The following is a 144,179-nucleotide window of genomic DNA, read 5'->3' as shown; positions in this document are numbered from 1 at the left end:
AGGTAGGGGGGGAGGAGGGAGGGAGGCAGGGAGGCAGGTAGGGAGGAGGGAGGCAGGTAGGGGGGGGAAGGAGGGAGGCAGGTAGGGGGGTGAAGGAGGGAGGGAGGCAGGGAGGCAGGTAGGGAGGAGGGAGGCAGGTAGGGGGGAAGGAGGCAGGGAGGCAGGTAGGGAGGAGGGAGGCAGGTAGGGGGGGGAAGGAGGGAGGCAGGTAGGGGGGGGGGGAAGGAGGGAGGGAGGCAGGGAGGCAGGTAGGGAGGAGGGAGGCAGGTAGGGGGGAAGGAGGCAGGTAGGGAGGAGGGAGGCAGGTAGGGGGGGGAAGGAGGGAGGGAGGCAGGGAGGCAGATAGGGAGGAGGGAGGCAGGTAGGGTGGGGGGCAGGAGGGAGGGAGGCAGGGAGGCAGGTAGGGAGGAGGGAGACAGGCAGGCAGGCAGGGAGGCAGGCAGGCAGGGAAGCAGGCAGCGAGGCAGGCAGCGAGGCAGGCAGGCAGGCAGGGGGGAGGGGGTGAAGGAGGGAGGGAGGCTGGGAAGTTATTAAACAAATCCATTTTTACTTATAAATTACAGACAGTTGAAGTACGTGACCTTGAAGCAGAGAGAGTGTGTATGGGATGTAGGGGGGGGGGGGTGTCGGTGGTGGGGGAGGGCCGGCTCTCTCCGATAAGCCTATCACACTCGACCTCGTTACTCTGATTTGTTTCTTAAATTCTACATGTACATCATCATATATATTTTCCGTTACAGATCATGTTTAGTAATATTATTAGAATGATATAAAGTTATATAAATACTTATTTCATGAAGCCGGTACGGCCGAGCGGACAGCACGCTGTACACGTGATCCTGTGGTCCCGGGTTCGATCCCGGGCGCCGGCGAGAAACAATGGGCAAAGTTTCTTTCATCCTATGCCCCTGTTATATAGCAGTAAAATAGGTACCTGGGAGTTAGTCAGCTGTCACGGGCTGCTTCTTGGGGGTGGAGGCCTGGTCGAGGACCGGACCGCGGGGACACTAAAGCCCCGAAATCATCTCAAGATAACCTCTCAAGATGAATGTTTTTTTGTATTAGATGGAAATTCTCCAGGCTATCTCTGGCTGGCAGTCTACTGAGCCTCCTACCAGAACGGTCTCCTGGGGGGGGGGGGCAGAAGTGAGGGTGGGGGGGGGGGAGGTGCAACCGTGAGGGAGTGGGGGGGCAACAGTGAGGGGTGTGGGGGGAGAGCAACAGTGAGGGTGTGGGGGGGGAGAGCAACAGTGAGGGTGTGTGGGGGAGAGCAACAGTGAGGGTGGGGGGGAGAGCAACAGTGAGGGTTTGGGGGGGGAGAGCAACAGTGAGGGTTTGGGGGGGAGAGCAACAGTAAGGGTATGGGGGAGAGCAACAGTGAGGGTGTGGGGGGAGAGCAACAGTGAGGGTGTGGGGGGGGAGAGCAACAGTGAGGGTGTGGGGGAGAGCAACAGCGAGGGTGTGGGGGGAGAGCAACAGTGAGGGTGTGGGGGGGAGAGCAACAGTGAGGGTGTGGGGGAGAGCAACAGTGAGGGTGTGGGGGAGAGCAACAGTGAGGGTGTGTGGGGGGGAGGGCAACAGTGAGGGTGTGGGGGAGAGCAACAGTGAGGGTGTGTGGGGGAGAGCAACAGTGAGGGTGTGGGGGAGAGCAACAGTGAGGGTGTGTGGGGAGAGAGCAACAGTGAGGGTGTGGGGGAGAGCAACAGTGAGGGTGTGTGGGGGAAAGCAACAGTGAGGGTGTGTGGGGGAGAGCAACAGTGAGGGTGTGCGGGGGGAGAGCAACAGTGAGGGTGTGTGGGGGAGAGCAACAGTGAGGGTGTGGGAGGGCGAGCAACAGTGAGGGTGTGGGGGAGAGCAACAGTGAGGGTGTGGGGGAGAGTAACAGTGAGGGTGTGTGGAAGAAGAGCAACAGTGAGGGTGGGGGGGAGAGCAACAGTGAGGGTGTGGGGGGGAGAGCAACAGTGAGGGTGTGGGGGAGAGCAACAGTGAGGGTGTGTGGGGGGAGAATACAGTGAGGGTATGGGGGAGAGCAACAGTGAGGGTGTGTGGGGGAGAGCAACAGTGAGGGTGTGTGGGGGAGAGCAACAGTGAGGGTGTGTGGGGGGAGAGCAACAGTGAGGGTGTGTGGGGGGAGAGCAACAGTGAGGGTGGGGGGGAGAGCAACAGTGAGGGTGTGTGGGGGAGAGCAACAGTGAGGGTGTGGGGGGAGAGCAACAGTGAGGGTGTGGGGAAGAGCAACAATGAGGGTGTGTGGGCGGAGAGCAACAGTGAGGGTGTGGGGAAGAGCAACAGTGAGGGTGTGGGGGGGAGAGCAACAGTGAGGGTGTGTAGGGGAGAGCAACAGTGAGGGTGTGGGGGGAGAGCAACAGTGAGGGTGTGTGGGGGAGAGCAACAGAGAGGGTGTGGGGGAGAGCAACAGTGAAGGTGTGGGGGGAGAGCAACAGTGAGGGTGTGTGGGGGAGAGCAACAGTGAGGGTGTGGGGGAGAGCAACAGTGAGGGTGTGGGGGGGGTGAGCAACAGTGAGGGTGTGTGGGGGAGAGCAACAGAGAGGGTGTGGGGGAGAGCAACAGTGAGGGTGTGGGGGGAGAGCAACAGTGAGGGTGTGGGGGGAGAGGAACAGTGAGGGTGTGGGGGGGAGAGCAACAGTGAGGGTGTGTGGGGGGGAGAGCAACAGTGAGGGTGTGGGGGGAGAGCAACAGTGAGGGTGTGTGGGGGGAGAGCAACAGTCAGGGTGTGGGGGGAGAGCAACAGTGAGGGTGTGGGGGAGAGCAACAGTGAGGGTGTGTGGGGGAGAGCAAGAGTGAGGGTGTGTGGGGGGAGAGCAAGAGTGAGGGTGTGGGTGAGAGCAACAGTGAGGGTGTGTGGGGGAGAGCAACAGTGAGGGTGTGTGGGAGGGAGAGCTACAGTAAGGGTGTGGGGGGGAGAGCAACAGTAAGGGTGTGTAGGGGAGAGCAACAGTGAGGGTGTGTGGGGGAGACCAACAGTGAGGGTGTGTGGGGGAGAGCAACAGTGAGGGTGTGGGGGAGAGCAACAGTGAGGGTGTGGGGGGGGGAGAGCAACAGTGAGGGTGTGTGGGAGAGCAACAGTGAGGGTGTGGGGGGGGAGAGCAACAGTGAGGGTGTGTGGGGGGAGAGCAACAGTGAGGGTGTGGGGGGGGGGAGCAACAGTGAGGGTGTGTGGGGGTGAGAGCAACAGTGAGGGTGTGGGGGAGAGCAAAAGTGAGGGTGTGTGGGGGGAGAGCAACAGTGAGGGTGTGTGTGGGGAGAGCAACAGTGAGGGTGTGTTTGGGAGAGCATCAGTGAGGGTGTGTGGGGGGAGAGCAACAGTGAGGGTGTGGGGGGGAGAGCAACAGTGAGGGTGTGTGGGAGAGAGAGCAACAGTGAGGGTGTGGGGGAAGAGCAACAGTGAGGGTGTGTGGGGGGAGAGCAACAGTGAGGGTGTGGGGGAGAGCAACAGTGAGGGTGTGGAAGGAGAGCAACAGTGAGTGTGTGGGGGAGAGGAACAGTGAGGGTGTGCGGGAGAGGAAGAGTGAGGGTGTGGGGGGAGAGCATCAGTGAGGGTGTGTGGGGGGAGAGGAACAGTGAGGGTGTGGGGGGGAGAGCAACAGTGAGGGTGTGGGGGAGAGCAACAGTGAGGGTGTGGGGGAGAGCAACAGTGAGGGTGTGGGGGGGAGAGCAACAGTGAGGGTGTGGGGGGGAGAGCAACAGTGAGGGTGTGGGGGGGGGGGGAGAGCAACAGTGAGGGTGTGGGGGGGGAGAGCAACAGTGAGGGTGTGGGGGGAGAGCAACAGTGAGGGTGTGGGGGAGAGCAACCGTGAGGGTGTGTAGGGAGGAGCAACAGTGAGGGTGTGTGAGGGGGAGAGCAACAGTGAGGGTGTGTGGGGGGGGGGGGAGAGCAACAGTGAGGGTGTGGGAGGAGAGCAACAGTGAGGGTGTGGAGGGGAGAGCAACAGTGAGGGTGTGCGGGGGAAGAGCAACAGTGAGTAGTAGGGAGTACAGTCCACAGACGATATTTTTTTTTGGCCAGAGGACCCCTGTGGACTGTACAGTCCCCATACGATATTTTTTTTCAGGCGAGAGGACCCCTGTGGACTGTACAGTCCACAGACGATATTTTTTTTCAGGTCAAATATCGTGTGTAGCATGTCGGGGTTTTCAGGTGAATTTGGGGAGTCACAGACTTGGGATTAAGGATTTCTTATGAGTGAGTAATTTCCGAGATTTTAGAAGTATAGAATTCTTATGAGAAAAATAATTTCCGAGACTTAGAAGTTTGTTAAGGTCTTATGGGAGAAATTCAATACGCCTGTCAGCCAGACGCTGCCTTCAGGTCACCTCTTATCTTATCTTATCTTCTCCATAATATCTGGACCGTCCCTCTCTCTCTCTCTCTCTCTCTCTCTCCTCCTATTTCCTTACAGCTATTTTCAGAGTTTCAAATAATCATAGAAGTTTATTTATATGTTCATGACCGAATTTGTAAAAGGACCATTTTCAGAGAATATTGTCTTAGATGTTTTGTTAAGGAAAACAAACAACTTATCCATAACATTTAGTTTTATATCCATTTACGGCTATTTCACCTGTAAAGACCAAAATTGAACAGAGCCCAGTTTTAAGCTCATATTTCATCAGAGTCCTATTATCAACAGAAATTCGCCAGAGTCTACTTTGAGAGCAAAATTAGTCAGAGACAGTTTTTAGCTCATATTTCATCAGAGTCCAATTATCAACAGAAATTCGCCAGAGTCTACTTTGAGAGCAAAATTAGTCAGAGACAGTTTTAAGCTCATATTTCATCAGAGTCCAATTATCAACAGAAATTCGCCAGAGTCTACTTTGAGAGCAAAATTAGTCAGAGACAGTTTTAAGCTCATATTTCATCAGAGTCCAATTATCAACAGAAATTCGCCAGAGTCTACTTTGAGAGCAAAATTAGTCAGAGACAGTTTTAAGCTCAAATTTCATCAGAGTCCAGTTCATGATCGAAATTAATCAGAGTCCAATTAAAGACCCAAATTTGATAGAGACCACATTTTCGCTACTAGCAGTCCAATCCCCCTGAAATTTTAAACAGTCATATTTCAGACGTAGTAAAAAGATCAAGTCAGTTACCGAGCTCCAGCTCTTGTCCCCCTGTATTTGCATATTTTCTCTATATTCAGCTGTATTCTTCACATTTTTTCCATGTTTTCTGTGTTCATTCCATGTTCTATAAATGTTCACAGCATGCTCAGTTCAAATTTTTTCTGCCGTTTTCCCCGTATGTTCACTATGTTCTTTGTCATATTTTCATGTGCATCATATGTTCTCTGTATAACTTTTATACTCAATATTCATGTTCTCAATGTTCTTAGCTTGTTCTTCACATGTTCAGTGTTCATTCTTTGTATTCCCTATGTTCCTTATCATGTCTTCATATTCTCTATAAGTTCATATTCCCTGCATGTTCACTCTATTCATCAACTTTTTCTTACATGTTTTCTGTGTTCACCGTATGTTCACTGTGTTCATTCCCCTACTTAACCTCAATTTTTTATGTTCTTTGTTTCTTCCATTCACTAACTAGTTCTTTGTCAAATAATATTATACTGCATTACAGTTCCCTCAACAATTTTAGTCACCAAGTTTTTATTTTCAAAACTATGTCAAAGTAATTCTCGTAGTCAACTTAATAGTTCTACCAACCCCGTTCTTAAACAAATCTACACTTTATTCAGTTCCAAATTTACAAAGACAAACCTTTCTCGTAACTTCTTAACTAAAAATCTTTCGCCAATCAACTAAAACATAGTCACTTTCGTCATTTTTCAACTAAACTTATCCATAGTCAACAGAAAATAACCGTGTTCATCATGTTTCATTGTCATTTCTTATCTAAAAATTATCCGCCAATCATCAGAAAAGTCATGTTCATCATGTTTTGTCTTTTGCTCAACTAAAAGTATTCATTGGTCAACTAAAAATAGTTACTTCATCATGCTTCCTTGTCATTTCTTAACTGAAATATCACTTCTCTCATCTGAAAATGGTCAGGATTAATCTCATTCAACACCGTTCTTAACTAAAAAACCTTTCGCTTAGCTAAAAATTGTCAAAGGAATCTTTTCAGCACTGTTCATAACTAACTTTATCCATCGTCAAGTAAGAAAATATAGTCAAAGATATCTATCATCGTCGTTCTTAACTGACATTTATACTTTGTGGAGCACTAAAATAGTCACTGTCGTCATATTTTTTTCTTGTCTTTCCTCAACTAAAAGAGTCAAATGTAACTTTTTCAACACTTTCGTAACTAAATTATATGTCGCTAAGTAAGAAAAAATAGTCAAATGTAACTTTTTCAGCACTTTCGTAAAATTATATGTCGTTAAGTAAGAAAAATAGTCAAAGGTGCTCTCCGTAACACGAAAGTTACTCTTCGAGAAATCAAAGACACTCTTCAATACATCAAGGACTTACTCAAAGACACCAAAGTTACACTCTAAGACATCCTTTGAGACATCAAAAACATCCTTTAAGACATAAAAGCTATTCTCAGAGACATAAAAGTTAATCTCAGAGACATGAAAGTTATTCTCAGAGTCATCAAAAAGTTATTCTCAGTCATCAAAATGCTATTCTCTAAGTAACCTTTCGTTCATCAGAGAAACTTTCTAAGACAGCTTCGTTCATTAAAGTTAATCTCAGAGGCATGAAAGTTATTCTCAGAGTCATCAAAAAGTTAATCTCAGTCATCAAAATGCTATTCTCTAAGTAACCTTTTGTTCATCAGAGAATCTTTCTAAGACATCTTCGTTCATTATAGTTAATCTCAGAGGCGTAAAAGTTATTCTCATAGCTATCAAACTTATTCTCGATGCCATCAAAAAGTATTTTCTCGTTCATCAAAGTTAATCTCAGAGTTAACAAAGGTAATCTCTAACTCACTTTCGTTCAACATATTATTTCTCTAAGTCCTCAAAGTTATTCTCTAAGACAACAAAGTCTTTCTCAGAGCTATCAAACTTGTTCTCAAAGTCATCAAAGTTATTCCAAGAGACGTCAAAGTTAATCTAAGACATCATCTTTCATCAAAGATATTCTCTCTAAGCCATCAATGTTCTTCTCTAAGTAACTTTCCGTTCATCAAAGACATTCTCAAAGTCATCAAAGTTTTTCTAAGAGCTATCAAACTTGTTCTCCAAGTCATCAAAGTTATTCTCTAAGTCCTCAAAGTTATTATGTAACTCACTTTTGTTCATTAAAGTTAATTTGTATGTTATAAAAGTTATTCTCAGAGACATCTAAAGTTAATCTTGCTCATCAAAGTTGTTCTCTAAGACATAAAAGTTATTCTCAGAGACATCTAAAGTTAATCTTGCTCTTCAAAGTTGTTCTCTAAGACATAAAAGTTATTCTCTAAGACATCAATGTTGTTCTCTAAGACATCAATGTTGTTCTCTAAGACATCAAAGATGTTCTCTAAATCATAAAAGTTAATATTTAAGTCACCTTCGTTCATTAGAGAAACTTTCCAATCCATATTCGTTGACCAAAGTTATTCTCAGAGTCATCAAAGTGATCTCTAATTCACCTTCGTTCTCCAAAAGTTATTCTCTAAGACACCTTCGTTCATCAAAGAAACTCTCCTTCTTCCATCATGTTATTCTTTAAGACATCTTCAGTCATAAAATTTCTCTCCAAAATGTAACTAGTTCAGCTTTTCATACCAAACCTGCACTTGTTAAAATATATTTCCTTAGTCACTTTACCCTAAAACTGTTCTCTGAACTACACTGTTCAAACCTACGTAACCTATCCTCTCCACCCAATGTTACTTACCTAACTTAACCTGCATAACCTAACTTTACCTATCTTACCTTACCTTACCTATCTTACCTAACCTAACCTAACTTTACCTATCTTACCTTACCTATCTTACCTAACCTAACCTAACTTATCCTGCTTAACCTAACTTACCTATCTTACCTAACTTTACCTATCTTACCTAACTTAACCTGCATAACCTAACTTTACCTATCCTAACATAACTTACCTTACCTTACCTATCTTACCTAACTTTACCTATCTTACCTAACTTACCTACATTACCTAACTTAACTTAACCAGCTTAACCTAACTTACCTACATTACATAACTTAACCTGCATAACTTAACCTGCTTAACTTAACTTACCTTACCTTACCTATCTTACCTAACTTACCTACATTACCTAACTTAACCTGCTTAACCTAACTTCCTTACATTACCTATCTTAACTTAACCTGCACAACCTAACTTATTTAACTTATCTTACCTATCCTAACGTAACATAACTTGCTTTACCTAACTTAATCTTACATTCCCAAACTGATGTCTGGTTTCACTAGATAAGTTAGGATACATGATCTAACTTACATAAGTATTCCTGCTTGTCTTTTGTGTTTCGTCAATCATTGTCTCATATTCATTTACTCATTTCAAGGGATAATTTCTCAAATGGACGTTTTTGCATTTCAAGTGTTATTTGTTTAAGATTGGGTGTTTAACCATTTCAAAGGATTTTTGTTATATATGGGAAATTACTCGTTTCAAGAGATAATTTCTCAAATGGACGTTTTTGCATTTCAAGTGTTATTTGTTTAAGATTGGGTGTTTAACCATTTCAAAGGATTTTTGTTATATATGGGAAACTTACTCGTTTCAAGGGCTAATTTCTCAAATGGACGTTTTTGCATTTCAAGTGTTATTTGTTTAAGATTGGGTGTTTAACCATTTCAAAGGATTTTTGTTATATATGGGAACTTACTCGTTTCAAGGGCTAATTTCTCAAATGGTCATTTTTGCAGATCAAGGGTTATTTGTTAAAGTTCATCCAGTTGCTCATAAGTTGTATTTATTATGTTTGTTATCATTTATTCTTATTCCCCAACCCCTTAACCTATCCTCTTGTAATCTTAGTGTATTTAGTAGGTTCTATCATATGTTCTTATTCCCCAACCCCTTAACCTAACCTCTTGTAATCTTAGTGTATTTAGTAGGTTCTATCATATGTTCTTATTCCCCAACCCCTTAACCTAACCTCTTGTAATCTTAGTGTATTTAGTAGGTTCTATCATATGTTCTTATTCCCCAACCCTTTAACCTAACCTTTCAGATGTAGTTTATTGTGTTTTTTGACGTATTTGTTGAATATATTATCCTTTTCCTAACCTTTCAGATGTAGTTTTGTTTCTCCTTTTTGTATATTTTTACCCAAACCCACCATCCCACTTAACCTTCTTTCCTTCTTTTACTTTGTTTTCACATATAAGTTCATTCTTTATCTTAGTAATAATAAAAAAAATTACAATAGTAAAGAATCAGATCTACTAAGACTTGAAATTGAGAAAAACAAGAGAGCAAGTGAGTGAGAGCATGAAAAGAGGAGAAAAGAGTAAGAGAGAGGGGGGAGAAAAGCATGGGAGCATTAAACTTGAATTTGAGAAAAAAGAAATACTAAGTGAATGAGAGTGAGGGTGAGAGAATGGGAGCATTAAGACTTGAATTTGAGAAACAAGAGAGCATTTGAGCAAATGAGTGAGAGGGGGAGGAAGAGAGAGAATAAGGGAGAGAGATAGAAAAGGAGGGTTAGAAGGAGTAGGAGTAAAACAATGTGAATGAACTTATATGTGAAAACAAAGTAAAAGAAGGAAAGAAGGTTAAGTGGGATGGTGGGTTTGGGTAAAAATATACAAAAAGGAGAAACAAAACTACATCTGAAAGGTTAGGAAAAGGATAATATATTCAACAAATACATCAAAAAACACAATAAACTACATCTGAAAGGTTAGGTTAAAGGGTTGGGGAATAAGAACATATGATAGAACCTACTAAATACACTAAGATTACAAGAGGTTAGGTTAAGGGGTTGGGGAATAAGAATAAATGATAACAAACATAATAAATACAACTTATGAGCAACTTGATGAACTTTAACAAATAACCCTTGATCTGCAAAAATGACCATTTGAGAAATTAACCCTTGAAACGAGTAAGTTCCCATATATAACAAAAATCCTTTGAAATGGTTAAACACCCAATCTTAAACAAATAACACTTGAAATGCAAAAACGTCCATTTGAGAAATTAGCCCTTGAAACGAGTTAGTTTCCCATATATAACAAAAATCCTTTGAAATGGTTAAACACCCAATCTTAAACAAATAACACTTGAAATGCAAAAACGTCCATTTGAGAAATTATCTCTTGAAACGAGTAAGTTTCCCATATATAACAAAAATCCTTTGAAATGGTTAAACACCCAATCTTAAACAAATAACACTTGAAATGCAAAAACGTCCATTTGAGAAATTATCCCTTGAAATGAGTAAATGAATATGAGACAATGATTGACGAAACACAAAAGACAAGCAGGAATACTTATGTAAGTTAGATCATGTCTGGTTTGACTAGATAAGTTAGGATACATCAGTTTGGGAATGTAAGATTAAGTTAGGTAAAGCAAGTTATGTTACGTTACGATAGGTAAGATAAGTTAAATAAGTTAGGTTGTGCAGGTTAAGTTAAGATAGGTAATGTAAGGAAGTTAGGTTAAGCAGGTTAAGTTAAGTTAGGTAATGTAGGTAATGTAGGTAAGTTAGGTAAGATAGGTAAGGTAAGGTAAGTTAAGTTAAGCAGGTTAGGTTATGCAGGTTAAGTTATGTAATGTAGGTAAGTTAGGTTAAGCAGGTTAAGTTAAGTTAGGTAATGTAGGTAAGTTAGGTAAGATAGGTAAAGTTAGGTAAGATAGGTAAGGTAAGGTAAGTTATGTTGGGATAGGTAAAGTTAGGTTATGCAGGTTAAGTTAGGTAAGATAGGTAAAGTTAGGTAAGATAGGTAAGATAGGTAAGTTAGGTTAAGCAGGATAAGTTAGGTTAGGTTAGGTAAGATAGGTAAGGTAAGATAGGTAAAGTTAGGTTAGGTAAGATAGGTAAGGTAAGGTAAGATAGGTAAAGTTAGGTTATGCAGGTTAAGTTAGGTAAGTAACATTGGGTGGAGAGGATAGGTTACGTAGGTTTGAACAGTGTAGTTCAGAGAACAGTTTTAGGGTAAAGCGACTAAGGAAATATATTTTAACAAGTGCAGGTTTGGTATGAAAAGCTGAACTAGTTACATTTTGGAGAGAAATTTTATGACTGAAGATGTCTTAAAGAATAACATGATGGAAGAAGGAGAGTTTCTTTGATGAACGAAGGCGCCTTAGAGAATAACTTTTGGAGAACGAAGGTGAATTAGAGATCACTTTGATGACTCTGAGAATAACTTTGGTCAACGAATATGGATTGGAAAGTTTCTCTAATGAACGAAGGTGACTTAAATATTAACTTTTATGATTTAGAGAACATCTTTGATGTCTTAGAGAACAACATTGATGTCTTAGAGAACAACATTGATGTCTTAGAGAATAACCTTTATGTCTTAGAGAACAACTTTGAAGAGCAAGATTAACTTTAGATGTCTCTGAGAATAACTTTTATGTCTTAGAGAACAACTTTGATGAGCAAGATTAACTTTAGATGTCTCTGAGAATAACTTTTATAACATACAAATTAACTTTAATGAACAAAAGTGAGTTACAGAATAACTTTGAGGACTTAGAGAATAACTTTGATGACTTGGAGAACAAGTTTGATAGCTCTTAGAAAAACTTTGATGACTTTGAGAATGTCTTTGATGAACGGAAAGTTACTTAGAGAAGAACATTGATGGCTTAGAGAGAATATCTTTGATGAAAGATGATGTCTTAGATTAACTTTGACGTCTCTTGGAATAACTTTGATGACTTTGAGAACAAGTTTGATAGCTCTGAGAAAGACTTTGTTGTCTTAGAGAATAACTTTGAGGAATTAGAGAAATAATATGTTGAACGAAAGTGAGTTAGAGATTACCTTTGTTAACTCTGAGATTAACTTTGATGAACGAGAAAATACTTTTTGATGGCATCGAGAATAAGTTTGATAGCTATGAGAATAACTTTTACGCCTCTGAGATTAACTATAATGAACGAAGATATCTTAGAAAGATTCTCTGATGAACAAAAGGTTACTTAGAGAATAGCATTTTGATGACTGAGAATAACTTTTTGATGACTCTGAGAATAACTTTCATGTCTCTGAGATTAACTTTTATGTCTCTGAGAATAGCTTTTATGTCTTAAAGGATGTTTTTGATGTCTCAAAGGATGTCTTAGAGTGTAACTTTGGTGTCTTTGAGTAAGTCCTTGATGTATTGAAGAGTGTCTTTGATTTCTCGAAGAGTAACTTTGGTGTTACGGAGAGCACCTTTGACTATTTTTCTTACTTAACGACATATAATTTTACGAAAGTGCTGAAAAAGTTACATTTGACTATTTTTTCTTACTTAGCGACATATAATTTAGTTACGAAAGTGATGAAAAAGTTACATTTGACTCTTTTAGTTGAGGAAAGACAAGAAAAAAATATGACGACAGTGACTATTTTAGTGCTCCACAAAGTATAAATGTCAGTTAAGAACGACGATGATAGATATCTTTGACTATATTTTCTTACTTGACGATGGATAAAGTTAGTTATGAACAGTGCTGAAAAGATTCCTTTGACAATTTTTAGCTAAGCGAAAGGTTGTTTAGTTAAGAACGGTGTTGAATGAGATTAATCCTGACTATTTTCAGATGAGAGAAGTGATATTTCAGTTAAGAAATGACAAGGAAACATGATGAAGTAACTATTTTTAGTTGACCGATGAATACTTTTAGTTGAGCAAAAGACAAAACATGATGAACATGACTTTTCTGATGATTGGCGGATAATTTTTAGATAAGAAATGACAATGAAACATGATGAACACGGTTATTTTCTGTTGACTATGGATAAGTTTAGTTGAAAAATGACGAAAGTGACTATGTTTTAGTTGATTGGCGAAAGATTTTTAGTTAAGAAGTTACGAGAAAGGTTTGTCTTTGTAAATTTGGAACTGAATAAAGTGTAGATTTGTTTAAGAACGGGGTTGGTAGAACTATTAAGTTGACTACGAGAATTACATTGACATAGTTTTGAAAATAAAAACTTGGTGACTAAAATTGTTGAGGGAACTGTAATGCAGTATAATATTATTTGACAAAGAACTAGTTAGTGAATGGAAGAAACAAAGAACATAAAAAATTGAGGTTAAGTAGGGGAATGAACACAGTGAACATACGGTGAACACAGAAAACATGTAAGAAAAAGTTGATGAATAGAGTGAACATGCAGGGAATATGAACTTATAGAGAATATGAAGACATGATAAGGAACATAGGGAATACAAAGAATGAACACTGAACATGTGAAGAACAAGCTAAGAACATTGAGAACATGAATATTGAGTATAAAAGTTATACAGAGAACATATGATGCACATGAAAATATGACAAAGAACATAGTGAACACACGGGGAAAACGGCCGAAAAAATTTGAACTGAGCATGCTGTGAACATTTATAGAACATGGAATGAACACAGAAAACATGGAAAAAATGTGAAGAATACAGCTGAATATAGAGAAAATATGCAAATACAGGGGGACAAGAGCTGGAGCTCGGTAACTGACTTGATCTTATTTACTACGTCTGAAATATGACTGTTTAAAATTTCAGGGGGATTGGACTGCTAGTAGCGAAAATGTGGTCTCTGTCAAATTTGGGTCTTTAATTGGACTCTGATTAATTTCGATCATGAACTGGACTCTGATGAAATTTGAGCTTAAAACTGTGTCTGACTAATTTTGCTCTCAAAGTAGACTCTGGCGACTTTCTGTTGATAATTGGACTCTGATGAAATATGAGCTTAAAACTGTCTCCGACTAATTTTGCTCTCAAAGTAGACTCTGTTCATTTTTAGGTATAAAATGGTCTCTGATGAAATATGAGCTAAAAAACTGTCTCTGACTAATTTTGCTCTCAAAGTAGACTCTGGCGAATTTCTGTTGATAATTGGACTCTGATGAAATATGAGCTTAAAACTGAGCTCTGTTCAATTTTGGTCTTTACAGGTGAAATAGCCGTAAATGGATATAAAACTAAATGTTATGGATAAGTTGTCTGTTTTCCTTAACAAAACATCTAAGACAATATTCTCTGAAAATGGTCCTTTTACAAATTCGGTCATGAACATATAAATAAACTTCTATGATTATTTGAAACTCTGAAAATAGCTGTAAGGAAACAGGAGGAGAGAGAGAGAGAGAGAGAGAGAGAGAGGGACGGTCCAGATATTATGGAGACGATAAGATAAGATAAGAGGTGACCTGAAGGCAGCGTCTGGCTGACAGGCGTATTGAATTTCTCCCATAAGACCTTAACAAACTTCTAAGTCTCGGAAATTATTTTTCTCATAAGAATTCCATACTTCTAAAATCTCGGAAATTACTCACTCATAAGAAATCCTTAATCCCAAGTCTGTGACTCCCCAAATTCACCTGAAAACCCCGACAAGCTACACACGATATTTGACCTGAAAAAAATATCGTCTGTGGACTGTACAGTCCACAGGGGTCCTCTCGCCTGAAAAAAAATATCGTCTGTGGACTGTACAGTCCACAGGGGTCCTCTGGCCAAAAAAAAATATCGTCTGTGGACTGTACTCCCTACTACTACAGTGAGGGTGTGGGGGGAGAGCAACAGTGAGGGTGTGTGGGGGAGAGCAACGGTGAGGGTGTGTGGGGGAGAGCAACAGTGAGGGTGTGTGGGGGAGAGCAACAGTGAGGGTGTGTGGGGGGAGAGCAACAGTGAGGGTGTGGGGGAGAGCAACAGTGAGGGTGTGTGGGGGGGAGAGCAATAGTGAGGGTGTGTTGGGAGAGCAACAGTGAGGGTGTGGGGGGAGAGCAACAGTGAGGGTGTGGGGGGGAGCAACAGTGAGGGTGTGTGGAGGAGAGCAACAGTGAGGGTGTGGGGGGGAGATGCAACAGTGAGGGTGTGGGGGGGGGAGAGCAACAGTGAGGGTGTGTGGAGGGGAGAGCAACAGTGAGGGTGTGTGGGGGAGAGCAACAGTGAGGGTGTGTGGGGGGAGAGCAACAGTGAGGGTGTGGGGGGGAGAGCAACAGTGATGGTGTGGGGGGAGAGCAACAGTGAGGGTGTGTGGGGGAGAGCAACAGTGAGGGTGTGGGGGGGATAACAACAATGAGGGTGTTGGGGAGAGCAACAGTGAGGGTGTGGGGGGGGGGAGAGCAACAGTGATGGTGTGTGGGGGGAGAGCAACAGTGAGGGTGTGGGGGAGAGCAACAGTGAGGGAGTGGGGGGGAGAGCAACAGTGAGGGTGTGGGAAGGAGAGCAAAAGTGAGGGTGTGGGGGGAGAGCAACAGTGAGGGTGTGTGGGGGAGAGCAACAGTGAGGGTGTGGGGAGGGATAGCAACAGTGAGGGTGTGGGGAGGGATAGCAACAGTGAGGGTGTGGGGGAGAGCAACAGTGAGGGTGTGTGGGGAAAGAGCAACAGTGAGGGTGTGGGGGAGAGCAACAGTGAGGGTGTGGGGGGGAGAGGAACAGTGAGGGTGTGTGGGGGAGAGCAACAGTGAGGGTGTGTGGTGAAGAGCAACAGTGAGGGTGTGTGGTGAAGAGCAACAGTGAGGGTGTGGGGGTAGAGCAACAGTGAAGGTGTGGGGGGAGAGAAACAGTGAGGGTGTGTGGGAGAGTAATAGTGAGGGTGTGGGGGGAGAGCAACAGTGAGGGTGTGGGGGGAGAGCAACAGTGAGGGTGTGTGGGGGGAGAGCAACTAGTGAGGGTGTGTGGGGGAGAGCAACAGTGAGGGTGTGGGGGGGAGAGCAACAGTGAGGGTGTGTGGGGGAGAGCAACAGTGAGGGTGTGTGGGGGAGAGCAACAGTGAGGGTGTGGGGGGGAGAGCAACAGTGAGGGTGTGGGGGGGGGAGAGCAACAGTGAGGGTGTGTGGAGGGGAGAGCAACAGTGAGGGTGTGTGGGGGAGAGCAACAGTGAGGGTGTGTGGGGGGAGAGCAACAGTGAGGGTGTGGGGGGGAGAGCAACAGTGATGGTGTGGGGGGGAGAGCAACAGTGAGGGTGTGTGGGGGAGAGCAACAGTGAGGGTGTGGGGGGGATAGCAACAAGTGAGGGTGTGTGGGGGAGAGCAACAGTGAGGGTGTGGGGGGGGGAGAGCAACAGTGATGGTGTGTGGGGGAGAGCAACAGTGAGGGTGTGGGGGAGAGCAACAGTGAGGGTAGTGGGGGGGAGAGCAACAGTGAGGGTGTGGGAAGGAGAGCAACAGTGAGGGTGTGGGGGGAGAGCAACAGTGAGGGTGTGTGGGGGAGAGCAACAGTGAGGGTGTGGGGGGGAGAGCAACAGTGAGGGTGTGGGGAGGGATAGCAACAGTGAGGGTGTGGGGGGAGAGCAACAGTGAGGGTGTGTGGGGAAGAGCAACAGTGAGGGTGTGGGGGGAGAGCAACAGTGAGGGTGTGGGGGGGAGAGGCAACAGTGAGGGTGTGTGGGGGGAGAGCAACAGTGAGGGTGTGTGGGTGAAGAGCAACAGTGAGGGTGTGTGGTGAGAGCAACAGTGAGGGTGTGGGGGTAGAGCAACAGTGAGGGTGTGGGGGGAGAGCAACAGTGAGGGTGTGTGGGGAGAGTAACTAGTGAGGGTGTGGGGGGAGAGCAACAGTGAGGGTGTGGGGGAGAGCAACCGTGAGGGTGTGTGGGGGGAGAGCAACAGTGAGGGTGTGTGGGGGGGAGAGCAACAGTGAGGGTGTGTGGGGGGAGAGCAACAGTGAGGGTGTGTGGGGGGGAGAGCAACAGTGAGGGTGTGGGGGGGAGAGCAACAGTGAGGGTGTGTGGGGGGAGAGCAACAGTGAGGGTGTGGGAGGGAGAGCAATAGTGAGGGTGTGTGGGGGGAGAGCAACAGTGAGGGTTGTTGGGGGGAGCAACAGTGAGGGTGTGGGGGGGAGAGCAACAGTGAGGGTGTGTTGGGGGGGAGAGCAACAGTGAGGGTGTGTGGGGGAGAGCAACAGTGAGGGTGTGGGGGAGAGCAACAGTGAGGGTGTGGGGGAGAGCAAATGTGAGGGTGTGGGGGAGAGCAACAGTGAGGGTGTGTGGGGGGAGAGCAACAGTGAGGGTGTGTGGGGGAGAGCAACAGTGAGAGTGTGTGGGGGAGATCAACAGTGAGGGTGTGGGGGGAGAGCAACAGTGATGGTGTGGGGGGGAGAGCAACAGTGATGGTGTGGGGGGGAGAGCAACAGTGAGGGTGTGGGGGGGAGAGCAACAGTGAGGGTGTAGGGGGAGAGCAACAGTGAGGGTGTGGGGGGGAGAGCAACAGTGAGGGTGTGTGGGGGGAGAGCAACAGTGAGGGTGTGGGGGGGACAGCAACAGTGACGGTGTGTGGGGGGAGAGCAACAGTGAGGGTGTGGGGGGAGAGCAAAAGTGAGGGTGTGTGGGGGGAGAGCAACAGTGAGGGTGTGTGGGGGAGAGCAACAGTGAGGGTGTGTGGGGGAGAGCAATCAGTGAGGGTGTGTGGCGGGAGAGCAACAGTGAGGGTGTGGGGGGAGAGCAACAGTGAGGGTGTGGGGGGAGAGCAACAGTGAGGGTGTGGGGGAGAGCAACCGTGAGGGTGTGTGGGGGGGGAGCAACAGTGAGGGTGTGTGAGGGGGAGAGCAACAGTGAGGGTGTGTGGGGGGGAGAGCAACAGTGAGAGTTTGGGGGGGAGAGCAACAGTGAGGGTGTGTGGGGGGAGAGCAACAGTGAGGGTGTGGGGGGGGGAGAGCAACAGTGACGGTGTGTGGGGGGGAGAGCAACAGTGAGGGTGTGCGGGAGAGGAAGAGTGAGGGTGTGTGGGGGAGAGCAACAGTGAGGGTGTGGGGGAGAGCAACAGTGAGGGTGTGGGATGGAGAGCAACAGTGAGGGTGTGAGGGAGAGCAACAGTGAGGGTGTGGGGGGGAGAGCAACAGTGAGGGTGTGGGGGGAGAGCAACAGTGAGGGTGTGGGGGAGAGCAACCGTGAGGGTGTGTGGGGGGGAGCAACAGTGAGGGTGTGTGAGGGGGAGAGCAACAGTGAGGGTGTGTGGGGGGGGAGAGCAACAGTGAGGGTGTGGGAGGAGAGCAACAGTGAGGGTGTGTAGGGGGGAGAGCAACAGTGAGGGTGTGTGGGAAGGAGAGCAACAGTGAGGGTGTGGAGGGGAGAGCAACAGTGAGGGTGTGGGGGGGGAGAGCAACAGTGAGGGTGTGGGGGGAGAGCAACAGTGAGGGGGTGTGGGGGGAGAGCAACAGTGAGGGTGTGTGGGGGAGAGCAACAGTGAGGGTGTGTGGGGGAGAGCAACAGTGAGGGTGTTTGGGGAGGAGAGCAACAGTGAGGGAGTGTTGGGGAGAGCAACAGTGAGGGTGTGTGGGGGGGAGAGCAATAGTGAGGGTGTTTTGGGAGAGCAACAGTGAGGGTGTGGGGGGAGAGCAACAGTGAGGGTGTGGGGGGGGAGCAACAGTGAGGGTGTGTGGGGGAGAGCAACAGTATGGGTGTGGGGGGGAGAGCAACAGTGAGGGTATGGGGGGGGAGAGCAACAGTGAGGGTGTTGGGGGGAGAGCAACAGTGAGGGTGTTGGGGGGAGAGCAACAGTGAGGGTGTGGGGGGGAGAGCAACAGTGAGGGTGTGGGGAGGAGAGGTACAGTGAGGGTGTGGGGGGAGAGCAACAGTGAGGGTGTGTGGGGGAGAGCAACAGTGAGGGTGTGGGGGGATAACAACAATGAGGGTGTGGGGGAGAGCAACAGTGAGGGTGTGGGGGGAGAGCAACAGTGAGGGTGTGTGGGGGGAGAGCAACAGTGAGGGTGTGGGGGGGGAGAGCAACAGTGAGGGAGTGGGGGGGGAGAGCAACAGTGAGGGAGTGGGGGGGAGAGCAAAAGTGAGGGTGTGGGGGAGAGCAACAGTGAGGGTGTGTGGGGGAGAGCAACAGTGAGGGTGTGGGGAGGAATAGCAACAGTGAGGGTGTGGGGGAGAGCAACAGTGAGGGTGTGGGGGGGGAGAGCAACAGTGAGGGTGTGGGGGGGGGGAGAGCAACAGTAAGGGTGTGTGGGGAAAGAGCAACAGTGAGGGTGTGAGGGAGAGCAACAGTGAGGGTGTGGGGGGGAGAGCAACAGTGAGGGTGTGTGGGGGAGAGCAACAGTGAGGGTGTGTGGTGAAGAGCAACAGTGAGGGTGTGGGGGTAGAGCAACAGTGAAGGTGTGGGGGGAGAAAAACAGTGAGGGTGTGTGGGAGAGCAATAGTGAGTTTGTGGGGGGAGAGCAACAGTGAGGGTGTGGGGGAGAGCAACCGTGAGGGTGTGTGGGGGGGAGCAACAGTGAGGGTGTTTGGGGGGGGAGAGCAACAGTGAGGGTGTGTGGGGGGGAGAGCAACAGTGAGGGTGTGGGGGGGAGAGCAACAGTGAGGGTGTGTGGGGGGAGAGCAACAGTGATGGTGTGGGGGGGGAGAGCAATAGTGAGGGTGTGTGGGGGGAGAGCAACAGTGAGGGTGTGTGGGGGGAGAGCAACAGTGATGGTGTGGGGGGGGAGAGCAATAGTGAGGGTGTGTGGGGGGAGAGCAACAGTGAGGGTTTGTTGGGGGGAGCAACAGTGGGGGTGTGGGGGGGAGAGCAACAGTGAGGGTGTGGGGGTAGAGCAACAGTGAAGGTGTGGGGGGAGAGAAACAGTGAGGGTGTGTGGGAGAGTAATAGTGAGTTTGTGGGGGGAGAGCAACAGTGAGGGTGTGGGGGAGAGCAACCGTGAGGGTGTGTGGGGGGGAGCAACAGTGAGGGTGTTTGGGGGGGAGAGCAACAGTGAGGGTGTGTGGGGGGGGAGAGCAACAGTGAGGGTGTGGGGGGGAGAGCAACAGTGAGGGTGTGTGGGGGGAGAGCAACAGTGATGGTGTGGGGGGGGGGAGAGCAACAGTGAGGGTGGGGGGGAGAGCAACAGTGAGGGTGTGTGGGGAGAGCAACAGTGAGGGTGTGTGGGGGGAGAGCAACAGTGAGGGTGTGTGGGGGGAGAGCAACAGTGAGGGTGTGAGGGAGAGCAACAGTGAGGGTGTGGGGGGGAGAGCAACAGTGAGGGTGTGTGGGGGGAGAGCAACAGTGAGGGTGTGTGGGGGAGGGCAACAGTGCGGGTGTGTGGGTAAGAGCAACAGTGAGGGTGTTGGGGAGAGCAACAGTGAGGGTGTATGGGGGGAGAGCAACAGTGAGGGTGGGGGGGAGAGCAACAGTGAGGGTGTATGGGGAGAGCAACAGTGAGGGTGTGTGGGGGGTGAGCAACAGTGAGGGTGTGGGGGAGGGCAACAGTGAGGGTGTGGGTGAGAGCAACAGTGAGAGTGTGGGGGGGGGGGGAGAGCAACAGTGAGGGTGTGTTATCTTCTTGATGGTAGCTGCAGTTCTTCTTATCAGAGTTGTTATCTTGTTGGTAGTGATTGCGCGGCGACATTGTTATCAGTTGAGGAGCGGCAGTGTTATCTCACGGGTCGTTGTCTACACATCGTGTAGCAGCTTGCTTTTGTTGTGATGACGTCACTCGCTCGCTTGCCTGCCATCTTGCTCCGGACATTTTCTTTGGTTACTGATCTTTGCCGAAATTGACTTTATTTTATATACACAGGAGTTTGTTTATTTATTTATATATATACAAGAAGGTACAATAGGTTTATGAGAGTACATAGCATTGATGTTTTTACATTCTTGTACAGCCACTAACACGCATAGCGTTTCAGGCAGGTCCTTAATCTAACAGATAATTTTAAGTAGGTAAATTGTAGCTAAATTGAGAAAAGTTAATAGTTACATTGTAAGGAAATTTGAAGAAAATTAGTAGGTACATTTTAGTAAAATTTGAAGATTATTTCTAGGTACATTGTAGCATAATTTGAGGATTATTGTTAGGTACATTGTAGTAAAATTTGCGTTCAACACAACAACCATGATAAGATGATGGCAAGATACAACAGTGAAGTTATATGGCTTAGACACATATTTTGGGGCAGCACAAGATACAACGGTGAAGTTATATGGCTTAGACACATATTTTGGGGCAGCACAAGATACAACGGTGAAGTTATATGGCTTAGACACATATTTTGGGGCAGCACAAGATACAACGGTGAAATTATGGCTTAGACACATATTTTGAGTCAGCACAAGATACAATGCGAGTGTGAAGCACTAGGTAGAAAACTATGAAGATGAAATTAGGTACTTTTTGGTGGTACTTTTGAATAAGCGGTAGGATGGACAGCTTTTTACTTCATTAGGGAGTGAGTTCATAGACTATGTCTCTTTATTTGCGTAGAGTGTTTATACAGAGTTAGTTTGACTCTAGAGATATCAAAGAGATATTTATTTCTGGTATGGTGATAGTGAGTTCTATAACATCTGTCAAAGAAAAGTTTCAGATCAGAGTCTCCGTGTGATGAATGGGGGGGGGGGGGTGTATGGCATAGGATAGGGGGGAGCCTGTGTAGCATGTGTGAAGGTGTGTATATTGAGGTGCAAGTAAAGGTGTATGTTAAAGTGTATGTATTGGGAGCGTACAGTTGTACAGGTGCATCTACATCCGTCACTAAGATAACGTTAATAAAACGAGACTAAAACCAGTGCACTAAAACAGAAGTGATAAACAAACAGGGAAAAAGGAGGAATCCTCTCCTCCATTTTAAACCTAGACCCAAATGTCACAGAAACAAGGTTATCCCGAATAACCGAACTCAATTACGGGCTCACCATAGCCTGTGCTACATGGACACTTCGTTCTGAGTAGCTAAATCTGAAACAACAACAAATTTCCTTATTATTTACGGGTTATTCATGCCCGTGCCACCTCTTGGGTGGCTTAATCTTTATCAATCAATCCCTTATTATGGTCTCAGAACAATGCTGGGATCACCTATATGGACGCGTCGAGAGAACCTAAGAATGGAAACCAACTTACCAGCCTTAGAAAACAGGATCAAACAAAGGATAGCCACCATAACAGCAAAACTTGTTGGAACCACCGCCAGACTGTCAATCAAAGACAGCATACACAGATCGCTTCAGAGAAACCTTCAATATAGAACAAGTGCATGGATGGATAATCTGGTCAAGATTCTAGAGAAAGTAGACTTGAAATGGACCATTAAATACAAAGGAGAAGAGAGACCATATCAACACTTTCGCCAGCTTCCTCCATGGGAATAATCGAGTCTAAATATTATCATTGAGGGACTACCAGTTACAAAATCAGCATGTGACTCGCAGAGGCTCAAAGCAGCCATAGACCTCGGACCTCAAGACCTACAACGACTCACATCTTCACAGATGAATCAGTTGATCAAGAAAAAGGTTCTGCTGGGGCAGCAGTTTACACTACCAACCATGAAGCTTACTGGAGCATCAATAGTGGGTGCTCAGCATTGCAAACAGAATTATATGCCCTGAAGGAGGCAATAAACTATACAAGAATAATTTACATGATGTCATCATTCATACCGACTCTAAATCTTCGCTCCAGGCATTGTTATCCAGTCAGCACAGAGATAATATACAACTCCTCACAGAAATCCAACATATAGGAAAAGAAGCCCATAATATAGGGCTGTCAATCACCCTAAATTGGATACCAAATCACATTGGCATAGATGGTAATGGAAAGACAGACTCACTAGCAAAAACTGCCACTGCTCTACCTGTTGTACAGGTTCAAATACCTCCAAGTTTCTCACAGATTAAGGAGCAAATCAAGAAGAAAATACTCCCAACTATCAAAAGTCGCCACAGAGCCAAAGTAGCGGAAGGAAGATCCACTGCGATATGGTACGAACAAGCCACTGGCTCTTTCAAGCCTGGCAAAAAGGTATCCAGAGACATTGCAGTAGCCATACACAGACTCAGACTTGGTTACAAGTGCTGCTGGGAGGTAATAAACCCAATAGTTAAAGAGTGTCACATCTGTGGAACAGAAGCAGAGGCGCCACTATTGCACTACTTACTGGAATGTGAATCTACTGAAGACCTGAGCATCAAACTCAACATTAATCCAACGACAGCAGCTGCATTAGATGCACATTCCACCGCGACTACAATGATTAAAAAAGCCGTTGAGGAATGGGACTCACTAGTGAGCATTCTGCATCTACATCCACCACCAAGATAATGTTATTAAAACAAGATTAAAACCAGTGCACTAAAAACAGAAGCGAAAAAAACAGGGAAAATGAAGGAATTCCCACCTCCATTTAAAACTTTGACCCATATATCACAGTAACAAGGTCATCGCGAATAACCGAACTCAATTACGGGCTCACCATAGCCCGTGCTACATGGACATTTCGTTCTGCGTAGTTAAATCTAAAACAACAAACAAGAACAACAAGTGTCAACACAAGACAGAACACGAAACAATGGGAATATATTGGATAAGGTTATATTTAGGAGAGACATGGGGTAAATACTGGTTCGGTAACACGGTTGTTGTTTTGTGGAACCAATTACCGGATAACTTAGTGAAGGTTGGGTGCCTTAATTGTTTCAAATGTAGGTTCGACATGTATATGAGTGGGATTGGGTGGTTATAGATAGGAGCTGCCTCGTATGGGCAAATAAGCCTTCCGCAGTTATCTTTATTCTTATGTTCTTAAGTAACATGTGAGTCATAAACACTCACCCCCCACGTTACTGTAAGCAACATGTGAGTCATAAACACTCATCCACCACGTTACTGTAAGCAACATGTGAGTCATAAACACTCACCGACCGTGTTACTGTAAGCAACATGTGAGTCATTAACACTCACCCACCAACATACTGTAAACAACAAATTCCATTTGTTGAGATTGAAAGATGTAGCTGCGGACTTGATCCTCCCATTAACTCTTCGACTCAAAACTGAAAAAGTAGGAGTTGTCAAAGGAATGGAAGACAGTCAATGTACCAGAATGAAGGACACAGGAGCAAGTAGACTACACAGTAGCTTCATTATCGACCATTCTCAGTTAGGCGCTAGAGAAGCTTGCAAGGAAACGTCTCTTGGAACACTTAAAAAAATGAAGATTTCTCATAAAGCATCATCTTGGATTCAGTTAAGGCAGATAATGACTTACGAATTTAAAAGTGTCATGTTTAAATAAAAATTATAAAACTAAGGGAAGAAGGGGTTAAGTCTTTGCACTTTTGTTGATTATCAGTTGGGAGATTTTTCTTTATTTCCTTCCTTAGAAGGATTTGAACATTAATAGAAATGTCCTCAGTCAGTAAGGACTGTACAAGCCAGCATATTAAATGTAAGGGCAGCTCATACATTAACGCTGAAAATAGATAGGTGAGGACAAACGCCAGGGTTCTAACAATGGGAATCCTAATCCACTAGATCGTTGAGCTCCTCGACTGCCAGTGCAATAATAAGGGTAGCTCTCGAGTGCTCAATCCAAATTTGATTTGATGTGTGCGACTATGAATCAGCTTCGAATCCAAAAGGTCCAAATCCATTGAAGGTCTCAAGAACAGTTCAACATGTTACAGAATATGTGTGGCAGTAATATTGGAAGGTATTGACAGAAAGACAGATTCTTTGGCAACAATAACAAAATTGTTCATAAAGAACTAAATCTAATACAAAAACAATCTTGACATTACTTTAATGTCCTTAAGTGACACGTTAAAGTAAGCTAATCAACAGCCTAGTTTAGCACTCCTGTCTATGTCTTTCTCAAGTATAACAGCAGATTCCTCTCTGTTGTCACTTAGGCTGATAAATGAACTAACTGAACAATGGATCCACTCAGTGGATCCCGCAGGTTACTTGGGAGTGACCAAGACCTTAAGCCGGATTTGGGAACATTTTTATTGGCCGGGTATGGACGCGGATGTAAGGAGAGTCTGCAAGACATGCTTACCGTGCCAAAGGGCGAAAAAGAACGTCCCTGCCATCCCGAAAGCACCTTTAGTTCCAGTAACTGCGTTTGGCCAGGTGCTCGAACGCCTAATAATCGACGTTGTGGGACCCTTACCTAGAACAAAAAGAGGAAATAGTTACTTGCTGACCATCATGTGTGCTTCGACGCGATTTCCGGAAGCGATCCCAGTGCCGAAGGTGACATCGAGATGCGATATGGGACACCTTCAGCGATTCTTCTCTTGGGTACGAGTACCCAAGGAAATTCAGTCTGATTGCTGAAACGTTTTCCAAACGAAGTGGTTTAGGCAGGCTATTCCATGCTGGGGAATAACACAATTACGTTCATCACCTTACAGACCTCAGTCGCAAGGAGCGATTGAGAGGTTCCTCTCCACCCTGAAAACCGTTTTGCGACTATTGTGCGGAACAGGTAGCAGAGTGGGATGAAACTATCTGTCCAGCCCTGTTTGCGCTGAGAGATGCTGTGGTAGAGTCTCTGGGATTCTCTCTGTTCCAACTAGTGTTTGGACACGAAGTAAGAAGTCCATTGTTGATATTAAAGGAGCAGTTGACGTCGAGGGAGACATTAATGACCGTGGAAGAGTATGTGCGGAAATTCCCGGAACGGTTGAAAACGGCGAAGAAGCTGGCTGCTGAGCACCTGAATACAGCTCAAGAGAAGATGTCGATTTGGTACGACAAGAATGCTGGCCCGAGGGAGGTAGAATGTCGGAATCACGCTTTGGTGGTCCATAATCGGTCGTCAGGCGAGTAGGTCCTATAAACTACGAAATCAGCAAGTTGAATCGCCCCCCACAAGACACAAGTATGTCACATCAACTGTTTGAAGCCATACTTCCAAGAACAGGGGAGCGCGAATTGGAAGAAAACGACACAGTCAGGAGAAGAGAAGATGGGTCTATGTATGGGAATGAACCAAGAGTTGCCGGCAGAGGAAGGAAAGTGGGCCCGTGTCGATGGTACGTGTCTTTCTAATACAGAGAGTTTGGTGCACCTGGAAGAGAAGCTACATCATCGGAACGATAGGCAGAGAGGAGACCTAGTGTCCCTAATAAGGAACAACGAGTCAATCTTCACAGCTGGTCCCCTGACGGCACAAGAGTTGTGGTGCACGATGTGGACGTGAAGCGTGGAGAGCCAATCAAGCAGAGCGCATATCGGGTCAGTCCTGAGAAGAGGAAGATCACGCAACAGGAGGTGGAATATTTACTAGCAATTGATCTTGCAGAGCCTAGCAACAGTGAGTGGAGCTCACCCTGTGTGTTAGTGAAGAAGAATGACGGCTCGTTTCGCTTTTGCACCGATGATCGCAAAGTGAATTCCATCCCTGTTTCAGATTCCCACCATATGCCTCGAATAAGTGACTGCATCGACCAAGTGGGAAAAGCCAGGTTTGTTTCCAAAGTCGACCTGCTGAAAGGCTACTTCCAAATTCCTTTGTCTCCTAGTGCAAGAAGGATCTGTGCATTCACTGCTCCGAACGGTTTGTACTAGTACAAAGTACTTCCGTTTGGCATGAAGAACAGCGGAAATTGTTTTCAAAGGATGATGAATGAAGTGCTACGAGGAATGACAGGTTGCACCGTGTACATTGATGATGTAGTTCTCTATGCCGACAACTGGAAGGAACACATGAATCGACTGAGAGAATTATTCTGAAGGTTGGAAGAAGCAAGCCTGACGATTAATCTTGCCAAGAGCGAGTTCAGGAAGGCCCGATTAGAGTATTTAGGGTTTTGTCGTGGGCCAATGAGAAGTAGCTCCCGTGGAACAGAAGGTGGTGGCTATCAAGGAATATCCGATTCCCAGGACGAGGAAAGAGCTGTTACGATACCTTGGGATGATAGGGTATTATCGCGGATTTTGTAAGAACTTCTCGACAGTGGCACACACTCTGACAAAATTGTCATCTAAGAAGGTTAGATGGAAGTGGTGTGAAGCGTGTCAAGAGTCATTCGAGAAGATGAACAAATTGTTAACAGAAGCACCAGTGTTGATCTCACCTGACTTCGAGTCAGTATATTTTGTATGTCGATGCTAGCGACGTAGGGATAGGAGTAATGTGAGCTCAGAAGAACGGAGTTCACCGTCCAGTGACATTTCACTCGAAAAAGTTCGAGAAATACCAGCGAGCTTATAGTACAGTGGAGAAGGAAGCCTTTGCCCTGATCATGGCACTGAAACATTTCAATGTCTATGTGGGTAGAGGTACGAGACCGGTGCGAGTGTTCACTGATCATAACCCCTTGACGTTCGGGCACAAAATGAAGAACTCGAACCAAAGGCTGCCAAGATAATCCCTACTGTTGCAAGAGTACTGGTTGGAAATCAGATACATTAAAGGAAGGGAGAATGTGATAGCGGATGCCCTTTCACGGATTTACTAACCAATATGACTTATCTTAAAGGGAGGGGTATGTTACGGTGCCCTCTCCTATTTCTTCCGGCAGAGCCAGCGTTAAGAGTCATATCCACTTACCTTGCATTTTCCCTGAGATGCAGGGAGTCATTTCATATGAGAGGCTATTGGATAGATTACATATTTATGGAGAAATTATCATTTATAAGATTTGCAGGCAAAGTGGGTGGGGGGTTATGCCCCTTGTACATACAAAATGGCGACATTTATATGATTTTGGCTCCTAGACGTGCGGACGCCAGCAGACTGGCAATTGGCTAGCTGAGGTCACGTGACGTGACTGACCAATCAGAGCCTGCTATGACATCACCAGAAGGCCTGGCAGGAGCTGCAGGTCACTGCGCCAAGCAGAGTTTAACAGATTTTTGACGCGAGCAGAAGTGCGTCAGTGAGCTCCCGAGATTGGAGGTTCTGGGAGCCTTGCTCATTGGATTTGAGCAGCCGTAGGCAGTCTACCATTGTCGCAGAAGATACTGTACTTCTGCAGAATACGAAGAAGCCGAGTTTAGTGGGCAAAGAAGTGTCAAATACTCGTGGCTGTTAGTCGGCGTCGGAAGGTGAGCAGGGACTCTGGGAGGGCAAGTCTGGTGCCCTGCGAGTCCGCTCTGGTACGATGTGCAGTGCTGCAGTGACCAGGTCACATCTACTAAGTTCCTGAAGGAAAGGCACCGCATCCAGATCCAGGAGAAAATGTCTCGTTGAAGGAGCGAGTGTGGACAGTGACATGCTCAGTGACCACTGGTTGGACCAGTTTGGAAGACCTGAATCCAGGGATTAGGTACTACGAAAATGTGATTTCTCCACGATCCTCGAGGACCTGTGACACGCAACCGGAACACCGTGGAACGACCAGAGAACCGTGTAACTTCTACCATCGGAGGACAGGCGTCGATGGACAGGAGTGATAAAGGTAGATCATTATTTCCCCTCCCATTGTCCCTTGATGATTAGGCTAGGTAGGCCCAGTACACATATATATATCTCGTTAGTGTATTTCTTATTATGTTAGTATTAGAGTAGGCAGTAGGTCAGCCAGTATTACTACTACTTGGAGAAGACAGCGTGGGAACGAGTGTGGCAGTTGGTAGACGAGAGGACGACGTTGACGGAGCTGCCCCCCCCCCCCCCTCGAGAGGATTGATGAAGATTAAGCCACCCAAAAGATGGCACGGGCGACATGAATAGCCCGTAAGTGGTGGCCCTTTGGAGCCATTACCAGTATCATTAGCTGATGCTGGAGATCTGTGGAGGTGCGACTGCACCCTACGAGCAGGTCTACATGCACCCTGAGGTCGTGACCTCTGCCTCGAGAGGGTGATTGATGATTGATGAAGATTAAATCACCCAAAAGGTGGCACGGGCATGAATAGCCCGTATCGAGAGGGTCTGAGTCCCTCATTTAAATTTGCCCAGCTGTCCGAGTTGCCAGAGGCGGCGAGAGGAGAGCTGCCAGCATTCTCCAGATCATCCATTTCATATATTTACCCCATGTGTTATTTCTTTATATGCTTAATGTTGTTTTCGTATAGTAAACTTCATATCATTTTGCTGATGTGTTTATGTGCGCCCTTCATCTCTCTTTGAACATTATATAAGTGATACTATTGCACCACACCATTATTAGCATTATTTATAATACAGTACTAATAATGGAAAATATCCTAGTGACTGGCAGTATTTGAGTAACACTGATATTTATGGAAATGTGCCCTAGGCTGGTAATACTGAATCATCAGTGTAATCGTGGCAACATATCATTGTCTGGAGACACAGAATTTAACCACTGAACTGCATTGCTGGGATGTAATGTTCGTCTTGGACTACCTGGACTAGGTCGTCTTGGACTACCTGGACTAGGTCGTCTTGGACTACCTGGACTAGGTCGTCTTGGACTACCTGGACTAGGTCGTCTTGGACTACCTGGACTAGGTCGTCTTGGACTACCTGGACTAGGTCGTCTTGGACTACCTGGACTAGGTCGTCTTGGACTACCTGGACTAGGTCGTCTTGGACTACCTGGACTAGGTCGTCTTGGACTACCTGGACTAGGTCGTCTTGGACTACCTGGACTAGGTCGTCTTGGACTACCTGGACTAGGTCGTCTTGGACTACCTGGACTAGTTCGTCTTGGACTACCTGGACTAGTCCGTCTTGGACTACCTGGACTAGTCCGTCTTGGACTACCTGGACTAGTCCGTCTTGGACTACCTGGACTAGTCCGTCTTGGTCTACCTGGACTAGTCCGTCTTGGTCTACCTGGACTAGTCCGTCTTGGACTACCTGGACTAGTTCGTCTTGGACTACCTGGGGGTGTCTTCTCGGCACCACGTCGGACGGTCGTCTCTTCCGGCTAATACTTCAACAATGGTGTTGAGTAGATCTTCTGAACATACCTGGTAGAGGGCCTATGGGTTGAAATATATTCTTCAGCCATGGTGGCTGCAGCACCCAAGGCCTCTACTTGCTGCTCCTCCAAGTATGTCTTCAGATCACCAGATAAACATTCTTTGAAATCTTCTAATAAGACGAGTTGTTCCAGTTGTTCTTTGGTCTCCACCTTCCGTGACGCACCATTCGTAACACAGCAGCTCCTTAATACACGCGAACTCCGTAAAGGTGTGCTCTGATGTCTTCTTAAGGTGGCGAAACTTCTGCCTATATGCCTCAGGCACCAACTGGTAGGCCATCAGCACCACCACATTGACAGCGTCGTAATTACTAGAGTCACCTACCGACAGTGTGCAGTACGTTGTTTGGCCCTTCCCAGTCACCACGGATTGGATCATAATTGGCCAATTGTCTCTTAGCCAGTCTAATGATGCAGCGACCTTCTCGAAAGCCGCGAAGAACTTGGACACCTCCTTCTCATTGAATGTAGGCACCATTTTAATGTTCCGCACTGGGTTGAAACCACTGGTTTCCTTTCTACCACTTAATCTTAGCACTCCCAATTCGTGTTGTCTTTTTCTCTATCTTTCTCTCTCTTTCTTCTCTCCTTCTTCCATTTCCAAACGTTGCAATTCGCTTTCACGTTCCCTCTCCTCTTTTTCGTCTTGCTTCTCTTTTTTCTTCGCTCTCTCTCTTCGTTCTTCTCTTTCTAACTCTAGCTTTTTCTCTTTCTCTCATTCTAGCTTTTCTTTTTTCTCTCTCTCTCTAGTTCTAGCTTTTTCCATTCTATTTCACGATGGATTTCTACCTCTCGCATTTTCACAATTAATAGGCTCACATTATGTTTACCTGGGTCACTCTCGCCATCACTTCCTTGGTTTTCCTTTTCAATGGAAGCCATTACACTTTCTCCTTTACTATGGATTTCACTTCACCTTCCTGCTTGCCGTTAGGTTTAGGTGAAAAAGATGTAAATGTCTTTACATCTTTGAGAGGATCTCAACACGCGAATCTCTATCATTCACCTTAATCTCATGGTAGGCACTTATTAACACAAGCTCACGCTTACCAAGATATTTCAACTTGGGAAGGCAGTTCTCCTGGTTTAGGAATTCCTGATCATCGTCCAGAGTATCAATGGTCATTTTCTCGGCCATTGTTAACTTTCGAAACGCTGCGCACAATCACGTACCACTGCACTGTTTCCCAACATTGAAAACTACACTTAACACTTACACAAAATGGGAAATTAAATCTATACAAAAGGGATTGCACTAATTACTTAACCAATTTTATCAAACTTATCTGACAAGAAGTCGGATCCCGCTGGGGATGCCAATTATGTTAGGCCAGCTTGAGCCAGTAACCGGGTTCCTTCTGCTTAATGTGCCTTAGAGCCTCTTTTATGATCCCACCCCAAGTCAATGGTAAGTTCCTAAGAACTGGCTGAAGCAAGTAATAGTGCAAGGAATAAAGGGAATAAACCAAGACGCAATTATACCATCACCAATATATTATCCATCGAAGTATAACTACACTTACGTACGCAGTGTCGCTCTCACACAGAACACTCAATATATCTGCATTGTTCTTCAAAACCTGGTGAGTTCATTATGCTAAAATATACGTCGTCCACGTTCAGTGGTAATCACCGGCGAGTTCACCTTCCTCAACATGGGCCAGTCCACACACCGTATCGTCACAGTGTCCCAATACCCCACATCTACTCTCCAGAAACACACTGGCAGAGGGCTTCAGCAACATGCTGACTGGGGTCACAAATAATCACTTCCAGGGGTCTCTAACACCCTGGCAGAAGTCTCTAGCAACACTTCTCAGTAGACGGTCAATACTCTCGTCTTGTAACTCCTCTTGGGTAAATCCCGGCTACGTCGGTCCACACAACACTGCACAAGTACAACACCTAACACACTGCTTATTACCGACGGTGGCCTCTTGTCCTCTCACAGTACTAAGTCAGGAGTTCTGCACTGCCCAAGATGAAATGATTTCCACAACGCTATAGACCCTTCACGTCACCTCTGTGAACATAAAAGTCATTAGCCAGTCAGAAAGTGTACATGGAGAACATAGGATGACAATCTGTCACCGGGGGAACTGTGACATGTAATCGGATGCACAATCTTGATGGCGTTGACACCGTTACGTCCTCACCAGAGGTCATCATCATCGACCTCCTCTCCTCAGTGAGGTATGAAACCAACCCGTTCTCGCACTTGCTTATAGTCAATATTGGCTTATATAATAAGTGCATATGTGACATACTAATTGATTGTGAATATTTTAGTTTACCTTGAAAAGCTTCATAGAAAACACCGACTCACCTAACCTTCTTAGTATGTTAAGCATCTTACTGCTTCTTATTTACAATTATTACTTAACCTATCAATGGTATAGGTTAAGTAATAATTGTAATTAAGAAGTAATAAGATGCTTATCTTATCATACTAAGAAGGTTAGGTGAGGTCGGTGTTTTCTATGAAGCTTTTCAAGGTAAACTAAAATATTCACAATCAATTAGTATGTCACATATGCACTTATTAAATAAGCCAATATTGACTATAAGCAAGTGCGAGAACGGGTTGATGAAACAGGAGTCTTTCACAGACGCCAAACCTCCGCCAATAGATGGCGTCATCTTCATCTCACGTAATGCCTAGTAAAATAAATAAATATGTTTATTCAGGTAAGGTACATACATACAAGGGATGCTACATTAGTTGGATGTAGTTGGAGTACAGGTCCATAGATGACGCCGAAATCGCCACACCTCACTCCATAGAAAGCGTTGATAACGTCACAGTGTAGTTTATTGGTTCCTGTGTCCTTTCTTTCTTTCTGGCACATTGTGACTACATTGGCTGTCTTCCATTCCTTTGGCAACTCCCACTTTTTCACAGATGACTCGAAGAATTTATAGGAGGATCAAGTCCGTAACTACATCTTCCAGTCTCAACAAATACCGTATGTTGTTTACAGTAACATGGTGGGTGAGTGTTTATGACTCACATGTTGCTTACAGTAACGTGGTGGGTGAGTGTTTATGACTCACATGTTGCTTACAGTAACGTGGGGGGTGAGTGTTTATGACTCACATGTTGCTTACAGTAACGTGGTGGGTGAGTGTTTATGACTCACATGTTGCTTACAGTAACGTGGTGGGTGAGTGTTTATGACTCACATGTTGCTTACAGTAACGTGGTGGGTGAGTGTTTATGACTCACATGTTGCTTACAGTAACGTGGTGGGTGAGTGTTTATGACTCACATGTTGCTTACAGTAAGGCAGTGGATGAGTGCTTATGGTCCGAATGTTATAGTAAAGTTAGATACAATGTGTTTTACAACTTCATCTGAGTTGTTTAACCTCAACTTCATTTAAAATCGGATTTAATTTGTAACGTTCTAATGAAGTACACATCAAATCAGCACTTGCATGCTTACAGGAATGTCTGAGTGACTGTGTGTGTGTGTGCTAATTATGCCTGGACCATACACATAAAGACATCATTCACGTTACTTTCACTTATTGAAGCACTTTTCAAAGTTCATGAACAGTAACAGTTCAACAAATATTATTCATATTCAGTTTACTTATTATTTATTTGTAACTCATTAACCCACACAAAACAAGCAACACACTAGATTTCATTTTGCTTATTAGATTCTTGGTGTTTATGCAAGATAAGATCTGTGTTTATGAAAGAGTAATCAGAAGCCGTCGTAGCCCAGCTGTGGGAGCGTCCTCCGCGGCCTCGCAGTCCAGCTGTGTGAGCGTCCTCCGCGGCCTCGTAGCCCAGCTGTGGGAGCGTCCTCCGCGGCCTCGCAGTCCAGCTGTGTGAGCGTCCTCCGGGGCCTCGTAGCCCAGCTGTGGGAGCGTCCTCCGCGGCCTCGCAGTCCAGCTGTGTGAGCGTCCTCCGCGGCCTCGTAGCCCAGCTGTGGGAGCGTCCTCCGCGGCCTCGTAGCCCAGCTGTGGGAGCGTCCTCCGCGGCCTCGTAGCCCAGCTGTGGGAGCGTCCTCCGCGGCCTCGCAGTCCAGCTGTGTGAGCGTCCTCCGCGGCCTCTCAGTCCAGCTGTGGGAGCGTCCTCCGCGGCCTCGCAGTCCAGCTGTGTGAGCGTCCTCCGCGGCCTCGTAGCCCAGCTGTGGGAGCGTCCTCCGCGGCCTCGTAGCCCAGCTGTGGGAGCGTCCTCCGCGGCCTCGTAGCCCAGCTGTGGGAGCGTCCTCCGCGGCCTCGTAGCCCAGCTGTGGGAGCGTCCTCCGCGGCCTCGTAGCCCAGCTGTGGGAGCGTCCTCCGCGGCCTCGTAGCCCAGCTGTGGGAGCGTCCTCCGCGGCCTCGTAGCCCAGCTGTGGGAGCGTCCTCCGCGGCCTCGTAGCCCAGCTGTGGGAGCGTCCTCCGCGGCCTCTCGGTCCGGAGTTCCACCCATAGAGCTAATGTAGCTTCTTTTACTGTTCACATAATAAATGTTTTTACCTGTATTTTTTATTTTTAAGATGTGAGAATTATTTTGGAAAAATATACTAAATAATTAAACAATCTGTAGAGAAAATTAGAGTTCAGATCAATATGGATGTGACAGTGGAACATTAGTAAGTCCGGGACACTGCGTTGCCTAGATAATAGTCTTTTGGTCACCTAAACGTTTCTCACAACTTTGATGTAAATTATCTGTCCATGTGCGCGTGTACCATCCTAGCAGTCTTCACCTTGTTGTGTCAACAGAATCAAGAAATAGCTTTCTTGCCGATTCTATTTCTGGTGCCTTCTCTCCGTCTCACCTGTGTTTAGTAAAGTTATAGGGAAAGTGACCATCTGTCCGACAACCGCCTGAGCGCATCTAGCTCTCTTTGTACTCTCTCTCAAACATCGCTCACTCTCACTTGTTATTGTTGAACTCTAGCAGCCATTTCTCGGACCATCTCTGCAACCTGTTCAAGTCATTCTGGAGACACTTACAATCCTCATTTGTCTCAACCCTCCTCATTAGTTTTGCATCATCTGCAAACATTGACATAAAAACACAACTTCTGCAGTCAAGTCATTTACATAAATGAGGAATAGTATGGGACCCAGCACTGATCCTTGAGGCACCCCGCTTGTTACTCTACACCAGTCCGACTCCTCGCCCCTCACTGTGACTCTGACACCTGTCTGTCAGGTAATTCCTTACTAATGATAGTGTGTTTCCGTCTACTCCCGCCTGCCTCTCAAGTGTGTATAATAGCCTTCTGTGTGGTACTCTATCAAAGGCATTTAGGCAGTCCAGAAATATGCAATCTGCCCATCCGTCTCTGTCTTGCGTTATTTTCGTTACCTTATCCTAAAATTCCTTGAGATTCGTCAGGCATGATTTCCCTTCTCTAAAGCCGTGTTGTTGTTGTTTACTTACAAACCAAATTCTTTCTAGGTGTACAACCACTCTTAATAATCTAATAATATAAGAATAATCTTATTCTTTCAAGTACTTTGCAAGAGATGCTTGTGAGTGACACTGGTCTGTAGTTAAGTGCCTCTTCTCTATGTCCTTTCTAGCATAGTGGGACCACATTTGCCTTCTTCCAGCAGTTTGGCAATTACCCCTTGTGTAAGTGACTCACTGTAGATTAGTGCAAGAGGTATGCTGAGGGCCTGTACTGCTTCTTTTAACATCCATGATGATATTCTATCTGGCCCAGTAGCTTTAGTTACATCCAGTGATGCTACTTGTATTCTTACTTCCTCTGCTGTTACCTCAATATTTAGTAGTATCTCATCAGGGGCTATATCCTCATCTAGCTCTGGGAGCTGTTCAGGCTCAATAGTGAACACTCCGTGGAAGCTGGCATTGAGCTCCTCACAAATTTCTTTATCATTTTCTGTTTACTGGCCTCCCTTTTTTTGTAACCTGGTCACTTGGTTTCGGTTCGTTCTTTTCTTTGGAGGCAATGTCATTTTCATAGTTTATTTCTGCCAATATTCTTATGTTTATTTAGTTATTCTTAGCCCTTGAACCATAGAGTAACAAGCGGGGTGCCTCAAGGACCGGTGCTGGGACCCATACTCTTCCTCATTTATGTTAATGATTTGACTGCAGGAGTCGAGTCTTTTATGTCAATGTTTGCAGATGATGCAAAACTAATGAGGAGGGTGGTGACAGATGAGGATTATAAGATTCTCCTGGAGGACTTGAACAGGTTGCAGAGATGGTCTGAGCAATGGCTGCTAGACTTCAACAATAACAAGTGCAAGATGATGAAAATGGGGACAAGAGCTAGCAGACCGAAAGGCCAATGCACAATGAAGGAAAACTACCTTCCTATAACGTCTAGAGATAAAAATCTGGGACTGGACATAACACCAAATCTAACTCCAGAGGCTCATATAAATAGAATAATGTCATCTTCTTGAGGTTATCTTGAGATGATTTTGGGGCTTTAGTGTCCCCGCGGCCCGGTCCTCGACCAGGCCTCCACCCCCAGGAAGCAGCCCATGACAGCTGACTAACACCCAGGTACCTATTTTACTGCTAGGTAACAGGGGCATAGGGTGAAAGAAACTCTGCCCATTGTTTCTCGCCGGCGCCCGGGATCGAACCCGGGAACACAGGATCACAAGCCCAGCATGCTGTCCGCTCGGCCGACCGGCTCCCTACTCCCTATGTCAGCCACATACTCTACGCTGGCAAAAATCAGAACATTGTTCAGTAACTTGAGTAACGAAGCTTTTAGATCATTGTATACCGCCTATGTGAGGCCAGTCTTAGAGTATGCCGCACCATTATTGAGCCCCTATCTTAAAAAAACACATAAGGAAGCTCGAAAATGTGCAAAAGTTTGTAACGAGACTCGTCCCAGAGCTCCGAGAGATGAGGTACGAAGACAGACTGAAGGAACTAAACCTGACGACGTAAGAAAGGAAGAGGGGACATGATACAGACGTATAAAATACTTAGAAGGATTGACATGACGGAAAAAGAGGAAATGTTTACAATGAATAATAATAATAGAACAAGGAAGGCATGGACGAAAACGTGAAACTCAGATGTGTCATAGAGGTGTTAGAAATATTTCTTTTGCCATAAGAGAAGTGAGTAAATGGAATGACCTAAAGGAATAGGTTGTAGATGCTAACTCCATTCATAACTTTAAAAGCAGGTATGATAGAGAAATAGGTCAAGAGCCATTGCATTTGACAACCAACTGCTAGAAAAGTGGGATCCAACAGCTAGAGCTCGATCCTGCAGGCACAAATACTTAAGTACTAAAAGGTGAGTAAACAACAAATGGTATTTGTAGAGACAGAAAGATGTAGCTGCGAACTGGAGCCTCCCATTAACTCTTTGACTCCTCCCTGAAAAGAAGGAGTTGCCAAAGGAATGGAAGACAGCCAATGTAGTGCCAATGTGCCAGAATGAAAGGACACAAGAGCCACTAAACTACACAGTAGCTTCATTATCGACCATTCTCAGTTAGGCGCTAGAGAAGCTTGCAAGGAAACGTTTCTTGGAACACTTAAAAATTTTAGATTTCACTCAAAACAGAACATTCAAATGATCGTTGACCCTTTAGGTCGGCCCCACACACCATCCAATAGTCGGAACAATATGAAAAGTAATAAGCACCATGACTATTACGATAACCCCAAACTGCGTACTTTGAAACGCACTGCCAGACGAGTTGGGCTTGCATATAGGGAAACACATACGCCAGCAATGCTCAAGCTCTTACAGAAAGCCCTAGCCAAGGCGAGGGAGCGCATGACAGAGCTCAGGCAAGATAACTGGGAAACTTTTGTTAACAGTCTCAACTCTCACACTCCCCTCAGCCAGGCTTGGAAGGATATTAAAAGAATTAAAGGCGATAAGATCGGCCAAGTAGCACACCCTCACCCTCTACACAGAGCAAACGAGTTAGTCGATGCTTGGGCAACCACCTCTAGCTTCAATAATCTTCCCGCAGACACACAATTCAGATTAAATGCTGGTTATGGTGATTAACAAAGGCTCGTTGTTACGGCCTGCTTGAGCCATTAACCGGGTTCTTTCTGCTTAATGTGCCTTAGAGCCTCTCTATGATCCCACCCCAAGTCAATGGTAAGTTATCAAGAATTGGCGATAGCAAGTAACTGTGCAAGGAATAAACGGTGGAAAACAAGACTCAATAACACCTTCACCAATATATTATCTATTGAAGTATAACTACACTTATGTACACAGTGTCTCTTGCACACAAGGCACTTCACATATCTGCAGTGTTTTTCAAAACCCGGTGAGTTCACCATCTTTAAGTATACGTCGTCCACGTTCAATGTCAATCACCGGCGAGTTCACCTTCCTCAACATTGGCCAGTGCACACACCGTATCGTCATGGTGTCCCAATACCCAACATCTACTCTCCAGAAATACACTGGCAGAGGGCTTCTGCAACACGCTGACTGAGGTCATAAAATCACTTTTAGGGGACTCTAACATCCTAGCAGAAGTTTCTGGCAACACCCTAGCAGCACTTCTCAGCAGGCGACTAGTACTCTCGCCTTGTAACTTCTCTTGGGTAAATCTCGGGTACGTTAGTCCAAACAACACTGCACAAGTACAACAGTCAACACACTGTCTGCTACTGACGGCGGCCTCTTGTCCTTTCACAGGAACAAGTCAGGAATTCGGGACTGCCCGAGAAGAACCGATTTCCACAGCGCAATAGACTCTTCACGTGACCTTTGTGAACATAAAAGTCATTAGCCAGACAGAAAGTATACATGGAAAACATAGGATGACAACTTTTCACCGGGGAACTGTGAAATGTAATCGAATGCACAATCTAGATGGCGTTGATATCGTTACTTCACTCACCAGAGGTCATCATCATCGACCTCACCTCCTAACTGAGGTATGAAACAGGAGCCTTTCATAGACTCCTCACCTCCACCAACAGATGGCGTTATCTTCGTCTCACTTAATGCCTTGGAGTTGGAGTGCAGGTGCATAGAAAGCATTGATATCACCACACCTTCCCACCAAAAAACTTTGGTTGCGTTTCTACAAAGAAAATAAATTAGTATTTGTAAACAAACAAATCCGACTTATGCAGATTGACTACCAACGTGAGGAGAAAGTGCTGCTCCAAGAGCTGTACCAGAAGGATGCCTTGAACACAGCGAACACCAAGACCACAGGTGATGATCTGACTGACGGGCCTGTAAGGAGCGGAGACACCTTGCACGTCTTGGTTAATGTAAGTACTGAGGCTATGAGGAAGATCGACAAACTAAGACAAACTGCCAGTACCTCCCTGAGCAGCGGTACCGCTGGTGGCTGATTGTTGCAGAATGTCTGATGGTTGCAGGAGGTGTTTCCTGTACCGGTCTGGCTGTCCCCCAGGGAGACAGGAATCTGGAATACAGGAAGTAGACGACTTTGGCTACCAGGTACAGCCTGGAGATAAGTACCAGTATTTTGACCGATGACTAGGTTCACGCGTGTTCCCACGGTGACAGTCTGTACGCTGAAGGAAGTCAGGGTCACGGCCACGCTGTTGAAGGCCTGGTCGGTGACAGTAAAGCTGGAGTCGATGGTGATACCTTGGGTGACAGTGGAGGGTGAATAGGACGTTCACTCTTCTAACTTCAAGGCTGTCAACATTCCTTATAATGTTGGCACCTCGCCCACTAGTTACACAAGGTACATTAACCTGGCTAGACCTGTCACTCGTTATAACCGGTATTTGACTACCAACATCCTCAGTCACTTCTTGGTCATGTCCTCTTGCGATAATCCTCGTCACTGGGCGAATGTCCCATCCCTGATACCGCTTCACCATGCCTACGTGTACCAGCATCTGCTTCTGGTCCGTCCACTGCTCCTCGGTCATCGCTAATGGTCCTCTCACAGTGTGACTATATGCCATCTCCAATGGAGATGATCCCAGAGACTCACTCGGCACGGAGCCTATGGCAAATAGGAAAAAACACTGAAGATACCGAAGAAATATCTGGCTAGATGATGAATAACTTACAAAAGCTGCAGTGCCCATGACGGGCTGTTTCCATCAGCCTGGTTCGGAACATGGAGGGCACGACAACCTGTGCACACACCTCTGAGGTCTAGGGAGTTATTGGTCGGTTCCGTGAGCACCTCACCTTATCTTTCCGGAAGTACGAGTCACCTGCCGTCGAACCAGACTCTAGGGGCATCTGTGGGTGCTTGCACTTGGGGTTCCTTCTCCTGCTCAGTGATCCAGGTCGCTCTAATCCAGTGCTTCGGTTCAGGGGTAGAGTCGAGAGTGTTGGATGGAGTGTTGTCTTCAACCTGTAGGGTAGATGTAGGGTTAAACAATTCATTGTCATTTACTCTCAACAGCGCCTGCACCTGAGATCTGGTTGGTAGTGATACTTCAGGCCTTACCACCTTTTCAACCGGATCGTCCCCAACCATGGGATGGCTACTGTCCAAACCCAAAGCTAAGTCATTGGCCAGTATGACCTCTAACCCCTCTATAGGAAAATGATCTACTACTGCCAAAGTGCACTTGCCATTGAAATATGGCGAATTCAAAATGTACTTCTACCAAGGGGGCAACATACCACGTCGAGGGAACCCACCTAACATAACCCTTTTTTTCCCATCAGTAAGCACTTCCACTATCTCTGGGAATCACTACAATAAATAACTATCACTACGGTTTCTCTCTATTTGTACATAGAGACTGTGTGTCTCCTGGTGGTGTCACACAACTCACCAGCATAACCTTCCTATGTGGGTCGTTATCTGTCCTGCTCATTCACTAAGCAGATATGTGCCCTTTCTGCCCGCATGTCCAACACACTATGTCTCTCCTAGGACTAGTCCGTCTTGGACTACCTGGACCAGTCCGTCTTGGACTACCTGGGGTGTCTTCAGAACACCACGGGGAACGGTTGTTTCTTCCGGCTAATACTTCAACAATGGTGTTGAGAAGATCTTCGGAACATACCTGGTAGAGGGCCTATGGGTTAGAATATATTCTTCAGCTATGGTGGCTGCAGCACCCAAGGCCTCTACTTGCTGCTCCTCCAAGTATGTCTTCAGATCACCAGATAAACATTCTTTGAAATCTTCTAATAAGACGAGTTGTTCCAGTTGTTCTTTGGTCTCCACCTTCCGAGACGCGCACTATTCCTAAATCAGCCGCTCCTTAATACAAGCGAACTCCGTAAAGGTGTGCTCTGATGTCTTCTTAAGGTGGCGAAACTTCTGCCAATATGTTTCAGGCACCAACTGGTAGGCCATCAGCACCACCACATTGACAGCGTCGTAATCACTAGAGTCAACTACCAACAGTGTGGAGTACGCTGTTTGGGCCTTTCCAGTCACCACGAATTGGTACACATTTGGCCAATTGTCTCTTGGCCAGTCTAATGATGCAGCTACCCTCTTGAAAGCAGTAAAGAACTCGGACACCTTCTCATTGAATGTAGGCACCATTTTAATGTTCTGCACCGGGTCGACACCACTGGTATTCCTTCTACCACTTAGTCTTAGCATTTCCAATTCGTTTTGCCTTCTTCTCTTTCTCCCTCTCTTTATTTTCTTCTTTCTTCTCTCTCGATCTTCTCTTTCTCGTTCTAGACGATTCAATTTGATTTCACGTTTTATTTCCATTTAACTCTTTTCGTCTCTCTCTAGTTCTCTTTTCAACCTCTTTCCAATTCTCGTATTTTCACTGTTAAAAGGCTCACATTAACTCCACCTGGGTCACTCTCACCATCATTTTCCTGGTCTTCCTTTTCAGTAAGCCATAACACACTCTCCTTTACTATGGACTTCACTCTCCTGCTTGACTCTTAGGTTTTAAATGCCAATACACTTTTGAGAGGATCTTTACACGGGGATCGCTATCACTCACCTTAACTTTAAGATAGGTACTTATTTGGGAAAAGCTGAGTTAGTTTTAATGTTTCAATTTGGGAAGGCAGTTCTCCTGGTTTAGGAACTCCTGAACATCGTCCAGAGTATCAATGTTCTTTTTCTTGGCCATTGTTCACTTTCGTAACGCTGCGCACAATCACGTAACACTGCAATGTTTCCCAACACCGAACACTACACTTAACATGTACTTACAAAAAGGGGAAATCTATACAAGGGAATTACAACAAGTTCCCCGCCAGGCCAAAAAGTTGTTTAATTTCAATCAATATTTTTTGACTAGTTATATATGAAACGGGCTGCAATTGTCCCAGGTTTCAGTACTGCAGCGTAATTAGAAAGGGAGATATTTTTGTTTTTTGTTTTTTTCAACGAATTTTAAACATTTTCAAGTTTGAATAAAAAATCACACCTTTCAGATATAATCATTCTATGACTCTTTTCTGACACATTACCATATAATAAAAGATCGGTACTTATAAGAATTTCCAAACATCTTTAGTTTTCCTAATACAAATATTCAAAGTTCCCCGAAAAAAATTATGCAAATATGTCATGTTTATTGCTATTATAAAATCAATAAATGAACTTAGGCAAACACCATAAGTACCGATTGTAGAGACATACACTTTACATATAAGGTGTATGTTTCATGTAAATTAAAATGAAAAATGGAAAAGTTATTCAAATTTTGAAATTTAAAAAAAAACAAATTTCAACATTTTGAAAATAATAAAGTCTAAGGTGCTGCCATCCGTGGCTGAGGTTGACATCAACCAATTTTCTCCAAAATTGGCATCCTTACAGATATGCATATGTTCAGTCAGGTGTATAAGTTTCATGCAAATCGTCCGATAAAAAATAAAAAAAAAATGAAAAAAATGTATAAATATAATTTTTTTTTAACTTAAATTTTTTTCTAATAAAACTAATTTTAATATTTTTTTAATATATGCTATTGTGATAGCCGAGAGTCATAGATATGATTTCAGTTGACACTTGTGTTTGATAATCGTTTTTTACCATTTTGGAATAATTCTGATACCTACTTCAATATTTTTTTCTCCCTTCCTATTTACGCTACAATGCTGAGACTTGGGCCAGATGAAACTCTTTTCATGTACAACCCCTCAAAAAAGTTTGATTGAAATCGAACCAGTTTTCATTAATTGCATATTTTGGCCAAATTTGGAGGCCAATTCTATCAAACTTACCCTAACTCAAACTAACACGCTGCCCACTGAATGTGTGTGTGGGGGGGGGGCGGTGTGCAGGATAAACATATCAATTGTGACACTAGCTCTCCACATATGTCAGTTGCTTAATTTAGAAACTGTGCTTGTGGTCGGTCTCGAGCCCATTGTTGATGTGAAGAAGGGCACTGAATTTTGTAACTAACTCATCAAAATTGTTACTTGCTTAGCTAAATGAATTGTGGAGTTCAGTCACTGAGCCCATTATGTGCCTCTGTAACCCTGTTCACTACCACCTACAGGTTGGGTATGGGGTACATAATAAATGAACTAAACTAAGCATCAGCATGGATTCAGTTAAGGCAGATAATGCCCTACGAGTTTATAAGTGTTATGATTAAATAAAATGATAAAACTAAGGAAAAAAGGGTTAGCTTCCGTTATTTTCATTAATAATCAACAAACGTGTAACATAGTTCCATTTAGTAGGTCCTCATCCCAAAATTGGAGACCAGTACTTCATAGCTAAAGGAGAGCTGGTGTGGAGGAGAGAACATATCATTGGTTGAAAACAGAGGGTAATGCTTAGAGAAGAGAAATCAGCGGCAAACAGTTGTAAGTATTAAAAAATGCAAGTAGTGTACTCCCGCGAGATCATTTGGGGTCATTCAGATTGTGATATATGTCATCAAACTAACAGATGAAAGTCTTAAGTTTTCTTACTTGCGGATTATGCATAATTGATGAGATTTTAAAACAACGAAGCTTGAGGTAGAGTACAAGGAGATCTAGATGCACTTAAGTGGTAGTCGGACAGATGGTCACTTTCCTTTAACACTGACAAATGCAAAGCACTAAACATTGGTGAGACGAAGAGCAGGCACCAGGAACATTATAAGATAGAAAGCTATTTCTTGATTCTGTTGACACAACAAGGTGAAGACTGCTAGGATGGTACACGCGCACATGGACAGATAATTTACATCAAAGTTGTGAGAAACGTTTAGGTGACCAAAAGACTATTATCTAGGCAACACAGTGTCCCGGACTTACTAATGTTCCACAGTCACATCCATATTGATTTGATCTCCAATTTTCTCTTAAGATTCTCTAATAATTTACAATATTTTTTCCATATTAATGTTCACTTCTTATTATAAAAGAAACATGAAAAAAAAATTATTACGAGAACAGTAAAAGAAGCGTGTATCGAAGAATGGGTGGAACTCTGGACTGTGAGGCCGCGGAGGACGCTCCCACAGCTGGGCTACGAGGCCGCGGAGGACGCTCCCACAGCTGGACTGCGAGGCCGTGGAGGACGCTCCCACAGCTGGACTGCGAGGCCGCGGAGGACGCTCCCACAGCTGGGCTACGAGGCCGCGGAGGACGCTCCCACAGCTGGGCTACGAGGCCGCGGAGTACGCTCCCACAGCTGGGCTACGAGGCCGCGGAGGACGCTCCCACAGCTGGACTGCGAGGCCGCGGAGGACGCTCCCACAGCTGGGCTACGAGGCCGCGGAGGACGCTCCCACAGCTGGGACTAGCGAGGCCGCGGAGGACGCTCCCACAGCTGGGCTACTGAGGCCGCGGAGGACGCTCCCACAGCTTGGACTGTGAGGCCGTGGAGGACGCTCCCACAGCTGGCTACTGAGGCCGCGGAGGACGCTCCCACAGCTGGGCTACGAGGCCGCGGAGTACGCTCCCACAGCTGGGCTACGAGGCCGCGGAGGACGCTCCCACAGCTGGACTGTGATGCCGCGGAGGACGCTCCCACAGCTGGGCTACGAGGCCGCGGAGGACGCTCCCACAGTTGGACTGCGAGGCCGCGGAGGACGCTCCCACAGCTGGGCTACGAGGCCGTGAAGGACGCTCCCACAGCTGGACTGCGAGGCCGTGGAGGACGCTCCCACAGCTGGACTGTGAGGCCGCGGAGGACGCTCCCACAGCTGGGCTACGAGGCCGCGGAGGACGCTCCCACAGCTGGACTGCGAGGCCGCGGAGGACGCTCCCACAGTTGGACTGCGAGGCCGCGGAGGACGCTCCCACAGCTGGGCTACGAGGCCGCGGAGGACGCTCCCACAGCTGGACTGTGAGGCCGCGGAGGACGCTCCCACAGCTGGGCTACGAGGCCGCGGAGGACGGTCCCACAGCTGGGCTACGAGGCCGCGGAGGACGCTCCCACAGCTGGGCTACGACGGCTTCTGATTACTCTTTCATAAACACAGATCTTATCTTGCATAAACACCAAGAATCTAATAAGCAAAATGAAATCTAGTGTGTTGCTTGTTTTGTGTGGGTTAGTGAGTTAACAAATTGATATATAAGTAAACTGTATATGAATAATATTTGTTGAATAGTTAATGTTCATGAACTTTTAGAATGTGTTTGAATACGTGAAAGTAATGGAACTGAGGTTTATAAATGTATGCCTAAGATATAGTTAAAACACACTAACACAAACCTTCACTCAGACATTCACATACATACACAAATGCTGATTTGATGTGTACTTCAATAGAAAGTTACAAATTAAATCAGAATTTCTATGAGGTTTAACGCCACAGAGGAAGTTGTAAAACACTTTGTCTCTGGCTTTACTATAACATTTGGACCATAAGCACTCATCCACTGCCTTACTACAACCAACATAAGAATCATGAACACTCACCCACCATATTACTCTGAGCATCATTTGAGTCAAAACACTCACCCCACACGTTACTGTAAGCAACATATGAGTCATAAAAATCATCCTTCACGTTACTGTAAGCAACATATGAGTTATAAACACTCACCCACCAATATACTGTAAACAACAAATTATATTTATAGAGACTGAAAGATGTAGCTGCGTACTTGAGGCTCCCATTAACTCTTTGACTCATCACTGAAAAAGATGGAGTTGCCAAAAGAATGAAGACAGCCAATGTAGTGCCAATGTGTCAGAATGAAAGGACACAAGAGCCATTAAACTACACAGTAGCTTCATTATCGACCATTCTCAGTTAGGCGCTAGAGAAGCTTTCAAGGACACGTCTCTTGGAACACTTAAAAACATGAAAATTTGTCTCAAATCACCAGCAGGGATTCAGTTAAGGCAGATAAGGCCCTATGAATTTATAAGTGTTATGTTTAAATAAAAATTATAAAATTAATTGAAGAAGAGTTAGGTACCTGTATATTCGTTGATAATCAGTAAACGTGTAACACAGTTCCATTTAGTAAGTCTGTATCCCAAAATTGAAGACCAGGATTTCATAACTAAAGGAGTGCTGGTGTGGAGGAGAGAACATATCATTGGTTGAAAACAGAGAGTAATGCAGAAAGAAGAGAAATCAGCAACAATCAGTTGCAAATATTAAAAAACTCAAGTAGTGTACCCCGCTAGATCAGTTGGGGTCATTCTGATTGTTATGTATATCATCAAACTGACAGAAGAAAGTCTTATGTATCCTTACTTGCTGATAATGCACAATTGCTGAGATTTACAAACGAAGACGTTTGAGGAGGAGTACAAGGAGATCTAGATGCGCTCAAGCGGTGGTCGGACAGATGGCCACTTTCCTTTATATAAAGGGATAGATTTCCATAGGTAGCTTGTGCACTATTGTGTGTGTGTGCATAAGCAGGAAAGAGCAGGTGTACCGGGTCTTTCTTATTGAAATACTTAACCTACATATGTTTGTTGGGTGTCTCCGGACAGCCCAAGACAAGACCTTTCCATTGCTTCTACAGAGGCCGCGTTAGTAAGTCTGTAAGGAAAGGTGTAGCAATGAGTCTGTTTCATGTGAGTTTGTGTAGTAAGTGAAGATGGGTGTGGGAGTATTTGGGGGTTGTGGAGCCAACATTCTTGGGCCACCACAGTGTTGTGGAGCCACCTAGGCCTCCAAGTCGCTATGCTATGATTGGTCTGATCAAACACACAGGGGACGAGCCAGGCCCGGTCCTGGTTTGGGTGACAAATTTCTTTCTGTCCTGGATCGTTATGCTTGCAGAACTTGTGTTCACGTGGCTCGGCCAAACTATGTGAAACAGTGTCTGCAACGACCACTAAGTCATCCCATCTCATCATTCCTCGAAGCGACTCCGCCGAAAGAGACGCAGAATCCGGAATTCGCAGCCGAATTGCTTTGATTAAGTGAGGAGTGAAGTTACAACTACAGAAGAGTCAGCCGCGTGATCGCCACAATAGCAGAAGGCAACAGACTGTTGGTTAAATCCGCGTTTAATTCCCGCATTGCTTGTCATTAAGACTCATTGACTAAGATACCTAGCATTGGAGGTATCCAGGAGGCTCTATAACAATCAAGGAAAGTGTTCAGTAGAAGTTATGGGAATTTTGGTTCAACGCTTGGGATTCTGACATCGAATCTCACCGTGCCATACGTTCGTCCACGCCTACACCCCATGTATGTGAGCAGCCACTCACGGGATGTGTATGTGGGATGTGTGTATGGAACGTCGCAAGCTGTATTAGGCCCCAGTCTTCCACACCTTGCTAACGCGGCACCGCTTAGTAGCATGATGCCGTGTTCATCATCCAGTGGTTCGGTCTTAATCATGTGGAGGAAGTGAGGTGATATCCAGCTCTGCAGTACTTTTAGTGTATGAATGAGGTTGTGAGAGACTCACCTTCAGCATGAGGGTGCTGAAGGTGAGTCTCATGTCTAAGTATAGGCCTAGGAGCTTTCCATCATTTTTATTGCTAATGCTAATATGGTCTATCTGAAGCCGAATTACGTTTGTTGATGTTACGACCCTGGGTTCTCCAGTGGAAACCAGAGGTCAAAATTGAGCTATTAAACTTTCTGGTAGTACAGTAGAGTGCATCTCGAACGGCAATTGTTTGTATCTTCCCTGCCAGACGTAAGACTATTATTGTTTCTCAAAGAGCATTTAAAGACTGAGCTGGGGGTTGATTATTAAATAATAACATAGGCACCAACTTTGCTTACTAATACTTTCTAATCATTTGTAAAGTAACAATACGTTGCATAGGGGAAGATCTTTAATGTGCTTAGCTGCATGATCAATTAGGCTCCTTCCGGCACCACGACATGAGGGAGGCTAGCTGGTCGCTAGGAGTTTCCTTCTCTGGCTGGCGTTCGTGCGGACGAGACCTACTCTCTGGCTGCACCCCGACTCTTCTCCCTTCTCCTCTTACTTATTTCCCTTACCCTAAGTTCCTGTACCCTTAAGTTAAGTATTATATGGTGTTAAGTGTGCCTACTCTGGTAGTAAATATTGGTGAGACCTGGGGATAGTATTTGCCAGTGTTTTGGGTACCCCTAAGTGTTGTGTTTTGTATTAGGGTACCACATGGTCTCACTACCCTAAGCTGCATCCAGCTTCAGTGCTTATCCAGTAGTACTTTACCCTAGCTTGTTCTTAGTGTAAACCTTGTATCCTGCCTACGTGGACCAAGGCTTTTAACGTAAGATAGTGTGGTAAAGTTATTATTATTATTGTTATTGGTGTGAGTGTATATGGGGGGGTTGTTAAGGGGTTAATAAATAAGTACATGAATTACAGAGTATCCCTTCTTTCTATGTGGGAGCGCATTGATCAACCCTTAGACTAACATATATGGTCTAGTAGCAAGTTATTACTACTGTGGATAGTTTATTTTGGGGGCCGGGCCTTTTAGCTCTCCCATATTTGATACTCTTGTCTTCTAACTACCCTTACCCCTTAATAGTACCAGTACCCCATAGAAGCCCAACACACATATAATTTATAACAAGTGGTTGGCCAGTCCGGGAGGAACATTATAAGTGTAAAAAATTAGATTCTTGAGTGCCAAAATTAAAATTTTTTGTTTTCCGCAGAACGGTTGTGTGCTAGCCTAGGGTCCAGCTCATCTAGCAAAGGACATTCTTGCACTGACTGGACACCCAGCTGGATCCCTTCACGATTAAGGTTAGTGTGGCCTTGTGTTAGGAGCCGTGCAAATTTTTGTTTTTTTCCAATTTTTATTTTTTAATTTTTTCTTTGGCTGGGAGCTAAAATTATTAGTGATGTCTTCTGAAATGCAGAGACTGGCAAGCGAGCCTTCAGTGGTAGAGATAAAGAAACTTAAAAAGTCTAATTTAGTATTGTTAGGCAAGGAATTTGGCCAAGAATTAAATGACGCGGATAAAAAGTGGACTTTGGTGAATGAAATATTACAACATTGTATTGATGAAGAACTATTGGCAAGTGATACACCTTTATGCCAGCCTAGCCAAGCAGAAAGTGCAACTCATAGGGATAGAGAATTAGCTCTAGAGTTAGCAAAAATAAAATTAGAGGAGCAAAGACTCAAAACCAAGGAGGCTAGAATTAGAGCGAATGCCACTGGACCTCCACCTGCCGGGGATTCAAACCCCAGGCATTATGAGAAAAAGCATAATTTGCCTGAATTTTCCGAGTCGGACCCTGAAAGGTTTTTCAACCATTTTCAGAGATTGGCCATGTCCATGAACTGGCCAAAGGAAGAGTGGGTGAAAATCCTACAGGGAAGACTTAGGGGTAAAGCACAAGATATTTTTATAAACATGCCTGACGACGAGTGTTTCGAATATGATAAAGTCAGGGAATGTATTTTGTGGGCATATGAAATTACTCCTGAAGCTCACTGCCAAGTTTATCGCAACCTTAGGCCTACTCACAACCAACCGCTCACTGAATTTGTGAATGATCAAATTCGATTGTTTGATAGATGGATTCGCTCGGCGAAAGCCGAAACATACGAGGCTCTCAGGAACTTAATTTTAATGGAGCATTTTATAGATATTATGCCAGAGAATGTTTCAAATTACATTAGAGGAAGGGTAGAGGTAAATTCTAAAATTGGGGATTTGGCCAAGTTGGCAGAAAACTACCAATTGGCGGGCAAAAGGCCCAATAAAAATAATTATACCCCACAGAGTAGCAAAACTTATACCCACAGCCAGTCCAGACCAGCTCATTCTAACCCTTTACCTAATGCACCTTCTGTTTCAGACATAACTAACCCTGTTAAAGTGTCTAGCCCCACGGCACCTAAGGGTGAACCGAAGGGTAATTCTGTTAGTAATGTTTCTTCTCCCCGACATTTTTGTGGTCACTGTAATCGTCCAAACCACACTATTAGCTGTTGTTGGCAACTGTACCCGGAAAAAGACCCAATGCTCTAGTTGTGACACAGGGCTTGAGGCCTTCGGAAGGGTTAGGGAGTAAGACCTCCAACCCACAGTGGTTGGACTTGCTTACCCCATTCTTATCGAAAGGGAGACTACTTTTGTCTGAGGGTTCTTCCTGGAAGGACGTGGTGATCTTCCGAGACACCGGTGCCATCCAGACTTTAATTTTAGAGAGTGCGTTGCAAGGTGCCAACACTCTCGACACTGGAGAGGTGGTACTGGTCGAGGGTGTCACTAGTGATACTCGAGCAGTACCCCTCCATAAGGTTACCCTGGAATCTGATTTCCACAAGGGTGTTTGTATAGTCGGAGTCACTTCATACCTACCTTTCCCTAATGTTGATGTAATAGTTGGTAATGATTTAGCAGGGGATAAGGTAGGGGACTCCAGACTGCCTATTATGTTGCCTACCCCTAAGGTTTGCCTGGATCCACCCGCCGCAGAGGATAATGTTGTGTACCCTGCGTGCGCGGTGACCAGGTCTATGGGACTTAAATGTAAGGGCAGCCCTGTGCTTGCCAAGGTGGTAAATTCCGAGGTCACGAGGAGCTTTCCGAGTGGTGAAAACCAAGTGGACCTCGCGGACACATTCATGGCCCGACTCGATGACGTGGCCGAGGACATTGTGGAGAGCCTGCCACCGCCATCTACAGAGAGTAGTGGGGAGGTGGAGGAGAACACTGTTGAGCCTCGGCCAATGGCATCTGACCAAGGCCTAGATGCCTCCTTGAGTGAGTTACAGAAAGCTGACCCCACTCTTGCAGATTGTCATGAGACAGCTGTCCCTATGGAGGAAATTGTAGACGCAGCAACTGGGTACTACTACAATGATCGGATTTTGATGAGAAAATGGAGACCACAGAGTGCTCCCTTGTCAAATGAGTGGGAGGTAGTCCACCAGGTTATGTTGCCGACCTGCTATAGAGAAAGAGTTTTGGCAGCTGCTTATATAGCTTATATAGCTATGGCAGCTTACCCGAGGCAGTCCAAAAGTGGAAAAAAAATGCAACATACGAGCAACAACAGTTTTTGCTCGGATGTTCCTTACAGCAAAAGCCTCTGGGTAACGAGTAGTGATACACATCATTGTGATTAGGTAAATATTACCAGACTTAGTTGTAGGCAATGGTCCAACACAGTCCATTACCACATGAGAAAATGGTTCCTCTGGCACGACAATAGGCCTTAGAGGAGCTTTAGGTGGAGTCTGGTTTGGTTTCCCAACCAGTTGACAAACAATACACGCATTACAAAATTTTGCCACATCGCTTTTCAGCTTGGGCCAGAAAAAATACTTTAAAATTTTGTGATACGTAATATTTATACCTTGATGTCCCCCCATAGGATCATCATGAGCAGCTGCCAAAACTCTCTCTCTATAGCAGGTCGGCAACATAACCTGGTGGACTACCTCCCACTCATTTGACAAGGGAGCACTCTGTGGTCTCCATTTTCTCATCAAAATCCGATCATTGTAGTAGTACCCAGTTGCTGCGTCTACAATTTTCTCCATAGAGTCAGCTGTCTCATGACAATCTGCAAGAGTGGGGTCAGCTTTCTGTGACTCACTCAAGGAGGCATCTAGGCCTTGGTCAGATGCCATTGGCCGAGGCTCAACAGTGTTCTCCTCCACCTCCCCACTACTCTCGGTAGATGGCGGTGGCAGGCTCTCCACAATGTCCTCGGCCACGTCATCGAGTCGGGCCATGAATGTGTCCGCGAGGTCCACTTGGTTTTCACCACTCGGAAAGCTCCTCGTGACCTCGGGATTTACCACCTTGGTAAGCACAGGGCTGCCCTTATATTTAAGTCCCATAGACCTGGTCACCGCGCACGCAGGGTACACAACATTATCCTCTGCGGCGGGTGGATCCAGGCAAACCTTAGGGGTAGGCAACATAATAGGCAGTCTGGAGTCCCCTACCTTATCCCCTGCTAAATCATTACCAACTATTACATCAACATTAGGGAAAGGTAGGTATGAAGTGACTCCGACTGTACAAACACCCTTGTGGAAATCAGATTCCAGGGTAACCTTATGGAGGGGTACTGCTCGAGTATCACTAGTGACACCCTCGACCAGTACCACCTCTCCAGTGTCGAGAGTGTTGGCACCTTGCAACGCACTCTCTAAAATTAAAGTCTGGATGGTGTGGTGTTTGTGTGTTACTGAGGAAGTCTTGGCTGTAGGGTTGATGTAAAGTCATGACTTGGTTACTGACTTTAATACTTAATATGATTACATGGCTAGTAGCTACCAAGCTTGGCGGGCGTCCTGTACTTGTTTACCTTCTCTCTCTCTCTGGCGTCCCAGCCGCCGCACATAGAAAACGGATGGTACCATTTTCTGTGAACATGACATCCCTCCTTTTCTTTAAAAAGAATGAATACTGGATGTCTACCATGCTTGTAGCACAAAGCAAAGTTATTGACACAAAGTAAGTTATTACCATATCAAGAGATACTGCATACATTTAACATTAATTAAGCACACAAAGAATTTAAACAACTTAATCTTTTCCACAAAGGATTTCAATGTTAAAAATACATATGCAATGTTAAACAAACATGAAAGAAACTGTAATACAAAGTTACAAAATATTGAATGAGATATCTGCATTATTCAAACAATATTAAATTTAGTTCAGCATGACAAGTAAATATTTTGCATCACATAGGAACACAATTAATCATCAAATCGTGTAGGGCGTTTAACATGACGTTTAGGACGAGAGTCCTTAAATGCAATAACATCCCTTGATGAATTGTTTGTCGGGTTATAACTATTTTTTTCTTTTTCTTTTGCACGACTTTGCACTTCATCATTTTCTACACTAGTTGGAATCACTTTGAAATAAGCCATATTACGTGTTATACTATGATCTCTATTACTAGCTGTTACCATAGTTCCTTTTACACTAATCACTTTATATGGTTTTGTATCATACGGCATATCTAACTTTCCCTCTTTTTTCTTTTTAACGAGAACAGTGTCTCCAACCTTTATGAACTGTTCCTTTGCACGTTGATCATGAGCAATTTTCATTTTGCCCTTGGCTAGTGCATCCTTCTGAGCGAGACGTTTATCCGTTACCTCGGCTGGCATGACGGGTAGTGCGATTCTCATAGGACGTCCAAATAAAAGTTCACCAGGTGACTTGCCCAGTGTTCCATGCGGTGTTGCACGGTAGTTCCTGAGAAAAGCATACATAGCTTGTTTCCAGGATCGTCCTTCGGCATGAGCACAGCGTACCGCTTTCATGAGAGGTTGCATGAATCTCTCAACTTCTCCATTTGCTTGAGGATGTAGTGGCATCACACGGCGGTGTTTGAATCCAATATGCTCAGCAAAGTTGACAAAGTCTTGTCCATTGAATGGCGGTCCATTGTCCGTCTTGACAACTTCAGGAATGCCAAAGTTTGAAAAGATCTTGTCGAGTTTCGGGATGACAGCCTTTGCAGATGTGGAAGTGATGATTTCTACTTCTGGATAACGTGAGTGATCATCAATGACTACCATCAAGTACTCTCCAGTTGGTAGTGGTCCGCAGAAGTCCATTGATACTTCCGTCCATGGTGCAGCAGGTAGTGGTGATGGTTGTAGAGGTGTTGGTCTTGAAGTATCCACTGCAGCTTGGCAAGGGACACAGGCATCATGCATATCCTTTGCTTGACGATCAATGCCAGGAAACCACACCTTTTCTCGTAGCAGCTGTTTCGTCCTAACAAGACCTTGGTGTCCTTGATGTGCAAGCTTCAGAGCACGTTGCTGGAGAACAGCTGGAATCACGATACGAGTACCTCGCAGCACAGTGTCGCGTTGTTGCGTAACACTTAATTCTGTCTGGATGCGTTCAAGTGCTTTGAATGCATCTTGGTCAACTCCTGAGGGTGGGATGCGTGGAAACTTTTTCTTAGTCAATGCATCCACTGTTGCTTGCAGAGTTGGGTCCTCTAGGGTTGCAGTACGGATTTCATAAAGAGTAAGAGCCTTAGGGACTGCATCACAGGTTACAGAGTGTACATATTCCTCGGCAACTTGCTGATGCTTGGTGATGGTGAAACTGTTGGCAGGATGTCGACTGATGTAATCAGCGGGATTGCCTGCACCCGGCTTGTATTTCACCGTAAAGTTGTATGGTTGCAGACGAAGAGCCCATCTCTCAATGCGAGCTGGTGGTTTGGACTTTGGATTATTGAAGATGGTCTCCAACGGTTTGTGGTCAGTGACTATCGTGGTGAAGGGTGCACCAAGCAGATACACATTGAAGTGTTCACAGCCCCATACAAGAGCAAGAGCTTCCTTCTCTGTCTGACTGTATCGTTGCTCAACATCTGTGAGAGAACGGCTGGCGTAGGCAATTACTACTCGGGAATCTGGTTGACCAGGTTTGTGTTGGGCTAAAACAGCACCTAATCCAACAGGACTAGCATCCACCGTTAATTCAGTGTCCATTGATGGATCAAAGTATGCAGCAGTTGCATTCTCTACTAGTGCATCTTTCACAGCATCAAATGCATTTTGCTCGATATCGCTCCAGTACCATGATGCGTTTTTCTTCAGGAGCTCACGTAGAGGCTTCGTAATGGTAGCAAAATCTGGAATGAAGCGAGAACAGTAGTTTGCCATTCCCAGAAAACTATGTACTTCAGTGGACGTTGAAGGAGGTGCAGCATTCTTGATATCTGCAACTTTCTTAGGATCTGGAGACAGACCTTTGTCACTAAGTACATGTACAAAGAATTCAATTTTATGTTGATTGAACTCACACTTTGCTCGGCTTAACGTCAGATTCTTTTCTCGTAAGCGTTGCAATGTTGCACGAAGAGCTTTGTCGTGTTCAGCTTGGGTACGGCCATAAACAATGATGTCATCAGACATGTTGTCAGCATTAGGTATGTCTTGCAATACCTGGCTGATGATGTGCTGGAATACCTCGGCAGCACTGTTGATACCAAAACTCAGGCGCTTGTACCTATACAGACCTCGATGTGTCGTAAACGTTGTGATGAAGCAACTCTCATCATCAAGTTCAAGCTGATGATAGCCCTTGTTTAAATCTAACTTGCTGAATATAGTTGCACCATTCAAGCGGTAGATCATATCATCTACAGTGGGTGTAGGATGGCGTTCACGCATTATTGCCTTGTTGGGAACACGCATGTCCACACAAATGCGTATCTCATCTGGATTCTTCGGCTTTGGTGGAGTGACAATAGGGCTTACCCATGGTGTTGGGCCTGTTACTGGTTCAATGATATCTAGGTCGATCAGCCTATCCAGTTCGGCATCGACTTTCTTGCGAGTATGGAATGGTTGTCGGCGATGTGGTTGGGCAACTGGAATTACATCTGGGTTGATATGCAGATGTACTTTGCTATCAGTATAACAACCTATGGATTTAAATCGATCAGAAAATTCAGCAACAATACCATCAACATTGTTTGCAGATTCCACTGCTACAGCATTAGAAAGCTGAAGTAGCCCCAATTTGGTTGAAGTCTTGTAACTGAGTAAAGACTCCTTTGCATTCCTAACAACATGGAATGTAGTAATGAGCATTGCATTCTTTGACTTAATCTCTGCAGTGAAAGTTCCAATCACTGGCAAGGCTACCTTTGAAGCATAGGCAGTGGCTTTGCCATTATAGTTCTCAAGCTTTGGGAACTGTTTTTTAAATTTCTCATAGTGGCACTCAGCAATGGTATCAATGTTTGATCCAGTGTCAATGAGAACCTTGAGACAAATACCAGCAATGTATACACATGTCTCTGGGTTGTTTGGAAGATCATTCCATTCTGTGATTGCTTGTACTCCATAAGTATAATCACATTCACTGTCATCTGAGACTGGTTGTAATGAAATGTTGTCTTGTACATTGTTAACATTCTTGATTTGAGGTGCAATATTGTGTTTACCACCTCGACCCCTATGACCTGATCCTCGTACAGTGCTTTTATTCATTGACTGTGGTTTCTTTAGTGCTGAACGACACATAGCACCAAAATGACCTAGTTTTCCACACTCATAGCACTTCTTACCTTCAGCAGGACAAACATTATCTTGGTGTGGGTAGTCTCCTCCACAATTGTAACATTTATTGTTGACACCCTCTGATGTGGGTCGTTGTGACTGCTTGAGCCTTGTTCCTTGACCCCAGTTGTGACGTGGTTCTCGGCTAAATTTACTGTTAGGTTTGCCATGATATCTTCTTTGATCACGGTGTCCTCCCTGAACCTTACGTACCTCATCACTGTTAGTAACAGTGGCAGAACCGTTATTAGCACTGCACTCCATGACACGAGCATCACGTGCAGCATCTTCCATTCGACGAGCCATATCCAGTATCTTGGTAAAAGAACTTTCATCATCAACAAGTTCTAGAGCTCTTCGACGGAGACGTGTAGATGTGCATGTTTCAATTATTTGCTGTTTGATTTCTTTGTCAACATCAGCAAACTCACAATGGGCTGCTAAACCCTGCAGACGTGTGTGGTATTGATCCACAGTTTCATTGGAGAGTTGTTTTGCTCTCCTGAAATGCATAATTTCCATAGCAGTATTTTGCCTTGGTTTGAAATGCTCTGTTAGTTTGGCTTTGGCAGTGTCATAATCTTTGGCACCACCAGTGTCTTTCAGTGTGTCAAAGATGTCACAAACTCTATCACCTGCATAATGAAGTAGAAAGGCACGCTTTCTTTCAGCACTTTTGATGTCAGAAACTATCAACAAATTTTCAAACTTTTTAAGCCATTTGACCCACCTCTGTGACAGGTTTGTCTGGTCACAGTCAGGATCAAATGCAGGAAACTGGGGTATATTTGCCATTTTTTACTGAATAAATGTAACTTATCACTTAAATGTTCCTCAGAATATTAAACACTTACTGCACTGAATATGTTAGTCAAGAATTCACTGTAATTACTTTAATTTTGCAAAGCACACAAGCATTTTAATGCAAAAGTTCACAACAGTGCACAATATAGCAGCAACTGACTTCTTACCTAGCCCTTGTGTACATGTGTTGTTCCTACTCACAGCAGCAGCACAGCAGTTGGCACAGCAGCAGTTAGTACAGCAGTTGGTGCAGCAGTTGGTACAGCAGTCGGTACAGCAGTCAGTTCAGTGTGATGAATTTTGTAGCACGAAGCGTCGTTTCGTAACCAAAACATCAGGTTTTGTACACATCAAAGCGTCGTTTCGTACACAACGTCGGCAGATTCCTCAGTACAGTTTCTTCAGCACAGCTTGGGTAGCACACAGCATCGGTTAGCACACAGCATCGTTTAGCACACAGCATTGGTTAGCACACAGCATCGGTTAGCATACAGCATCGGGTATGGCGCTCACAGCTTCTCTTCCTCCTCCAGGCAGCATGCTTCTCTCTTGTGTTTGAAACTGAACAAATACCTGCGTTCACAGTTCATCCTCGTCGCCAATGTGGTGTTTGTGTGTTACTGAGGAAGTCTTGGTTGTAGGGTTGATATAAAGTCATTGCTTGGTTACTGACTTTAATACTTAATATGATTACATGACTAGTAGCTACCAAGCTTGGCGGGCGTCCTGTACGCTCTATTGTTTACCTTCTCTCTCTGGCGTCTCAGCCGCCGCACATAGAAAACGGATGGTATGTTATTATTTAATAATCAACCCCCAGCTCAGTCTTTAAATGCTCTTTGAGAAACAATAATAGTCTTACGTCTGGCAGGGAAGATACAAACAATTGCCGTTCGAGATGCACTCAACTGTACTACCAGAAAGTTTAATAGCTCAATTTTGACCTCTGGTTTCAACTGGAGAACCCAGGGTCGTAACATCAACAAACGTAATTCGGCTTCAGATAGACCATATTAGCATTAGCAATAAAAATGATGGAAAGCTCCTAGGCCTATATTTAGACATGAGACTCACCTTCAGCACCCTCATGCTGAAGGTGAGTCTCTCACAACCTCATTCATACACTAAAAGTACTGCAGAGCTGGATATCACCTCACTTCCTCCACATGATTAAGACCGAACCACTGGATGATGAACACGGCGTCATGCTACTAAGCGGTGCCGCGTTAGCAAGGTGTGGAAGACTGGGGCCTAATACAGCTTGCGACGTTCCATACACACATCCCACATACACATCCCGTGAGTGGCTGCTCACATACATGGGGTGTAGGCGTGGACGAACGTATGGCACGGTGAGATTCGATGTCAGAATCCCAAGCGTTGAACCAAAATTCCCATAACTTCTACTGTATTGAACTCGTCAACAGTGTTGACAGGGTGAGCTACAGTGAGCTCGTTAACAGAGTTAACAGGGTGAGTTATATTGAACTCGTCAACAGTGTTGACAGGGTGAGCTACAGTGAGCTCGTTAACAGAGTTAACAGGGTGAGCTACAGTGAGCTCGAATTAACGAGGTAGAGTATTGCATCGTTCGATTATCATGGCGAGCAGTGCTCGTGACATGGGACCATCAGAGTGTTCAATTGACATGGCGAGCAATATTAAGCTCGTATTCGCATGGGGAACAATAAGCACTCAATTGTTACGTTAATTCTAAGGCGAGCTATATTAAGCTCATGAAGCATGTTAATTAAAAATGCTGATGTTTAACGATAATGCATTAAACAAAGGGAAACCTAAGATTGCTGGAAATTAAATTACTGCTACGATTAATCCTATTCAAGATAGTTTGTAACATTTTCCCAACCTAAACGTTTCACGGGTTATTAGTTCTCTGTAGATTCACTTACGTATTGGTAAGTTTGCAAGTTTGTTCGTGCTGCGTTTCTACACTAATTAAGCAGAAACGAAAGAAAAACAACTCAAACAAAATTGATGCAAGTATTTATCACTAACTCTTAGTGCAGAAAACATTGTATTAAGAAGGTTTTCTTGGCAAACCTCAAGCGCAAGTATTGTAGACCAGTGGTCCTAGTGAATTTATAATTACAGAAGTTGCTTGATGACTTCATAGTATTACTAAATTCAGGAAATGCCAGTGGCATTAAGTGCTAGATTCTCTAGCCTAACATTATTAATTACCTAGGGAGTACTAGATTCTCTAGCCCAACATTATAATTTACCTAGGAAGACTGAGTGTGGTCAATTACTACTTGTCGAGAATAATTCTAGGTCTGCAGTGGATTCAATGGCTTGGTCGCTGTGACTTGTACTTGTTTGAGTACGGACCACTGGTTTCCCACTGAGAGCTATGAAACATCTCGGCGAGTACTAATTGCACTACATTCAATCTGAGTTTATTACTCAGCAGTGTTTCTCCCTTTAGCTTGCTGCTGGAGAATTGATTTACTGCTGACTAATTTGTTATTGTTGGCAGGCTTAGGCTTGTTCACATTCAGAACTTTACCTGTAAGTAAGTAGCCACCTGCAGATTGGAGCATATTCATTCCCAATCGTTTAACATGTCCAGTTATGAACTGGTAATAGTAGTCGGCTCCTACTAGTACATCTACATTGTTAAGGCGGTCAGACGTTAACTTGTTGTCAGCCAAATTAATTTCACGTTCCTGTAGGAAGTGGGCTGTGTACCCCAGACCCTTAATATTTAAGTCTAAAGGTATTTGATCTACAACAATGGCTTGGACAGCCTTGGCATGACTACCTAGTCATACAAGCGGTTGAACTACTGAGTATTCATGGGTTCCTCGATTTGTCATGAACCCTGACAAGTTTAATTTTCCCTGTCTGATTGGTTGTAAATTAAGTGCCTCTGCTGTTTTCTGAGTAATGAGTTCTCTGGGAACCTTGATCAAATAGTCCACGTGTGGTGATCTTGGCTCCTCTGTTCTTTACTTGAAGTTGGGCAGTAAGCAAAGCAGCATCCACTTGAGATGCTTGTGAAGTTACGCTGTACACATCTCGCACCTTGCAGCACTGTACTGGTGTAGATTCTCTACGTCCTATTCTAGGATTGACATAATTTGTCCTAACTAATTTGCATAGTGCAGCATGATGCTTGCCCCTTCTACACCTATTGCAGGTGTTCAGTGGGGTTTCACAGCTATTAACATTATGTGATTTGAGACACTAGTACATTTGTGTAACTGTTTGAGTCGTCTGACTCTTGTGTCTCTGTTAGGGTAATTAGTACATTTGTACAGAGAATGTTTTTGATTGCAAAACAAGCACATTCCCCATCCTACAGTTCGTTTAGGGGTTACCCGTTTAGGTAAAACAGTACTTGCAGGTTGTGATGGTTTTGCTGCTTGCATTTGCTTGTTATTTATTCTCTTGTGAGTACTTGGTGTACTCTGGGGAGCCTTTACTGGGCTCTTGGGAGTGCTCTTTGGACTATTGGGTCTCTTAGGAGCACCGGTGGAGTTATTGGGAGTGCTCTTTGAACTATTAGGTCTCTTAGGAGCACCTGTAGGGCTCTTAGGCCTTACTGATGAATCAGTGTTGGACTCATTGTTTTTGTAAACAATGTATTAACACATAATCACGATATTTCTGTAATTAACTTGAATGTAAGATCTCTAAGCAAATACTCTGATGATGTTAGTGCCTTGATTCAAACAGTTGACAACACATTCTCCTCTGTTATACTTACTGAAACGTGGCTAAAAATAGGATACTACTCAACTATTTAACATACCAAACTACTCAGCAATTCACACTGTTGACCAATTCAGAGAGTTGGTAGTACTACTCTTTACTACGACCACCAAGAACTGACTTGTTTAAAAGTAATTAGAACAAGAGACTCCTGTGGAGAGTATATCTTTGCCTGTTTCAGAGTCAAGGGTGCTGAGTCTGTACTGACTGTGGGAGCAGTCTACAAAATTCCTAACACTGATGTGTCTGAATTCAACTCTAACCTTAGAAATTTAATACTAGATAACAGACTGAACAAAAACCATCTAATTATCTCAGGGAACTTTAAACACTGTGAACCTGATAACCCTCCTGCTGCTAGTTTCTTCAACTGTATGAATTCCTGCTTCCTCATTCCCTTAATCACTAAACCTATTAGAATCACTGATAGTACTGTCTCTGCTCTTGACCACATCTGGACTAACAAAACCCCTCCACTTACTTCAGGGATAATCACTGATAGGACCACAGGCCATTACCCCACTTTTCTCTTAACCAACATTAATAAACCCCCTCTAGATACAAGGGAGATAAGCTTAAGGCTGCACAATGAAACTTTTATAAACAATTTTTTTGCTGCTGCTGCTAATATGTTTATTTATTTATTTATTTATTTATTTATTTATTTATTTATTTATTTATTTATGTACAAGAAGGTACATTGGGTTTGTGAGAATACATAGCACAGTATTTACAATATTGTAAAGCCACTAGTACGCGCAGCGTTTCGGGCAGGTCCTTAATCTAACAGATAATTTTAAGTAGGTAAATTCTAGCAGAATTATTTACTTACCTTTTAGGTTACTTACCTTTAGAACTACTTACCTTTAGGTTACACAGTGAAGCAGCAATAGGCAATCTCACAAATGCCCTCCAAATAAGATGAAATAGGTCTTTTTTATGTTTAGTGTGAGTCTGTTGGTTGACATCCACAAGTGGACTTTTTTAAATTCATTATTTACGACATTATTTAATGTGTGCGGGTTGGGGTCTGAGTAGATGAGGGTAGTATCATCAGCAAACAATATAGGTTTAAGAATGGTAGAGACATTGGGCAGATCATTAATGTATATAAGAAATAGGAGAGGTCCAAGGATGCTGCCCTGTGGCACCTCTACGGTTAATGGTAGAGTAGGAGAGGTTATATCATTAATGGCTACATATTGGTGTCTCTCACTAAGATAGGATCGGATATAGTTCAGGGCAAAGCCTCGAATTCCATAACTGTGGAGTTTAAGTAAGAGATAGTTATGGTTAATAGAATCAAAGGCCTTTCTCAGGTCAATGAAGAGACCAATCGGAAATTCATTTTTGTCAAGGCTGAGTAGATTAAGTCAAGGAGATTAACAATTGCATCATTGGTACTCTTTAGGGAGAGGAAGCCAAACTGACAGGGGACTTAGTATGTTGAATTTTACAAGATAGGAGTAGAGCTGTTTGTAAATATATATTTTGTAATATTTTTGGTAATATAGGTAGATTTGATATTGATCTGTAATTGTTCATGTCTGCCGGATTGCCTCCTTATGAACTGGCGTTACTCTTGAATTTTTAAGGATATCAGGGCAGGTATGATACTCTAGAGATTTGTTGAACAGCAGAGCTATGGGTGGCGCAAGGGCATGGGAGACACTCTTATATACCATGGACGGCATTTCACAAATGTTCACAGCTTTGGTTTTTAGAGAGTGAATAATGGACACAACATCTGTAGAGCTGACTGGTGAGAGGGGAAGAGAGTTCGAGTAGCTGCCTGAAAGATATATGATAACATGTGTCTGAGTCTGTGGGATTTTTGGGCAAGGTTAGCACCAATTGATGAAAAGAAGCTATTAAATTCAGTTGCTGTTTCTAGGTCTGTTGCAGGTGTATAAACATTTTTGGAGATTTTTATCTGGTTATATGAATGTTGTTCAGCTCCAAGGATGTTAGAGATGGCATCCATGTGCGTTTCCTGTTGCCTTTTGCTTCTTTGAATTTGTTCTCATAATAGGAAAGTTTTGCTTTTCTTATTATACTGGTAAGCACTGACGAAAACCTCTTAACTACTTCCTTTGCAACTTAGCCAATCCTAAGATTTTTTAACATTCAATTTTCTTGTCGATTGCTTTGAGTATGCCATTTGTGAGCCAGGGGTTATTTAACCTTTGCCAGTTACTCTCTTGGTGAGGAGAGGACAGTGAGTGTTGTAAAGGCTTAGAATTTTGGAAAGGAAGAGGTTAGTTATTAAATTTATATACTGAGTATTATTAAATTCAGATTCTCAGTTTATATTGTGGAGGGCATTTGTGAGATTGCCTATTGCTGCTTCACTGTGTAACCTAAAGGTAAGTAGTTCTAAAGGTAAGTAACCTAAAAGGTAAGTAAGTAATTCTGCTAGAATTTACCTACTTAAAATTATCTGTTAGATTAAGGACCTGCCCGAAACGCTGCGCGTACTAGTGGCTTTACAATATTGTAAATACTGTGCTATGTATTCTCACAAACCCAATGTACCTTCTTGTACATAAATAAATAAATAAATAAATAAATAAATTAAGAAATAAATAAATAAATAAATAAATAAATAAATAAATAAACATATTAGCAGCAGCAGCAATAAAATTGTTTATAAAAGTTTCATTGTGCAGCCTTAAGCTTATCTCCCTTGTATCTAGAGGGGGTTTATTAATGTTGGTTAAGAGAAAAGTGGGGTAATGGCCTGTGGTCCTATCAGTGATTATCCCTGAAGTAAGTGGAGGGGTTTTGTTAGTCCAGATGTGGTCAAGAGCAGAGGCAGTACTATCAGTGATTCTAATAGGTTTAGTGATTAAGGGAATGAGGAAGCAGGAATTCATACAGTTGAAGAAACTAGCAGCAGGAGGGTTATCAGGTTCACAGTGTTTAAAGTTCCCTGAGATAATTAGATGGTTTTTGTTCAGTCTGTTATCTAGTATTAAATTTCTAAGGTTAGAGTTGAATTCAGACACATCAGTGTTAGGAATTTTGTAGACTGCTCCCACAGTCAGTACAGACTCAGCACCCTTGACTCTGAAACAGGCAAAGATATACTCTCCACAGGAGTCTCTTGTTCTAATTACTTTTAAACATGTCAGTTCTTGGTGGTCGTAGTAAAGAGTAGTACTACCAACTCTCTGAATTGGTCGACAGTGTGAATTGCTGAGTAGTTTGGTATGTTAAATAGTTGAGTAGTATCCTATTTTCAACCACGTTTCAGTAAGTATAACAGAGGAGAATGTGTTGTCAACTGTTTGATTCAAGGCACTAACATCATCAGAGTATTTGCTTAGAGATCTTACATTCAAGTTAATTACGGAAACATCGTGATTATGTGTTAATACATTGTTTACATCATGTGCGTATAATACATTCAATTTTGATCATTAAAATGATGATTGTCATAGATACTACATAAGAAGTTTAGTTATGTGTCTATATTAGTTTGCATAACAGGGCTGTTTGATAAAAAAAGGCAAAAAAGGCAATTATAAAAAAGATTTAGCTGTAAAAAATATACAAAACTAAACAAAAAAGGAGGTAGATTGCTTTAAGGTACTCTCAGGTACACTAAAAAGTAATTATTTGTACTTGGAGACACAGGCAAAGGCAGGGGGTACAATGGAGCAAGGGAGTATGGAGAGGCTAGGCCAGGCAACCTGGGTAATAAACAAAACAAAGAAAAATACGTTTAATAATAATCTTAAAGAAATATAATCTTAATGATAATTAACTATAAATAGCTTAGTTATGATTCTATAATTAATATTACCTTAAGAAAATAAAAATTAACTCAATTAATTAATACCAATAAATGGCTAATATATATCATATTATCATTTAATTGAAAGATAACAGGTTAACAAAGAACCTAGGTTACCTAGCCAGCACTTGGTGACAAGGGGATTAAGATGAGGCATTGATAGTGTTAATCAGGTGAGACAAACCGCATTGGGCGAGGAATGTGGTAAGGTTATCCTCATTTGCAATTGATACATTTTACCTGCAGAAGTTTTCCTCACTTTTGTCATGCCATCTCTATAAAAACATTGATGGATCAAACCTAGGTTTTGATTCCGGATTTGACGCAGGCGGTAGAGGAGTTCCTATCTTTTTGTAGTAAAGCTTTCGTTGATGTAAATCCCCTTTTGTGAGGATACTGATGTCCGGACAAATCAGATTTAACGGACTGGGTAGCTAGCTTGATGTGGATTTTTCTCTGGTTTTGTCCTGATGGATTCTTTTTGCTTACTCTGTAGGCAGCAATTATGTCAGTTTTGTTGACCTCAACGAGCAATTGGTCTTTTATGAAAGCATAATAATAATGATAATAATAATAATAATTTACATAGGAACAGTACATACATAGTTTCAGAGTTGCAGTACAAACATTCTGTTAGATTTAAAGATAGAGCTAGTACATACAATACCTAAAGCCACTAGTACGCATAGAGTTTCGGGCAAGGTGAGGTGGGGAAAAAAACACTTCGACTAAAACTTAATAGCAATTGAACTTAAAGCATAAATTGTTTTGAAATAAAAAAAAAGATAAAAAAAAGGGGGGAACATGGTAGAAAATAGCTAATATACAAGTTGGTCAACAAACAACATTTTTTTTTTTTTTTTTTTTTTGTAAATAGCAAGACATGGGTTGACATTTAGAAGTAAGGTAGGTTACATGGAATTAATTAGGCAGTACTTAGTTTTCATCTCAAACTGGTTGAGAGAGGTACAATCTTTGACATGATTGGGAAGGTCATTCCACATTCTGGGTCCCTTGATTTGTAGAGCATTCCTAGTTTGATTAAGTCGTACTCTTGGAATATCAAATAGGTATTTGTTTCTGGTGTGGTGCACATGAGTTCTGTTACAACCTTCTAGGAAGCGTTGAAGGTCAGGATTGACGTTACAATTCAGAGTTTTAATTATATAGAGTACACAAGAGAGGATGTGCGGTGACTTAATATCTAACATATTCTGAGATTTGAGTAAGGATACCGAGTGCTGTCTGGGGCCAGAGTTAGATATTGTTCTAATAGCAGCTTTGTGTTGGGTAATTAGAGGACGTAAATGATTTTGGGTAGTAGAACCCCAAGCACAAATACCAAAGTTGAGATAAGGATAGATGAGAGAGTAATAGAGTATCACCAGGGCAGGGCGAGGTACATAATATCTGATCTTAGAAAGAATGCCAACAGTTTTAGAAACTTTTTTTGCAATATTTAGAATGTGTCCCTGGAAATTTAGCTTGTGGTCAACGAGAACGCGAAGGAATATTCGCGTTCTTTGTTACAAATTTGGATATTGTTTATCCTGAGATTTATTTGATTTGAGGATTTATTGCCAAACAGAATATAGAAAGTTTTGTCAATATTGAGGGTGAGTTTTTTGGCAGTTAGCCAGTGATGGACTTTATTTATCTCAGTATTCACTGTGATATTTAGAGCAAGGGGGTCAGGACTGGAGTAAATGAAGGTCGTGTCGTCAGCAAATTGAATTGGTTTGAAATGTTGGGAGGCATTTGGAAGGTCATTAATGTAGATGAGAAAGAGGAAAGGGCTAAGTATGCTGCGTTGGGGAACACCAATGTTGATAGGTATTTGGGAGAAATTGAATTATTCACAGAAACATATTGGAGCCTGTCAGTTAGGTAAGACTTAACATATTGCAGGGAGTGACTTCTTACTCCATAATGTTGTAATTCAAGAAGAAGGTTTTGGTGGTTGACAGTGTCAAAAGCCTTACGCAGGTCCACAAATAACCCAACAGGGAACTCATATTTATCAAGAGCTGCATAAATCAAGATAATCATACTAATAAGTGTATCGTTAGTGCTTTGTTTGGGTCTGAAGCCATATTGACAAAAGCTAAGTATATTGTGTTTGGCTAGATAAGAGTAAAGCTGCTTGTAGATTAGTTTTTCAAATGTTTTTGACAAGTTTGGCAGAATTGATATAAGTCTGTAGTTATTAACATCAGTGGGATCACCACATTTGTGGACATTTGTGCTCTCGCTTTTTTTTTTTTAGAATATCTGGAAAGGTTTGGAGTTCAAGTGACTTGTTGAAGAGCAGTGCAATGGCAGGAACTAAAGATCTGGAGGCTTTTTTGCAAATAAGAGTTGGTATCTCCTCAAGGGCACTAGACTTGGTTTTAAGGGAAAGGATTATGTCAGTAACATCAGTGGAAATAATATGCATTAGGTACAGAGACTGTGGATAGTTACCTGTAAGATAGTCCTGAATATTAGTACTGGAAGATGGAATATCATTTGCAATGGATGACCCAATGGAAGAGAAGAACCTATTGAACTCAAAAGCAGTGTCAGAGGCTGAAAGCAGACCATCGTTGTTTGACAGGAATATTGGTTTCTTATTTAAAATCTTCTTTGATCCTAATATTTGTGAAATTATGCTCCATGTTTTCTTAATATTGCCCTTTGTGTGGGTAAACTTATCTTCGTAGTATTTAATTCTGGCTCTTCTAATTATCTTAGATAGCAATGATGAGTAATTCTTTGAAAATTCTTTGGAGACGATTCCATACCTATGCTTCTTCTCTAGGTAATGTTTTTTATTAATTGATTTAAGTATTCTCTTTGTAAGCCAAGGATTGTTTAGCCTTTTAGTTGTGACTTGTTTCGTTAGCATAGGACACATCAGTGTTAGGAATTCTATAGACTGCTCCCACAGTGAGGATAGACTCAGCACCCTTGACTCTGAAACTGGCAAAGATATACTCCCCACAGGAGTCTCTACTTCTAATTACTTTAAAACATGTCAGTTCTTGGTGGTAGTAAAGAGCAGTACCACCACCTCTTTGAATTGGTCGACAGTTGTGAATTGCTGAGTAGTTTGGCATGTTAGAGAGTTGAGTAGTATCCTCTTTTAACTACGTTTCAGTAAGTGTAATAAAAGAGAATTTGTTGTCAACAGTTTCAATCAAGGCACTAACATCATCGAAGTGTTTGCTTAGAGATCTTACATTCTAGATAATTACAGAGATATTGTGATTATGTGTTAATACATTGTTTACATCATGTGCTGTAGATTATCTGCAATTTTGATAATTGAAGTGATGATTGTCATAGATACTAGATAAGAGGTATAGCTCTGGGTCTATACTTGTTTGCATAAGAAGGCTGGTTGTAGGAAAACAAGGCAAAAAAGGCAATTACAAAATAAACAAATTTTGATATAAAAGGGGGAAAAGATATAAATGTAAACTAAGACAATACAAGACAAACACGAAATGAACAAAAAAGAAAAATGAAGTAGATTGTTTACAAGTACTCTCAGGTACACTGTAAGTAATAATTTGCATTTTGAGACACAGGCAAAGCCAGGGGTACAATGGAGTAAGGGAGTATGTCGAGGCTAGACAACCTAGGTAATAATGAAAGCAAAGAAAAAAGTTGAATAATAATCAAAGGCAAATTTAATCTAATGATTATTAACTGTAAACTGATTAGTTATGATCCTGTAATTGATAAGAATTAAAGAAAATATTGAAGTACTCAATAAATTTAGTCCAGTAAATAGCTAATATAAATCAAATTAAAATTTAATTTAAAAAGTGAAACAAAGAGACTTAGGATACCTAGCCCGCACTAGGTGACAAGGGGGTTAATTATGTTGACTCAATGAGAGGGATAATAAGGTGAGACAAACCACATTGGGAGAGGAAAGTGTTGAGGTTATCCTCATTAGCAATTGTAAACATTTTACCTCCTGAAGTCTTTCTCACTTTAATCATGCCATCTCTAACGAAGCACTGATGAATCGCAGCTGGGTTTTGATGACGGATTTGATGCAGGCGGTGGAGGAGTTGCTGTCTTTTCCTAGTCAAGCACTCGTTGATGTAGATTCCCTTTCGTTGGGATGCAGCTGTCCGGACAAGATGAGATTTTATGGACTGGGAAGCCAGCTTAAGGCGAATTTTTCTCTGGTTTAGTCCTGATGGATTCTTTTTGCCTACTCTGTAGGCAGCAATAATGTCTGTTCTATTTAGATTGAAACGCAATTCGTCTTTTATGAGAGCATGAACTATATCAATACACTTTTCACCTTCACGTTCCACATGAATATCTTGGGACGACACAACAACAGAATCGAGCAGCTTTTGCTGATCTTGTTCATCCTGGGAGACGGAACGTTGGGCGGATAATGTATTGATACATGCAGTCATTTTGTTGAGAGCTTCCTCCTGTTTTTTTATGGCTTCATCAGTTTTCAGACGTATATTTTCCTCGCAGAGATCATTCAAGTCATGCTGGAGTTAATCTTGGCTAGCCTTATAGTTTCTAATATCCTCGCGGAGAAGGGTTATTTCTTGTTGTTGTTGATGAAGGTTCGCGTGGTTTGCTTGATTCTCAGTATGAAGACTCAGGATGATCGTAATTTGAGTCTCAAGGACTAGGCACAACTTTTTGAACCACTGATTCTCGGCTCAGTTAGGGAAATCCAGTGAGGGACCAGAAGCACGCTTGAATTTCGTGAAGTGGGATGTAAGCATGGAATCAGGAGAGGATTGAGAGGACACAGCACCCTGGCTCAGTGATGAGGTAGAGGGAAGATCGCAGCACCGCCGCCGCGGAACCCAGAGCTTCCAGACGGAGAAACACGATGGCTGTCAGTGATGATCGGGATGGATGCCTTGTTAGGGGCTTTGTTGCTCTTATTTCCCTGCGCAGTCTTGTTTTTGGGAGACATGATTGGTTAAAAATGGACTGGGGTATATGTTGTGAAGAAACTTGCGTCAGGCAAGTTTAAAAAAAAATGAAAATATAAAAACGGAAACCATGTACAAAACTCAAGCAAATCATAACATAGAACGAAAAGGCAATGTAAAGGATCTGGGTGTACTCATGTCGGAAGACCTTACCTTTAAAGAACACAATAAAGTATTCGTCACAACTGCAAGAAAAATGACAGGTTGGATAACAAGAACTTTTCACACTAGAGATGCTATACCGATGATGACACTTTTCAAAACGCTTGTGCTCTCTAGAGTGGAGTACTGCTGCACAATGACAGCCCCTTTCAAAGCTGGAGAAATTGCTGACCTGGAGAGCGTGCAGAGATCCTTTACTGCTAGAATCCACTCAGTAAAACACCTAAACTATTGGGACCGACAAAAGAGCCTAAATCTGTGCTCCCTTACTTACTTACTTACTTACTGTACTTAGGGGGGCCTCGTAGCCTGGTGGATAGCGCGCAGGACTCGTAATTCTGTGGCGCGGGTTCGATTCCCGCACGAGGCAGAAACAAATGGGCAAAGTTTCTTTCACTCTGAATGCCCCTGTTACCTAGCAGTAAATAGGTACCTGGGAGTTAGTCAGCTGTCACGGGCTGCTTCCTGGAGGTGGAGGCCTGGTCGAGGACCGGGCTGCGGGGACACTAAAGCCCCGAAATCATCTCAAGATAACCTTGAGCGCAGACGGGAGAGATACATAATAATTTACACATGGAAAATATTAGAGGGGCTGGTCCCAAACCTGCACACAGAAATAACATCACATGAGACCAGAAGACATGGCAGGATGTGCAGAATACCCCCGTTGACAAGCGGAGGTGCAACAGGTACTCTGAGAGAGAACTCTATTAACATCAGAGGTCCGAGACTGTTCAACACGCTTCCACTACACATAAGGGGCATAACTGGCCGACCCCTCACAGTGTTCAAGAGAGAACTGGATAAGCACCTCCGAAGGATACCTGATCAACCAGGCTGTGACTTATACGTCAGGCTGCGAGCAGCCGCGTGTAACATCCTGGTTGATCAGTCCAGCAACCAGGAAGCCTGGTCGACGACCGGGCCGCGGGGACGCTGAGCCCCGGAAGCACCTCAAGGTAACCTCAAGGTAAGACAAGGTAGTAATATCGTATTGTGAGTACTGCAACATATTAATACGTGTTGTAGGTGTTGTAATGTTGCAACACAGGAATTATGTAATGTGAGTGTTGCACCAGTCAGGAATAACTTACTGCAACATATAATTACCGTGTTATGACTGTGTTACAACATGTTTTTGTTCTGTCTTTCAACTCTTGCAACACATCAGTCCTGTGAAGTAACACTCACAACACCTCATTCCTGCGTTGCAACACTCACAAAACGCTATTACTACACGTTGCAAAACTCACAACACGTGTGTATGCATTCGCGTTATGAACAAATCCACATGGGCCGTAATGAGGGTTCGAACCTACGCAGGAGATGTTCCCAGATGCGCATTAGTCAACTGTGCCACGACATGGTATAAGAATTGCAACCTGGAGTGCTACTGTCCTCACGAGGATTCCGAAGCATCTCCGAAGTACAATCGGGGTTTCACACAATTCCTCCATGCATTCCTCGAGACTGTTCAACACGCTTCCACTACACATAAGGGGCATAACTGGCCGACCCCTCACAGTGTTCAAGAGAGAACTGGATAAGCACCTATACCTGATCCACCAGGCTGTGACTCATACGTCAGGCTGCGAGCAACCGCGTCCAACAGCCTGGTTGATCAGTCCGGCAACCAGGAGGCCTGGTCGACGACCGGGCCGCGGGGACGCTAAGCCCCGGAAGCACCTCAAGGTAACCTCAAGGTATGCACTCTGGCTCTGTCAACCACATACTCTACCTCTACGTCCTTACTTCAATACACACAGAAATCACAACAGTGGAGTTGTTCATATGATATATCACGCTATTGGGATGTCTGTGTACATTCGTGCTATGTCTGTGTAGTTTTTGTTCCTCTATATGTTGACTATTATTTTAATTAAGTTTGTCATCCAAAATTCTTTTCTCTCTAGAATCTAAAAAGAATTAAAATAAAATTATGTTGAAAGGAATTTCCCATAATTATCTTAACTAGTACTATAATATTACCATAATTACCTTAACTATTGCTATAATATTACCATAATTACCTAAACTAGTACTATAATATTACCATAATTATCTTAACTAGTACTATAATATTACCATAATTACCTTAACTATTGCTATAATATTACATAATTTAGTGAAAATACGTAATTTGTCTGCCATTGAGAATCTGTTCACTAAAGTCTTCACTGTAGATAGATAACTTCAAGAAAATCATTGACAAAGTTTAGTGCAAGAATTTAAAACTTGTAAGATTGTACAACCCGTCCTCCTGTTTAGACAGTAGTTTTGTAACAATGTGTACCATAGTACATAGGTTGATGTAATAAGCAATTAGAATGAAGAATTTTGTACTATTCCCTATACAGAGTCCGAAAAAAACAAATTCTAAGTAAAGTCTTGGAATGGTCCTCCCCCTCCCCATCCGGCCCGTTGGCGTCGTGAGGGGGCTTCGTGGTTGGCTGCCGGAGTGTGATGCTCCGTGGGACAGTCCTCTGTCCTTTTATGGCCTTGCACTCCTGCTGCTGTCTTCTCTAATTATGCCGGATCGCTTTTCCTTTTCATTATGTTTCGTTTTTCTCCCCCCTCTTCTCCTATCTGCTTGTCGTTTCCTGCCAACCTTTTTGCTTGTTTTGGATTATTTCTTTGGACTTCTTCCATTTTGACGCCCGGGTGCTTGGGGAGGCATACTCTTGCACCCGTAGAACTGTTGTACCCGACGTCTCGAGCGAGGGGAACCTTTTATTATCAATCCCCCTTTCGTCGCTGAACCCGCTCTCGACGGACTGACGGTTCTTAAGGTGGCGTTTGTGGGGCGTATACTCACGACGTACCCCTTTGGGGGCCCCGGCATGATCGGCGATAGCTTCCTGTTGGGTGTCCTGCCTCAAATTATGACTCCATGGTGGGTATGGGGCCACATTCGTGGATGAATTTCTTTCTCTTCGTCTCTATGTCGATGAATGTTTCCGTTGTACCCTCTCAGGCTCGTTGGGTGGGCGACCAAGCCCCCGAGTCGGCCTGTATTGGAAGACCAGGCTCTGTAGCTCCCGCTGCGTTGGGCCCCGACCTTGCTCCTCCTTTGACCGTCCTGACTTCTTCCCCCAGCTCCCCTCCCTCCTCTGTGGTTGGGTCGAGCCTCCAGCCCCCAGTGGTGACCACTTCGTCCCCTGGTGCGGCTAAGTCTCTCGTTGTGACTACTGCGCCTTTTGACCACTCTCTCTCTGGGGGTTCTCAACGTCGTTTGCGCCCCAGCCGCACTCACTCGATTCCTTCCCGTGCTGACACGTATCAGGCCTTGTTTGGACCTGCTTCATGGGCCAAATACTTTGATCTCCTGCCTCTTGATTCTGCGCCTCCTGACGATTTCTCCCTCCATCGGCATCTTGTAGATTCTGTGGATGCGTCTGTTACTTTCAACCCCACTCGTCTCGGTACACGTGTCGTTGCTGCTTCTTCTCAGGATGCAGCTTCCCGCTTGGCTGTCTTATCTTGCCTTGGCGAGATCCCTGTTCGGGTCTCCAAGAACGTTCGGATGAATGCCAGTGTTGGCACTATTCTCCTCCCACCCCATGTTGCAACTGGGGTTCGGAATCTGCAGGATTACCACGATGATATTCGGCATATCCTTGATGCCCAGGGCCATTCTGTCCTCCAGGTTGACTCGTTTACTCGTCCCCCTCGTGGTCGTCGCCGTCAACCCCTTCGCGTTGTGACGATCACCTTTGATGGTAGGACCCTTCCATCCTCTGTCATTCTTGCTGGTGCTAGGTGCTCTGTCCAGGAGTATATTCCTTCTCTTCGGCTTTGTAACAAGTGCTGGAGGTTTGGGCATAGTGCCCTCCGCTGCTCTGGGACTGTCTCTCTCTGTCCTTTGTGTGGGAGTGAAGGTCACTCTAAGTCGGAGTGCACTTCTCCCCAAGCTCGCTGCCTCAACTGCGGTGAGGCCCATCCTACCTTCTCCCGTGCCTGTGTCCATTACAAGCTTGAGGCAGCCGTCCTCAACCTGAAGCACCGGGAGCGTTTATCTTTTCCTGAGGCGAGGCGCCAGGTTTGCCGGCTCCCGCCTTATACTAACGTCTTTTATGCTCGCGTGTTGCGCTCTTCCTCTCCTCGTCCTTCCCTCCTTCCTCAGACTCACAACCGTTTCCGGGCCTTGGACCCTGATACGCCCACTGCCCCCTCCTCAGTTCCTTTGCGTTCTGTCCCGAGGGGTCCCCCTCCTGGTCCTCTGTCTGGGGTTCCCCTTCTTTCTACCCGGTCTGTCATGTCTCCTGTGTCTTCTTCCTCGTCTCCCTCCGATCCTCCTTCCCATCCTCTTCCTCCATCTATCGGCTCTCCCCGCCGCCTGTCGGTGCAGGCGGATATCCATCGCTCTCCTAACGGCCGTCGTGTGTGCTCTCGTTCAGCTTCTCCTGTTGAGACACTGGAATCCGTTGCCCGGTACGTAGTTGCTGGGACACCAGTCTCTTTAAGTCAGAAGTGTAAGCCTGGCTCCTCTCCTTCCTCCTCCCCGGTGGGTAAGAAGGCTTCGCTTTCTTCCTCAGCTCCTACTTCTGGCTCTGTTGCTCCTTTCCCTCCCATTTCAGTGATTGCACCCCCTGTTCCTGCTATGGAGGTTTCTTTGGCCCCTGCTTCCCTTTCGGTTGCTGCTCTTGCTGAGGTGCGCTCCCCTCTTTCTACACCCCCTCTTCCTGCTGCTGTCCTTGACTGCTCCTCTCCGTTGTCTCCTCCTCTTCCTCCTCCTCCTCCTCCTCCGGACCCCGCCCGCCAACCTCTGATCTGTTCTCCCGTTTCCTTCCCTCCGTCTTTGCTCAGTTTATCCATGCCCCCTAACCCTGACTTTACTGACCCTGATCCCGACCCTGATATTCTTTCAGTGCTCTGTTGCTCTTTCGCCTTTGTTTCTTCCTTGTTCTCTGTTTTTGTCCTTTCTCTTCTCGTCGTTGTCCATTCTTCAATGGAACGTTCGAGGTTATTATGGCAATTTCCTGGAACTCCAACTTCTGATTTCGCGGTTTTCACTCCTTTGTGTCTGTCTCCAGGAGCCGATGCTTGGTGCTCGTCCTGGTCGTTTTCGTGGCTATTCCTTTCTCTCCCCCCCCCCCAGCCGTTGCTGGGGCTTCTATTTCTTCTGCTCTTTTGATTCGTGCTGATGTTCCCTTTGTTCCTTTACTTTTTCCTTCGCCTCTCCATTGTTCTGCTGCTCGTATCTTTGTGGGGAAATGGTACACAGTTTGTTTCATTTATCTCCCCCCGAGTGTCCCGCTTTCTCTTCCTGATTTGAAACACCTCCTAGACTCCTTGCCGGAGCCTGTGCTCCTGCTGGGTGACTTCAATTGTCGTCATTCTCTTTGGGGTGACGTTCTGACGAATACCCGGGGTTGCCTTTTTGAGCCATTTCTCTTCTCTTCCCTGTCTTTTCTGAATTCTGGTGAGCCCACTAATTTGACTCTCGGACTCGCACCCTTTCTTGTCTTGATCTTTCTCTCTGCTCTTCTTCTCTTTACTTAGATTTCACGTGGCAGGTTCTTGATGACCTCCATGGAAGTGATCATTTCCCCATCCTTGTTTCCTTTTTCTCTTTTCGCCCTTCCCTCTCTTTCCCTAGGTGGCAGTTTGCTAAGGCGGACTGGACCCTATTTACCCTCAGTGCTGCTCTCTCTGACCTCTCCCTTCTGCCTCTCTCTCGCGCTCTCCTCCTTTTTCATGACACTGTCTTCAATGCTGCCCTCCGCTCTATTCCTCGCTCTTCCTGTCGGGGTCCACAGAAGTGCGTTCCCTGGTGGAATGCGGACTGTGCTTGGGCAGTCCGCTGAAAGCGTGCAGCCTGGAAGAGGCACCGCCATAGGCAGACGACCGATTCTTTTCCTCTTCTTTCGAAAAGCGAGTGCGGTGGCCCGTAGGGCCATCCGTACGGCTAAACGTGAATGTTGGGCATCTTATGTCTCAACAATTACGTCCGAAACTCCTCTGGCCCAGATGTGGAAGCGTATCCGCAAGATAGCGGGTAAGTTCGTTCCCGATGTTTCACCGGTCCTTTACCTCCATGATACTCTTGTGGCAGACCCGTTGCAGGTCGCTTCCGTACTGGGTTCCCACTTTTCTTCTGTTAGCTCTGGTCTTCATCTTCCCCAATCTTTCCTTCTTCGTAAACCTGTCCTTGAGTCTCGTCCTTTAGATTTCTGCACTCGTCTTCAGCTTCCCTATAATGATCCCTTCTCTCTCTCTGAACTTCGTTCTGCCCTGGCCCTCTGCGGTTCTACGGCGGCTGGCTCCGATCGTATTCATTATGAGATGCTTCGCCAGCTCCCTCCGTGCACGTCTCAGTATTTACTGAGTCTGTATAATCGGATCTGGGAGTCGTCGTGAGTCCCTGAGGACTGGCTCGATGCCGTTGTCCTCCCTGTTCGCAAACCGGGGTCTCTGGGTACTTCCCCTAAGGACTTTCGCCCTATTGCCCTCACAAGTTGTATCTGCAAACTCTTTGAACGTATGGTTAACGTTCGTCTAATGTGGTTCCTGGAACACCATCACCTCCTCTCCCCTTCTCAATTTGGTTTCCGCAAGTGCCGCAGCACGACAGATGTCCTGGTGAACTTGGAGGTCTATATTCGTACTGCTTTTGCTGCGAAGACCTCCGTTGTTGCCATCCTTTTTGACCTGGAAAAGGCTTACGACACCACTTGGCGATATCATATTCTATCTCAACTTCAATCTTTTGGCCTTCGTGGTCATCTCCCTCTCTTTCTCCGCAGCTTCCTCTCCCGTCGTTCCTTTCGGGTGCGCCTTGGTACCGCTCTCTCTGCCTCTTTTCAGCAATACGAAGGTGTGCCCCAGGGTAGTGTTCTGAGCACTACTCTTTTTCTGGTTGCCCTCAATGGTCTTCTTTCCTCTCTTCCTTCAGGTGTCTTCTCCGCTCTCTATGTCGATGATCTTACCCTTTGTTGTCAGGGTGATGATTCGCCTCTCCTTCAGCGCCGGCTTCAACTTGCAATTGATGCCGTGTTGTCTTGGGCCACCGATCATGGCTTCAAGTTCTCTACTTCTAAGACTTGTGCCATGACTTTTACGCGGAAACGGGTCGTTCTTCGTCCCTCTTTGTCACTTTATGGTCATCCCCTTGAGTACAAAGATTCCGCGAAGCTTTTGGGGTTATTCCTTGACACTCGTTTGTCTTGGTCTCCCCATATCTCTTACCTCCGTGTTGAGTGCTCTAAGGCCCGTACCCTCCTTCGGGTCTTGTCCCTTACTTCTTGGAGGGCAGATAGGCGCACTCTCCTTGCTTTACATTCCTTTCTCGTCCTGTCTAAGCTCGATTATGGTTGCCCTGCTTACTCGTCTGCTTCTCCTTCTACTCTTCGCCGTCTTGATGCTTTGCACCATACAGGGTTGCGCCTCAGTACTGGTGCCTTTCGTTCGACTCCCGTCCTTAGCTTGTATGTTGACACTGGCTTCCTGTCTCTCGAAGACCGCCGTGATCGCTACTGTCTTCGCTATCTTGCGCGGTCCTTACAACATCCTTCCTCTCGCCTCTGTCGTGCTTTAACTTTTACCCCTCCTGCGGTTCCTATTCCTCTTCACCACCTCCCTCTTTCTGTCCGGTTATCTCGCCTACAGGACTCTCTTTCCGTTCGTATTTCTAATGTTTCTCCTCGTGTTATTCCTTCTTTGCCCCCGTGGAGAGTCCCTCTTCCCCGGTTTTGTACATCCTTGACCCGTATCACTAAAGCTTTTACCCCTCCTACGGTTCTAAAACGCCTTTTCCTTGAGCACTTTTCTTCTCACTCCTGCTCCGTTTCTGTCTTCACCGATGGGTCTAAGTCTGCGGACGGTGTTGGCTACTCTGTTGTTTTTCCTGATCGCACTTATATGTGTCGCTTACCTCCGGAGACTAGCATCTTTACAGCGGAGCTTTATGCTATTCTCTATGCTCTTCGTCTCCTGCTTTCTCGTTGTCAGTCTTCCTTTGTAGTTGTTGTTGACTCTCGTAGTGCTCTCATGGCTTTCGGGTCCTTTAATCCGGTTCATCCAGTAGTTGTCGAGATCCAGCATTGGCAGTTTCTTGTTCACAGTAAATTTAAGTCGGTTGAGTTTTGTTGGGTTCCCAGCCATATTGGTGTGTCTTTAAATGAGCGTGCGGATGCTGCCGCCAAGGAAGCTGTCCGCTCTTGTCCCGTCTCTCGTAAAGGTATTCCGTATTCCGACTTTTACCCGGTTATCCATTCCTCCGTCCGTACCCGTTGGCAGGCTTCTTGGTTGTCTGTTACTGGTAACAAACTACGTACTCTTAAATGTTGTGTTTCCTCGTGGCCGTCCTCCTTCCATCGTCACCGGCGGTGGGAAACAGCTCTGGCGAGGTTGTGTATTGGCCATACTCGCTTAACCCATGGTCACTTGATGGAGCGCCGCCCTGCTCCTTATTGTCCTAGTTGCATTGTCCCTCTTACGGTCGTGCATGTCCTTCTTAAATGTCCTGACTTCCAGGACGAGCGTGTGTCTTGCTTTCCGACCGCCCCTCGCGGTCACCTGTCCCTCAATAGAATTCTTGGTGACTCGGATACTTTTGATATTGTTCGCCTTATGCGTTTTTGTTCTCGTATTGGCATCCTTGATGATATTTAGCGCCCTCTGATTATTTTGCGCATTTGATGGTGCTACATAGCCTTCCCAGTTTGGTGCCTTCTTTTGATAATTACTTACTTACTTACTTGGAATGGTCCTACAAACTTTTAACTTTATAAGTAAACTCTGAGCGTCTGGACAAGACTTCAAATGGACCTTCCAAATGATGCTCTAGAGCAGTCTCCACTCTGGTTTTAAGAAACCAGAGTGCTCACCTGGCTGGAAACGTCTAGACTCTTCTAGAGAGCTTAAAACATCCAGAGTCCAACAGAGGCAACAGTCCGCAACATCTGCTTCAGTGTCTGGTGAAATCTTTCCAGGACTCTGGGGAATTGGTGTTTTATGTTATACCTCTGAAAAAATTGTTGGAACTCAGCTGAACGAAAATTACTACCATTGTCAGACTGGATCACACGAGGCAGTTAAAACAAGGTACAAAACTTCACAAGATGATTGATGATTGTCTTAGCTCTAATCTTACGTACAGGATAGGCTTCAGGGAATTTCGTTGTAGCACACATTATGGTTATTACAAATATATATATATATATTTTTTTGAGATATATACAAGAGTTGTTACATTCTTGTACAGCCACTAGTACGCGTAGCGTTTCGGGCAGGTCCCTGGAATACGATCCCCTGCCGCGAAGAATCGTTTTTTCATCCAAGTACACATTTTACTGTTGCGTTAAACAGAGGCTACAGTTAAGAAATTGCGCCCAGTAAATCCTCCCCGGCCAGGATACGAACCCATGACATAGCGCTCGCGGAACGCCAGGCGAGTGTCTTACCACTACACCACGGAGACTGTTACTACACCACGGAGTGACCAGACTTGGTCCGTGTCAAAGGGCCTACATAATTTACTATGATGTGGGAAAATGATTCAGGTGGAACTTCAATTGGATGAAAGGGAGCTCTAGGTACAGTTTGGCTGGGTTTCCTCACCACTTGACAGGTTACACACTGTCGACAATATTTTGCAATATCTTACTTAAGTTTAGACCAATAGGAGTACTTTGTTACCTGTAACAACATTCGACTGATCCCTTGACGACCACTTAAAGGATCGTCATGAGCAGCTGTGAGGACTTGTTCACGGTATGCTTTGGGGACCACAAGCTGGGTAACACTCTCACAGTCCTCTGAAGAGCGAGATATCTTAGATCTCCATCGTCTCATCATCATCTGATCTCTGAGAAAGTATCCAACATTATCTGCCAAACCATTCTCCTCTGGAACGACTTGAGAAAACATATATACAAACTATGGTCATTCTTTTCAAGTTGGGCCAAAGTGTGGGATTCAACATCAGTAAAATGTTCATGGACATTCCTAAGTTCCTGAACAGTAACAATTCTATAAACAAAACTCATAAACATTATACACAGACATCACAATAGTGTGATGCATCAAATGAACAAATCCACAAGGGCCGTGATGAGGGTTCGAACCTACGCCTGAGAGGATCTCAGACGCGCCTTAATCGACTGTGCCACGACATTGTCAAAAGAATTGCAACCGGGAGTGCAACTGCCCTCACAAAGACACTAGAATTCATTTTTCTTCTTAGATTCTTGGTGTTTATGTAAGATAAGATCTGTGTTTATGAAAGAGTAATCAGAAGCCGTCGTAGCCCAGCAGTGGGAGCGTCTTCCGCGGCCTCGTAGCCCAACTGTGGGAGCGTCCTCCGCGGCCTCGCAGTCCAGAGTTCCACCCAGTAACGCGATCGTCTTCTTTTAAAGTTCAAGTATAAAATGTTTTTTCTTGTTTCCTTTCTTATTAAAGATGTGAGTATTAATTTGTATAGAATCTAGTACATTATCATTTTTATCAGACAATCTGAAGAGAAAATTGGAGATCAAATCAATATGAATGTGACTGTGGAACATTAGTAAGTCTGGGACACTGCGTTGCCTAGATAATAGTCTTTTGGTCACCTAAACGTTTCTCACAACTTTGATGTAAATTATCTGTCCATGTGCGCGTGTACCATCCTAGCAGTCTTCACCTTGTTGTGTTAACAGAATCAAGAAATAGCTTTCTAGCCTACACTATTCCTGGTGCCTTCTCTTCGTCTCACCCATGTTTAGTGCTTTGCATTTGTCAGTGTTAAAGAAAAGTGACCATCTGTCCGGACACCGCTTGAGCGCATCTAGATCTCCTTGTACTCTCCCTCAAACGTCATCGTTTGTAAATATGAGTAAATACGCATAATCTGCAAGTAAGGATACTTAAGACTTTCTTCTGTTAGGTTGATGCCATATATCACAATCTGAATGACCCCAAATGATCTCGCGGGGTTACACTACTTGCGATTTTTAATACTTGCAAATGTCCGCCAGTGATTTCTCTTCTCTCAGCATTACCCTCTGTTTTCAACTAAGATATGTTCTCTCCTAAACACCAGCACTCCTTAAGTTATGAAATCCTGGTCTTCAATTTGGAATGGAGACCTACTAAATGGAACTGTGTTACACGTTTGTTGATTATCAATGAAAATAACGACAGCTAACCCTTCTTCCCTTAATTTTATCATTTATATGTAACATAACTTGCATGCTTTTTTGAATATCTGATTGACTGTTTGCATTAGTGTGTGTGTGTGCTAATTATGTCTGGACAATACATATATAGACATCATTTACGTTACCTTCACGCATTCAAACACATTCCAAAGTTCATGAACAGTAACAATTTAAGAAATATTATTCGTATACTCATATTATTATATCTCCAATTTTCTCTTTAGACTGATCTATAATTTACTAAATTCTTTCCAAATTAATACTCACATCTTATGGAAAAAATAAAAAATAATAATTTTTACGTGAACAGTAAAATAAGACGTCTTTTGACATGTGGGTGGAACTCTGGACTGTGAGGCCGCGGAGGACGCTCCCACAGCTGGGCTACGAGGCCGCGGAGAACGCTCCCACAGCTGGGCTACGAGGCCGTGGAGGACGCTCCCACAGCTGGGCTACGAGGCCGCGGAGAACGCTCCCACAGCTGGGCTACGAGGCCGCGGAGGACGCTCCCACAGCTGGGCTACGAGGCCGCGGAGGACGCTCCCACAGCTGGGCTACGAGGCCGCGGAGGACGCTCCCACAGCTGGGCTACGAGGATGCTCCCACAGCTGGGCTACGAGGCCGCGGAGGACGCTCCCACAGCTGGGCTACGAGGATGCTCCCACAGCTGGGCTACGAGGCCGCGGAGGACGCTCCCACAGCTGGGCTACGAGGCCGCGGAGGACGCTCCCACAGCTGGACAGCGAGGCCGCGCAGGACGCTCCCACAGCTGGGCTACGAGGCCGCGGAGGACGCTCCCACAGCTGGGCTACGAGGCCGCGGAGGACGCTCCCACAGCTGGGCTACGAGGCCGCGGAGGACGCTCCCACAGCTGGGCTACGAGGCCGCGGAGGACGCTCCCACAGCTGGGCTACGACGGCTTCTGATTACTCTTTCATAAACACAGATCTTATCTTGCATAAACACCAAGAATCTAATAAGCAAAATGAAATCTAGTGTGTTGCTTGTTTTGTGTGGGTTAGTGAGTTATAAATAAATAATAAGTAAACTGTTTATGAATAATGTTTGTTGAATTGTTAATGTTCATGAACTTTGGAATGTGTTTGAATCAAATCAGATTTTCAATAAGGTTTAACGAGTCAGATGAAGTTGTAAATAACTTTACTATAACATTGAGACAATAAGCACTCAGCTACTGCCTTACTGTAACCGACATAAGAATCATAAACACTCACCCACCACGTTACTGTAAGCAACATGTGAGTCATGAACACTCACCCACCAACATTTTGTAACAAGAAAGGGTATTTGTGGAGACTGAAAGATGTAGCTGCGAACTTGAGCCTCCCATTAACTCTTTGACTCATCAGTGAAAAAGAGGGAGTTGTCAAAGGAATGGAAGACAGCCCTTGTAGTGCCAATGAGCCAGAATGAAAGGACACAGGAGCCACTAAGCTACACAGGTAGCTTCATTATCGACCATTCTCAGTTAGGCGCTAGAGAAGCTTCCAAGGAAACGTCTCCTGGAACACCTAAAAAATTAAGATTTCTCTCACAGTACCAGCATGGGTTCAGTTAAGGTAAATAATGCCGTGCAAGTTTATAAGTGTTAAGTTTAAATATAAATTATAAAACTAAGGGAAGAAGGGTAAGCCGCTGTTATTTTCATTTTTTTTTCGGGGATATTCCTGCATGGGCCCTAAGCCTCTGGTTGGCCCACTAAATGTTGCTTGTTTCTGTTTTACTTGGGCGGAGTATGAGTATTTATGACTCGTCATTTTCATTGATAATCATTAATCACCCGGGGAGGATGGAGTTACTTACAGCATACTGCGTATGTTTCTGCTAATTCCAGGGAATCCCTTGCTTGAATTGTATAATATGAGCTATGTAACTGGGAAGCTTCTGAAGTCATGGACAAACAGCCTTATTATTCCTATTCCTAAACCTAACCAGCAGAGTGCTTTTCGCCCAATCTCCCTCACTAGTTGTCTCAATAAGTGTCTTGAGATCCTGGGTTCGATCCCAGGTGCCGGCGAGAAACATTGGGCAGAGTTTCTTTCACTTTCTATGCCCCTGTTACTTAGCAGTAAAATAGGTACCTGGGTGTTAGTCAGCTGTCACGGGCTGCTTTCTGGGGGTGGAGGCCTGGTCGAGGACCGGGCCGCGGGGACACTAAAAAAAAGCCCCGAAATCATCTCAAGATAATCTCAAGAAGATGGTTCTAAATCGTCTTCTTTACAGAATTAGTAACTTGTTGTCTCCCCAGATATATGGCTTTACGCATGGAAAGAGTGTACATCACTGTATTACCACATTCCTCACCCTGCATACTGATAGGTCATATACCACTTTCCTAGATCTTAAGTCAGCCTTTGACATTGCTAACCCACACGTCATTCTGAGCGAACTTGCTAAAATGAATATTGGAGGATGGCTTCTACGGTAGATAAGAGGCTATCTATCCAACAGGAAGTCATCTGCACTGTTCCAAGGGCATACAAGTGTGAAGAGAGATTTTGAACTTGGCACTCCACAGGGAGGTGTCCTCAGTCTTACTCTGTTCAATGTGTTAATCAATGCACTCCTAAACTCAGTAAGTAGAAGGCCCAGCGAACACATCATTAACTATGTGGATGATATACTGATCCACACCAATGGGTATACCAACATCCAAAATGTTCTGAACTCTGCATTGCACACATGTCAGGAACTAGGCTTAGTCATCTCAGTAGAGAAAACAAAGATCGTGAACCGACGCCTACCCAGACGGCGTGGGGGCCGTTCACAACATGCAGCTGCATGATGGTTCTCTGCTCGACTATGTAACCAGATACAAATACCTTGGTCTTGAGGTTCCACTGTACCGCAATGTTGTAGCCAGACTGGGTCGTCAATGTAGAGAGGCTCCGTGCTCTCAAGGCTGTGGCAGACTACCATCCAAGCTATGGCACAAATGTGAGAATTGGCAAAATGATGTATCTCTCATATTATTATATGTATATATGTACATGAATATATAACATTAATAATTGTGTCACTTGTTTAGCTAAATGAACTATGGGATTCAGTTCATGAACCCATTATGTGCCTCGGTAACTCTTTCCACCACTGACCACAGGATTGGGTATGGGGTGCATAATAAAGAAAGACATTGAATCAACAAACGTGTAACACAGTTCCATTTAGTAGGTCTCCATTCCAAAATTGAAAACCAGGATTTCATAACTAAAGGAGTGCTGGTGTGGAGGAGAGAACATATCTTTGGTCTGAAAACAGAGAGTAATGCTTTAAGAAGAGAAATCCGTGGCAAACAGTTGCAAGTATTAAAAAACGCAAGTAGTGTACCCCCGCGAGATCATTTGGGGTCATTCAGATTGTGATATATCTCATCAAACTAACAGAAGACAGTCATAAGTATCCTTACTTGCAGATTATGTTTATACATATTTTTATACATTGCTGAGATTTACAAACGAAGACGTTTGAGGGAGAGTACAAGGAGATCTAGATGCGCTCAAGCGGTGTCCGGACAGATGGTCACTTTCCTTTAACACTGACAAATGCAAAGCACTAAACATGGGTGAGACGAAGAGCAGGCACCAGGAATAGTGTAGGCTAGAAAGCTATTTCTTGATTCTGTTAACACAACAAGGTGAAGACTGCTAGGATGGTACACGCGCACATGGACAGATAATTTACATCAAAGTTGTGAGAAACGTTTAGGTGACCAAAAGACTATTATCTAGGCAACGCAGTGTCCCAGACTTACTAATGTTCCACAGTCACATTCATATTGATTTGATCTCAAATTTTCTCTTCAGATTGTCTGATAAAAATGATAATGTACTAGATTCTATACAAATTAATACTCACATCTTTAATAAGAAAGGAAACAAGAAAAAACATTTATTACTTGAACGTTAAAAGAAGACGATCGCGTTACTGGGTGGAACTCTGGACTGCGAGGCCGCGGAGGACGCTCCCACAGCTGGGCTACGAGGCCGCGGAGGACGCTCCCACTGCTGGGCTACGACGGCTTCTGATTACTCTTTCATAAACACAGATCTTATCTTGCATAAACACCAAGAATCTAAGAAGAAAAATGAATTCTAGTGTCTTTGTGAGGGCAGTTGCACTCCCGGTTGCAATTCTTTTGACAATGTCGTGGCACAGTCGATTAAGGCGCGTCTGGGATCCTCTCAGGCGTAGGTTCGAACCCTCATCACGGCCCTTGTGGATTTGTTCATTTGATGCATCACACTATTGTGATGTCTGTGTATAATGTTTATGAGTTTTGTTTATAGAATTGTTACTGTTCATAACTTAGGAATGTTCATGAACATTCATGAACATTTTACTGATGTTGAATCCCACACTTTGGCCCAACTTGAAAAGAATGACCATAGTTTGTATATATGTTTTCTCAAGTCGTTCCAGAGGAGAATGGTTTGGCAGATGATGTTGGATACTTTCTCAGAGATCAGATGATGATGAGACGATGGAGATCTAAGATGTCCTCCTCAGTCACAGTCCTCTTCAGAGGACTGTGAGAGTGTTACCCAACTTGTGGTCCCCAAAGTATTCCGTGAACAAGTCCTCACAGCTGCTCATGACGATCCTTTAAGTGGTCACCAAGGGATCAGTCGAATGTTGTTCCAGGTAACAAAGTACTCTTATTGGTCTAAACTTAAGTAAGATATTGCAAAATATTGTCGACAGTGTGTAACCTGTCAAGTGGTGAGGAAACCCAGCCAAACTGTACCTAGAGCTCCCTTTCATCCAATTGAAGTTCCACCTGAATCTTTTTTCCACATCATAGTAGAATGTGTAGGCCCTTTGACACGGTCCAAGTTTGGTCATATATTTGTAATAACCTTAATGTGTGTGCTACAACGAAATTCCCTGAAGCTTATCCTGTACGTAATATTAGAGCTAAGACAATCATCTTGTGAAGTTTTATACCTTGTTTTAACTGCCTCGTGTGATCCAGTCTGACAATGGTAGTAATTTTCGTTCAGCTGAATTCCAACAATTTTTTCAGAGGTATAACATAAAACACCAATTCCCCAGAGTCCTGGAAAGATTTCACCAGACACTGAAGCAGATGTTGCGGACTGTTGCCTCTGTTGGACTCTGGACGCTTTAAGCTCTCTAGAAGAGTCTAGACGTTTCCAGCCAGGTGAGCACTCTGGTTTCTTAACACCAGAGTGGAGACTGCTCTAGAGCATCATTTGGAAGGTCCATTTGAAGTCTTGTCCAGACGCTCAGAGTTTACTTATAAAGTTAAAAGTTTGTAGGACCATTCCAAGACTTTACTTAGAATGTTTACTTGGAATTTGTTTTTTGCCTCTTTTTTCGGACTCTATATAGGGAATAGTACAAAATTCTTTATTCTAATTGCTTAGTACGTCAACCTATGTACTATGGTACACATCGTTACAAAACTACTGTCTAAACAGGAGGACGGGTTGTACAAACTTACAAGTTGTAAATTCTTGCACTAAACTTTGTCAATGATTTTCTTGAAGTTATCTCTCTACAGTGAAGACTTTAGTGACTAGATTCTCAATGGCAGACAAATTACGTATTTTCACTAAAATATGTAATATTATAGCAATAGTTAAGGTAATTATGGTAATATTATAGTACTAGTTAAGGTAATTATGGTAATATTATAGTACTAGTTAAGGTAATTATGGTAATATTATAGCAATAGTTAAGGTAATTATGGTAATATTATAGTACTAGTTAAGGTAATTATGGTAATATTATAGCAATAGTTAAGGTAATTATGGTAATATTATAGTCCTAGTTAAGATAATTATGGAAAATTCCTTTCAACATAATTTTATTTTAATTCTTTTTAGATTCTAGAGAGAAAAGAATTTTGGATGACAAACTTAATTAAAATAATAGTCAACATATAGAGGAACAAAAACTACACAGACATAGCACGAATGTACACAGACATCCCAATAGCGTGATATATCATATGAACAACTCCACTGTTGTGATTTCTGTGTGTATTGAAGTAAGGGCGTAGAGGTAGAGTATCTGGATTGACAGAGCCAGAGTGCATGGGGGGGGGGGGAACTGTGCGAAACCCCGATTGTGCTTCAGAGAAGCTTCGGAATCCTCGTGTGGGCAGTAGCACTCCAGGCTGTCATTACTATACCATGTCGTGGCACAGTTGACTAAGGCGCATCTGGGAACATCTCCTGCGTAGGTTCGAACCCTCATTACGGCCCATGCGGATTTGTTCATAACGCGAATGCATACACACGTGTTGTGAGTTTTGCAACGTAGAGGAGTAGCGTTTTGTGAGTGTTGCAACACAGGACTGATGTGTTGTGAGTGTTACTTCACAAGACTGATGTGTTGCGAGAGTTGAAAGATAGAACAAAAACATGTTGGAACACTCAGTCTTAACACGGTAATTATATGTTGCAGTAAGTTATTCCTGACTGGTGCAACACTCACATTACGTAACTCCTGTGTTGCAACATTACAACACCTACAACACGTATTAATATGTTGCAGTACTCACAATAAAATATTACTACCCTCAAATACTCACAACACATTATTTCGCAACACTCACAACACGTTGTTAGTGTGTTGCAACACTCACACTACGTTGTTGCTGTGTTGCAACACTCACAACACGTTGTTGCTGTGTTGCAACACTCACAACACATTGTTGCTGTGTTGCAACACTCACAACACGTTGTTGCTGTGTTGCAACACTCACACTACGTTGTTGCTGTGTTGCAACACTCACACTACGTTGTTGCTGTGTTGCAACACTCACAACACGTTGTTGCTGTGTTGCAACACTCACAACACGTTGTTGCTGTGTTGCAACACTCACAACACGTTATTGCTGTGTTGCAATACTCACACTACGTTGTTGCTGTGTTGCAACACTCACAACACGTTGTTGCAACACTCACAACACGTTGTTGCTGTGTTGCAACACTCACAACACGTTGTTGCTGTGTTGCAACACTCACAACACGTTGTTGCTGTGTTGCAACACTCACAACACGTTGTTGCTGTGTTGCAACACTCACACTACGTTGTTGCTGTGTTGCAACACTCACAACACGTTGTTGCTGTGTTGCAACACTCACAACACGTTGTTGCTGTGTTGCAACACTCACAACACGTTGTTGCTGTGTTGCAACACTCACAACACGTTGTTGCTGTGTTGCAATACTCACACTACGTTGTTGCTGTGTTGCAACACTCACAACACGTTGTTGCAACACTCACAACACGTTGTTGCAACACTCACAACACGTTGTTGCTGTGTTGCAACACTCACAACACGTTGTTGTTGTGTTGCAACACTCACAACACGTTGTTGCTGTGTTGCAACACTCACAACACGTTGTTGCTGTGTTGCAACACTCACAACACGTTGTTGCTGTGTTGCAACACTCACAACACGTTGTTGCTGTGTTGCAACACTCACAACACGCTGTTGCTGTGTTGCAACACTCACAACACGTTGTTGCTGTGTTGCAACACTCACAACACGTTGTTGCTGTGTTGCAACACTCACAACACGTTGTTGCTGTGTTGCAATACTCACACTACGTTGTTGCTGTGTTGCAACACTCACAACACGTTGTTGCAACACTCACAACACGTTGTTGCTGTGTTGCAACACTCACAACACGTTGTTGTTGTGTTGCAACACTCACAACACGTTGTTGCTGTGTTGCAACACTCACAACACGTTGTTGCTGTGTTGCAACACTCACAACACGTTGTTGCTGTGTTGCAACACTCACAACACGTTGTTTCTGTGTTGCAACACTCACACTACGTTGTTGCTGTGTTGCAACACTCACACTACGTTGTTGCTGTGTTGCAACACTCACAACACGTTGTTGCTGTGTTGCAACACTCACAACACGTTGTTGCTGTGTTGCAACACTCACAACACGCTGTTGCTGTGTTGCAACACTCACAACACGTTGTTGCTGTGTTGCAACACTCACAACACGTTGTTGCTGTGTTGCAACACTCACAACACGTTGTTGCTCTGTTGCAACACTCACAACACGCTGTTGCTGTGTTGCAACACTCACAACACGTTGTTGCTGTGTTGCAACACTCACAACACGTTGTTGCTGTGTTGCAACACTCACAACACGTTGTTGCTGTGTTGCAACACTCACAACACGTTGTTGCTGTGTTGCAACACTCACAACACGTTGTTGCTGTGTTGCAACACTCACAACACGTTGTTGCTGTGTTGCAACACTCACAACACGTTGTTGCTGTGTTGCAACACTCACAACACGTTGTTGCTGTGTTGCAACACTCACAACACGTTGTTGCTGTGTTGCAACACTCACCCCAAGTTTTAACTGTTTCGTAATGCTAAAATAATAACAAAATTATATAATATATATAAAAGTTACTATAATTCGTAAATATAACGTGATTGAATTATTAAAATTTGATTAAATAGATGAAAAACAGTTTTAGATTAAAACTAAAGTTTTATCTGCGTAATATATGGAAAAACGGAAGCTAACATGTCATATATAGAGTTGGAACTGGTGACCGCGTGGACACCGGGTCCGACCTCCCAGTCTGGCCACGACGCTTCCTGCCTAATGAACAACTCAACACTCATATGTTCATTCACTTCATCATACATCATCAATTGACAGTTGAGGCCTGAGAAGCAAAAATCCACGAGGAAAAACTATAAGAAAAATATGTAAGGTAAGGCAAGGTAATTATGAGGTGAAAGCGCTAGGCTAGTATGCTTATATATCACTTGGAAGGATCATTAAGATGAGCTGGGATGTGAGGACGGAGTGAAGGAACGCTGCCCAACTACTTCGACTTCGGGAATCGAACAAAAACATATTTTATAAACATCAAGGATCTGAATATATTTAATCGAAGGAAACTCTACACAGTCGTTCTCTGGAATTCTATAAGGTATATCAAGGTATATACACTTAGTACTTAATAAATAAAAAAATTCGGGACAGGTTGTTTAATGGCATTGATGTGCTCACCTAGATGTTCTCACCTAGATGTGCTTACCTAGATGTACTTTCCTAGATGTGCTCACCTAGATGTACTCACCTAGATGTGCTCACCTAGATGTACTCACCTAGATGTGCTCACCTAGATGTGCTTACCTAGATGTACTTTCCTAGATGTGCTAACCTAGATGTACTCGCCTAGATGTGGTCACCTAGATGTACTCACCTAGATGTGCTCACCTAGATGTACTCACCTAGGTGTGCTCACCTATATGTACTCACCCTAGTTATCAGTGTTAAATATTATCGAAAACTATAGCTGATTTTTTACTCTTCAATTTAATTTTCTAGTAATGATCACATAGCAGGAATTTTATCTGTATGATTAGAACAAATAAAGTACAGTGTATTTGGCGTTTATGGGTTTAATTTTTATTTTACTTCTAGTTCGCCGCAAGTGCAGAAAGAAAGAAGCAACAGATCGATGGACCTTGACGTCATAGTGTGTTCAAACTTATAAGATTCCAATTCTTGCCCTAAACTTTTAACAAAAAAGTTCCTCAAGTTATTTTTCTATATTGAATACTTCAAACAATTTATAATAATAGCTACGGTAATTATGGTAATATTCTGTCAATAGTTCAGGCATTAAGGTAATATTTATGGTAAAGACCTGTATATTCCTTTTGTGTACAGAGGAATTATTGGTATATTTCTAACAGAATCTCACGGGATTCATTATATTATTGATTATATTTCTCTATTGATGCTTGAGAAAAGGAATCTATAATGAGAACGGAGTTATGAACGAAATAAATCTACTTGCACACAAACAACATATATTGAGACATTCACACATGTTGTGAGCTTCGCAACAGCAACGGAATAGCGTGTTGTGAGCGTTGCAATACAGGAGTGAGTTGTTATTGTTGCAACACAGAAATAATGTGTTGTGAACGTTGCAACATAAAATAATATATTGTGAGAGTAGCATCACGTTATTTCTGCATTGCAATGGTGTAACACTCACCACATAATATCATTGCGTTGCAATGGTGCAACACTCGCCACATAATATCCCTGTGTTGGAATGGTGCAACACTCACCACATAAAATCCCTGTTTTGCATCATTCAACCCCCATTATTTCTGTGTCGCAACACTCGCAACACGTTATTGCACGCAACATTCCTGTCCGTTGCACGTAACATTCATAACACGTTATTCCTGTCCGCTGCAACATTCACGATACGTTATTCTTGTATTACAACGTTGCAACACTCACAACACATTATTACTGTGTTGCAGCGTTCATAATACTTTATTTCTGCGTTGCATTATTCACAACACTTTTGTTCCATGGTGCAAAACTTACAACTTACCACTCCTGTGTTGCAACACGCACAACTGGTTATTTGTGCGTTGTAACTCTCACAACACGCTAATCTTGTGTTGCAATGATGTTACACAACACTCCCAATCTATAATTTATGTGCGCAACACTTACAGAACGTCAGTTCTGTGTTGCAGTAGTCACAAAATGTCATTTATGTGTTGTAACACTCACAACACGTTATTCCTGTGTTGCATCGCTGCATCACTCACAACATGTTATTGCTGTGTTTCAACACTCATAAGACGTTAGCAATGTGATGCAACACTCGACTCGTTTTCCCATCAAGCGGTAAACGTTGTATTCTTGCACCATATTAATTGTTCATTCCTAATATGTAAATTACAAACTGAATTAGATTGAAAAGTTATATAAAATGTGATAGAAAATAACTAAGTTAAAAATAGAAAAAATAGAAAATAATTAAATAAACAAATAAAACGGGAAAGAATAAATCAATAATATGCAATTGAATAGTTATTAGAGATTATTAAATGTATAAATACAGGTGATTAAGTATTTAAAAATATATGAATGGCTTAATAAATAAATGATAATTAAAGAACTAATTTAAGTGGGATAAATAGATATGTAAAAGGTGCTGGAATAGATCTATAAAAATTCATTAAATATTAAAGGGATGAAAAAAGGACCCAATAATTCTAGGTATTATTTGGGCAATAAATGAAAAAAGGAAGAATTCGTATTATAGAGTTGGAATTGGTGACCGCGAGAACACCGGGTCCGACCTCCCAGTCTGGCCACGACTCTTCCTGCTTAATGAAGAACTCAACAGTCATACATTCATCACTTCACCATACATCATCAACTGACAATTGAGGCGTGTGAAGGAGAAAGTCGGGAAGGAAAATTAATCTTTATGAGAAGAGGATGTAAGGTAAGGTAAGGAAATGATGAGGTGAAAGCGCCAGGTCAGTATGAATATATAGCACTTGGAAGGGACATTAGGATGGGCTGGGATGTGAGGACGGAGTGAAGGAACGGTGCTCTACCACTTGGACCATCGGGGATCGAACGCCGACCCTGCAAGAAGCGAAAGTATGGAGTGGAAAAACGGTGCCCAATCAGTTTGACCTTCGGGGATCGAACAGAAAACATACTTTATAGACATCATAGATCTCAATAAAGTTAAACAAAGCGAACAATTCGAAGTTATTTTCTCACATTTATTAAGGTAAATAAATATTCAACCAGGAGATATTCTACTTAGTATTTATTTATTCAACAAATAATATGTTTTCATTGGTTGTTTATGGACATACAAGTAATTATGGTAATATTATAGTAATAGTTCAGGTAATTATGGTAATATTATAGTAATAGTTCAGGTAATTATGGTAATATTATAGTAATAGTTCAGGTAATTATGGTAATATTATAGTAATAGTTCAGGTAATTATGGTAATATTATAGTAATAGTTCAGGTAATTATGGTAATATTATAGTAATAGTTCAGGTAATTATGGTAATATTATAGTAATAGTTCAGGTAATTATGGTAATATTATAGTAATAGTTCAGGTAATTATGGTAATATTATAGTAATAGTTCAGGTAATTATGGTAATATTATAGTAATAGTTCAGGTAATTATGGTAATATTATAGTAATAGTTCAGGTAATTATGGTAATATTATAGTAATAGTTCAGGTAATTATGGTAATATTATAGTAATAGTTCAGGTAATTATGGTAATATTATAGTAATAGTTCAGGTAATTATGGTAATATTATAGTAATAGTTCAGGTAATTATGGTAATATTATAGTAATAGTTCAGGTAATTATGGTAATATTATAGTAATAGTTCAGGTAATTATGGTAATATTATAGTAATAGTTCAGGTAATTATGGTAATATTATAGTAATAGTTCAGGTAATTATGGTAATATTATAGTAATAGTTCAGGTAATTATGGTAATATTATAGTAATAGTTCAGGTAATTATGGTAATATTATAGTAATAGTTCAGGTAATTATGGTAGTATTATAGTAATAGTTCAGGTAATTATGGTAATATTATAGTAATAGTTCAGGTAATTATGGTAATATCATAGTAATAGTTCAGGTAATTATGGTAATATTATAGTAATAGTTCAGGTAATTATGGTAATATTATAGTAATAGTTCAGGTAATTATGGTAATATTATAGTATTCGTGAAGGTAATTATCTTGTTGCGGTCAATATCTTACGGCAGTTAAAATGTTTTTGATTACATAACTTTATTGACCCAAGAAGTTAAAGAATCGTGAATAAAAACAGGACTGAAGTTAAAACTTGTCATATTCATATCCAAAATTCACAGATTTAAAACGAATGCACACAGACATGTTGTTAGTGTTGCAACGCTCAGGAACGGAATGTTTTGGATGTTGCAACACAGGAGTAAGGTGTTGAGGGTCTTGCAACACTGAAGTAAGAAGTTATAAGTGTTGGAACCTAAGGAGGTGTTGCAAAACAGAACATGTTGGGAGTGTTGAGCAAAATTTATCAATTTTGTGAGTGCAAAAACAACCACTGCGCCACGGGGATTGTTATTAAAGTTATAGTTAAGGTAATTATGGTCAATTCCTTTCAATATGTTACGGCTTTTGACATATTTTTCGTTATATTTCTTTACTGATGCTAGAGAGGAAAGAATCCTGAATGACAACCTTGCTGTAAATGAAAGTCCATATATAGAGAAGGAAAAATACACAGACATAACACGAATGCAAATGTGAGTGTTGCAACGTTAAGGAATACCGTGTTGTGAGTGTTACATCACAGGAATGAAGTGTTGTGAATGTTGCAACACAGAAATATCAAATTGTGAGTGTTGCAAGATATAAACAACGTATTGTGAGTCATGCAACACAGAAATATAATATTGTGATTGTTCAACTGCAGAAATAAAAAAAAATTGTTTTGCAACAAAGAAAATAACGTATTTTGAGAGTTATAACCCAGAATAATGTATTGTGAGTACTGCAATACAGTAATAACATGTTGTAGGTGTCACAACGTTGCAACACAAGAATAACGTGTTGTGAGTGTTGCACCGGTTTGGAATAGTTTATTGTAACACATAATTGCCGTGTTGTGAGTGAGTGTTGCATCATATTTTGTCTGTGATGCAAAACTCACAACACGTTATTCTGTCCTGAAATACTTGCTATACATTATTTCTTAGTTGCAATGCTGACAACAAGTTATTTATGTTTTGCAACACAGTGTTATTGTTGTATTGCAACACTCACAACATATTATTACTGTTTTATAATATTATATTAATAATATATATTATAATATGTGAAAGTTGCTAGAATCGATATATAAAACGTGATTGAAAATATAAAATATGATTAAATAGATGACAAATATTATTGAACTAACACTAAAGTATCTTGTAGCCAATATATGGAAAAAAGGATGACTAAAACGAGAGTTCGAACTCTCGACAGTTAACACCCCGGTGTTAACACCCAGAACACCCCGGTTTTAACACCCCGAACACCCCGGTGTTAACACCTCGAACACCCCGGTGTTAACACCTCGAACACCCCAGTTTTAACACCCCGAACACCCCGGTGTTAACACCCCGAACACCCCGGTGTTAACACCCCGAACACCCCGGTGTTAACACCCTGAACACCCCGGTGTTAACACCCCGAACACCCCGGTGTTAACACCCTGAACACCCCAGTTTTAACACCCCGAACACCCCGGTGTTAACACCCCGAACACCCCGGTGTTAACACCCTGAACACCCCGGTGTTAACACCCTGAACACCCCGGTGTTAACACCCTGAACACCCCGGTGTTAACACCCTGAACACCCCGGTGTTAACACCCCGAATACCCCGGTGTTAACACCCTGAACACCCCGGTGTTAACACCCCGAACACCCCGGTGTTAACACCCTGAACACCCCGGTGTTAACACCTCGAACACCCCGGTGTTAACACCCTGAACACCCCGGTGTTAACACCCCGAACACCCCGGTGTTAACACCCTGAACACCCCGGTGTTAACACCTCGAACACCCCGGTGTTAACACCCTGAACACCCCGGTGTTAATACCCCGAACACCCTGGTGTTAACACCCCGAACACCCTGGTGTTAACACCCCGAACACCCCGGTGTTAACACCCCGAACACCCTGGTGTTAATACCCTGAACACCCCGGTGTTAATACCCTGAACACCCCGGTGTTAACACCCTGAACACCCAGGTGTTAACACCCTGAACACCCCGGTGTTAACACCCTGAACACCCCGGTGTTAATACCCTGAACACCCCGGTGTTAACACCCTGAACACCCCGGTGTTAACACCCTGAACACCCCGTTGTTAACACCCTGATCACCCCGGTGTTAACACCCTGAACACCCCGGTGTTAACACCCTGAACACCCCGGTGTTAACACCCTGAACACCCCGGTGTTAATACCCTAAACATCCCGGTGTTAACACCCTGAACACCCCGGTGTTAACACCCTGAACACCGTGGTGTTAACACCCTGAACACCCCGGTGTTAACACCCTGAACACCCCGGTGTTAACACCCTGAACCCCCCGGTGTTAACACCCTGAACACCCCGGTGTTAACACCCTGAACACCCCGGTGTTAACACCCCGGTGTTAACAACCCGAACACCCCGGTGTTAACACCCTGAACACCCCGGTGTTAACACCCTGAACACCCCGGTGTTAACACCCTGAACACCCCGGTGTTAACACCCTGAACACCTCGGTGTTAATACCCTGAACACCCCGGTGTTAACACCCTGAACACCCCGGTGTTAACACCCTGAACACCCCGGTGTTAACACCCTGAACACCCCGGTCGGCCGAGCGGACAGCACGCGGGACTTGTGATCCTGTGGTCCTGGGTTCGATCCCAGGCGCCGGCGAGAAACAATGGGCAGAGTTTCTCTCATCCTATTACCTAGCTGTAAAATAGGTACCTGGGTGTTAGTCAGCTGTCACGGGCTGCTTCCTGGGGGTGGAGGCCTGGTCGAGGACCGGGCCACGGGGACACTAAAAGCCCCGAAATCATCTCAAGATAACCTCAAGATAACCCCGGTGTTCACGCGGTCGGGCAGCGTGAACACCGGGTCCGACCTCCCAGTCTGGCCACGACTCTTCCTGCTTAATGAAGAACTCAACAGTCATACATTCATCCACTTCATCATACATCATCAACTGACAACTGAGGCGTGTGAAGACAAAATCAGGAAGGAAAAGTCTCTGAGGAAGCGAGGTAAGGTAAGGTAATTATGAGGTGAAAGTACTAGGCCAGTATGATTATATAGCACTTGGAAGGGATATTAAGATCATCTGGGATATATAAGGACGAAGTGAAGGAATGCAAAAATATGTCAAAAGCCGTAACATATTGAAAAGAATTGACCATAATTACCTTAACTATAACTTTAATAACAATCCCCGTGGCGCAGTGGTTGTTTTTGCACTCACTTTTGCTAACACTTGGACCATCGGGGATCGAACGTGGACCCTGCAAGAAGCGAGAGGTCGGAGTGGAGTAACGGTGCCCAAGCACTGGGACCATCGGGGATCGAACACAAACGTATTTTATAAGCAGCACAGATCTAATAAATTTCAGCAAACTGAAGTGTACACAGTTGTTCTCACCAGTTCTTTAAGGTTTATCAATTAGTTATTGAACTTAGTTAATGAATCAATATTAAAGTTATGTTTATCAGGTAGTTATTGAACTACGCCTGAAACCCGTAGGTGCGGGACTCTGAAGTCCTCCTCCTTGGGCTCTAGCAGCCCCAGGCTCTGCTTCAGGAGGCTGGGGTCGTTCTTGCCCTTGCTGGAGTGGTTCTTCTCCGGCCCCGACCACGGCGGTCTCCGGGTTATGAGTCCCTTCACCAGCTTCGAGGTCAACTCCGGAGCTCACAGTTCCTGCGACAGCGCTGGAACCAATCGTATTGGCGTTTGCCTTTCCATCGGAGACTTTCGGCGCTGTGGAGAGGGGGGACCTGCTGCATGGTTGACAGCTTCTCCCCCGTATCAACCTACCCTGGCTTTGTGCCCTGGAGAGGCCACTCCAGACCGACAACCAGAGCGCAACTCCATAGTCTCCTGAGACAGATGAATGCCTGTTACTACTACGACTAGAAGATATAGGTAATAATATATATGTAATTGTATTAGTTAACACAAAACTATATATTGGAGGAACTCTACAACCTGTAATAAGAAGTTTTGTACTTTGAATGTAACCAATGTTGTAACCCTTTTTATGTAATGAAATTTTAAATAAAATAAAATTACAAAATAAAAAAAATATAGGAGTGATATCAAAAGACAATATGTGAGTGTACGCGGGTGCCCCACAAGGCTTTGCTGGATTCTGCATGTCGTCTTCTTCGAGGTCGAGAGTCCCGACAAACACAACCAAAGATGGTACCCCCTATATATTTATATAACCTATATCTATAAATAGAATGTTTATCCGAGGTTGGTGACCAGACACTTGGTGGGACTAGCCTCGCCCAGCTTTCCAAGCCTTGACTTCATTACAAAATGAAGTAAGGGCGAAGAGGTAGAACGGCTTATTGACAGAGCTCCGGTGCATGGGGGGAATTGTGTAAAATCCTGGTTTGTGTCTCGGAGAGGCTGCAGGATCCAAGTAAGATCAGTAGAACTTCTGGTTGCAATTCTTTTACCATGTCGTAGCTCAGTCGATTAAGGCAGCGTCTGGGATCCTCTCGGACGTAGGTTTGAACCCTCGTCACGGCTCTTGTGGATTTGTTCATTTGATGCATCATGCTATTGTGATTTCTGTGTGTAATCTATGTAGGAGCTTATGATATATTAATAGCAGTGCCTATAAGCAACACATCCATCCTCCATCGTGCATATATTGATGTAATGGACAATTGAATAGTAGAAATTGGTATTATTGAATTTGGATAAACCGGCAAAGGTTTTGTCAAATCAAATCAAATGTTTATTCAGGTAAAGTACATACATACAAGGTGAGATACAAACATGTTGTGGGATTTATAGATAGAGCTTGTACATACAATGTCTATAGCCACTATTACGCAAAGCGTTTTGGGCAAGGTTGGCCCGAACCTTTGTATTTGTTTCTCATAAAACCTACCCTAACTTACCATCCAAGGTCTAATACATGCTAACTGAAGCCAAATGTAGTTCATATATGTTATACTACGCCTAGGAATATATCTGTTTGGTTTTAGCTATATTTTTTCCGGACTATAGGGGTGAATAGTACCAAGTTCTACTATGTAATTGTCTCTTACGTCAATATTTAATTTATATGTACGATGTTCCACATAGTAACAAAATGTACAGGAGGATGGATTGCATTCATTAAAGATATCAACATTTCATTTGGTTTGTTATGGTAGGAAAAATTTGACTGTAGCAGAGCGTAGTTTCGATCTACGGACCTCTAGTTGGATTATGGGCCCAGCACGCTTCCACTGCGCCAATCTGCTCCACAATACATAGTTATATGACCCTCAATATTAATAATTAGTATAATGTAGTATTAACAAATTACAAAATGGTATAAGTTTTATGATTTAATAAATATTGTCAATATACTTTGTTATTAATTTTAGCTCTTTGAAGGGAAGGGAAGGGAACTATCAGGGGGGAAGAGCCAAGCCATTACAACTATATAGCACTGGGAAGGGGTCAGGATAAGGATTTGGGATGGGACGAGGGGATGGAATGGTACCCAACCACTTGGACGGTCGGGATTGAACGCCGAACTGCAAGAATTGAGACCGTCGCTCTACCGTTCGACCCAAGTGGTTGGACACTTTGAGTTTATTTCAATGGGTTATGAAAACAAACATTTAAAAAGTCAAATGTTTCCGCCCGGGAACGAACCGGGGACCTTACGCGTGTGAGGCGCACGTGATAACCACTACACTACGGAAACCTGAAGTATAGTGACCTGTTATTATATGGACCAAATCCGGTTAATTGATACCGAAGATGCACATTGTTTTTCTTCAGCGATATAATATGATCAAAACACATTGCTTGAGTAATTATATAAATTATAAAAGGTTTAATAACGAAAATAGAGAGAAAATCCTGTTTTATATGTGTACGGCGTGTGTGACGTCACGATAACATGAGAGGTTTAGTTTAGTTTAGTTCATTTATTATGCACCCCATACCCATCTTGTGGGCGGTAGTGGAAAGGGTTACAGAGGCACATAATGGGCTCAGGGACTGAACCTCACAATTCACTTAGCTAAGCAAGTTTCAGTCTTGATGAGCTGGTTACAAAATTCAGTATAAGTCGTCACATCATAAATGGGTTCGCGATTGACCACAAGTACGATTTCTAAATTAAGCAACTGATATATGTGAAGAGCTAGTGTCACAATTGATATGTTTGTCCTGCACACCGACAAATCGAACGGGAGGAAGCAGGAGGAAATGATTTTAGGGCTTCAGACAGCAGGAGCCAGTGGTAAAAAGCAGTAGAAAGTATTTGTAAGGTATGTGCTTCATGAGGAAACAGGAAGTGGTGTTATTAGGGCTTCAGAGAGCAGGAATGAATATTTTTAAGGCTTCAGAGAGCGGGAGGAAGTGGGAGGTAGCAGAAGGAAGTATTAATAAACATGCCCTAAACATACTCTAAACTCCCTAAACATGCTAAACATAATCTCACTCCACAAATTCTCTTGTGTCAACTACATTTACAAAACCCTGTTCTTAAATGGAAATCCTGCTCTGAAACTCTCCCTGGACAGATGTAATAGGACCCATTATCACCATACCAGAAATAAATATCTCTTTGATATCCCCAGAGTCAAACTTAATTTGTGTAAACACTCTATGCAAATAAAGGGACCCAGTCTATGGAACTCACTCACTCCCTATTGAATTGAAAAACTGTCCAACTTTTGCATCATTCAAAAACAATACTAAAAAGTACCTAATTTCATCTTCATAGTTTTTTACCTTTTGCTTTAAAACTGCACTGTATATATTGCTACCCAATCTCCCAATCTTTATGTACCCAATCTGAACCTCTTTTTCATTGCGATCATTGCTGTCTTCTTATATGTGCTGTCAATCTGCTGTATGATGTCTATTAATCTTGTTTAAATTACCAATCAAGCTGTCAATGTAATCAACCAGAGCTTTAATATACCAATGTGCTTTAATATACTTACTAATCTCTCTCATCTCATTTTTTTCTTGCAATGTATTTGTTATCATTTTATTAATTCTGATAGAATTTACCTACTTAAAATTATCTGTTAGATTAAGGACCTGCCCGAAACTCTGCGCGTACTAGTGGCTTTGCAAGAGTGTAATTACTGTACTATGCTATGTATTCTCACAAACCCAATGTACCTTCTTGTATATAAATAAATAAATAAATAAATAAATAAATAAATAAATAAATAAATAAATAAATAAATAATAGGGTTTCAGAGAGCGGGAACGAGTTGAAGGAAGGAGAAGGAAATATTAATTGGGTTTCAGAGATCGGGAGGGAGCAGGAGGAAGTATTTTTATGGGTTCAGAGAGTGGAAGGAAGTGTTACTAGAGCTTCAGAGATCGGGAGGGAGCAGGAGGAAGTATTTTTATGGGTTCAGAGAGTGGAAGGAAGTGTTACTAGAGCTTCAGAGATCGGGAGGGAGCAGGAGGAAGTATTTTTATGGGTTCAGAGAGTGGAAGGAAGTGTTACTAGAGCTTCAGAGATCGGGAGGGAGCAGGAGGAAGTATTTTTATGGGTTCAGAGAGTGGAAGGAAGTGTTACTAGAGCTTCAGAGAGCGGGAGGAAGCAGGAGGAAGTGATTTTAGGGCTTCCGATGGCGGGAGCGAGCGGTAAGAAGCAGGAGGAAATATTTGTAAGGTTTTAGAGAGCGTAGCCTCCGTAACACAGTTGGTTAGCGTACAAATGTTTCTCGCTGTAGGGTTCTCCACATGTCAGTTGCTTAATTTAGAAACTGTACTTGTGGGCGGTCTCGAGCCCATTGTTGATGTGATGATGTGCATTGAATTTTGTAACTCTCTCAGCAAGATTAACTTGCTCAGGTAAATGAATTGTGGGGTTCAGCCCCTGAGCCCATTATGTGCCTCTGTAACTCTTCCCACTACCGCCCACAGGACGGGTATGGGGTGCATATTAAATGAACTATACTATAATCTAGGGTTATCCCATGTAATTGTCTAACTAGCGAAGTCGTTAAATACCAAGACATTGCCTCAGTTCAAAATCCAAACAGAAACAATCCTCATGAACCATGGGGGGAGGGGGGGGGATCTTTGACAAGCCGATGGCTTCTACTATCCGTCGAGGACACTAGAGAGGTAAATTCAGGTACAAATCTCCCACGTTCATTATTGTGCCTTTATTTCTTAACATATAGCTAGCTCAACCTGTAATTTGTAATTACTTATATTGAAGGGGGTAGCAAGACACTGCTATGTACCTACATTTGTAATGAAAAAACATTATTAATATATTAAAACAACTTCGTAGCAGAGCGTAGTTTCGATCTACGGACCTCTGGGTTATGGGCCCAGCACGCTTCAACTGCGCCACTCTGCTGCTCATATTATTTGGATGATACATTTTATACATTTTTTATAATTTTATGATTGGTAATATTTTCTTCATAAATAAAAGTATCAGTGTTTCTGCGCAGTAACGCACCAGTACGTACTGATCTTGCGCATGGGATGCGCACATCATGGTTACTGTGCACAGCCAGCTGCGTATGACATACATCATAGCATGAGTATGTGATCACTGCTGCACACGATGGGTATGGGTTCACTACCACTCATGAACAGGACATGTATTGGAGGCACTAACGCTCACAGGATAGGTATACATGGGGTCTACAGGATAAGTATGGGATCCACTCAGCCCTGGAGGCTGATCTGTCGTGTTTGTTGAGGTCTATAGCAACTCTTCTTGCATGTAAACATTCCAAGCATAAGAATTAAATTTAGCGTCTGGACCGAGATTCATCAGTCAGTTACGCAAGTACTTACGAACATTTTATCTCAATCTTTGGCGACTTTACACATATTAAACAGTTGATGAGCTCCAAAGGACTTTGAGGCTGTTTATAATTATATATTATTTTCTAAATTGTTGTGTTATGCCGCCAAAACTCGGTATGTAGCTGTTCAACCCGTCCTCCTAATAGAACGTCCTCCTAACAGTTCCTGCGACGGCGCTGGAACCAATCTTATTGGCGTTTGCCTTTCCAATTGAGACGTTCTGTGCTGTGGAGGGGGGGACCTGCTGCATGGGTGACAGCTTCTCCCCCTTATCAACCTACTCAGGCTTTGCGCCCTGGTGAGGTCGCTTCAGACCGACAACCAGAACGGAACTCCATAGTCTCCTGAGACAGATGGACGCCTACTACTTAGATGGTCCACCAGTTTTTACATTCTTGTAAAGCCACTAGCACGAATAGCGTTTCGGGCAGGTCCTTTATCCTAATACGGCTAAGTCCTAAGATTAATATTAATCTTAATTAATAACTCCGGAATACGACCCGACAAATCGTTTCACTGCTGCGTGAAGAGAGGCATAATGTTAAGGATTGGAACCCAGCCAATCCTCCCCAGCAAGGATACAAACCCAGACTATACTGTTCGCGAAGTGCTGGGGCTAGTGTTTCACCACTGCGCCACGGGGACCAGTCATTGAAAGTTGCACAACAATTGGGAACACTAGTAAGAAAGTCAACTTTATTTTCAAGGAAAATAAAGATATTGAACTGTAAACATCTCTGATGCTGTCACATTTGGACTGCTTTATCAAGCATAGAGGCCTCAGCTTCAGAACATATCTGCTTTGGAGAAAGTACAACACAGAGCGACAAAAAGCATCTCAGAACTAAATCGGCTCCCATACCAGGAACGGTTGAGGGCCCCAGGACTAACACAGCAAGCCAGACGGGGCATGGTGGCTCCCATACCAGGAACGGTTGAGGGCCCCAGGACTAACACAGCAAGCCAGACGGGGCATGGTGGCTCCCATACCAGGAACGGTTGAGGGCCCCAGGACTAACACAGCAACCCACAGCATATAGAACAGTGTACAGAATAAAGAACCCCGTACAGTATACAGAACCCCTTACAGGATGCAGTGTGAGAGTTTGTGTAGTTTTTAACTTGTGAGAAGTTTTGGAATAAATTAAAATTGGTATAAGGAATTTTAGCTCGGAAAATTTCTAAGAACTTTCTTTATTCTTTAACCTTTATTCCTGTCGTGATATTCAACTAGGTCGCCTGAGGAAGGACTTGCTTAGCTAACACACCAGTGTAGTAAACAGCTCATTCCTCACTTTGGGACCATGTATGAACAATTGACTAGGCGCGAGCAAACGCCGAGACCCCAATGAAAATTGAAATCCCCCCCACTTAGGCCGCCGACCTTCGCCAATCGCCGAAGCGAATCTAACGAGTAGGTCACGGGCTCTCACAACAATAATTTATTGTTGTGTGGTGCCGTATATTTGATCCAAAGCTCAGAAAGTGAGTCTCAATTTTAGTCGAGTGTGAAGAACATTTGCATAACAATAATAATGTGTGGGGGTGTAACGAAAAGACAGTGTTAACCATAACAACTTAGTTTATTCAATAAAGTACTAACTACTACAACAAAACAAAAGAAATGTCAATGACGTTACTCGAAATCCTTCCTGTGACACTATCAATGACAGCTAGACACCAGCCCCTCGGACTGCATAATGAACTAACTCGAACATAAGCGTGACCACAGAGGAATCAACAAGAAACAAGAACTAACAGATCTATAATCACAATTACAACAAATGACACAGTAGGTTCTGAAATACGCCTCCAGTAACCTCCTAACTGTTCTACGCCTCAGTGCAGTCTACTCCTGCAACAGCGGTTGCAATGCAATCAAATCAGTAGTCTTTCAATGACAACAATAACTAATGGGTTCACTGGCAACTCCAGCACCCTTCCTCAAATTAATCCTTACGTTAACACTACGTCCCACGGACGATCAACAATCAATAACAATTGATTTACGTTAATAACACAATAACATTTACGTTAATAACAAGGTAACATTTACGTTAAATTAACAACTCTTACAACTGTCACTAGTAACGCGGAAATCAAACAACACTCTACCCGTCGAGCATTCAGTGAGAAAATCCCATTAATCCCTGTACTTCCAGACAGCTGATTAATCTCTACTAGTTACGTTAATTTACGTTAATCGGTTACTAATCACTCAGCGATGGTAAACTCTGATTTGCAATGTCCAAAGTGCTAAGAGTACGGTAATCACTCGTGATTACCTTTAGAGTAATTAATTACTATCCTCAAGATCAATAATTAAACAATTAAAATACGCAACCTTTCACACTGGCTCAGCAATTTACATTAAGGTATGAATTCCGTCTGAGCCTTCCATACTCAGACCAATTCAGGCGACTAATAACAGTAATTAGCCCCACGTATACGTTATTCTAAATGACGTTACTCCTCTCACGAGTCAATTCAATGCCGGTACTTCCAGGCAGATAACGACGTTACGTTAATGGAACAATGTAGCCTTCGTGTGAGTCGATCAAACAAGGATCGAGATTAATTACTTTGACTTCCTGAAACACGTCAATTACCCGGCCCACTGACCGTTAATTACGACAGACAATACTCTAATTCTTATCTGGCTGATGGCTAGGCTCCTCGAGACTACCGTAGCTGCTTACAGGAAAGTAAATTAACCCAAACGCATTCTACGTTACTCAAATTGTCAAAGAACAAATTCTCTTAAAGCAATGGGCGTTCCCTTGGTTACGTTATATTAATTGCCTCGCAATCACCTCACTGAATACTGGACTTCGATGTCCTACCAGATAACCAGGAGAATATATGTATATCCAAGTACTCGTCTACAGCCGAGTTCCCCCACGACAATGACAAATCACACTAACAAATCACAGTGATTTACGTTACAATCCGGTTGCTATGACAATACTGCAGAACCTAGTAAAATAACCTACAGGACATGAACCCTCTAGAACCCTGCCCCACAATGGTTTTACTGAACTGCAATCACATATGGTGATTGCTCAACACTAGCAACAATCACCATCAAATAACAACCCCCTTTGCAATAACACACACGGCAAGTACTCTAATTTCCAAATATTAGGATACTGCACACACTTACTTACTTACTGCTGCAAATGACCCCTAGAACATAGGTCAATATATTGCAATCACCACACAGTAAATAACACATTAACACTGGGCACCGTGACACTACGATTATATATATATATATAATTACCGCTGACACATGTAGCCTACAGCTATCAAACGTTATTGGGAACACTAAGGAGAATCTCACACTCCTTAAATCACATGGGTGAGTGATTTATCGGTCACGCATGCCGATAAACACTCGAGAGTTACGTTACTCGACAGAGCGGGGGCGGTCTCTCTAGACGGCCTCGTCACTCACCAAACCTCACCAAAATTACGTTAATTAATACTGCAACCACAATATATATATTTATATAAATCACACTTGTCACGGCCCTGGGAACACTACAAGAAATTTAAGCCACACTGTGGCACACTCCACAATAATCATTGCCAGGAATCACTGGCGTTACACATACCTGAGCGCTCAGTGTTGGAATTCCACACCTGCAAGACCACACATGGAAATGATATCACTCCGTCCCACGGACGATCAAAAATGATTACCACAATGAAATAAAAGAATTTATTACATGGACACCTTCTCAGTCCTTGGCTAATCTATGTATATTCTGTGTTCCCGTGTGTACCCACACACACACACACACACTGTACGTCGGTGTACACCAGACCTTAAGTCCCTCTGGACTGACAAGATGACAACACAGGTGATTAATCTCCTCGCCCACAATTCACTCCACCTGAACAGGTGCTGCGTGACAATGTGACGGAACACTTGACCTCGAATTCAAGCTTTAGAGACTACTAATCACCGAAATACACACATAGGTACTTACTCATTCACACTGCCGGCTTTACACACCATTCCCATACATCAGGCACCCCGCTATAGGTGGCTGGCTCGCTCCGGGTGGCGTAGGCGGCGGTAGTTCCTGACCGTAGTACAAACACGGAAAATTGGCGCACACTCGAACCCCTCCCACTCAACACGGCTGAGTTCGCACCCTCGACTCCCCGGTGAAGTGAAGCGTTCATACCCAGGTGACACGCACAACGATAGCGTCTCACACAAACATGGGAAATCTGCCTTCACACTGACACGAATTTCCCCGTTCCCATCGACTGCTACAGAGCACTAGCAAGTCTAATCATCACTGGTATGGGATCTACGAGTCTGTTGCTGCTCGTATGCACATTCCCCCACGATCCCAGATCACTGTACCTCTACCCCCTGCATACAATAATGTCTTAAACCCCTCCAAGCGACGACTTCGGCCGGATTCTGTGACGACCGATGTCGTAGGTGAAGCAGGAAGCATCAGCAGTTGTAGTCCAGCCACCACGACGCCCTATACATCAATTTGGCCGAATTGAGTACAGGAACGTCTTGACAAGGTGGCGGCTGAGTTCAGAATGATGCTACACAACGGCTATTCCCGCGTCCTTCTCGAAATAACCAATGAGAGGAAGGCATACAGCGGCCTACCCCTCTCATCCAATCAGCGACGGTGTAGCATAGCCCCTAGGGCAGCTCCAAGATGGCCGACCAACATGGCGGCTCAAGATGTTTACTAAGATGGCGGCTGTCTCCATGACAACCACTCAAGTGGCCGGCGAGCGTGGGACCCCACATGTCTCACCCCACGCCTGCGGCCTAGGCGTTCGCGCGCAAAGTTGTCTGGCTCCATGCCATACAATGAGATGATGCTATCAGCTCTAGCACTGTCCACAGACATGCCACCCCGGCCAGGGTAACATTTATGGACTGCTGATGACTGGGGCTCTCACATGAGCCCAAACACTAGATGTTTCGGTTGCTGGTACAAAACTTAAGTCCGCCCACTTAACAAGTGCACTTAACAAGTGTACTGGCTCCCACAGGCATAAGAGCACTATTGTAAGTGAGCTGGTGAACCACCCCCTCACATAACTCCCCACCAAAAAGATAAAATTTCCCGGAGGAAAATTTCATCTAAAAATCACCAGCCACTTACACTTGGCTCTTAATTAAGTGTACGGCGGCTGGGTGGTGGTGGTGATTCATCCGTTTTCTGTTGACGTCGGTGGCTGGCGGGACAAGATGTGACGTCACTGGCTCGTCCAGGGTGGTACTTCCTGACCATAGTGCGGTCGTGCTCAGGTTCTGGGTCCAGGTTAAGCCGGCTCAACGCCTCGCAGCTTCCCTTCCTCAGTCCCTTCACACTCTCGCCCCACAGGTCTGTGTCATACTGGACACAATAGGTAGCACACTGGGATGGACTTACCAATGAAGTACAGACTCAACACCTTCCCTACCCTACCGACACAATCCCGACAGTTAGCAGACTGTCTTGACTTCCCGGTGACAGGGTCTTTCTTCCTGTCTGTCTGTCACTCTCAGACCTAGTTGCTCTACCGACTGAGTTGACCGGGCTGAGGCCTCTTCAGCAGCTGTCAAACCTCGCCCCTCACTGAGCACTAGGTCACTGACCTGCTCGTTCTTCAATCTCTCAGCGACCGTTCGTTTGTCTGAACGATCTTCCAACAGCCTGAAAGATTGGTGCAGAATATCCACTTCACTTGTGGGAACCACAGCTACCTTAGCCTCACCACTGGTAACATCCAGCAGACGTTTACTCTCCTGAGTGGTGGTAACCCTCGCAGGTCTGGCTGGTTGACAGGTCGTGGCGGGATCACCTGATCCAGGCCACACCCGTCTCACTGGGCTCACCCCCGTTTTCTGTGAAATGAAAGAAGGAAAATTGCTCCTTTTCCCTTTTACCTCATGCACCTGATCTTTCGCCTGATAAGAGGCGACCTTGACTTCCTCAGCTGGCGGCCGTGTGACATCGCCGTCAGCTGGTGAGACCCATCTGAGTCCCTCTGAATCAGTTCTCGTTTTCTGTGCAATAGGGAGAGGAGGATGGCTCCGGTTTCCTTTCACCTGCTGCGCCTCTTCTTCTGTCTGGGCTGCGGTGATCTCTGCTCGACCAGCCGGCTGACGCTTGGTGTCAACGCCAGCGGGTTTAACCTTCCTCTCACCTGTTCCTGTTTCCTCTGGGTCATTTCCACAGGACAGACCCACCTGGTTCCCTATACCAGGAGTATTACCTATCAAAAGTCCATACACTGCCTTTCTACTTAGCGCAGCTTTGATCTTACCTTTGATATATGGGGTGTCTACCAACACGGACACTTCTTCCATGTCCTTACCAGTGCCATCTGGGTACTGGACATGGAGGGTTCGACCTGTTCTACTCTCAGGCTCAACCAAACTGCTCCTGACCATGTTAACTGTAGCACCCCGGTCTCGAAAGACACTCGTCCATTGCCCATTAACTCTTCCTCTAGTTAACTCGAGTGTGTCTCTTAGGGCATCACCTCCCACGGTACTCATGCCTGTAACTTGCACCTTGGTCACCTTCTTAGTCTTAAGCCTAGTGCTGCTCGGGCACTTAGCTGCTCGGTGACCTGCCATGTTGCATGTGAAGCACCTGGGTCCCTTAACCTTGGGTTTCTGTTGGTGTCCCTTAGACTTACTTCCTTTAGGTTTGGCTCCCTTACTTGGAGCTTGAGTAAACCTTTCAACCTTTGTCACACATCGATCTAGGTATGCATCCCTAGGATCGATCTTCTCCTCTCTTGGCAATAGAGGAGGTACCTCTACTTCCAGCGCCTGTACCTCTGAGCTTGGCGCGGCAGGAGGGGCTTGACTCCCCGTCCTTGCCTCGGATTGCACTCTTGCAACTTCCAATCTAGTCAATCTCTCGTGGTGGGCATTCCACATGTAAGTCACAAATTTGGCCTTATCCTCTCTTTGCAGTTTCATAGCATCAGCTTGAGCTGCTAGGTACTCTAAAGTAATTTCCTCCTGGGGTTGTTCAGTCCCCCTCCTGAGAGGTTGTTCTGGTATCTGATTGACTACTTCCAATGAAACGTTTCCGTGGCCCAAGGAATCAGTCCTTAGCCTAGGCTGGGGTCGCGACTCCCCTTCCTTCTCCTGGGGTGGACTCAATCCCACACCCCCTGACATACCGACTATACCACGGTCGGCTAGGGGAACTCCCTTGTCCCCTAGATCACTTCTGTTTGCTCTTTCTAGACATAGACGCCGTACATAGGCATTATGATCCTCAACATACCGCTTACATTCCTCATCTGTACGACTGTTTCTATCCTTTGGCAGCACGCCATACTTAGTCACATACAGATATACGTACTTCTTTCTATAATCCTCATCCATTCTGTGTGTGTGGTGTGTGTGTACCTAATCCTGCTAACCGACAACATACACACCCACAGCAATATTGTTCTGCAATGCTCTGCACACCTTTCTTCACAGGTTTCTCAACTTGATGAATCTTACTTTTCTGATTATGAATCAAAAGTCTACGGCCCCACGTTGGGCGCCACGCTGTGAGAGTTTGTGTAGTTTTTAACTTGTGAGAAGTTTTGGAATAAATTAAAATTGGTATAAGGAATTTTAGCTCGGAAAATTTCTAAGAACTTTCTTTATTCTTTAACCTTTATTCCTGTCGTGATATTCAACTAGGTCGCCTGAGGAAGGACTTGCTTAGCTAACACACCAGTGTAGTAAACAGCTCATTCCTCACTTTGGGACCATGTATGAACAATTGACTAGGCGCGAGCAAACGCCGAGACCCCAATGAAAATTGAAATCCCCCCCACTTAGGCCGCCGACCTTCGCCAATCGCCGAAGCGAATCTAACGAGTAGGTCACGGGCTCTCACAACAATAATTTATTGTTGTGTGGTGCCGTATATTTGATCCAAAGCTCAGAAAGTGAGTCTCAATTTTAGTCGAGTGTGAAGAACATTTGCATAACAATAATAATGTGTGGGGGTGTAACGAAAAGACAGTGTTAACCATAACAACTTAGTTTATTCAATAAAGTACTAACTACTACAACAAAACAAAAGAAATGTCAATGACGTTACTCGAAATCCTTCCTGTGACACTATCAATGACAGCTAGACACCAGCCCCTCGGACTGCATAATGAACTAACTCGAACATAAGCGTGACCACAGAGGAATCAACAAGAAACAAGAACTAACAGATCTATAATCACAATTACAACAAATGACACAGTAGGTTCTGAAATACGCCTCCAGTAACCTCCTAACTGTTCTACGCCTCAGTGCAGTCTACTCCTGCAACAGCGGTTGCAATGCAATCAAATCAGTAGTCTTTCAATGACAACAATAACTAATGGGTTCACTGGCAACTCCAGCACCCTTCCTCAAATTAATCCTTACGTTAACACTACGTCCCACGGACGATCAACAATCAATAACAATTGATTTACGTTAATAACACAATAACATTTACGTTAATAACAAGGTAACATTTACGTTAAATTAACAACTCTTACAACTGTCACTAGTAACGCGGAAATCAAACAACACTCTACCCGTCGAGCATTCAGTGAGAAAATCCCATTAATCCCTGTACTTCCAGACAGCTGATTAATCTCTACTAGTTACGTTAATTTACGTTAATCGGTTACTAATCACTCAGCGATGGTAAACTCTGATTTGCAATGTCCAAAGTGCTAAGAGTACGGTAATCACTCGTGATTACCTTTAGAGTAATTAATTACTATCCTCAAGATCAATAATTAAACAATTAAAATACGCAACCTTTCACACTGGCTCAGCAATTTACATTAAGGTATGAATTCCGTCTGAGCCTTCCATACTCAGACCAATTCAGGCGACTAATAACAGTAATTAGCCCCACGTATACGTTATTCTAAATGACGTTACTCCTCTCACGAGTCAATTCAATGCCGGTACTTCCAGGCAGATAACGACGTTACGTTAATGGAACAATGTAGCCTTCGTGTGAGTCGATCAAACAAGGATCGAGATTAATTACTTTGACTTCCTGAAACACGTCAATTACCCGGCCCACTGACCGTTAATTACGACAGACAATACTCTAATTCTTATCTGGCTGATGGCTAGGCTCCTCGAGACTACCGTAGCTGCTTACAGGAAAGTAAATTAACCCAAACGCATTCTACGTTACTCAAATTGTCAAAGAACAAATTCTCTTAAAGCAATGGGCGTTCCCTTGGTTACGTTATATTAATTGCCTCGCAATCACCTCACTGAATACTGGACTTCGATGTCCTACCAGATAACCAGGAGAATATATGTATATCCAAGTACTCGTCTACAGCCGAGTTCCCCCACGACAATGACAAATCACACTAACAAATCACAGTGATTTACGTTACAATCCGGTTGCTATGACAATACTGCAGAACCTAGTAAAATAACCTACAGGACATGAACCCTCTAGAACCCTGCCCCACAATGGTTTTACTGAACTGCAATCACATATGGTGATTGCTCAACACTAGCAACAATCACCATCAAATAACAACCCCCTTTGCAATAACACACACGGCAAGTACTCTAATTTCCAAATATTAGGATACTGCACACACTTACTTACTTACTGCTGCAAATGACCCCTAGAACATAGGTCAATATATTGCAATCACCACACAGTAAATAACACATTAACACTGGGCACCGTGACACTACGATTATATATATATATATAATTACCGCTGACACATGTAGCCTACAGCTATCAAACGTTATTGGGAACACTAAGGAGAATCTCACACTCCTTAAATCACATGGGTGAGTGATTTATCGGTCACGCATGCCGATAAACACTCGAGAGTTACGTTACTCGACAGAGCGGGGGCGGTCTCTCTAGACGGCCTCGTCACTCACCAAACCTCACCAAAATTACGTTAATTAATACTGCAACCACAATATATATATTTATATAAATCACACTTGTCACGGCCCTGGGAACACTACAAGAAATTTAAGCCACACTGTGGCACACTCCACAATAATCATTGCCAGGAATCACTGGCGTTACACATACCTGAGCGCTCAGTGTTGGAATTCCACACCTGCAAGACCACACATGGAAATGATATCACTCCGTCCCACGGACGATCAAAAATGATTACCACAATGAAATAAAAGAATTTATTACATGGACACCTTCTCAGTCCTTGGCTAATCTATGTATATTCTGTGTTCCCGTGTGTACCCACACACACACACACACACTGTACGTCGGTGTACACCAGACCTTAAGTCCCTCTGGACTGACAAGATGACAACACAGGTGATTAATCTCCTCGCCCACAATTCACTCCACCTGAACAGGTGCTGCGTGACAATGTGACGGAACACTTGACCTCGAATTCAAGCTTTAGAGACTACTAATCACCGAAATACACACATAGGTACTTACTCATTCACACTGCCGGCTTTACACACCATTCCCATACATCAGGCACCCCGCTATAGGTGGCTGGCTCGCTCCGGGTGGCGTAGGCGGCGGTAGTTCCTGACCGTAGTACAAACACGGAAAATTGGCGCACACTCGAACCCCTCCCACTCAACACGGCTGAGTTCGCACCCTCGACTCCCCGGTGAAGTGAAGCGTTCATACCCAGGTGACACGCACAACGATAGCGTCTCACACAAACATGGGAAATCTGCCTTCACACTGACACGAATTTCCCCGTTCCCATCGACTGCTACAGAGCACTAGCAAGTCTAATCATCACTGGTATGGGATCTACGAGTCTGTTGCTGCTCGTATGCACATTCCCCCACGATCCCAGATCACTGTACCTCTACCCCCTGCATACAATAATGTCTTAAACCCCTCCAAGCGACGACTTCGGCCGGATTCTGTGACGACCGATGTCGTAGGTGAAGCAGGAAGCATCAGCAGTTGTAGTCCAGCCACCACGACGCCCTATACATCAATTTGGCCGAATTGAGTACAGGAACGTCTTGACAAGGTGGCGGCTGAGTTCAGAATGATGCTACACAACGGCTATTCCCGCGTCCTTCTCGAAATAACCAATGAGAGGAAGGCATACAGCGGCCTACCCCTCTCATCCAATCAGCGACGGTGTAGCATAGCCCCTAGGGCAGCTCCAAGATGGCCGACCAACATGGCGGCTCAAGATGTTTACTAAGATGGCGGCTGTCTCCATGACAACCACTCAAGTGGCCGGCGAGCGTGGGACCCCACATGTCTCACCCCACGCCTGCGGCCTAGGCGTTCGCGCGCAAAGTTGTCTGGCTCCATGCCATACAATGAGATGATGCTATCAGCTCTAGCACTGTCCACAGACATGCCACCCCGGCCAGGGTAACATTTATGGACTGCTGATGACTGGGGCTCTCACATGAGCCCAAACACTAGATGTTTCGGTTGCTGGTACAAAACTTAAGTCCGCCCACTTAACAAGTGCACTTAACAAGTGTACTGGCTCCCACAGGCATAAGAGCACTATTGTAAGTGAGCTGGTGAACCACCCCCTCACATGCAGAACCTTGTAGAGTATACAGAACCATGTATAGTATACGGAATAGCGTACAGTATACAGAACAGTAAACAGTATACAGAATCCCGTACAGTATACAGAACAGCGTACAGTATACAGAACAACGTACAGTATACAGAACAGTGTACAGTACACAGAACAGTGTATAGTATACAAAACAGTGCACAGTATACATAACTCCGTACAGTATACAGAACACCGTATAGTATACAGAACAGCATTCAGTATACAGAACCCCGTACAGTAAACAGTATACATAACAGTGTACAGTATACAGAACCCCGTACAGAATACAGAACAGTATACAGTATACAGAACAGTGTACAGTATACAGAACAGTATACAGAATACAGAACAGTGTACAGTATACAGAACAGTGTACAGTATACAGAACAGTGTACAGTATACAGAACAGTGTACAGTATACAGAACAGTGTACAGTATGCAGAACCCCGTACAGTATACAGAACAGCATAGAGTATACAGAACCCTATACAGTATACAGAACATTGTACAGTATACAGAACCTTGTACAGTATACAGAACCCTGTACAGTATACAGAACCTTGTACAGTATACAGAACCCTGTACAGTATACAGAACAGCATACAGAACCTCATACAGTGTACAGAACAGTGTACAGTATACAGAACCCCGTTCAATATACAGAACAGTGTACATCATACAGAACAGCGAACAGGATACTGAACAGCGTACAGTATACAGAACAACGTACAGTATATGGAACAGCGTACAGTATACAGAACCTCGTACAGTACACAGAACAAGTGTAGAGTATACAGAACGTCCATGCAGTATACAGAACAGTGTACAGTATACAGACCCCGTACAGTGTATAGAACCCCATACAGTATAAAGAACCCCGTACAGTATACAGCACCTCGTGCAGTATACAGAAAACTGTACCAATAATCCTGTCCAATAACGATGGTCTTCTTTCAGCCTCTGATACTGCTATTGATTTCAATAGGTTCTTCTCATCCATTGGGTCATCCATTGCTAATGATATTCCATCTTCCAGTACTAATGTTCAGGACTATCTTACAGGTAACTATCCACAGTCTCTGTACCTAACGGCCGCTAATTCCACTGATGTAAATGAGGGAATCCTTTCCCTTAAGATCAAGTCTAGTGCCCTTGCTGAGATACCAACTCTAATCTACAAAAAAGCCTCCAGATCTTTAGCCCCTGCCATTGCATTGCTCTACAACAAGTCACTTGAACTCCAAAACTTTCCAGTTATTCTAAAAAAAACGAGAGTGACCCTAGTCCATAAATGTGGTGATCTCACTGATGTCAACAACTTCAGACCTATATCAATTCTGCCTAACTTGTCAAAAATATTTGAAAAACTAATCTACAAGCGGCTTTACTCTTATCTACCTAAACACAATATACTTAGCTCTTGTCAATATGGCTTCAGGCCGCCTAAAAAAGCATTAACGATGCACTTATTAGTATGATTAACTTGATACATGCAGCTCTTGATAAAAATGAGTACCCTATTGGGTTATTTGTGGACCTGCGTAAGGCTTTTGACACTGTCAACCAACGAAACCTTCTTCTTAAATTACATCATTATGGAGTCAGAGGTCACTTCCTGCAATACCTTCAATCTTACCTTACTGACAGGCTTCAGTATGTTTCTGTGAATAATTCAATTTCTCCCACCCTACCCATCAACATTGGTGTTCCTCAGGGCAGCATACTTGGCCCTCTCCTCTTTCTCACCTACATTAATGACCTTCCAAATGCCTCCCAACACCTCAAACCAATTCTTTTTGCTGAGGACACACCCTTCATTTTCTCCAGTCCTGACCCTTTTGCTCTAAATGTCACAGTAAATACTGAACTAAATAAAGTCCATCTCTGGCTAACTGCCAACAAACTCACTCGCAACATTGACAAAACTTTCTGTATTTTGTTTGGCAATAAATCCTCAAACTAAATTCATCTCAGGATAAACAATATCCAAATTTGTAACAAAGTAGATGGAAAATTCCTTGGTGTTCTTATAGAACACAAGCCGAATTTCCAGGGACACATTCTAAATATACATAAAAAAGTTTCTAAAACTGTTGGCATTCTTTCTAAGATCAGATACCTCGCCATGGCCTGGTGATTCTCTATTACTCTCTCATCTATCCTTATCTCAATTATGGTCTCTGTGCTTGGGGTTCTAGTACACAAAATCACTTACGCCCTCTAATTATTCAACACAAAGCTGCTATTGGAACAATATCTAACTCTGGCCCCAGACAGCACTCGGTACCCTTACTCAAATCTTTAAATATGATAGATATTAAGTCACTGCACATCCTCTCATGTGTACTCAATATAGTTAAAACTCTGAACTGCAATGTCAATCCTGAACTTAGAAGCTTCCTAGAAGGTTGTAACAGAACTCATGGGCATCGCACCAGAAACAAATACCTATTTGATATTCCAAGAGTGCGACTTAACCAAACTAGAAATGCCCTACAATTCAGGGGACCCAGAATGTGGAACGACCTTCCCAATCATGTCAAAGACTGTACCTCCCTCAACCAGATTAAGAGTAAAACCAAGTACTACCTAATTAACTCCATGTACCCTACCCCCTATATGTCAACCCATGTCTTGCTATTTTTTTTAAACAATGCTGTTTGTTTACCAACTTGTACAATTGCTGATTTCTGCCATGTTCCCCCCTTTTTTTATTTTTTTTTCAACATAATTTATACCAAATCCCAATTACTATTAAGTTTTAGTCTAAGTTCCTCCCCCCCCCCAACACACCTTGCCCGAAACGCTTTGCGTACTAGTGGCTTTAGGTATTGTATGTACTAGCTCTATTTATAAACCCAACATTATGTTCGTAAATCAACTATGTATGTACATTCCTGAATAAAATTTACTTTACTTACTTTACCAGTAATAGAAGACAAACGACCCTGGCAATGGGCAAGGATTGAGGAATGAATAACTGGGTAGAAGTAGGAATAAAGGATACCTTTACGGGAGATGGCACAAGTGTGGAGAGCCTCCTTAGCGGCAGCGTCTGCACGCTCATTTAAGGACACATCAATATGGCTGGGAACCCAGCAAAACTACACAGTCTTCAATCTACTAGAGATAAGAAACAGCCAATGTTGAATTTCGACTACTACAGGATGGACTGGATTAAAGCACTCCAGAGCCATGAAGGCACTGCGAGTGTCAACTACAACAACAAAGGAGAGTTGACAGCGAGAAAGCAGTGACGAAGGACATACAAAATAGCATAAAGTTCTGCCATGAAGATGCTAGTCTCTGGAGGCAGGCGACACATATAGGTGTTGTCAGGAAAAACAACAGAGTAGCCTACACCGTCGGCAGCCTTTAACCCTTCTGTACTTAGATTTAAACCCAGACTTTACTCCTCTTACCCCCCTGTAGGAGGGGTAAATGCTTTAGTCACGTGAGTCAAAGTTTTACAAAACTGAGGAAAGGGGACCCTTCAAAGGGGCAAGGACGGAACGACATGAAGAGAAATATTGGAAACACGAAACGAAAGAGAATCTTGTATGCGAGACAATCGTACAGAAAGAGGTAAGTGGCGAAAGGGAACAGGGGACCACAAAAGGAGTAAAGGTCAAAGTACGACATTAACGAGAGTAAGGGTAAGGTTGCGAAGACAGTAGCGATCATGTTGATCCTGTAGAGACAGGACGCCAGTTTCGGCGTTAGCGATCACAGGCTTAAGGTAGGAGTCGAAAGAAAAGCACCAGATCTGAGGAGCAACCCAGTATGGTGCAGAGCATCCAAACGGCAAAGAGTAGAAGAAGTAGACGAGTAAGCAGGGCAACCATAATCGAGTTTAGACAGTAATAGAGAGGAATGTAGAAACAGGAGCATGCGCCTATCCGCTCCCCAAGAAGTATGAGACAAGACCTTATATCAGTTAGGGGCCTTAGAGCGTTCAACTCGGAGGTAAGAGATATAGGGGGACCAAGACAAACAAGTGTCAAAGATTAACCTCAAAAGATTAGCAGAATCTTTGTACAGAAGGAGATGACCATAAAGCGACAAAGGGGGATGAAGAACGACCTGCTTCTAAGTAAACGTTATAGCACAAGTTTTAGTTGTAAAGAACTTGAAGCCATGATTGGTGGCCCAAGACGACACGGCATCAATCATAAGTTAAAGCCGTCGTTGAAGGAAAGGCGAGTCATCACCTCGACAGCAGAGGGTAAGATCATCAACATGATCTTACTGAATGCTGAGAAGATGCCAGTGGGATGGGAGGAAAGAAGACCATTGAGGGCAACCAGAAAAAGAGTAGTGCTCAGAACATTACCTTGGGGCACACCATCGTACAGCCGAAAAGAGGCACAGAGAGTGGTACCAAACCTCACTCTAAAGGAACGACTAGAGAGAAAGCATCGGAGGAAGAGAGGGAGATTACCACGAAGGCTAAAAGAACGGAGTTGGGACAGACTATGGTATCTCCAGGTGGTGTCGTATGACTTTTCCAGGTCAAAAAGGACAACAACAACGGAGGTCTTTGCAACAAAAACAGTACGAATATGGACCTCCAAGTTCACCAAGACATCAGTCAAGCTGCAGCACTTGCAAAAGCCAAATTGAGAAGTGGAGAGCTGGTGATAGTGTTCCAAGAACCACATCAGACAAACATTGACTACACATTCGAAGAGTTTGCAGATGCAACTTGTGAGAGCAATGGGTCAGAAGTCCTTAAGTGATGTCCTTAGAGACCTTAGTTTCCGAATAGGAAGAACAACTGCTTTGAGCCAGTCCTCAGGGACTGACGACGACTCCCAGATACGGTTATACAGATTCAGTAAATACTGAAACACGCTTGGAGAGAGATGATGCAGCATCTAATTATGAATGTCATCTGAGCCTTTTGACACTGCACATGTGAATTTAAGGGCACCATCTTATCTTGAGGTTCCTCGAGGTTATCTTGAGATGATTTCGTGGGTTAGCATCCCCGTGGCCCGGCTCTCGACCAGGCCTCCTTTTTGTTACACACCCCCAGGAAGCAACCCATAGCAACTGTCTAACTCCCAGGTACCTATTTACTGCTAGGTGAACAGGTACATCAGGGTGAAAGAAACTCTGCCCATTTGTTTCCGCCTCCACCTGGGATCGAACCCAGAACCTCAGGACTACGAATGCTGAGCACTGTCCTCTCAGCTGTCAGGCCCCCAAAGTTCAAATTTCAAAAAACCATGCCCAAAGTTCTAGTATCTGACGCCTGACAGCTGAGTGGGCAGCAATTTGGATTCGTAGTCCTGAGGTTCCGGGTTCGATCCCCGGGTGGAGGAGGAGACAAATGGGTAAAATGTTTCTTTCACCCAAATGCTCCTGTTACCTAGCAGTAAATAGGTACCTGGGAGTTAGACAGCTGCTACGGGCTGCTTCCTGGGGGTGTGGAACAATGAGGAAGCCTGTTCGAGGACTGTACTGCGAGGACGATAAGCCCTGAAATCATCTTAAAATAACCTCAAGATAACCTATTGCAAAGTCTAGGAGAGGGAATGTACTCCTGAACGGAGCATCTGGCATCAGCAAGAATTATAGAAAGTGGAAGGGTCCTACAATCAAAAGTGATCTTCACAACGCGAAGAGGCTGATGATGACGACCACGAAAGGGTTGCCTGAACGTATCAGTCTGGAGGACAGAATGGCCTTAGGCTGCAAGGATATGTTTAATATCCTCGTGGCAGTCTTTCAGGTCCCTAACACCAGCCGCAACATAGTCCGGGCGGATAACAGTGCCAATACTGACATTTAACCGGGTATTTTGGAGATCCTAACAGGGGTCTCCCCAATGCTGGACAATATGGCTAAGTGGGCAGCTGCTTCCTGACAAGGAGCAGCAATGACACATGAACCAGTACGTGTGGTGTTAAAAGAAACAGAGGTATCCACTGAATCAACGAGGTGTTTATGGAGGAAGAAATCACCAGGCTGTGTAGAATCCTGATGGCTGAGATCAAAATATTTAGTCCACATAGCAGGGCCAAACAAGGTGTGGAACATATTAGCACTGACAGGAATCATTCAAAGTGCAGCTGTGTGTGTGTGTGTGGGGGGGGGGGGGGGTTGTAACGAAGCACCCCACATTAATAGTGGGGGGGGGGGTGTAAGGTGATGAGATGGTCATCCCTGAGGTCGTTGAGCTCAACCCTACCACAGAGGTGGGAGAGGACCGGAGCTGGGGGGTCTGTCGATAGGGTCAAAGGACTAGCTTGGTCTGGGCCCAATGTAGCGGGGGCTAAAGAGCCCAATCTTCCAACACAGTCCGCCTCGGGGGCTTGGTTGCCCACCCCACGAGCCTGGGGAAGTTATAAGAGGATCATTCAGTGGCATAGGAATGAGCAGGTAATAATTTAATTTACGAATAAACCCCCATACCCACCAATGGAGCCACAATTAGAAGATAGAACACCCGGCAAGATGGCCCCCCCCCTCCATCCCAGGGGTGCATCATGAGTATACTCCCCGCAATCATCACCTTAAGAACCGTCAATCAGTCGAAATCGGGTTCAGCAACGAAGGTGAGGATTGACAACAAAAGCGTCCCCTCCCTCGCAACGTCGGGTATCACAGTTCTTTGAGTGAGAGTGTGCCTCACCAAACATCTGGGCGTCAAAACAGAAGATGTTCGAAAGAATAATGAACCATGCAAAAGATCGGCGGGAAATGACAATTAGAAAGAAGAGGGGGAAGGCAAAACGAGACATAAGGAAGAGGAAATAGCATCCAGCATGATTAGTGAAAACGGCAGAGGACTGTCCCGTGGAGCATCACACCTTGGCTGCTGCCCACTAAGGCCCTCTCACGAAAGGACAATGGGGTATGTCCTTTAGAAGCATAAGGCTACTAAAGGACAGAGAAAATGCTGTCCCATGGAGCATCACAATCTGACAGCAGCCCACCAAGCCTCCTCACGTCAACAACGGGCTGGAATGTGAAGGGGTGACGGTAGGAGACCAACTCTATCGTCACCCGGCGTTAAACCCAAAACTACTGCAGCAGACAACGACTGTCAAGTGGAAGGCAGTACAGGGGCTATGCTGACCCAAACCAACACTACTGCAACCCTACCAACAGCCATGTTAACTCTGCCTCAGGGGAAAGGAAACAACTAGTCAGGGGCTGTTTGATGAGGGTTCCAAGAAAACCTTTGTCACACAGAGGGCGGCAGAACAAATGGAATTCAAACCAGTGATGCATGTCACCCTGAATATACTTGGGTTCTTATCGAACAGTAGACCTAAACCCTACAACGTAGTCAAACCCTACATTCCCTTGGGTGGTTACCTCAGACCTGTATTCTCTATAGTCGTGGACACAATCCCATCTGACCTACATGTGCCAGGTCTTGGGATCACAATTAAACATTTAAAACAGCAGCGAGTCAAATTAGCTGACCCATAAAACAAATTTGACCGTATCAAAGATATAGGAGTGTTAATGGGGTCAGATTATTATAAGTTCATCTGTGGCAAACACCAATTGCACGGGATGACTGTATTGAACTCAGCAGGTGGAGAGTCCCATTGTATGAAGAAAACTAGAATGGTGGAGATGTGATAATAAACTAGTGGAGAAAGGGGGAACTCCTCCCATTGTGTGAAGAAAACTAGAATGGTGGTGATGTGATTATAAACTAGTGGAGAAAGAGGGAACACCTCCCATTGTGTGGAGAGAACCAGAATGAATTTGAAATTAAATTTGAAATGAATTAATCAACCTATCCTGGCTTTGCGCCCTGGAGAGGCCACTCCAGACCGACAACGAGAACGGAACTCCATAGTCTCCTGAGACAGATGGACGCCTACTACTTGGATGGTCCACCAGTTTCTACATTCTTGTAAAGTCACTAGCACGTATTGCGTCTCGGGCAGGTCCGTTATCCTAATACGGCTAAGTACTAAGATTAATATTAATCTTAATTAATAACTCCGGAATACGACCCGCCAAATCGTTTCACTGATGGATGAAGAGAGGCGTACTGTTAAGGATTGGAACCTAGTCAATCCTCCCCGGCCAGGATACGAACCAAGACTAAATTGCTCGCAAAGTGCGGGGGCTAGTGTTTCACCACTGCGCCATGGGGCCCAGTCATTGAAAGTTGCACAACAATTGGGAACTCTAATAAGAAAGTCAACTTTAATTTCAGGGAAAATAAAGTTATTGAACTGTAAACATCTTTCATGCGGCCACATCTGGACTGCTGTTTCAAGCATAGAGGCCTCATCTTCAGAACATATCTGCTTTGGAGAAAGTAGAACGCAGAGCGACAAAAAGCATCTCAGAACTAAATGGGCTCCCATACCAGGAACGGTTGAGGGCCCCAGGACTAACACAGCAAGCCAGACGGGGCATGGCGGCTCCCATACCAGGAACGGTTGAGGGCCCCAGGACTAACACAGCAAGCCAGACGGGGCATGGTGGCTCCCATACCAGGAACGGTTGAGGGCCCCAGGACTAACACAGCAAGCCAAACGGGGCATGGTGGCTCCCATACCAGGAACGGTTGAGGGCCCCAGGACTAACACAGCAAGCCAGACGGGGCATGGTGGCTCCCATACCAGGAACGGTTGAGGGCCCCAGGACTAACACAGCAACCCACAGTAAACAGAACAGTGTACAGTATACAGAACAGCATACAGTATACAGAACAGTGTACAGTATACAGAACAGTGTACAGTATACAGAACAGTGTACAGTATACAGAACAGCATGCAGTATACAGAACAGTGCACAGTATACAGAACAGTGCACAGTATATAGAACAGCATACAGTATACAGAACTGCGTACAGTACACAGAACAGTGTACAGTATACAGAACAGCATACAGTATACAGAACAGTGTACAGTATACAGAACAGCATACAGTATACAGAACAGTGCACAGTATACAGAACTGCGTACAGTACACAGAACAGTGTACAGTATACAGAACAGCATACAGTATACAGAACAGCATACAGTATACAGAACTGCGTACAGTATACAGAACAGTGTACAGTATACAGAACACCATACAGTATACAGAACCTCGTATAGTATACAGAACCCTGTAAAGAATACAGAACAATGTACAGTATACACAACAGTGTACATTATACAGAACAGCAAACAGTATGCAGAACAGTGTACAGTATACAGAACAGTGTACAGTATACAGAACAGTGTACAGTATACAGAAGAGCATACAGAACCCAGTACAGTATACAGAACAGTGTACAGTATACAGAACCCTGTACAGTATACAGAACCCTGTACAGTATACAGAACAGCATACAATATACAGAACCCCATACAGTATACAGAACCCCATACAGTATACAGAACAGTGTACAGTATACGGAACAGCGTTCAGTATATGGAACATCATACAGTATACGGAACAGCGTACAGTAAACAGAACAGTGTTCAGTATACAGAACAGCATACAGTATACAGAACAGTAGTGTATACAGAACCTCGTACAGTATACAGAAGTGTACAGTATACAGAACCCCGTACAGTATACAGCACCCCATACAGTATACAGAACACTGTACCAATAATCCTGTCCAATAACGATGATCTGCTTTCAGCCTCTGATACTGCTATTGAATTCAATAGGTTCTTCTCATCCATTGCGTTAACCTTGCAAATGATATTCCATCTTCCAGTACTAATGTTCAGGACTATCTTACAGGTAACTGCCCACAATCTCTGTACCTAACGCCCGCTAATTCCATTGATGTTACTGACATAATCATTTCCCTTAAGACCAAGTCTTGTGCCCTTGCTGAGATACCAACTCTAATCTACAAAAAAAGCTCCAGATCTTTAGCCCATGCCATTGCATTGGTCTACAAGTCACTTGAACTCCAAACTTTTCCAGATATTCTAAAAAAAGCGAGAGTAACCCCAGTCCATAAATGTGGTGATCTCACTGATGTCAACAACTTCAGACCTATATCAATTCTGCCAAGCTTGTCAAAAGTATTTGAAAAACTAATCTACAAGCAGGTTTAGTCTTATCTAGCCAAACACAATATACTTAGCTCTTGTTAATATGGCTTCAGACTCCCCAAAAAAGTATTAACGATGCACTTATTAGTATGATTAACTTGATACATGCAGCTCTTGATAAAAATGAGTTCCCTGTTGGGTTGTTTGTGGACCTGCAAAAGGTTTTTGACACTGTCAACCACCAAAACCTTCTTCTAAAATTACATCATTATGGAGTCAGAGGACACTCCTTGCAATACCTCAAATCCTACCTTACTGACAGGCTCCAGTATGTTTCTGTGAATAATTTAATTTCTCCCACCCTACCCATCAACATTGGTGTTCCTCAGGGCAGCATACTTGGCCCTCTCCTCTTTCTCATCTACATTAATGACCTTCCAAATGCCTCGCAACACCTCAAACCAATTCTATTTGCTGACGACACAACCTTCATCTTCTCCAGTCCTGACAATCTTACTCTAATGTCACAGTGAATACTGAACTAAATAAAGTCCATCTCTGGCTAACTGCCAACAAACTCACCCTCAACATTGACAAAACTTTCTATATTTTGTTTGGCAATAAATCCTCAAATCAAATTAATCTCGGGATAAACAATATCCAAATTTGTAACAAAGTAGATGGCAAATTCCTTGGTGTTCTCATAGATAACAAGCTGAATTTCCTGGGTCACATCTAAATATATATAAAAAAGTTTAAAAAACTGTTGGCATTCTTTCTAATATCAGATATTATGTTCCTCGCCCTGCTCTGGTGATGCTCTATTGCTCTCTCATCTATCCTTATCTCAACTATGGCATTTGTGTTTGGGGTTCTACTACACAAAATCCTTTACGTCCTCTAATTACTCAACACAAAACTGCTATTAGAACAATATCGAACTCTGGCCCCAGACAGCACTCGGTACCCTTACTCAAATCTTTAAATATGTTAGATATTAAGTCACTGCACATCCTCTCATGTGTACTCAATATATTTAAAACTCTGAACTGCAATGTCAATCCTGACCTTAGAAGCTTCCTAGAAGGTTGTAACAGAACTCATGGGTATCGCATCAGAAACAAATACCTATTTGATATTCCAAGAGTGCGACTTAACCAAACTAGAAATGCCCTACAATTCAGGGGACCCAGAATGTGGAACGACCTTCCCAATCATGTCAAAGACTGTACCTCCCTCAACCAGATTAAGAGTAAAACCAAGTACTACCTAATTAACTCCATGTGCCCTACCCCCTATATGTCAACCCATGTCTTGCTATTTTTTTAAACAATGCTGTTTGTTTATCAACTTGTACAATTGCTGATTTCTGCCATGTTCCCCCCTTTTTTTATTTTGTTTTCAACATAATTTATACCAAATCCCAATTACTATTAAGTTTTAGTCTAAGTCCCCCCCCCCCCTCCCACACACCTTGCCCGAAACGCTTTGCGTACTAGTGGCTTTAGGTATTGTATGTACTAGCTCTATTTATAAACCCAACATTATGTTCGTAAATCAACTATGTATGTACATTCCTGAATAAAATTTACTTTACTTTACTTACTTTACCAGTAATAGAAGACAAACGACCCTGGCAATGGGCAAGGATTGAGGAATGAATAACTGGGTAGAAGTAGGAATAAAGGATACCTTTACGGGAGATGGCACAAGTGTGGAGAGCCTCCTTAGCGGCAGCGTCTGCACGCTCATTTAAGGACACATCAATATGGCTGGGAACCCAGCAAAACTACACAGTCTTCAATCTACTAGAGATAAGAAACAGCCAATGTTGAATTTCGACTACTACAGGATGGACTGGATTAAAGCACTCCAGAGCCATGAGGGCACTGCGAGTGTCAACTACAACAACAAAGGAGAGTTGACAGCGAGAAAGCAGTGACGAAGGACATACAAAATAGCATAAAGTTCTGCCATGAAGATGCTAGTCTCTGGAGGCAGGCGACACATATAGGTGTTGTCAGGAAAAACAACAGAGTAGCCTACACCGTCGGCAGCCTTAAACCCTTCTGTACTTAGATTTAAACCCAGACTTTACTCCTCTTACCCCCCTGTAGGAGGGGTAAATGCTTTAGTCACGTGAGTCAAAGTTTTACAAAACTGAGGAAAGGGGACCCTTCAAAGGGGCAAGGACGGAACGACATGAAGAGAAATATTGGAAACACGAAACGAAAGAGAATCTTGTATGCGAGACAATCGTACAGAAAGAGGTAAGTGGCGAAAGGGAACAGGGGACCACAAAAGGAGTAAAGGTCAAAGTACGACATTAACGAGAGTAAGGGTAAGGTTGCGAAGACAGTAGCGATCATGTTGATCCTGTAGAGACAGGACGCCAGTTTCGGCGTTAGCGATCACAGGCTTAAGGTAGGAGTCGAAAGAAAGGCACCAGATCTGAGGAGCAACCCAGTATGGTGCAGAGCATCCAAATGGCGAAGAGTAGAAGGAGAAGTAGACGAGTAAGCAGGGCAACCATAATCGAGTTTAGACAGTAAGAGAGAGGAATGTAGAAACAGGAGCATGCGCCTATCCGCTCCCCAAGAAGTATGAGACAAGACCTTATGTCAGTTAGGGGCCTTAGAGCGTTCAACTCGGAGGTAAGAGATATAGGGTGACCAAAACAAACAAGTATCAAAGATTAACCTCAAAAGATTAGCAGAATCTTTGTACACAAGGGGATGACCATAAAGTGACAAAGGGGGATGAAGAACGACCTGCTTCTAAGTAAAAGTCATAGCACAAGTTTTAGTTGTAAAGAACTTGAAGACATGATTGGTGGCCCAAGACGACACGGCATCAATCATAAGTTAAAGCCGTCGTTGAAGGAAAGGCGAGTCATCACCTCGACAGCAGAGGGTAAGATCATCAACATAGAGTGCTGAGAAGATGGCAGAGGGAAGAGAAGGCAGGAAAGAAGACCATTGAGGGCAACCAGAAAAATAGTAGTGCTAAGAACATTACCTTGGGGCACACCATCGTACTGCCAAAAAGAGGCACAGAGAGTGGTACCAAACCTCACTAAAGGAACGACTAGAGAGAAAGCTTCGGAGGAAGAGAGGGAGATTACTACGAAGGCTAAAAGAACGGAGTTGGGACAGACTATGGTATCTCCAGGTGGTGTCGTATGCCTTTTCCAGGTCAAATAGGACAACAACAACGGAGGTCTTCGCAGCAAAAGCAGTACGAATATGGACCTCCAAGTTCACCAAGACATCAGTCAAGCTGCAGCACTTGGAAAAGCCAAATTAAGAAGTGGAGAGCTGGTGATAGTGTTCCAAGAACCACATCAGACGAACATTGACCACATGTTCAAAGAGTTGGCAGATGCAACTTGTGAGGGCAATGGGTCACAAGTCCTTAGGTCATGTCGATAGAGACCTTGGTTTCCGAATAGGTAGAACAACTGCCTTGAGCCAGTCCTCAGGGACTGACGACGATTCCCAGATACGGTTAAACAGATTCAGTAAACACTGAAACGCGCATGGAGAGAGATGATGCAGCATCTCATAATGAATGTCATCTGAGCCTTTTGACATTGCACATGTGAATTTAAGGGCACCATCTAATCTTGAGGTTCCTCGAGGTTATCTTGAGATGATTTCGGGGCTTAGCATCCCCATGGCCCGGCCCTCGATCAAGCCTTCTTTTTGTTACACACTGCTAGGTGAAGAGGAGCATCAGGGGTGAGAGAAACTCTGCCCATTTGTTTCAGCCTCCACCTGGGATCGAACACGGAACCTCAGGACTACGAATGCTGAGCGCTGTCCTCTCAGCTGTCACGGCCCCCAAAGTTATAAGTTCAAAAAAACATGTCCAAAGTTCCAGTACCTGAAGCCTGACAGCTGGGTCGACAGCACTTCGGATTCGTAGTCCTGAGGTTTCGGGTTCAATCCCCGGGTGGAGGCGGAGACAAATGGGCAAAATTTTTCTTTCACCCTAATGCCCCTGTTACCTAGCAGTAAATAGGTACCTGGGAGTTAAACAGCTGCAACGGGCTGCTTCCTGGGTGTGTGGACCAATAAGGAAGCCTGGTCGAGGACTGGGCTGCAAGGACGCTAAGCCCCGAAATGATCTCAAAATAACCTCAAGATAACCTATTGCAATGTCTAGGAGAGGGAATGTACTCCTGAATGGAACACCTAGCATCAGCAAGAATTATAGAAAGTGGAAGGATCCTACTATCAAAAGTGATCTTCGCAATGCGAAGAGGCTGATGATGACGACCACGAAATGGTTGGGTGAAGTATCAACCTGGAGGACAAAATGGCCTTGGGCTGCAAGGATATGTTTAATATCCTCGTGACAGTCTTTCAGGTCCTTAACACCAGCTGCAACATAGTGCGAGTAGTGAAATATACGCCTACGACCGTGTGCACCATCTGCCCAGGTGGCTCTATGAGAGCCAGCTGAGCTGATGGCGCGCGCAGTCGTAAAGGGTTTGGTGGGATTTTCCCGGAAGTTTGGGGTGTGTTGGACGCGTGTGAGCGTCCGGTGTTTGTGTATGCGGTCAGGAAAGATGGGAGTTATGTTGTTGGGGGGTATGAGAGTATGTAGGGCTATGTGGTATGTGGAATAGTAAGGAATATGAGAATATGAGGATAATAGTAAATTAATATGTATGTGTGTTTGCCGTAGACTTAATCCTGTGTGTAGATAATAGTTTTGATTAAAAGATGATAGTAAGTAAAGCTATGTAGAGGCTGTGTGTATGTGTGAGGGGTCCCAACATAGGCGGATATGTTGTTTGGGGTGGGGGAGGGGTGAGGGAAGGGTGAGGGGAGCTTCCCCTTGGCTGGAGAGTGTTTAGGGCCATTTGTGGTTTTGTGGTTTTCTTTGAGTTATACACACAGCCAGAAGTGAGAGGAGGGTAGGAGAGAGCAGAGTCCAGGAGGAGATGAGAGCTGCACCAGGAGGGATGTGGTCCATTTAGCCTTAATCGTTTTCAAGTCTATTTTCTTCGAGTTATGCAGCTGTGTTTGGTGATGATCCATGAGGGTAATAGTTCGGCTATACATGGCAGGAAGTGTGGAGAAAGAGAGAGCAGACACTCTTAAGTTGTGAATGAGATGAGGCATCAGTTGGTGGAGAAGGTCTGTTTTATGTGACAGACCTGGACGGATGTGGTCCATTACCCTTAAGCGTTTTGCAAAGTCCGCAGAGGGGTGTGTGTGTATGTGTGTACTGCCCACGGGTCAGAGGGTAACTGAAGAGCATTTCCAAGTAGCTGGTGTGGTCATATCTTCCACGTACCATCCCCCTCTCACTGGGAGAGTGACGGTAATGGGGTGTACCAGCTCTCTCTCTCTCTACATTATATGTGGGGTTACACAGTGTGACAAGAACTACCTACGTGATGTTAAACAATCCAATCACACAAGCCGTCATATGGGCAGTAAAGGCTTGCAGAGACGCATAAAGGAATCCAGGACTGAACCCCACAATTCATTTTTAGCTAAGCAAGTTACAATCATGACGCGCTAGTTACAAAATTCAATATGTCAACACATCGTTACAGGAGACGCGATCTCTACTTACAAATTGTTCTTGTTAACTGTGATCACAACATCTGCTGCCCAAATAAATATCATTGAAATGTATGCGTGTCTACTCAATCTCCATCACCTCTTCTTCCTACACCAATTACTGCTGTGCAGACCTTGTAACACACAATGACATTATCATAGCAAGACAATGTCACAGAATGTTCAAGACTCCTGAATGAGTGAAACATCAATCCGGCTCGTTAGGGTCTAACCTTCGTGGTGGTTTGAGGCGTAGTGAGATGGACGAGGTACTGGGATGACCTTACCCTCTCCCCATCCACCCCCACCAAACCCCTACCCCCCTCCCACCCCCCTTCCAAACCCAAACCATCAAGCATCACTACACCCTTCCCAGACCGGATGTTCTGTGCAAAGCCTTTAGTATTATTTCTGATCATATGTGTAACCTTATATCGCAACGTGACCAACATGGTATCATCATTCTTTGCTCAAATAGCATTTTTTAAGAATATCGAGTCATAAGGTGGTCTTCAATCTTTTTATTATAACAAATCATAATTTTTTGTAAACACAACTGCATGGGATATACATAGCAGTCAGTGGTTACTCTCTCTCTCAATTCAGATCATTTAATAGTTCGGGAAAAGTAACATCAATTCCTTTCTCCTGCCGCCGCTGTTCACATATCTTTTTTCATTTCACTTAGACTGACAGTGCACCAGAGGATGGACGACTAATGTCAATTTTTGAGCCCCCCATCACTCTCACCCTTATAACCTTGTAAGGTAACACGACCAACATGATGACATCGTTCTTTGCCCAAATATCATTAATGTGACCAATATAGTAACTTCGTTCTTTGCCCAAATATCATTTTAAGAGTAACGAGTAACTTTCTGCCCGATGTCTAAATATTGAAATGTGAACCGTGTTTAGCCTTTACATTCCAAACACAATAAAATATTAGCACAAGCTTGTTTAGTTCTTGTATCACGTAACGTAACGTAACGTTTATTCAACAACTGGTAGAGATAACATAATGTAGCTTCATATTCACCGTGGTAAAACAATCAAACAAACATACATACACATCACGGTCAGTCCTCGCTATACCTCAAACGCGCCGTTCATTCTCTATCCATTAGGTGAGCAATGTTCCCCACATACAAATTCCAAGCAAAGTAGACATATATAAGACTAATGTGGAAAAACATAGTCTTGATACTATTATTAAATTGACTTGTTCATTATCCCCGAGTTCAAGGCTCTCTCTCTCTAAGACCTACATTATCCACATATAAACAGACCGGATGAGTCGATAGTGAAATAGATCTGGGTTATGTCTGTTTTCAGTTCTTATAACATTTGAAAATGTATGCATGTCTACTCATTGCGTCTCCTTAGGGTCTGACCTTGTGTCTTTACGTACCGCGAGTTTTCACTCACCATCGTCCTTCGCGCTCATCAGCCATTAGTGATCGTTCGATCCAGCAGAAAAAACAGAGACTGCTGACACACAGAAGAGTTTAGGGAGATGTGTTCACCACCTACAAATTCTAATATGTTTTTTTAACTGCCTGATCACAACATATACCTCCTGATCTCTTGTTCTGCCTCGCACTAGTCAATAAACACAATTTTGTGTCATTTCTTGACTAAAATAGCACTCTGAAACATCTTTGCACTTTTAATTTAAAATAGTTAGCTCTGGTTATGACTGTTTTAGCAGTCTATCTGATAGAAAAAAACAGAGACTAGTGTTAGCATAATGGGTGAAAAATAGTCTATCATTCTCTTAATACGTTTTATTCAATAACTGACAGACATAACACAGCATAATGCAGTCACATGGTGTTAGCATCTGTAACAAAATGTAACGTATCGCAACGCAACGCAAATCAACTTTTTGCAGTTCAAAATGTCATTTTGAAATGAAAAGTGAGACTTAGTCCATCTCCATTACATCTCTTACCATATAAATATTGGTGTCTACCAGTTTTAGCCCCTGTAACACATTGTAACGTAACGTGGAAATCATCAAATTTTTACAGACCAAATAACTTTTTTAAATGAAAGTATGACTTAGCCCATCTCCTTTACATCTCATACCATATGAATAGCCCAGCTCCATTACATCTCCTACCATATGAATATTACGGTCTACCAGATTTAGCCTCTGTAACACATTGTAATGTAACGCGGAAATCAATTTTCTACAGACCAAAATAACATTTTTAAATGAAAGTATGACTTAGTCCATCTCCATTACATCTCCTACCATATAAATATTACGGTCTACCAGTTTTAGCCCTCTGTAACGTTTGTAACGTAACATGGAAATCAACTTTATCTGATGACCAAATAACATTATTGAAAATGTAAACCATGTTTAGCCATTACATCCAAACACAAATAAAATATTACCGCAAGCCTGTTTAGTTCTTGTAACACATTATATCGTTACGTAACGCAACATGGATATCATCTTTCTGTCTGATGACCAAATATCATTTTTTTGTAAATGTGAAGCTTTGTAGATTTAATTTTAAACAAAGGTGGGTTACTAGTCATCAAACTAAGAGTGGTGAGTCAGGAAGAATGACTTTGTGAAATATGCACAGAAGAGTTTGGGGAGACGTAATCACTGCCTACAAATTCTAATATTTTTTGTTAACTGTGTGATCACGACATATACCTCTTGGTCTCTTGTTCCACCTCTCACTAGTCAATAAACACAATTTTGTATCATTTCTCGACTAAAATAGCACTCTGAAACATCTTTGCACTTTATTTCTTCATTGACACGTGCACAGTCATCAAAGGGAATCTCACTACTGTATGGATGTCTTGTGTGTTAAATATACTGACCTTACCTAGCTTATCATTTTCTTTGAGAAACTTATATGTGGTGATCATATCTCTTGAGTCCACACAAATAACCCACATCCATATTGAGAAAGAGAGAGAAGGCAAACATAGCTTGGTTATTGCATCTAGTTTTAAAAAGGGGTAAGAATAAAAAGAGTCATGTTCCATATAAATACTTTACAACAACCATTATTTATGTGCAGTAAGAGGGAAACGGGATCCACACATACAATTTCCGAACCTGCGGTCTGAGTCGGGACCCTAGGTCCTGACTGGTTTGGAGTGGAGACGGGTTCAAGTAAAAACTGGGCACACAGGAAATGATTTCGAGGTTTCGTAAACACTTACCGAGTGGTTAACTGAATGCCTGAGAGCGCAATACGGGGTTGATGATAGTATTTAATTTAAGATTGTGAAACTTAAAACTAAACTAAATGCCCACACATGTGACAATTTCCACGTTCAGTAAACACTCACTGTGGGTAAACTGAAAGGCTAAGCCAGCCAATGCATGGTTGATGATGATAGTAATATTTTAAGATTGAGAAACTTTAAACTAAAGGGCCACACATGTAGCGATTTTGCGTTCAGTAAACACTTACTGAGTTGTAAACTGAATAATTGAGCCACCCAATACCTGGTTGATGATAGTAATATTTTAAGATTGGGAAACTTTAAACTAAATGACCACACATGTAGCGATTTTGCGTTCAGTAAACACTTACTGAGTTGTAAACTGAACTCCGGAGCCGGTCAATACAAGGTTTGTGATAGTAATATTTTATTTTTTTTACGATGGAGAAACTTTAAACTAAAAAAATAGGTCACATGGAGGGATATCTATGTTCAGTAAATAGTTACTGAGTTGTAAACTGAATGGTTGAGCCACCCAATACCTGGTTGATGATAATAGTATTTTACGATGGAAAAACATTATCCTAAACTAAAAATGAGCTCACATGAAGTGATTTTCACTTACTGAGTTGTTAACTGAATGCCTGAGCAATCCAATACATAGTTGGTGATAGTAGTATTAATTTAAGATGAAAAACTTTAAACTAAACTAAAATGAGCACACATGAAGTGATTCCCACGTTCATTAAACACTTACTAAGTTGTTAACGGAATGTCTGAGACATCCAATACATGGTTGATGATACTAGTATTAATGACATTGATAATACGAGGTCTTGAACTAGATACTGGCAGGGGGACAACAAAGCTGTGATATTGAAAAGAAACTGAACTGAATTTGAAAATTGATTAATATATGTAATGTGAAGCCAATCTACTGGAAAACAGTAAGCAAACTTTATTTGAAAAGAATATGAGAAGACTGAAAAGCTGGGGGCAAGAAAAATGGTTAAAAATGAGAAGTAATGATCTTCATAAACATAACATAACATATCCATGACCGTAATTAATACAGTGTGAACTCTCTTAAACTATGCTCACCGTGAAATCTCGTCACTAAGCATAACTTATCACTCTGCGAAACAAATTATTGACTATAAGTGCGAGAGTGAGAATAAAAATGTCCACTTATGTTTTGGAGTGCTATTTTAGTCAAGAAATACTGTGAAGGATGATTATTGACTAAAGAGAATTTCGAGGACTGCTGGTGTTTGATGTGATGAACTGCTTAAAGGAACCATATTTGCTAGAAAAAAATTTATGTGAAATAATGCGTGTTATATGTTTTGACTATCTAGCTAATAGCGTATTGCCTGGCTAATAATGAAATGTCACATTTTGTCTGACTCACTTAGCACAAGTGAAGAGAAAACATTGAAAAACTTGTAAAGGTTAAAACTGTGAAATCATATCTGTTATGTTAAGTTTTGACTAGCTGATTAATAGCATACTAGTACACTATTGTCTTTTTATGTTATGCTTACCTCGATAGCGTTGTAATGCTTGAAAATTGTATGTGTGGATCCCGTTTCCCTCTTACTGCACATAAATAATGGTTGCTGTAAAGTATTTATATGGAACATGACTCTTCTTATTCTTACCCCTTTTTAAAACTAGATGCAATAACCAAGCTATGTTTGCCTTCTCTCTCTTTCTCAATATGGGTGTGGGTTATTTGTGTGGACTCGGGAGATATGATCACCACATATAAGTTTCTCAAAGAAAATGATAAGCTAGGTAAGGTCAGTATATTTAACACACAAGACATCCATACAGTAGTGAGATTCCCTTTGATGAATGTGCACGTGTCAATGAAGAAATAAAGTGCAAAGATGTTTCAGAGTGCTATTTTAGTCGAGAAATGATACAAAATTGTGTTTATTGACTAGTGAGAGGTGGAACAAGAGACCAAGAGGTATATGTCGTGATCACACAGTTAACAAAAAATATTAGAATTTGTAGGCAGTGATTACGTCTCCCCAAACTCTTCTGTGCATATTTACCAGTCATTCTTCCTGACTTACCACTCTTAGTTTGATGACTAGTAACCCACCTTTCTTTAAAATTAAATCTACAAAGCTTCACATTTACAAAAAAAAGATATTTGGTCATCAAACAGAAAGATGATATCCATGTTGCGTTACGTAACGATATAATGTGTTACAAGAACTAAACAGGCTTGCGGTAATATTTTATTTGTGTTTGGATGTAATGGCTAAACATGGTTTACATTTTCAATAATGTTATTTGGTCATCAGATAGAAAGTTGATTTCCATGTTACGTTACAAACGTTACAGAGGGCTAAAACTGGTAGACCGTAATATTTATATGGTAGGAGATGTAATGGAGATGGACTAAGTCATACTTTCATTTAAAAATGTTATTTTGGTCTGTAGAAAATTGATTTCCGCGTTACATTACAATGTGTTACAGAGGCTAAATCTGGTAGACCGTAATATTCATATGGTAGGAGATGTAATGGAGCTGGGCTATTCATATGGTATGAGATGTAAAGGAGATGGGCTAAGTCATACTTTCATTTAAAAATGTTATTTGGTCTGTAAAAATTTGATGATTTCCACGTTACGTTCCAATGTGTTACAGGGGCTAAAACTGGTAGACACCAATATTTATATGGTAAGAGATGTAATGGAGATGGACTAAGTCTCACTTTTCATTTCAAAATGACATTTTGGACTGCAAAAAGTTGATTTGCGTTGCGTTGCGTTACGTTACATTTTGTTACAGATGCTAACACCATGTGACTGCATTATGCTGTGTTATGTCTGTCAGTTATTGAATAAAACGTATTAAGAGAATGATAGACTATTTTTCACCCATTATGCTAACACTAGTCTCTGTTTTTTTCTATCAGATGGACTGCTAAAACAGTCATAACCAGAGCTAACTATTTTAAATTATAAGAGCAAAGATGTTTTGGAGTGCTATTTTAGTCAAGAAATGACACAAAATTGTGTTTATTGACTAATGCGAGGCAGAACAAGAGATCAGGAGTTATATGTTGTGATCAGGCAGTTAAAAAAAAAATATTAGAATTTGTAGGAGGTGAATACGTCTCCCCAAACTCTTCTGTGTTTTAGCAATCTCTGTTTTTTCTGCTGGATCGAACGATCACTAATGGCTGATGAGCGCGAAGGACGATGGTGAGTGAAAACTCGCGGTATGGAAAGACACAAGGTCAGACCCTAACGAGACGGAATGAGTAGACACGCATACGTTTTCAAATGTTATAAGAACTGAAAACAGACATAACCTAGAGCTATTTCACAATCGACTCATCCGTTCTGTTTACATTTGGATAATATAGGTCTTAGAGAGAGACAGCCTTGAACTCGGGGATAATGAACAAGTCAATTTAACAATAGTATCAAGACTATGTTTTTCCACATTAGTCTTATATATGTCTACTTTGCTTGGAATTTGTATGTGGGGAACATTGCTCACCTAATGGATAGAGAATGAACGGCGCGTTTGAGGTATAGCGAGGACTGACCGTGAAGTGTTTGTAAATAAATAAATAAATAAATATGTTTATTCAGGTAAGGTACATACATAAAGTGATTTTACATAATATGTATGTATGTTTGTTTGTTTGTTTTACCACGGTGAATATGAAGCTACATTATGTTATCTCTACCAGTTGTTGAATAAACGTTACGTTACGTTACGTGATACAAGAACTAAACAAGCTTGTGCTAATATTTTATTGTGTTTGGAATGTAAAGGCTAAACACGGTTCACATTTCAATATTTAGACATCGGGCAGAAAGTTGCTCGTTACTCTTAAAATGATATTTGGGCAAAGAACGAAGTTACCATATTGGTCACGTTACATTAATGATATTTGGGCAAAGAACGATGTCATCATGTTGGTCGTGTTACCTTACAAGGTTATAAGGGTGAGAGTGATGGGGGCTCGAAAATTGACATTAGTCGTCCATCCTCTGGTGCGCTGTCAGTCTAAGTGAAATGAAAAAAGATATGTGAACAGCAGCGGCAGGAGAAAGGAATTATGTTACTTTTCCCCAACTATTAAATGATCTGAATAGAGAGAGAGAGAGAGTATCCACTGACTGCTATGTACATCCCATGCAGTTGTGTTTACAAAAAATTATGATTTGTTATAATAAAAAGACTGAAGACCACCTTATGACTCTCGATATTCTTAAAAAATGCTATTTGAGCAAAGAATGATGATACCATGTTGGTCACATTGCGATACAAGGTTACACATATGATCAGAAATAATATTAAAGGCTTTGCACAGAACATCCGGTCTGGGAAGGGTGTAGTGATGCTTGATGGTTTGGGTTTGGAAGGGGGGTGGAAGGGGGGTAGGGGTTTGGTGGGGGTGGATGGGGAGAGGGTAAGGTCATCCCAATACCTCGTCCATCTCACTACGCCTCAAACCACCACGAAGGTTAGACCCTAATGAGACGGATTGATGTTTCACTCATTCAGGAGTCTTGAACATTCTTTGACATTGTCTTGCTATGATAACGCCATTGTGTGTTACAAGGTCTGCACAGCAGTAATCGGTGTAGGAAGAAGAGGTGATGCAGATTGAGTAGACACGCATACATTTCAATGATATTTATTTGGGCCGCAGATGTTGTGATCACAGTTAACAAGAACAACTTGTAGGTAGAGATCGCGTCTCCCGTGACGATGTGTTGACTTGTATTGAATTTTGTAACTAGCTCGTCATGATTGTAACTTGCTTAGCTGAAAATGAATTGTGGGGTTCAGTCCTGGACTTCTTTATGCGTTTCTGCAATCCTTTACTGCCCATATGACGGCTTGTGTGATTGGATTGTTTAGCATCCCGTAGGTAGTTCTTGTCACACTGTGTAACCCCACATATAATGTAGAGAGAGAGAGCTGGTACACCTAATTACCGTCACTCCCCCAGTGAGAGGGGGATGGTACGTGGAAGATATGACCACACCAGCTACTTGGAAATGCTCTTCAGTTACCCTTTCACCCGCGGGCAGTACATACACACACCCCCCTCTGCGGACTTTGAAAAACGCTTAAGGGTAATGGACCACATCCGTCCAGGTCTGTCACATAAAACAGACTTTCTCCACCAACTGATGCCTCATTTCATTCACAACTTAAGAGTGTCTGCTCTCTCTTTCTCCACACTTCCTGCCATGTATAGCTGAACTATTACCCTCATGGATCATCACCAAACACAGTTGCATAACTCGAAGAAAATAGACTTGAAAACGATTAAGGGTAATGGATCACATCCCTCCTGGTGCAGCTCTCATCTCCTCCTGGACTCTGCTCTCTCCTACCCTCCTCCTCTCACTTCCGGCTGTGTGCATAGCTCCAAGATAATAATGGATGTCAAAAACCACAAATGACCCTAAGCACTCTCACGCCGAGGGGAAGCTCCCCTCACCCTTCCATCACCCCTCCCCCACCCCAAACAACATATCCGCATATGTTGGGACCCCTCACACCTACACACAGCCTCTACATAGCTTTACGTACTATCATCTTTAATCAAAACTATTATCTACACACAGGATTAAGTCTACGGCAAACACACATACATATTTATCTACTCTTTCCACAAATTCCACTCATATCCTCGTATTTCTTACTCTACCACATATCACACATAGCCCACATACTCTCCTACCCCCCAACAACATGACCCCCCGATCTTTCCTGAACGTATAACACAACACCGGACGCTCACACGCGTTCGACACGCGCCAAACTACCTGGAAAATTCCCCCCAAACCCTTTGCGACTACGACCGCGCGCACCATCTGCTCAGCTGGCTCTCATAGAGCTACCTAGGTAGATGGTGCGCACGGTTGTAGTCTCAATTTACGCTACTCAGGTGTAGGTGTAGAGGAGATGGGTGTAGGTGTGGAAGAGACAGGTGTAGGTGTAGAAGAGACAGGTGTAGGTGTAGAGGTGGGTGTAGGTGTAGAGGAGACAGGTGTAGGTGTAGAAGAGACAGGTGTAGAGGAGATGGGTGTAGAGGAGACGGGTGTAGGTGTAGAGGAGACGGGTGTAGGTGTGGAAGAGACAGGTGTAGAAGAGTCAGGTGTAGGTGTAGAGGAGACAGGTGTAGGTGTGGAAGAGACAGGTGTAGGTGTAGAAGAGACAGGTGTAGTGTAGAAGAGACAGATGTAGGTGTAGAAGAGACAGGTGTAGGTGTAGGTGTAGAGGAGATGGGTGTAGGTGTAGAGGAGACAGGTGTAGGTGTAGAAGAGACAGGTCTAGGTCTACCACACTCCTCATGCTCCGGCTCCTCTACCACACTCCTCATGTTCCAGCTCCTCTACCACTCATGCTCCGGCTCCTCTACCACTCATGCTCCAGCTCCTCTACCACACTCCTCATGCTCCGGCTCCTCTACCACACTCCTCATGCTCCAGCTCCTCTACCACACTGTTCATGCTCCAGCTCCTCTTCCACACTCCTCATGCTCCGGCTCCTCTTCCACACTCCTCATGCTCCGGCTCCTCTATCACGCTCCTCATGCTCCGTCAACTGTAATTGCTTCGTGAATCTGGCCGGAGGTGCTTAAGTGATTGCGTAACTGCTTCGTGAATCTGGCCGGAGATGCTTAAGTGCTTGCGTAACTGCTTCGTGAATCTGGCCCCAGGTGCGTAAGGGCTTGCGTAACTGCTTCGTGAATCTGGCCCCACACTTGGACTGACAAACATTTCCTTTTTATTCCATTCACCTGAGGCTTTGTAAGACTCGAACCTGGGACCCCCACATGTGTGAAGCCGAAGTTCTACCGACCGAGCAAATGAGGAGTTGTAATAAACAATGTTTCCAAAAAGTTTCTGATGATTATTGTTGCTATATAGACGTGAGGGACCGTCTTTTTTTGCTGTTCAACCATTGAGGGTAAGTATTTACCCAGTTGTGCTTGCGGGGGTTGTGCTCTGGCTCTTTGGTCCCGCCTCTCAACTGTCATTCAGTCACACACACACACACACACACACACACACACACACACACACACACACACACACACACACACACACACACACACACACACACACACACACACACACACACACACACACACACACACACAAACACACACACACACACACACACACACACACACACACACACACACACACACACACACACACACACACACACACACACACACACACACACTCACACACACACACACACACACACACACACACACACACACACACACACACACACACACCGCATTCCGAAAGGGGAAGTATGAGGAGATAAGAAAATTCCTAACAGATATAACATGGGAAACAGTGCTCAGGAGAAAGACGGCCCAGGACATGATGGACTTCATCACGCACAAGTTCAAGGAAGCAGTAAACAAGTTTGTCCCAGTCCAAAAGGAAAACAGTGAAATGAAGATGAGAAACCCTATGGTTTAATCAGAGATGTAGACTAGCTAGACTGTAGAACTAGACTAGCTGTAGAAAGATGGAGCCGGTCGGCCGAGCGGACAGCATGCTGGACTTGTGATCCTGTGGTCCCGGGTTCGATCCCGGGCGCCGGCGAGAAACAATGGGCAAAGTTTCTTTCACCCTATGCCCCTGTTACCTAGCAGTAAAATAGGTACCTGGGTGTTAGTCAGCTGTCACGGGCTGCTTCCTGGGGGTGGAGGCCTGGTCGAGGACTGGGCCGCGGGGACACTAAAGCCCCGAAATCATCTCAAGATAGCTAAGCAGCAAAGTAAAAGGGCGTGGAGAAACTATAGGAATAACAGGACACTTGAGAGCAGAGAAAGATACCAGAATGCCAGGAATGAATATGTCAGGATGAGAAGAGAGGCAGAAAGACAATACGAAAATGACATCGCAAGCAAGGCAAAGACTCAACCTAAATTGCTGCATAGCCACATCAGGAGAAAAACAACAGTAAAGGAACAGGTTATGAAATTAAGGATAGGGGCGGAAGGATTCACTACAAACGACAAGGAAGTGTGTGAGGAACTGAATAAGAAATTCCAGGAGGTCTTCACCTTAGAGCAAGGAGAAATTCCAGAGATAAGAGAGGGAATAGTTAACCAGGAACCACTGGAAGAGTTTGAGATTACCAGCGGGGAAGTAAGGAAGTGTTTACTAGAGTTGAATGTGTATGGCCCAGATGGAATCTCCCCTTGGATACTAAGGGAAGGAGCAGAAGAACTGTGCCTACCACTCTCCATAGTGTATAACAAATCACTGGCAACAGGGGAACTGCCAGAAATTTGGAAAGCAGCTAACGTAGTCCCGATATACAAGAAAAGGGATAGACAGGAGGTACTGAATTACAGGCCGATGTCCCTAACCTGCATACCATGCAAGCTGATGGAGAAGATTGTGCGAAAAAAGCTAGTGGAGCACCTGGAGCGACAGAACTTTGTAGCACAGCATCAACATGGGTTCAGGGATGGCAAGTCCTGCCTCACAGGGTTACTTGAATTCTACGACCAGGCAACAAAAATCAGGCAAGAAAGAGAAGGGTGGGCAGACTGCATATTTTTGTATTGTCAGAAAGCCTTTGATACAGTACCACACAAGAGGCTAGTGAAAAAGCTGGAGTGAAAGGGAAGGTACTCCATTGGATAAAGGAGTACCTAAGCAACAGGAGACAACGAGTCAGTGTGAGGGGTGAGGTCTCAGACTCGCGAGACGTTACGCGTGGAGTCCCGCAGGGGTCAGTCTTTGGACCTATACTGTTTCTGATATATGTAAATGATCTCCCAGAGGGTATAGAATCGTTTCTCTCAATGTTTGCCGATGATGCAAAACTTATGAGGAGGATTGAAACAGAGGATGATAGTAGGAGGCCACAAGATGACCTAGACAGACTGAGTGAATGGTCCAACAAATGGCTGTTGAAGTTCAACACGAGTAAATGCAAAGTAATGAAACTAGGCAGTGGAAACAGGAGGCCAGACACAGGATACAGAATAGGAGATGAAGTACTTAATGAAACGGACAGAGAGAAAGATCTAGGAGTTGATATCACACCAAATCTGTCTCCTGAAGTCCACATAAAAAGAATAACGTCTGCGGCATATGCGAGGCTGGCTAACATCAGAACAGCCTTCAGAAACCTGTGTAAGGAATCATTCAGAATCTTGTACACCACATATGTAAGGCTAATCCTGGAGTATGCGGCCCCAGCATGGAGCCCGTACTTTGTCAAGCACAAGACGAAGCTGGAAAAAGTCCAAAGGTATGCCACTAGACCAGTCCCAGAACTAATAGGCATGAGTTACGAGGAGAGGCTGCGGGAAATGCACCTTGCGACACTGGAAGACAGAAGAGTAAGGGGAGACATGATCACAACCTACAAAATCCTCAGGGGAATCGACCGGGTAAACAAGGATAAACTATTCAACACTGGCGGGTCGCGAACAAGGCGACACAGGTGGAAGCTGAGTACCCAAATGAGCCACAGTGACATTAGAAAGAACTTTTTCAGTGTCAGAGTAGTTAGTAAATGGAATGCACTAGGAAGTGATGTGGTGGAGGCTGACTCCATACACAGTTTCAAATGTAGATATGATAGAGCCCAGTAGGCTCAGGAATCTGTACACCAGGTGATTGACGGTTGAGAGGCGGGACCAAAGAGCCAAAGCTCAACCCCCGCAAGCACAATTAGGTGAGCACAATTAAGTGAGCACACACACCTCCCTTGACCCCTCTGACCCCACTGCAGTCAAATTCATCCCACATCCCAAGGACCCCCTCAACACCTCAACCCCCAAAACCCGTCCAGCCCTCATCACCTCAACCCCCAAAACCCGTCCAGACCTCATCCTCTCAACCCCCAAAACCCACCCAGCCCTCACCCCTCCTCATCCCCTCTCCTTCCATGTGACCCCCCCACCCTTGCGAGGGGGGTGGGAAGTTCCCCCCATCCCCTCTATCCTTCCCTCTCCCAACCTCTCAACCTCTATCTGACTCCCAACCTTACACTATCTCCCAACCCCTCTATGCCTATCAGACCCTCCCTAATCTTCAGACCCAGTATGCCCTTCCCACTCCAGACCTACCTACCCAGGCCCTACCCCAGACCCTCCTACCTACCTTCCTAGAAGCCTAGCCCCCATTAGCCCCCCAAACACCCCTCCTGGCCTCTTTCACCCCCCATACACCCCCCAGACCCCCCCCCCAGACCCCCCCCCCGTCCCCACCCCCCAGACACCCCCGGATCCCCCCGGACATCCCCCGGATCCTCCCCGTCCCCAGTCATCCCCCAGACACCCCCCAGATCCCCCAGGTTCCCCTTTGCCCCCAGTCACCCCCCAGACACCCCCCAGATCACCCCAGACCCCCAGAGAAAGTGAGAACTCTGGTACAAGAGTTTCCATGAAGAATCTCAAGGTTTGGTACACCAATGCTGATGGGGTATCTAATAAAGCAGAAGAGATAAAAGAAAGAGTGAGTGAGGCAGATCCTGACATAGTTGCAATTGTGGAAACTAAAATTAATGACATGATCTCAGATGCAATCTTTCCTGAAGGGTACCAGGTGATATGAAAAGAGAGGACACAGAGACAGGGAGGGGGAGTGGCACTCCTAATAAAGCGGAAATGGAAGTTTGAAGATCTGGGAAATCGGGTTACCAATGAGTGCACAAGCTTCATACATGGAACTCTGACAGTAGATGGGAGGAAGATTGTGATCTTGGTAATCTACAATCCCCCACCAAACAGTAAAAGACCCAGGCAGGAGTATGCTGACAACAACAAGGCATGTATAGATGAACTGCAGAAGGCAGCAACACTAGCGCACAGAATGAGAGCGAAGCTGCTGATCATGGGGGACCTAAATCATGGAGAGATAAATTGGGAATCAAGGAATCCCCATGGAGGGGACGAAACGTGGGGAGCAAAATTAGTAGATGTTATAGACAGGAATTTCCTAACACAACATGTGAAGGAAGACACAAGGGAAAGAGGAGGAGATGCACCGAGCCTATTAGACCTGATTTTCACCCAGAACGTAGAAGATATCGAGAATTTAGAGCATGAAATACCTCTAGGGGCCAGTGACCATTGTGTCCTAGTTTTTGACTACATAATGGAATTCAAGCTTATGACCATGGGACAAGAGATCTGGGAAAGGAGAGTTGACTACAGGAAAGGGGACTATAAGAGGATAAGGGACTATCTGGGTGAAGTGCAGTGGGAGGAAGAAATTAGAGGAAAAACAGTCCAAGATATGATGGACCTAGTCATACAGAAATGCCAGGAGGCCGAAGAGAGATTTATACCAACAGTAAAGGGAAAAAATAAGAAGGAATATAATAACCCATGGTTTAATAGACAGTGTCAGGAAGCAAAAATGGCTAGCAGGCGGGAATGGAAGAAGTACAGAAGACAAAGGACAGAGGACAACAGGATCAGATGCAACAGAGCTAGGAACGATTACATTAACATAAGACGAACATCGGAAAGGGACTATGAGAACGATATTGCAATCAAAGCGAAAAAACAACCTAAGTTACTACACAGTCATATAAGAAGAAAAATGTCGGTGAACGACCAAGTGACAAGACTAAGGAAGACAGAGGGGGCATATACAGAAAGTGACAAGGAAATCTGTGAGGCACTGAATGCCAGTTTCCATGGAGTGTTCACTACCGAGCCTGAGCAGCTCCCATTGTTGGAAGGGGTTACCCTAGATGAAAGACAATCAGATATAGAGGTGATAGCAGAGGAGGTAATGAAACAGTTGACAACTCTAGATGCAAC

The sequence above is a fragment of the Procambarus clarkii genome, chromosome 19 (genome assembly GCF_040958095.1).
Source record: "Procambarus clarkii isolate CNS0578487 chromosome 19, FALCON_Pclarkii_2.0, whole genome shotgun sequence".
NCBI lineage: Eukaryota > Metazoa > Arthropoda > Malacostraca > Decapoda > Cambaridae > Procambarus > Procambarus clarkii.
Note: the sequence above shows the minus strand (reverse complement) of the source record.